This window comes from Oryctolagus cuniculus, chromosome 3 (assembly GCF_964237555.1).
Source record: "Oryctolagus cuniculus chromosome 3, mOryCun1.1, whole genome shotgun sequence".
NCBI lineage: Eukaryota > Metazoa > Chordata > Mammalia > Lagomorpha > Leporidae > Oryctolagus > Oryctolagus cuniculus.
The window spans coordinates 38,913,034-39,035,446 of NC_091434.1; the positions used below are offsets into that span (position 1 = coordinate 38,913,034).

General features: G+C 40.6%; 2 protein-coding genes and 1 pseudogene across 28 annotated transcripts; 1 reads left to right on the forward strand and 2 right to left on the reverse strand.

Moving 5' to 3' along the window:
• Positions 1-10,561: 10,561 nt before the first annotated feature.
• Positions 10,562-23,613, reverse strand: NDUFB3 (NADH:ubiquinone oxidoreductase subunit B3). 3 transcript variants are annotated; one of them, XM_051848303.2, is made up of 5 exons: positions 23,476-23,613; positions 22,733-22,823; positions 17,354-17,507; positions 15,098-15,256; positions 10,562-10,737 (listed from the first exon to the last, which is right to left on the reverse strand). In XM_051848303.2, the coding sequence occupies exons 3-4, from the start codon at positions 17,503-17,505 to the stop codon at positions 15,100-15,102; spliced, it is 309 nt and encodes a 102-aa protein (XP_051704263.1). In that variant the 5' UTR covers positions 17,506-17,507; positions 22,733-22,823; positions 23,476-23,613; the 3' UTR covers positions 10,562-10,737; positions 15,098-15,099. The 3 variants fall into 3 exon arrangements, with proteins under 3 accessions (XP_051704263.1, XP_008257175.1, XP_002712535.1); XM_008258953.4 differs by lacking the exon at positions 10,562-10,737 and having other exon boundaries at positions 14,969-15,256; XM_002712489.5 differs by lacking the exons at positions 10,562-10,737; positions 22,733-22,823 and having other exon boundaries at positions 14,969-15,256.
• HYCC2 (hyccin PI4KA lipid kinase complex subunit 2) lies at positions 23,567-109,693 on the forward strand. Of its 25 annotated transcripts, none has more exons than XM_070070401.1 (16): positions 23,832-23,928; positions 24,943-24,979; positions 44,492-44,564; positions 51,503-51,601; positions 62,570-62,646; positions 72,295-72,396; positions 73,107-73,162; positions 76,919-77,098; positions 82,292-82,372; positions 83,082-83,197; positions 87,826-87,921; positions 93,140-93,256; positions 94,194-94,281; positions 96,919-97,078; positions 97,783-97,950; positions 102,006-109,693. In XM_070070401.1, exons 8-16 carry the CDS (start codon positions 77,012-77,014, stop codon positions 102,605-102,607), a joined length of 1,515 nt encoding a protein of 504 aa, XP_069926502.1. In that variant the 5' UTR covers positions 23,832-23,928; positions 24,943-24,979; positions 44,492-44,564; positions 51,503-51,601; positions 62,570-62,646; positions 72,295-72,396; positions 73,107-73,162; positions 76,919-77,011; the 3' UTR covers positions 102,608-109,693. The 25 variants fall into 25 exon arrangements, with proteins under 25 accessions (XP_017198509.1, XP_017198514.1, XP_051704258.1 ...); XM_070070403.1 differs by having other exon boundaries at positions 23,853-23,928; positions 44,496-44,564; XM_051848299.2 differs by lacking the exon at positions 73,107-73,162 and adding an exon at positions 29,916-29,995 and having other exon boundaries at positions 23,869-23,928.
• On the reverse strand, positions 52,498-53,072 carry LOC108176876 (DNA-directed RNA polymerases I, II, and III subunit RPABC4 pseudogene; annotated as a pseudogene).
• Positions 109,694-122,413: the final 12,720 nt, after the last annotated feature.

Consider the following 122,413-nt stretch of genomic DNA (forward strand, 5'->3'; position numbering starts at 1 on the left):
AAGAGGTGGCCATGTTGGGAATGAAGATGCTGCTGACTCCAGGGGCACTGGCTGCATCTGAATAATAAAGCCAGACTGAATCCTCTGTATTGGAACATAGTTTCCTAGATTTCTGGATTTTGTGAAACAGGAACTGGAACTGGAGCGTATGTTTGCCAAGCCTTGTTTGGGCAAAAGCCAACGTGACCCCAAAACGAATATATAACACCTTTTGTCCCTATAAATAAATAAAAGGGAAACATAAAAAATACAAACAGCAACCAAATAAGAATCCCTTTAACCTGAATACCTTGAGCTTTATATAAGACTATGTTGTATCGACATTTTTTATTTTTTGATACACGGAGGAAAATTTCAACACAGATCGGTGCCTATCCTTAACTTGAAAACTATTGTTCTAGAGCACCTCCAGCTCACGCCATCCCAAGTGAAAGTCGTCTGTGGTTATATAACCATCATAATGGACTTAACGCAGACTCACTTTGCACACCCCCAGTTCTTACCATTTCAGTACACTCCAATATGACTTCTAGCCCAACACATGCACCTCTTTGCCTGAGGGATTTTCTGGTCCTCTGTGGGAGCCCACATGACCCTCCCATTTGGCAGAACAGTAGGGCCAGGCATTTAACCCCCTATGTCCCATACCAGCTCCATCCCTGACACCAGCAGCCTTCACACAATGACTGTGCCCACCTCTGTGGATAGTCCAGTCTGCAAGTTCATTCTGCACTCACATCCCCTATAAACAGCCACTCCTTGGGCGTAGGGATATGCATTCTTGCCATATGGTTTGCCCTTGGGGTATGGACTTTGGAAAAAGGCCAGTGCAGGCATTGATAGGAGGCCCAGGGTCCCCAAAGAACTTCATGTCTTGGGTATAAAGAGGGTTCTCAAGGGAGAGTCTCTGTGTGAACATGTCCTCTTGGTCTCACGGACTCCTCCCATCTCTCTGATCATTCTCTCTACCTTGGGGAAGGGCACAGCCCAAGAAGAGTTAAAGCAGAGCCATGGCAGGGTCCCCAGTTTCCTGGTCCCAAGGGTAGACTGCTTAAGCCTCTCTCTCCACACGCAATAGAGAACCTACAAATGTTCACGTTTTCATCAGATTCCGTGGTTATCAACTTGGCGGCACACAAGACTCTCTCTGAGGAGCTTTAAAACCCCAAGACCAAATACCACCCCGGATTAATGAAAGCAGAATCTCTGACACTGGGACTCAGGGGTCAGTAGTTTTTAAAGCTCCCAAGATGATTTCAATGTGCAGCCAAGATTCAGAACAATGAATGAGTCCAAACATGTTCTCTCTGCCTCCTGCCCCTGTCCTCCCAGCCCAGATGAATAACTGAGGCTTAACGCAAGTAAATACAATGAGAAGTCTCACAATTATGTAGTGGCAGAACTAGAGACAAGATCCCAGGCCTCCCAATGATTTATCCAGTGCTTTTCCTTATATCGCAGTGGCTTGAGCAGTCAAAACTTCATTGTCACAGCAAACATTCTGTCTGCTCTTCCTGGTCACATATCCTGTCTCGGTTTCTCTGATGTTCTGGAAGTTCAAATTCTTGAGAAGGATAAAATAACCACCTAATTTTGATACGCTAGGTTTCCACAGGAGAAGCTGACCATAGAGTCATATCATCAGATTTCACAAGCAAAACAAGGTGCAGAAATTAGTAATTAAGTGGTTTCCAAAAATATATCTGGCACCTGAACTTTTCTCCCCATGGTTAAGTGCAAAGCAGCAGAAAAAAAATATCCTATCATACCAGGAAGCTATGCTATAATATCCATTTATTCATTTATTATTGAACAAACATTTCTGAGCCTACTATGCGCCAGTTAGTGGTACGTAAAGAGAGTCCTGGATTCTTTCAGTCCTTATTCCGAAAGAATTCCTAAGAGGACATGCAGATGTGAAACTCTTATTGAGTAATGCAATGTTATGACTTATATGTATAATTATATATAATATATATAACACTTTGTTTATTAGGGAATAATTTTAGCCAACAAACTAGTCAAGAACTAGGAAATAAGAAAAAAAGGCATTTGAGTGTACAAAAAAGGTGCCACCAAATCAATTCAGCTTATTTATAAGATCCTTGGAGTCTTGCTATTTTTATCACAAATGCTAACAAGTTCATTTGTCTGACTTCCTATGTTATTAGGAGATGAGAAATGGGAAAGGGGCTTCCGGAGCTGGACCAGGATTAAGAATTGGCAGCTGGTTGTGGTTGAAGCAAAAGAATACATGATGAAAATGACAGAAAAAGCATCTGGAGTCATCTAGTTTCTGGGCATCTCTATACCATGGACCAGTGCAATAACAGATGCTTTAATCACAGCCTGAGTCAGAAAAAGGTTAATGGATGTTTCATGCATGCTGTTTCAAGGGGAAGAGAAATATTAGTGCATGTGAGAAGGCTGTTTATGCAAGATGGTTCAAATATTTTAAAAGGTTTTAATGTTCTTTAGAATTGAGTTACCTGGAAGATTCACTTAGATGATGACACCAAATAACTGGGAAAATATTATCTTTGATTATTGTTCATGTATAATAATGCTTTTAAAAACATAATAATAGTTTTCTGTGGTAAGAACAAATCAATTATAAAAAAAGGATTTAAAACTATATTTATAGGCTAAAGACAAGAATAAAAGGAACACTTCATACTGGAATCATTGGGGAAGAAGGATTGGAGACTAAGGCTGGGTCTGAAAACTCCTGGGGCCCAAGAGCGGTTGCAAGATTAAGTAAGAGGAGATGATGGTTTGAATGAAGCAATTCTTATTGTTTAAGACGTTTAAAATGCAGCAGAGTAAATTCCTGTGCCATCAACTTCTTATTATGAACTTTTACAGTCCTTGCTAGATTAAGAAATCAGTTTGGAAAATTGCTTTGTATATTTATTTTGTATATATATAGTATTTGTATATATATTTTGGACATTTATCTATGAGTACCTAGTCTAGCTCATGCATATATCCAATAGCTGTTCACTGAGCACATACAATGTGCCAGATGTCCCTCTGAATGCTGAGGGTGTCCCAAGAACAAGACTAATTCTGCCCTCCAAGAGGTTCTAGGATATAGACAGAGTATTTGTTATCCTCAGCACTCAGCCAGCGGAAGGGCACGGATGTGGAAAAGGCAACCCACTTCTTGAAAGCTTTGTCCTGAAAATGAAACCCCTCACCCCCCACTCACATCCCACTGGTGAAAATTAGACATGTGACCACACTATGGTGCGTGCTGTAGTGGGGTTGGGAAAAGATAGTCTTTGGTTTGGTAGTTGCTTCCCAAGAACAGCTCCATAATATAGAAAAGGGGCAGATTTTAGAGTGCTGAACTCCTTGATGGGTGAATGGATGGATCAAGTTTCTAGGCCTGAATATTTGAAAATAAAACATCAGGTAAATTGCAGGATGTGCAGAAGCTTGGATGCTAGCACTGATGGTTGTATTGACTTCGTAGACTCTGCTCTGGCAAGCTGGAGTCACAGGGACTAGAAGCCCTTCCAGCCAGAAACAACTAAAAAAAAAAAAAAATCAGACAAAATGTATTGCAATGACAGTTTTCAGTCTCTAGACATCAGGTAGAGTAGGACAGTGATCCCTGAGAGAGGTGATCCTATGATTACCCTAGTTTGCTGCCTGGAAAGAGTTTCCAGGTCATGGCAAAGGAGGAAGAGCTCAAGAAGAACCTGGTAGTCAGTTTCATTGGTGGATACAGGGTTCAGGGAGGCTACAGTTCTCAGGGCAAAGTACCAGAGGAGAGAGAGTAGCACAGACAGCTCTAGGAATCTGAGTCACTCTCATGTGTTCAGCTGAGTAAGTGCATATGAGTAAAATAACTACCCAAGTCTAGGGAAAGAACTATCTTAATGGAGCAGAGGAACCAATCCTCAAAGTTCACACAAGGACAAGAATGGTTCAAGTTCATATCACACAGAGTGGAAAATTTTACATTCATAGGTCACTTAGTAGTGAGGGAAAATTAATGGGGAAAAATTAGCCCCATGCTAAAGGCTAATCTGACTGCATACAACAAAGTATGAAAGCAAGCATCAAAAGGATCAAACTCTATGATTAATTTAACTATATCTCAGAACAGAGCTCAAAAATATTTATAGGAATGCAAAAATATTCTGCACCCAACAAAGTAAAGTTTACAATGTTTGTCATTTAATAATAAAAGCAACCAAACTGCAAAGATCCAGGAAGTAGGATCCATAATGCGCACAACAGTCAGTCATTAGAATTAGATGCAGAAATATCACAGGTAATAGATTCAGAAGATAGGAATGTTAAAACAGATACCATAAACATATCTCACATGTTCAATAAGATAGAGACGGAACATGTTGAGACATGGAAGATATAAGATGCACATTTAAACTCTACATGTGGAGCTGGCACTATGGTGTAGTAAGTTAAACCTCAGTCTGTGGTGCCAGCTTCCCATATGGGCACTGGTTCAAGTCCTGGCTGCTTCACTTCCCATCCAGCTCCCTTGCTAATGTGCCTGGGAAAACAGTGAAAGATGGTCCAAGTCCTTGGGCCCCTGTACCTCTGTGAGAGACTCAGAAGAAGCTCTTGGCTCCTGGCTTTGGATTGGCCTAGCTCTGGCCACTGCAGCCATTTGAGGAGTAGAACCAACAATGGAAGACCTCTCTCTGTGTCTCTCCTTCTCTCTGTAACTCTGCCTCTCAAAAAATTAATAAATCTTAAAAAAAAAACACCTCTAGATGTAAGCTACAATGTTTGAGATGAAAAATAACATTGCATGATGTTACCAATTAGATACTGCAGAAAAGATTAGTGAATCTGAAGACACATCAATAGAAATATACCAAATGAAACACAGAGATAAAAAAGGCTGAAAGAAAAAAAAAATAAACCCAGAGTATCAGGGAAGCCATAACACAAATTTAAGCAGCCTAATCTATGTGTTATTGGAGTCCCTGGATAAGAATATTGGGGATAGAAGAAGAAAAAACTACTTGGATGAATAACAGCTTAACAATTACAAATTAGATAAAGGCTATTAATCAAAGAAGTTCAAAGAATACCAAGTATAAGAAGCAAATAAAACTGTGCCAACAAATGTGGTAATCAATTTGCTTAAAACCAGTGACATGTCCATGGAGATGGCTGACCTTTCAGTGTCTTTTAACTTTCCTTTGGAAAACTAAAGACATAGCAACTCTAGAATTTTGCTAGCATATGAAGTTTAGTATCCTTTTCAATCCAGAGTCTTTAAATGACCAGACCATCCCTAACAGGTGAGATCTAGCACTATAGATTTATCTATCTATCTATCTATCTATCTATCTATCTATCTAATATATATATTATATAATATATATCGATAGATAAACAATAGTGCCTGTCATCAGCTGTCACTTGCTGTCCTGTGTTGCTCCATTTTTTCTTTTCCTGCCTGGCTTAGTGATCACCTTGAATTCTAATCTATGCTCATGCCCTTGCACAATTTTACTTGCATAACCCATTTGCATGGGTTTCCTGGCATTGGCTCACAGCACTTTCTCTAGATATGATTTGGTAAATGCCCTATGTCCAGACCTTAAGACTTATATACTAGATAGGAAAACCATAATTCCCATCACTTTTTATTTATTTATTTATTTATTTGAAAGGTGGAATTACGGAGATAAGGGGTGGGTGCAGTGAGAGGAGAGAGATCTTCCCAGGCTGCTACGGTCAGGGCCTGGACAGGCCAAAGTCAGGAGCCAGTAACTCCATCTGGGTCTCTTACATGATGTAAGTGCTCAAGAACTTGGGCCATACTCTGCTGCTTTCTCAGGTGCATTAGCAGGGAGTTGTAATGCAAATAGAGCAACTGGGACACAAACCAGCGTCCATACTGGATGCTGGCATCACAGGCAGTGGCTTAACCTATTGTGCCACAATGCTGGCCTCACCACCACCACTTTTTCTGCAAAACATTTTCAGAAATAACCTAAATTTTCTGACCATGTGTCTGAAATCTAGATAATGCTGGAATCAACCTGGGTGCTATGAAAGTTTGATCAAGTTAAAGGTTGAGAATTTCAATTGTATTTGTTATATACATTTGGAGCTTGAATTTAAATTAGTGCCCACACAAGAAATAAAACTCCTGAGAAGGACCTGTAACCTCATTGCCGCAATCAAAATTGAGCATTAATAAACAGAACTGTTAACAGTAATACTCTGTGATTAGGCATTTTAAAAATTTTTATTTATTTTATTATTTGAGATGTAGAATTACAGAGAGAGGGAGAGACAAAGAGAAAGGTATTCCATCTGCTGGTTCCCTCCCCAAATCGCCACAAAGACTGGAGCTAGGTTGATCTGAAGCCAGGAGACAAGAGCTTCTTCTGGGTCTCCCACGTGGGTGCAGGGGCCCAAGCACTTGGGCCATCTTCCACTGCTTTCCGAGGCCATAGCAGAGAGCTGGATCAGGAGAGCAGTGGGGATATGAACTGGCACCCATATGGGATACCAGCACCATAGGCAGAGACTTAGTCCACTACGCCACAGCGCTGGCCCCATCAGGCATTTTTAAAGTAAGGTTGAAAAAAGTGTTTTTGGGTATATTTTGCATTGGTACAGATTATGTATTTTTGAATTTTTCAAACTGCTTGCTTCAATGTGTTTTTTTTTTTTTTTTTTTTTTTTTTTTTTTTAAGATTTATTTATTTAAGGCCGGCGCTGTGGCTCTCTAGGCTAATCCTCCACCTAGCGGCACAGGTACCCCGGGTTCTAGTCCCAGTCAGGGCGCCAGATTCTGTCCCAGTTGCTCCTCTTCCAGTCTAGCTCTCTGCTTTGGCCCGGGAAGGCAGTGGAGGATGGCCCAAGTGCTTGAGCCCTGCACCCGCATGAGAGACCAGGAGGAAGCTCCTGGCTCCTGGCTTCGGATCGGCACAGCACGCCAGCCGTAGTGGCCATTTGGGGGGGTGAACCAATGGAAGGAAGACCTTTCTCTCTGTCTCTCTCTAACTCTGCCTGTCAAAAAAAATTATTTATTTATTTATTTATTTTATTTGACAGATAGAGTTAGACAGGCACATTAGCAGGGAGCTGGGTTGGAGGTGGAGCAGCCAGGACTTGAACTGGCGCTGCAATATGGGATGCTGGCTTCGGAAGCAGTGGCTTAACCACCACAACACTGGCCCTAAGATGGAGACTTCTGACTTAAAAAGAAAAGAATGATTTATATAGGATAGAGAAGTGACACATTATGAAACTTTCAAAATCTGCTGTTGTTCTTCAGTGGCTCATTACTTTTAAAGAGTTGATTCTATATGGTCAAGGAAAAAGGAGTTAACAGCCCCCATAAACACAAATTTAAAAATAAAAAGTAAATAAAATTACTTTCCACAAAACACTGTGAAAGAAAAATAGTATAACTGTATATAAGTACTTTATGTGGGAATTTATACTTATTATACTTACTATGATATGATAAAGTCTTCATTTAAAAATGGAGTAGAGGGGCTGGCGCTGTGGCGTAGCAGGTACAGCCACTGCCTGCAGTGCCAGCATCCCATATGGATGCCGGTTCGAGTCCCGGCTGCTCCACTTCCGATCCAGCTCTCTGCTATGGCCTCAGAAAGCAGTGGAAGATGGCCCAAGTCCTTGGGCCCCTGCACCCGCGTGGGAGACCCAGAAGAAGCTCCTGGCTCCTGGCTTCGGATTGGTGCTGCTTTGGCCTTTGCGGCCAGTTGGGGAGTGAACCTCTCTGTATCTCCTTATCTTTCTGTGTAACTCTTTCAAATAAATAAAATAAATCTTTAAAAAAAAATGGAGTTGAGCCCAGTAAATCATCTGTTGAACATTTACCATGTGCAAGGCATTGGTGAAAGATAAGAGGATAAATAAGACAAGATTTTCAAGATTTATAATCTGATAGAGAAGAATAACTAAAACAGTTTCTGAGTTATAAAATAAGGCAAGATATGTTTTATTAGGAGGGTAAAATATCTTGTGCAATTTACTAATAGAGGGAAAAAAATTATCAAGACACAGATGTTACTAATTTAAACTATGATTTCAGATTTATGTTTCTGGAAAAAAAGTGTGTGGTTCGTAATATGTCTCTGGTGCCTTCCAGGTAGTGAGAATCCCCACTGTCAGTCAGCTTCAAGAAAAATAAATAACAATCCTGCCCTGGAATGTAAGCACAAGGAGAAGAATTTGTTTTGTTTCTGATGTACCTTTAGTCCATGGATATCACCGGTACATAGGAGGTGCTCAATAGATATTTGTTAAGCAACTGAGCAAAATTCAGAGAAAGTGGTGCAGAGTTCTGCCTTTGTTCTGGTTACACTTGGATGGAGCACCCTTGACTTGACATTGGAGGAAGGTTGGGTCAGCATGCTCTATTATTTGCATGTGCAGGGCTTCTGTTCTTGTAACTTTGACAAAAGAAGCCAAACCAACAAAAAAGAACAATATCTATTACATGCAAAGGCCATGGGGTAACTGGTTGCATTATGCATAAATTGTTTTTGACCTTTGATGGTGTTTTATCATCAACACATCAATGGGAAAGTTAATAGCAGCTGTCAGAATGCTTAGGCAGAGCTAAGATTTAACATCCTTGCCATGGGATGGAGAAAGTACCTTCCAGTTATAGAACCTGTGCCAAGTCACCATCACCACAGGCCTTCTGTGATATCATTAATAGGTCGTGAATTAAAGAGAATAGTATCTTGAGTTAAATCCCCATATTGGTTAAATATAGGAACTTGATGTTTCCTTCTTGGAAATTATTTAACATCAACAGATGTAGTTTGTTTCTAGTTTCACTAGAAAGTCTTATCTGAATATAAGATAAAATTGTTAAGTTTTTATATCTGTATTAGATGCTTAATGTTGTATCAAGTTACTGTCACGTAGGATTCCCAGGTCCAGGTGATACCACTGCCTGTGAACCTGATTCCTGCTGAGTAAGATGATACCATCTGTGCCCAAAAGGCATTCTTTATTTTTAGTACATTTATTGCTATGGTTACCGTGAACCACAGAGTTGGCCATCAGTACTGTGTCCCTGAACAGTTAGGATTTCCCATGGAAATTTTGAAGCAAGAGAATAAATGAAATAAAATCTATCATGCATATGACACAATAAGAGCTGTAATGACAAAACATTCACTTAAAAGTTCAACTCATTTAAATGTATAATGCAAAGATCTTTTTAAAAAAATCTGTTTTTTATTCTATAATAAGGTAAAATATCTGATCAAGGTATTTAAAATATTAAAGTAAATTTAGACAGATGCTTTGCTTAATTACCAAATCAGCAGAAAGAGGTGTTAAATGCTGTTATTATTTCCAAATTTGGCTTGGGAAGTTGGGTAATTAAAATGAGAGTAGATTTAACATTCACATGAGTACTTTAAAGAGATTTAATTAATAATTTATAAATACTATAATCGGTAAAAATCTAAAAGCAAAACATTTCTTTGCAGCCATAATGTGCTTTGACTAAGAATTATCCTTTCCGTTTTTTTTTTTTTTTTTAAGATGTGTTAATTGAAAGGCAGAGTTACAGAGACAGATTTTCCATTCATAGGTTTATTCTCTAAATGGCTGTAACAGCCTAGGATGGGCCAGGTGGAAACCAGGAGCCAGGAACTCTATTGGTTCTCCCACATGGGTAGCAAAAACTCAAGTACTTGGGCCATCTTCCATTGCTTTCCCAGGAATGTTAGTGGGAGCTGGATCAGAAGTGGAGCAGCCAAGACTCATACAGGTGCCAATGTTACAGGCAGCAACTTAACCCACTGTGCCACAACACTGGCCCCTAACCTTTTAGTTTTAGAAGACAAAATGAAAATATGTGACATTCCCAAATGACACAAAATCTTCTGAGTTATATCCTAAGGGTACAAAAGGTTCTTACTTTATAATAAATTTTCAGAAACATAAGTTTTTAGCAATAACCAAAAACTCTTTCCAATTAGTTTTAAAATGTATGGCTGTATTTCAAGTGTCCTTACATTATGCTGCATTTAAGATTAAATAAAAAAATACAGATTTTGAAACATGGGTATTTTGTCTTTTTTTCAACTGCTAAAGCCATGTTTTAGACTGTTTATATGTATCAAAGGTAATTCATTCTAATATATGGTACTGATAATTTAATCATTTTAAAAGATTTATTTATTTTATTTGAAAGTCAGAGTTACAGAGAGAGAAGAGAGGCAGAGAGAGAGAGAGAGAGAGAGAGAGAGAGAGAGAGGTCTTCCATCCGATGGTTCACTCACCAATTGACCGCAACGGAGCTGCGCCGATCCTAAGCCAGGAGCCAGGAGCTTCTTTCCAGGTCACCCACATGGGTACAGGGGCCCAATACTTGGACCATCTTCTACTGCTTTCCCAGGCCACAGCAGAGAGCTGGATTGGAAGAGGAGCATCCGGGACTAGGGACTAGAACTGGAGCCCATATGGGATGCCGGCGCTTCAGGCCAGGGCGTTAACCTGCTGAGCCACAGCGCTGGACCTAATAATTTAAATGAAATTGAATTTTGGAAAATTTAAACGAAACTGCATTTTGGATAGTTTATTGTATTTGTGCAAATAAAACATATTTATGTGTACAACATAGTATACAATATTGAAGTTCCTCCTTGCAGTAGATTCTTTCTGGTAGAATCAAAGACATATGAGTATGATTCCCATAGGGGTCTTCTAGTCTGTTTCTGAAGCTGATTTTCTGGCCCACTACAAAACAAGCAAAAACAAAAGTAAAGAAAATTCCTTTTTATCCCCTAAACTGATACTGAGGTAAACCAGCTCTCATTCTCATTAGCATGGCTTTTTTTGTAAAAAAAAAAAAAAAAAAAAGATTTATTTATTTATTTGAAAGTCAGAGTTACACAGAAAGTTCAGAGGCAGAGAGAGAGAGAGAGAAAGGTCGTCCATCCGCTGGTTCACTCCCCAGTTGGCCACAATGGCCTGAGCTGTGCCAATCCAAAGCCAGGAGCCAGGAGCATCTTCCAGGTCTCCCACGTGGATGCAGGGGCCCCCTTGGGCCATCTTCTACTACTTTCCCAGGCCATAGCAGAGAGCTGGATCGAAAGTGGAGCAGTTGGGACTTGACCCAGCACCCATATGGGACGCTGGCACAGCAGGCGGCAGCTTTATCCACTACACCACAGTGCTGGCCCCAGCATGGCTTTTAGATTTGGAGAATCTGAGAGCCAGTGAGGATTAAATCATATTTGAAACTAATGTGACCTGTCAAATGAGTTAGAGGCCATCTTGAAATAACAATTTTTGCTGTTAAACTAAACTGATTGTACATAACAAATTATACTTTAAAAAAGACTTTGGGGTCGGGGGGAGTGGCACATGGCATAGTGGACTAAGCCACCACCTGTAGCACCAGCATCCCATATAGGTCCTGGGTCTTCCACTTCTGATCCAGCTTCCTGCTAATGGCCTAGGAAAAGCAGTGAAAGGTGGCCCAAGTACTTAGGCCCCTGCACCTATGTGGGAGACTGGGGAGAAGCTCATGGCTCCTGGTTTCAGTGTGGCCTGGCCCTAGCCATTGCAGCCATTTGGGGGGGCAGGTGTTTGGCATAGCAATTAAGATGCTGGTTAAAACATCCATATTCCGTATCAGAGTGCCTGTATTTAGTTCCTGGCTCCTCCTCCTCATTCTAGCCTTCTGCCAACGTACACCTCAGGAGGCAGTGGTGATGACTTTAGCAACTAGACTTCTGTTACCCACCAGGGAGACCAGGATTGAGTTCCTAGCTCCTAGTTTCAATAGGGCCCAGTCCTGGCGATTACAGCATTTGGAGAAAAAAAATTAATGGATGGGTGTGGTTGTGCTCTCTTGTAAATAAAATTTTTAAAAAAGATTTTATTTATTTACTTGAGAGGTGGAATTACAGAGAGAGGGAGAGACACAGAAAAGTCTTCCATCTTCTGGTTCACTTCCCAAATGGCTGTAATGGCCAGAGCTGGGCCAATCCAAAACCAAGAGCCAGGAGTTCATGCTGGTGCTGTGGCATAGTAGGTTAAGCTTCTGCGTGGCCTGCAGTTCGAGTCCCTGCAGCTCTACTTCTGATCTAGCTCCCTGCTAATGGCCTGGGAAAGCAGTGGAAGATGGCCCAAGTGCTTTGGGCCCCTACACCCATGTGGGAGATGCAAAGAACTTCTGGTTTCTGGTTCTAGATCAGCCCAGCTCCAGCTGTTGAGGCCATTTGGGGAGTGAACCAGTAGATGGAAGACCTTTCTGTTACTCTGCCTCTCAAATAAATATTCCCTTGTCTCTTCTGATGAGAAAGTGTTTTTTTTTTTTCACTTCATACTATTTGTTGAACTTTTTTACTTAGTATAGGGTTAACTTTACGATCATTAAGTAAACTGAAAGTAGATCTTCATAAAAATTAAGAGTGGGAATAGTAGAGGGAGGAGAAAGAATGGTTGCAGAGTGGGCAGGAGGGAGGGCAGGGTGATAAATATCCTATGTTCCTAAATATGTATATATGAAATACATGAAACTTGTATAATTTAAATAAAATTTAAAAAGTAAATCTTAAAGTACTAAGAGAGGGGTCAGCGCTGTGGCACAGTAGGTTAATCCTCTGCCTGCGGCGCTGGCATCCCATATGGGCACCAGTTCTAGTCCCGGCTGCTCCTCTTCCAATCCAGCTCTCTGCTATGGCCTGGGATAGCAATGGAGGATGGCCCAAGTGCTTGGGCCCCTGCACCCGTCTGGGAGACCTGGAAGAAGCTCCTGGCTTCAGATTGGCGCAGCTCCAGCCATTGTGGCCATCTGGGGAGTGAACCAACAGAAGGAAGACCTTTCTCTCTGTCTCACCCTCTCATTGTCTGTAACTCTACCTGTCAAATGAATAAATAAAATCTTAAAAAAAAAAAAAAAGAAAAAGAGAGAGAGGCCAGCGCAGTGGCTCACTTGGCTAATCCTCCGCTTGCAGCACCAGCACCCCAGGTTCTAGTCCCGGTTGCTCCTCTTCCAGTCCAGCTCTCTGCTGTGGCTCGGGAGGGTAGAGGAGGATGGCCCAAGTGCTTGGGTCCCTGCACTCATATGAGACCGGAGGAAGTACCTGGCTCCTGGCTTCGGATCGGATTGGCGCAGCGCCAGCCATAGAGGCCATTAGAGGAGTGAACCAACAGAAGAAGACCTTTCTGTCTGTCTCTGTTGGTCTATAACTCTCTGTCTCTCTCTCTCTCACTATCTCTGCCTGGCAAAAAATTAAAAAAAAAAAAAAAAGAGAGAGAGAGAAGGTAACAAAGGCAAGACTAAGATTAAACATGTTTTAAAATGTCTTGCTAATCATGACTATATGCAGATCATGGGTAAGATTCACTGTACTAGTTAATAGTGAGTATAAGTCCATATTTCTGACTTTTTTTTTTACTGTTGTTTTTTCCCATTATTAGACCAACATAACTGGTGAAGAGTTTATAGCTCAGCCATTGTCTTCTTGTGTGCTTGTTCCTGCATTATTGGTATTAGCTTCAGCTGGCAATTTCTTTGCAAAAATCTTTTTGAGCCACTTTCCTACTTCATGAAGATGAATTTAAACGTGTAGATAAGAAACTCCACAAACGGAGCACATATGAAGTATGCCAGTAGCTATCTGATAGAAAGTCCTTTTATTCTCTCTTCTGGTGGCAAGAGCCCTCACTTTCCCCTCAGGATACCTTACTTAGCCCAAATTCTACATGACTACTTGGTATCCATTATGTGAGAGAAAAATTCCACTGCAAATCTAAAAACATTTAAAAACTTAATTTTCATTAAACAGGAGTTTAAATGCTTCTCTTCTCATCATAATGGATGAACTTGTACACCACTGAGATGTGTACCTCCCATCTGGGTGACTGCCATGTTAGAAAATGAGTTCACTGTGGCATAGTAGGCTAATCCAAGGCCTGTGGCACCAGCATCCCATATGGGTGCCGGTTCAAGTCCTGGCTGCTCTACTACTGATCCAGCTTCCTTCTAATAGTCTGGGAAAGCAGTGGATGATGGCCAAGTGCTACACCCACGTGGAAGACCTGGAAGAAGCTCCTCGCTCCTAGCTTCTGATTGGCCAAGCACCAGCAATGGTGGCCATTTGAGGAATGCCTCGCCCTCTCTGTGTCTGTAACTCTGCTTCTCAAATAAATAAATAGACCTTTATAAAAACAAAAAAAGAAAGAAAGAAAATGAGTCCATTTAAAAATGATATGGATGGGGCCTGCATTATGGTGTAGCAGGTAAAGCCACTGCTGGCAGTGCCGGCATGCCATTTGGGTGCCAGTTTGAGTCCCAGCTTCTCCACTTCTGATCCAGCTCTCTGCTATGGTCTGGAAAAGCACTGGAAGATAGCCCAAGTCCTTGGGCCCCTGCACCTGTCTGAGAGACCCGGAAGAAGCTCCTGGCTCCTGGTTTCAGATTGGCGCAGCTCCGGCCATTGCGGCCAATTGGGGAGTGGACCAGTGGATGGAAGATCTCTCTCTCTCTCTCTGCCTCTCCTTCTCTCTCTGTGTAACTCTGACTTTCAAATAAATAAATAAAGCTTTAAAAATAAACAATATGGAGATATTGTCTAGTTTATCATTAGAAACACAGAAGGAAAAAAACACCAAGCTTGTCACAATATGGGAAAAATGAGGATTAAAGCAAGCTTAAAATATACCATCACATAGAAAAATGAAAATGACCTACAAATACGTCAATGAGAAGTAGGCAGCAAATATCTGACAATACAATCTAGGTCCATCTAAACCACCTTTAGAGAGTGGGAAAAACAACAAGGCCAAGTCCCATTTAAGAACGTTAGAGCATATACATTTGTTAAATATGTGCAAGCTGTCTGCAGAATGCACTGCTGACAGTACCCACCCCACACCAGGTATTCCAAATAAAATTTGATATGGCTTGAGATACTTTTTTCAAATTTTTTTTTAAGAATGACAAAACAGACCAGCATACGTTCTTCTTACTTTATTAAATCTTATCAGTATTCTTTAGGGGATAAACATACATACAAGTAGGCTACAGTGAAGAATCTTATATTTATACGAGTTAGGAAGCCACCAAGAGACTTTCAGGCACTACCTTCAGTGATGCTTCTTGTCTTTATTCTGAGACTCCAGGTAATATTCAGCCCCCACAGCTACCACAAATGCAGCAAATCCCCATTTGAATCCTTTCAGTAATGCACCAATAAAGGAAACATTGTGTGCAAAGCCACCCATGTATCTCCAGGCTTCATTGCTAGAAGAGAAAAAAGGAAAAATTATAGTTACATACAAGCTGTGCACATTCACTGAGTAAAATAAATCTAATTTTTCATCTTTCTAACACATTTAAATGCAAACTTATAGGAAGATAACCTAAATAGATCACAACAGGATTTACTGTGGCAAAGGTTAATTAAGACTATATTGCTGGGGCAAGCACTGTGGCATAGTAGGCTAAGCCTCTGCCTGCGGCACCGGCATCCCTTAAGGGCACTGGTTTGTGTCCTGGCTGCCCCTCTTCCAAATCTAGCTCTCTACCTTTGGCCTGGGAAAGGAGTGGAAGATGGCTCAGGTGCTTGGGCCCCTGCAACCATGTGGGAGACCCAGAAGAAGCTCCTGGCTCTGGATCAGCTCAGCTCCAGCAGTTGTTGCCATTTGGGGAGTGAACCAGCAGATGGAAGACCTCTCTGTGTCTGTAGCTCCACATCTCAAATGAATAAATAAAATCTTAAAAAAAAAAAAAAAGAATATATTCCCTGGAGTCGGTGCTGTGGCATAGTAGGTTGAGCCTCTGCTTGTGGCCCTGGTATCCTGTTTGGGCTTGGTTTGTGTCCTGGCCTCTCCTCTTCCGATCCAGCTCTCTGCTTGCAGCCTGGGAAAGCAGTGGAGGATGGTCCAAGTGCTTGGGCACCTGCACTCATGTGGGAGACATCGAGGAAGCTCCTGGCTTCTGGCTTTGGATCTGCCCAGCCCCAGCCATTGTGGCCATGTGGGGAGTGAACCAGCAGATGGAACACCCTTCTCTCCCTTTCTCTGTCTGTAACTCTACCTCTCAAATAAAAATAAAATCTTAAAAAAAAAGAATATATTTTCAAGTTTCAAGTATAAAATAAAAACCCTCGATGATTTCATATTTTCTAGTGCTATTACTCAGGATGTTTCAGAATTGTCAAATACAAGATTCACTCCAGCCCCTCTGTCACAGATTGCCTAGGCGCAGCCCATACTGGTCGTTACATCATGGAAAGATGACGTTAGAAGACTATTAATCTTTGCTCTCCTGCTTTTCCTAGAATTGTAACCTTTCAGGGTGGGCAAGTAATTAACCTGTCAGGGTTCACTCCTTCTATTCAGTGACGATCACTCTGTGCCTTACAGGGCTATTATTAAACATGCTAACGTGTGAGATATTTTGGCAGAGGAAGGTGTAACACTTGACATTATTATTACTATTCAAGAGGCTTACAGCTTTTCCCTGTCACAGAAGTCTGAATTTTAGAAGCTAGATTTTCTGCTTGAGCCATCACCTACTGCCTCCCAAGTCTGCATTAGTAGGAAGCTGGAATTAGGAGCCAGAGCTACAGCCAATACAGAACCCAGGTACTCTGATTGGAACACGGGCATCTTAACCAGCATCTTAATTACTAGGCCAAATGCCTATCCTGGATTGACAGCTTTTATATAATCAACTATACATTTATCATATGATCTAGAAATCCCATTCTTAGGTATTTACCCAAAAGAAATGAAAATATATGCTCACACAGACTTGTACTTGAATGGTTATAGCAGCTTTATTCATTATAGCCAAAAGCTAGAAACAAACTAGTAAATGGTAAACAATATGAGGTATACCTATATAATGGATTTAAAATTAAAAAGCATTAAAAAGGAAGAATTAGGGATAGCTGCAACAAATGTTAAGTGTCAAAACATTATGTTAAGTTAAAGAGGCCAGAACAAAAGACAACAAAGCAATATAGGGATGATTCCAATTGTATGAAATTTTAGAAAAGACAAAACTATAGCAACAATGTAGATCAAAGGTTGCCAGGAGCCTCGAAGAACACTGACTGCTAAGGGCCATAAGGCCATGAGAGGACTTTTTGGGATAATGGAAGTATTTCGTACCATGACTGTGGGGTTACATAATTGTGTATGTGTCAAAACTAATGGAATTATACACTTAAAATGAGTGAATTTTACCATATATGATATTCCAATAAAGGTAATTTTTAAAACTTTATTTAAAAGTCATTTCCCATGATTGTTTAAAGAGAATACGTTGAAAAGGAACACAGACACTAATTCTCTAAGATAAATGCTATCTAAATTACTTAATTCATCTTACCGGCCCCATGGATCCCTCAGCCCCCGTGCAGCCAGCTTCTCCTGGACAATTTCTAATGGCGTCCCTTCTATCTTCCATTGTCTATAATCTGGAAGTTCCATTTTTCCATGACTATGACCGTGTTCATGCCCGTGCCCATGTCCAGGGGCCATGCCTTAAGGAAAGAGCAACATTAAGGGAGAAATAGCAGATCAGATATTAAAAAGCCAAATTTGTTGTTTATGTTTCAAGTGAAATAGTTCATACTTTTAAAAAAGACATAAACATGAAAAATCTGTGTTGAAGATTTTATAATACTCATATTACGTAACTAATATATGTACACAGGAAATACACGTATATAAAATAATAAAAAGCTAGTCAGTAATTCTACTACTCAGAAATAACCACTTCCTATTTTTTCCTTTTGTCATTATAATAATAATGGTAAATATTTATTGGGCCCTATGTGCCAGGTGCCCTATGCTCTACATGTATTAACTCCATTGCCTTTTTTTTTTTTATTTTTTTTAAATTTTTTTTTAAATTTTTTGACAGGCAGAGTGGACAGTGAGAAAGAGAGAGACAGAGAGAAAGGTCTTCCTTTGCCGTTGGTTCACCCTCCAATGGCTGCCGCGGCCGGTGCGCTGTGGCAGGCGCACCGCACTGATCCGATGGCAGGAGACAGCTACTTCTCCTGGTCTCCCATGGGGTGCAGGGCCCAAGCACTTGGGCCATCCTCCACTGCACTCCCTGGCCACAGCAGAGAGCTGGCCTGGAAGAGGGGCAACCGGGACAGAATCCGGAGCCCTGACCGGGACTAGAACCCGGTGTGCCGGCGCCGCAAGGCGGAGGATTAGCCTAGTGAACCGCAGCGCCGGCTTTTTTTTTAAGATTTATTTGAAAGAGTGAGCAAAAGAGACAGGAATAGACAGAGATCTTCTCTCCGCTGGGGAGACTGGGCCACTTCAAAGTCAGGAGCCAGGAGCTTCATCTGGGTCTCCCACATGGGAGGCAGGGGCCCAAACACTTGGGCCATCTCTGGTGCTTTTCTCAGGTCATTAGCAGGAAGCTGGATTAGAAGTCGAGCAGCCAGACATGCACTGGTGCCCATATGGGAAGCCAGCATTGCATATTACAGCTTCACCCGCCACGCCACAATGCTGCCCCTTAACTCCACTACTTCTAAAATAACTCGGAACATAAACTAAGACCATCCCCATTTATGATGAAGACCAGGAGATTCAAGAAATTAAGTAACTCTGTGAAGGTAACAAAAATAGTAAATGGTACAATTATAATTTGAATTTTGCAATTCAGTTTCAGAAACCTTGCTCCTAAATGCTAAGCAATGTTGTCTTCTTTTTTAAGTCCTACTGCAAAATTATGCATTAACAAAAATGTACATATTGTTTTATTATCTGCTTTGTTTAGATGATTCTCTTAAAATGCAGTAATATTACTCTTAAAACATGATTAAATAAACTTTTTTTGTTTAAAGATTTATTTTATTTATATGAAAGATAGTTACAGACAGAGGGTGAGACAGAGAGCGAGGTCTTCCATCTACTGGTTCACTCCCCAGATGGCCGTAATAGCAGCAGCTGTGCTGATCCGAAGCCAGGAGCCAGGAGCTTCTTCCAGATCTCCCACATGGGTGCAGGGGCCCAAAGACTTGGGCCATCTTCTGCTGCTCTCCCAGGCCATAGCAGAGAGCTGGATCGGAAGAGGAGCAGCTGGGACTAGAACCATATGGGATGCCGGCACTTTAGGCCAGGGCTTTAACCTGCTGCACCACAGTGCCGGCCCCAAATAAACTTTTTCTGTAGTCAAATATCTTAGGCTTCGTGGCAAGAGAGGTAAAATTGAGGATATTGTGTAGATACATATATAAAGAGAAAAAAACAAATTTCCACACGTATTTTATGGATAAAGCTCAAAATAAAATAATAACTAAGTACAATTCTTTGTAACACAGGCCTACAGATGAGAAACATAGAATTCCCTTCTTTTGGGATAACCTTTTGCTCAACTAGGGCTTAAGGTTGGTGTTCCTTAACATTAAAGTGACTGCAATGTTCATCTGAAAAAAACATTCTAGGGGGCCAGCATTCTGGTACAGTGGGTTAAACTGCTGGTGGCCTTCCATATGGGCACCTGTTCGAGTCCTAGATGCTCCACTTCTGATTCAGTTCCCTGCTAATGTGCCTCAGAAAGCAGTGGGTTAAGCTGCACCTTCATGGGAGACCTGGATGGAGTTCTGCCTCCTGACTTTGACCTTCCCTAGCCCCAGCCATTGCAGCCATTTGGGGAGCAAACCAGTTTATAGAAGATCTCTGTCTCTCTATCTTTGTAACTCTGCCTTTCAAATAAATAAATGAATCTTTTTAAAAAAATCTTAAAAAAATGTTCTCAGGGGTCCAGTGTTGTGGCACAGGAGGTTAAGCTGCTACCTGTTACTTGTGCTTCCTATGAAAGTCCCAGCTGCTTCAGCTCCCTGCTAATGTGCCTGGGAAAGTAGCAGAAGATGTACCAAGTACTTGAGTCCCTGTGCCCATGTGGGAGACCTGAATGGAATTCCAGGCTCCTGACTTCAACCTGGCCCAGCTCTGGCTGTTGCAGCCATTTGGGGAGTGAATCAGCCGATGGAAGATATTTCTCTGCCTTTCAAATAAATAAAACAAATCTTAAAAAAATTTCTTAGAGCAGGTCATCGTTGTGGCACAGCAGGTTAACCCATGGCCTGTGATACATGCATTCCCACAAGAGTGCTGGTTTGAGTTTCAGCTGCTCCACTTCCCATCTAGCTCCCTGTTAACGCACCTGGGAAAGCAGCAGAAGATGCCCAAAGCTGGTTTGAGTCCTGCCTGCTCCGTTCCTGATCCAGCTCTCTGCCTTGGCCTGGGAAAGCAGTAAGAGATGGCCCAAGTCCTTGGGCCTCTGTACCCGGCATGGGAAATCTGGAAGAAGCTTCTGGCTCCGGATCAGCTCAGCTCTAGCCATTGTGGCCATTTAAGGAGTGAACTGGCAGATGGAAGACCTCTCTCTCTGTAACTCTGCCTTTCAAATAAATAAATAAACCTTAAAAAAAAAAAAAAAAAAGATAAAGATGGCCTAAGTGCTTGGGCCCCTGCCACCCACACAGGAGACCAACCACATAGGTTGCTGGGTTTGGCCTGGCCCAGATCCAGCCACTGCAACCACCTGAGGAACTAACCTGTGGATGGAAGATTCTTCTCTCTGTCTCTCCCTCTCTCTCTGTAATATTGCTGTTCAAATAAATAAATAATAAAAATATTTACGGGCCTGGCACTGTGATGCAGTAGGTTAATCCTCCGCCTATGGCGCCAGCATCTCATATGGGCACCAGTTCTAGTCCCGGCTGCTCCTCTTCCAATCCAGCTCTCTGCTACGGCCTGGGAAAGCAGTGGAAGATGGCCCAAGTCCTTGGGCCCCTGCACCTGCATGGGAGACCTGGAAGAAGCTCCTGGTGCAGCTCCAGCCTTTGCAGCCATTTGGGGAGTGAACCAGCGTACGGAAGACATTTCTGTCTTTCCCTCTCACCGTCTGTAACTCTACCTCTCAAATAAATAAATAAAACCTTTAAAAAATATATTTTTAAAAAACACATTCTTGGCTCATGGACCTACAAATATAGACAGCAGGCAAGATTTGGTTCATAGGCTGCAGTTTATTTTTCCTGAATTAGAACAACAGAGATCTTAGGCTCCCATTTTAGTTAATAAGCTTGGTTCCTTAAATAAAGTATGTCCCCAAAGGGGAGACTTCAGTTTTACTAGTGTTATTTTTATAGAAAATATAAAAATAAACATCTCAGTCCCTATTTACATTGTGACAAATTTCAAATTAAGGGGTATGAATTAATAAAGCTATATCATACTCTATATAAGGTTAGCAGTTCTAATTCTATAATCACTGCTCTTCTGAAATAAAGCCAACCAAATAATTACAATTATATCTGCATTCAATAATAAGGCAACACTTCTTCTACTGCATTGTAGAAGACAAATGTTCATTTTATTAAATAGTTCCAAGATAAGGAAAAAAACATATTAATTCTGACAAGTTAACCTACATCTAATGAATCTCAAAACAATGAGCAAGGGGTGAGTCCGAGAGAAGACACATGCATTTTGACTCTATTTATATAGCATATTGGAAAAAGCCTAACAAGTCATTCTTTATGGGATGCAACATAAATGGAAACTTAAATAAGTATAGACTCACAAATCAGGATAATGGCTACCTCTCAGTGGACAAGGAGATGGAATCACAAAAGCCAATACAGGTAGCTTCTTAGGCAGTATTTTAAAACCAATTTTTCTGTCCCTCTGGGTCTGACACTGTTGTTAACTGAGTCCCCGCTGCTCCACTTCTGATCCAGCTCTTTGCTAATGTGCCTCGGAAAGCAGGGGAAGATGGTTCAAGTGCGTAGGCCCCTGCACTCATGTAGGAGAACCTGGAAAGAGCTCCTGTCTCTTGGCTTCGGCTTGGCCCAGCCCTGGCTGTTGAGGTCAAGGGATGGAATATCTATGTCTCTCTGTCTCTTCTTCGAACTCTTTCAAATAAAATGAATAAATCTTTTAAAAAAAAATTACTGTCCCTCTAAGGAGGCTTTTAGATATTTTTCCCAATCATGTTCCATCACACCCTTCCCCAATGAAATTTTACCATCATAGGTATACTATATATCTGCTTATGTAATGTGGTCCTTTGCAGTGACACAAGCCATTGTACCAATTCCCCTCCCCAACCAATTCTCACCCCCTTGAAGGGTGATCACCCCTGTTGAGAAAGCAATGCTTTCTTTTTAAAAAAAAAATTTTTTTTTTGACAGGCAGAGTGGACAGTGAGAGAGAGAGACAGAGAGAAAGGTCTTCCTTTTGCCGTTGGTTCACCCTCCAATGGCCGCCGCCACCGGCGCATTGCGCTGATCCGAAGCCAGGAGCCAGGTGCTCCTCCTGGTCTCCCATGCGGGTGCAGGGCCCAAGGACTTGGGCCATCCTCCACTGCCCTCCTGGGCCACAGCAGAGAGCTGGACTGGAAGAAGGGCAACCGGGATGAATCCGGTGCCCCCACCGGTACTAGAACCCGGTGTGCCGGCGCCGCAAGGCGGAGGATTAGCCTAGTGAGCCGCGGCGCCGGCCAGAAATGCTTTATTTCTTAACCTGAGGTGTGGTTATGAGTATTTAAGGTGTTTACCTTAAAATGTAGGTATGTTTTATACACCCTTATGTTATGAATGCTTGACAAAAAATAAAATTAAAAAGTGACTTATATTGTGCCAAGGACTCAACAATTGATGATTATTTTGCTTTCAAAACTACTCAAATAAAAATAGTAAAAAAAATTAGTTCAACAAAGACCATGCCATCATACCTACGTCTCAAATGAACTTCTGAGTTTAGTGGTGACCAATCACCACTCAGGGGATCGGCTCTAGCACTGGAAAACTGCAGGCCTGCTTTCCCTAAGAAGATTAAGAGGACAATGATACTCCACTTCATGCGATTTCACCGTTCACCAAAGACTTTCCAATACGTAATGCAACTTCCACTCATTAAAAAAAAAAAAATGAGAATACTACAATATGAAAAGAAATCAATCGCTACCGCTTTCAGTGTCCCAGTCTCTGCTCTTACGTATATGCAACTTCAGAAGTTTGAATTCTAAACGTGGTGGATTTTGTACACCGCTTTTTCATTGTACCATATTTATACCAGAAGAATACTGCTGAAAACTATACAAGCTTGTGATGCAGGTTTTACCACTATTACTATTTTACATATTTTCGGGGTAGGGCCTGTTCTTCTGCCGTACTGGATCCAAAAGTAACCAAAACAAACAAACACGGGGTGGGGGTGGGGGCAGGGATGTTGCGTGCAGCAGAGACAAACTTAACTCCAGTAATTCTCATTGCGCGCTTCTCCAACCACCCCTCACTAACCCAGCTCTAAATTAGGACTTCATAGCTCTCCCCTGCTAGTTCTTCGATCTCCTTCCCTCTTGAGCTGTCCCCGCTAGGCACCCTCTCCATTTAGTCTCGCCCTTTCTGCCCGCCCCAGAACAGAGTCACCCTCTTATTTCTAGTCAAGAAGTCTCCCACCAACTCCCTAATTTACCTGACAGCAATCTGACCTCTCAGGACACTCCTCAACACTCCAGCCAGAGCCAACCGGAAGCGGAAGTTGTCACCGCGAGTCTTTTACGGCCGGAAAGCGGAGGAGCCAGTTAACGTTCCGGTACTTGGTCTCAGATTCCTGGGCCGGGGGAGATAACATGAAAGAGGCTGGGAGTCTGTAGTTTTCCCCACACGGGTGCATCCTCAGGCTGAATTAGGTAGGAGACACAGTTGAGGAGAGAAAGGTGGGAGGAGGAGATGTTTTCAGTGCTCGGAGACCGGAACCCTTAGACACTGCACAGAGGGGTAGGGCCGCGGACTTGGTGCAGCCAATGAGAGAGGCTGTTGTTGGGAGCGTGGACTCACCCAATGAGAGGGCAGGTTGTTGCGCTGCAGTTGGCTGGCTGCTGCGGGAGGCGGTGGCGGTAGAAAGCCGGAGACAGCGGGGTGACAGGTAGGCGGCGGTGCTGTCTTTGGGGGACGCAAAGTCTCGATGAACAGGATTTTTTTTTTCTCTTGCGGCGGAGACCCTAGCCGGGAGCTGACGAGGGTGGTTTGGGAAGGCGGTAGCCGGAGTCTTGGCGGCCCCGGAGCCTCCTGTAAACCAGGTAGAGCAGCTCGGGAGGGTCGTGAGGAGCAGAAGGCGGCTGCTGAGGCGGGTTAAAGGTGGGCTCCGCGGGGCAGCAGCAGGGCCTGCCTTAGGCGTGCGGGGCCGCGGTGGCGCTGGCAGAGAAAGAGAGCAAGAAAGGGTAGAGGCAGGGGCAAGACGGGGTAGCGAGGGCCGAAGGAATTCCTTGCACGAAGCCCCAGGCGAGAAAAGGACACGACATTGCAGACACCTGAGAGAAATCCTAGGGCTTGCCTGTTGGGGCCATTTCCCTGTGGTGGGGAGGGGAAGCGGAGGAGAAAGATATTTTCTGGTGGTCAGATAGATACTGGAGACTGGGTAGCTGTGTATTATGTAATCCTGGGCTGATATTTACCCACACAACTAGGCTGTCCCTCCTGGAAGAGGAGGTCTTGCGACCTATTGATGTGGCAGGACACTTGTTTCGTTGGCTTGAGTGCTTCCTACCCTGACGGGCTCTGTGGGCGAGGGCTGGTAGCGTGAAGGAGAGAGTAGTCACGAGCAGCTTATCCCAAATATGGGTTTGGGTTGAAATGAATGCTGCCAGCTTCATATTTTGTAGTTAACGACTTTGTTTCAGGAGTCAAGGCTGATAGCAGATCCATTTGTCTTTTTTTTTTTTTTTTTGGTGGGGGGTTGTCAATCTTCAGGAAAATGAGTGGCCTCAAAAATTGGTAGTCGCAGGAAAGTACAAGTTGGTCGATTTTTTTTTTTTCTCCTGGATGTTAGCGACTATGAAAATAAGGTGGTGGTCTGAATTGGGGAGGGAGTGGATATCAATTTTTAAGTGGTTTCCTTTGTAGGTCTTGAGAAGCTAATTGTAAATTATCTATTTCTTAGGTTTTAAAAGTATACTCCCTGAGCCTCTTGGACTGAGGTAAAATGTGTTTACAGACATAATTAGCTGTAAATTAGCTTGTTGCTAAGATGTTTTATTGTTCGTTATTAGCACCTGAAATGTGGGTTTAAAATAAGAATTAACATTCAGTATGTGTTGTGGAAGGACAAACTGCATAAAGACTTGATTTTTTTTATAGCTCAGGGAAAAGCAGTTTTAACAGAAGCATTGTAAATTGACAAAATGTAAGCCGTTTGAAATGTTGCCTAGCTTAGGAGATAAGAACTGATGTAGTATTAGCAAGTTTATCATTTTCCTGAGCTTATTTCAGCACTGCACATCAGAAAAACTTTCTCATAATGGGATTTTTTTTATTAAAGCCAATTTATATTAGTGTACATGAACCTAAATCAAAATGTCATTTTTCCTCCTCAGAATACCATTTGGGAAAGAGTTTATTCTGAAATTTTCAGAGTTGTAAAATATATATGCTTTAGGTATAAATTTTAATTTATAGTTGCTGTTTCATTCTTTATCTTTTATTGTTTTATAAAAATAATGACATCTTTTGGCAGTTCTGTAGTGTTTTGAGTATCTGTAAATAAATCTTTATTTAGGGTGCTCTGTATGTGAGAGTTTCTTCATTTGTTCATTCTTATTACGTAATCAACTTACTCGAGATGTCTTAGAGAACTAATGGCTGGTTTTCAATGGCCAGTAGGTGTCATCGTAGACTCTAATAACTTGAACATTAGCGAAAAGATTGAAGCAGGAAATTACCAAGTAGTTTAAGAAATTCTAGTCCAATCAGCATTTAATAGTAATTGGATGACTTCTAATCTTCATAGAAATTCATTTTGAAACAATATTTGCTCTAAAGTGTATCATTAAAATTTTTTTTAATCTAACCTTTAAGCTATGTTGACATGTATGTGGATTTGAGTTTGATTTTTAAAACAGTTTTAATTGTACATATTTATATGATACAGCATGATAATTCAATATCTGTATTAAGTGGTGGTTTTTAATACACAGCTTTGACATCTTATTAAATTCTAGAATGATTCAGATTGTCAACTTGACTGTGCTGTATCATAGAAAAACTAACGCTATGTAATGAAAAGCTAAAATAATAAAATATTGGCAGAAATCTCAAAACAGTTTATCAGCTTCACAGAATAGTTCTTTGTTATTCTTTTAATGTCAGAACAGAGGAATTTTTGTGTTTAGCTCTGTAGCTTTTTAGCTTTTTTGATGTCCAGAATTGTTTCTTTTTACATAGTTATCTGACTAGTACACTATGTGCTTTTCTTAGGATGATGAACCGAACATTTGTCATAGTCTATAATGAAGTAGATTCTGGTGGGAGCTGGCACCAAAAACTCTAAAAGTGCCTTATACCTGCTGTGTGTATAGCTTCTTACTTGCACCTTTTGCTGAACTCTTGCCATTTTGTAGCTCTGTTCCTTATGCTACAATGTTAAAAGGGTGGTTGGACCTAATTCAAGAATTTTCCCTGAAGTTGGAGATGGATATCTCAAAATAATCTGAGTGGTTTTTTTTTTTTTAAAGACACAGGCATATCTTACATCATCTCTATTTCCCTTCACAATCTTAGTGATGAAGGGAATATAAAGAGAGGAGATATATTTTGGAAAAAATAATTCCCTTGATGATTTGGCTCACTGCTGGCTTACACTTTAGAATCATTGATCTAATTCAAGAATTTGGCACTTGTGGTATGAACCAGTAGCAGTAGTTTTAGCTTGAGACAAAGAGCTGCCAAATCTACCAATATTTTATAGCTCAATAAATTTTCACCATTTAATGTCTTAGGATAACATTTCTAGCCAGGCACTGAAATTGCCAGAAATTAAAAAAAAAATAGTGCTGAATATTTTGGTTTAAATTAGATTTTATTGAATTAGGTTTTATTTGACTCCTAGCTGCTTTCCACAAATCAAGCTAATTTCTTTCATGATTCAGATGGTGTTAATTAATTTGTACAGGTATTTATTCATATCTTGTTCTCAATGTCTCTGAGAGCTGTCTAGTTTTAAAATTAAACTAAAATTAGAAAATAATAAGCTTTGGTGATTAAAGGTCTTTTTTCAATAATGCCATGATATAACGAATATATACACTAATCTTTGTGTGAACATTCATTCAATATCGTATGGTAAAATGGAATTGTGAATGTGCTGGCCTTGATGTAGGTTCAGTTTAGAAATGCATGGTTCATTTTTATGAATTCTAGATTTTTTTTTGTTTGGGTGTTTGGCTGCCATGGAATGAAGTATGAGACAAATTAAATGATAAGGCTTTAATTTGGGGGAAAGAGTAAAAATAGGTGTATAATATATTGAGAAATGTGACTTTTGATTATTTATAGAATTGTAGTACTTTCTAGATTTGAAATATAGCTCCCAAAAATATGTCATAAAGCATGGTAAGTGGTAACTTATTGAATGGCAAACCATGGGTTACTAAGTAGTTAACATGCTAAACTTCAAAAAATGTACATCCAAAATTTTTTTAAGATTTATTTATTTTATTTAAAGTTCAGAATTAGAGAGAGAGACAGAGATAGAGATCTTCCATCTGCTGGTTTACTCCCCAGATGGTTGTAATGGGCTGGGCCAGGCTGAAGCCAGGAACCTGGAGCCTTATCCAGGTCTCCCACAGAGGGTTAGGGTCCCAAGGACATGGGCAGTCTTCCACTGCTTTCCCAGGCATATTAGCAAGGAGCTGGGCTGAAGTGGAGCAGCCACTTGGGATGCCACTGCAGACAGCAGCCCAACCTGCTGTGCCACAGTGCTGGCCGCAGTGCTTGAGTCTTAATTAATGTAGACTAATGTTAGCTACTTAGATTTGTCAATTAACCTCCTTAAACTCTTTTCCCCCCTATTTTTTTTTTTTTTTTCAAAATGGGTGATGGGGGTTGGATATTGAGCAGAGAGTGGAACTTAGTCTTTTTGCATATTTTTCTTAATCAAGGCTTTTAAATCAATGTGCATCCTTTTAAAAGAATACTTTAAAAATGAAAGTAATCATTTTAATGAGAAAGGGAATGGAGATGTAAGAGTATACTACTGACCATCCTACTTTATAAGCTAATTGGAAGTCTCAAATAGAAAACACAAAATTCTTCTAAAATATGACATTGATATGAACTTGGAATATTTCAGACTTAAATGCTTCTGATGTTCAGGGTTCTGTTGTCAGGTCCCTGATTTTATACTTTATCACATTGTGACCCTGTCTATTCAGTTAGCATCTAAATCTGATGATTCTAAAATCTGTATCTCTAATCCAGAGCTTTCTCTTGGTCTTTAATTCCTATTCTACAAATTGAATTGCCTGCTTAATGAAAATGATCTGTTGGTCTCTCAAATAGAATATGTGTAAAAGTTAATCCAGGGGGCTGGTGCTGTTCCTTAGCAGGTAAAGCCACTGCCTGCAGTGCCGACATCCCTTATGAGCACTGGTTCGAGTCCCAGCTGCTCCAACTTCCAATCCAGTTCTCTGCTATGGCCTGGGAAAGCAGTAGAAAATGGCCCAGATCCTTGCCCCTGCACCCACATGGGAGACCCAGAAGAAGCTCTTGGCTCTTGGCTTCGGATTGGCGCAGCTCTGGCCATTGCGGCCATCTTGGGAGTGAACCAGTGGATGGAAGACTTTCTCTCTCTCTCTGTATCTGCCTCTCTGTAACTCTTCCTTTCAAATAAATAAATAAATAAATCTTAAAAAAAAAAAAAAAAAAAAAGTGAAAAAAGTGAAGTGAATCCAGGGGGCTAGTGCTGTGGCACAGCGGGTTAAGTCACCACCTGTGGTGACAGCATCTGGTATGAGCACTGGTTTGAGTCCTGGCTGCTCCACCTCCAATCCAGCTCCCTGCTAATGCACCTGGGGAAGCAGTGGAGGATGGCCCAAGTAGTTGGATCCCACCACCCATGTGGGAGACCCTAATGAAGCACCGGCCATAGTGGCCATTTGGGGGGTGAACCAACGGAAGGAAGACTTTTCTGTCTCTCTCTCTCTCACTGTCTAACTCTGCCTAATTAAAACAAAAAAAAAGTTTATAATTGTTTCAAGTTTAACAGTTCTTAAAATGCTTGTTATGAGGATTAAATCAACAGATACACAGAAAATTCTCATTTCAGTTCTTGGCACATGATAAAACATGAGTGTTAGCCGTGAGTAGTAGTGGTAGTAGCAGCAGCAATAATAGTTCAAGTTTTTAATCACTTAGTAGGCCTCTTGCTAGGATCATTTTATTTCTAGGCCGGCACCACGGCTCACTAGGCTAATCCTTCGCCTTGTGGCGCCAGCACACCGGGTTCTAGTCCAGGTTGGGGCGCCGGATTCTGTCTAGTTACTCCTCTTCCAGTCCAGCTCTCTGCTGTGGCCCAGGTCCCTGGGCCCTGCACCCGCATGGGAGACCAGGAGGAAGCACCTGGCTCCTGGCTTCGGATCAGCATAGCACTCTGGCCATAGCGGCCACTTGGGGGGTGAACCAATGGAAAAAGGAAGACCTTTCTCTCTGTCTCTCTCTCTCACTGTCTAACTCTGCCTGTCAAAAAAAAAAAAAAAGATTTTATTTATTTTGAGAGGTAGAATTACAGACAGTGAGAGAGAGAGAGAAAGGTCTTCCTTCCGTTGGTTCACTCCCCAAATGGCTGCAACAGCCAGAGCTGCACCGATCTGAAGCCAGGAGCTTCTTCCTTGTCTCCATGTGGGTGCAGGGGCCCAAGGACTTGAGTCATCTTGTACTGCTCTCCAAGGCCATAGCAGAGAGCTGGACTGGAAGAGGAGCAGCCTAGAACCAGCGCCATATGGGATGCTGGTGCCGCAGATGGAGGATTAACCCACTGTGCCACAGCGCCGGCCCCTCCTGTCATGTATTATTTTACACAAAAGCCTTTAGTGGTTCCCCGTTGTACTTTCATACATCTTAATATATTTTTAATTATAGTGAAGGAAGCATTGGAGTCAGCATGACCGTAATAATACTATAATAAATGAATCAAAAACTAGAACGGGATACTATAATAGGTGAGTGATTTGTTCATTTTATTTATTTGAAAGGCAGAGAGGCAGACAGATCTCCTAACCAGTGGTTCACTCCTCAAATGTCTGCAACATCCAGGGCTGGGCTGGGCTGGGCTGAAACTGGGAACTTAATCTAGGTCTTCACATGGGTGGCGGTGACCAAACCACTTGAGCAACCATCTGCTTTAGTTAGTTGACCAACATTGTTAGACCTATTTAGTGTTGTCTGCTGAGATTATTATAATCTTTTAGGCTTTAGTCCTTTGCTTTTCAGTAAAACAGTGTTAGAGTACATGTCATAGGATCATTTTTCTTTTGTACTTAGTTCTTTCTGCAGTTCATATATATACTTTTATATACTTGTAAGATTTCTAATATAGCTTAATTCTAAAACATAAACCACCAGTTATGCCAATTCATTTATTTTATTTTTAATTGATACATAATTGTACATATTTATGGGATACAGTGTTGTTTTTTTAAAGTACATTTATTCAATGTGTAATAAATAGTTCAGGTTAATCAGCATATGCAACACCTCAGACATTTATCATTTCTTTATGTTGGGAATATACAAAATTTTCTTTGATACTTCTTTTGAAAGAATATGTACAGTTTATTATCGACCATAATTATCTTACTGTATTATAGTTTACTGAATGTTATTCCATGTGTCCAACTGCACTACTGTACCTATTAACCATCTTCTCTTCATCACTCTTCTAGCCTCACCCTTTCCATTCTCTGGTAATCACACTTGACTTCTATAAAGTTAACTTTTTTTTTTTTTTTTGACAGGCAGAGTGGACAGTGAGAGACAGAAAGGTCTTCCTTTTACCGTTGGTTCACCCTCCAATGGCTGCCGCGGCCGGCGCATCGCGCTGATCCGAAGCCAGGAGCCAGGTACTTCTCCTGGTCTCCCATGCGGGTGCAGGGCCCAAGGACTTGGGCCATCCTCCACTGCACTCCCGGGCCATAGCAGAGAGCTGGCCTGGAAGAGGGACAACCAGGACAGAATCCGGCGCCCCGACTGGGACTAGAACCCTTGGGTGCCGGTGCCGCAAGGCAGAGGATTAGCCTAGTGAGCTGCGGTGCCAGCCTATAAAGTTAACTTTTTAAGCTTCCACATATGAACAAGAATATGTGATATTTGTCATGTTCTTATTCATTTAACATGATGTTCTCTTAAACTCATCTGTGATGCTGCAGGTGACGAGATTTCATTTTTATGGCTAAATAACATTCCATTGTATTTATACCACATTTTAATTATCCATTCATGTCAGTGGATACGTAGGTTGATTCCCTGTCTTGGCTATTATGAATATGCTGCCATAAATATGGGAGTGCAAATCTCTCTCTCCTTCTTCTCCCCCTCCCCCTCTCTCTCCCCTTTTAAGATATTTATTTATTTATTTGAGAGGCAGAGATATAGACAGAGAGAGGCAGAGACACAGAGAGAGGTCTTCCATCCTCTGGTTCACTCCCCAGATGGCCGTAATGGCTAGAGCTGAGCCAGAAGTCAGGAAACAGGAGCTTCTCCCAGGCCTCCCACCCTGGTGCAGGGGCCTAAGCACTTGGGCCTGCAGAGAGCTAGGTAGGAAGAGGAGCAGCCGGGACTCGAATTGGCACCCATATAGAATGCTGGCGCTGCAGGTAGAAGTTTTGCCCACTACGCCACAGCGCCAGCCCCGATATCTCTTTAACATACTGATTTCCTACCCATTAATGCAAGGGTAGGGAACATTCACCCTGCAGGACAATATAAGGCCCAAGAAATCATTTGATCTGGCCCTGACAATAAATACAGTAAATCTGTAGCAGTATAATTTTTAAGTTGATAACTTTGTATGTCCTGTGAATGATGTTATAAATATCCAAATGCCCCTTGGCAGAAAAAAGATTCTCCACCCCTGCATAATGGAATTGCTGGATTGCCAATTAATCTTTTATTAAAGATAATGCAAGTGTGTATTTCATAATGTCAGGTTATGTAATATTTTATGCAGGTCTGTAGGGTAAGCATCAGTTTATTTTCTGTTTTCTTTAAGGATGAAGAACAATCCAAAAATGACATAATCACTAAGAATTGGCAAAAAAAAAAAAAAAGTTAATATGACTTAATAAAAATTTAAAGACCCAAATATAAAGGACATTAAGTGGCAAGCCAGGAAGGACTGGTTCAAAATATTTATGAAGTAGAAAAGTGTGCATAACATGTGGGAGAATCAGCCTTTACTGATTGTTTTGCTACAGCAGTGTTTCTTGAAGATTTAAAAAAAGTAAAAATGAAAAAAACTTGAAAGACATTAATAGAAATCATTGGTTTTTTAAGTTTATCTTCAAAGATTTATTTATTTGAAAGTCAGAGTTACACAGAGAGAAGGAGGCAGAGAGAGGTCTTCCATCCTCTGGTTCACTCCCCAATTGGCCACAACGGCCGGAGCTGCAGCAATCCGGAGCCAGGAGCTTCTTCTGGGTCTCCCACTCAGGTACAGGGGCCAAGGACTTGGGCCATCTTCTAGTGCTTTCCTAGGCAGTAGCAGAGAGCTGGATTAGAAGTGGAACAGCTGAGAACTGCACCAGCACCCATTTGGGATGGTGAGGTGCAGGTGGCGGCTTTACCCACTATGCCACAGCGCCAGCCCCCAAGAAAGATCTTCTATACAGTCTTTTACTTCCCAAATGACTGAAGGCCCAGGACTGGACCAGGCCAAAGCCAGGAGCATGGAACTCCATCCCTGTTTCGTGTGGGTGCAGGGGTCAAGCACTTGGGCCATTTTCCACTGCTTTCCCAGACACATTAGTTTGAACTGGTCAGAAGTGGCGCTTCCAGTACTCTTACAGTATACTGCCATTGCAGGTGGCAGCTTAACCCTGCTGCCCCTCAATACCAACCCACTTGTTTTTATTTGAAAAAGTTAAACAGGTGATTTCACTTCCATTTATTGTTTATTTTTCTCACCCCTTATTTTCATATTATTTGTTCTTTCCAGTCACAGCTTTGTAAGCCACATTACTTTTCTAGAACATAACTCCTAAATGTTGGCCAAAAATTACCTTACTTGCATTATAAAATTCGCCAGTGTGCTAAAAAACTCTGAATCCATCCAAATGAACTATAATGGTGGTGTGCCTTCAAAGAATAGAGGCTCTTTGTTGAATCTTGCTTACTAATCTACTCCTTCCATTCCAGTAGAAATTTCTTATACTTTGTCGTCATTAAATTGCAGCATAGCTGAGATGGCTGCAGGTGTTTCAGACTACAGATTTGCTGCTGGATTTTCTTCTTATCAGTAATTGTGTTTGGCTGCTAGAGTCAGATAAAAAATAACCATTGCTGGTGTAGGGGTTTAGCACAGTGGTTAAGTGCTGCTTGGGATGCATGCATCCCGTATCAGAATGCTTTGTTCAAGTCACAGCTGTTCTGCTTCCGGTCCAGCTTTCTGCTAATATACATCCCAGGAGGCTGCAGATGATGACTCAAGTACTTGGGTCCTTGCCACCACATTGAGACCCAGATTGAGTTTTGGACTCCTAGCTTCAGCCTGGCCCAGCCCTGGCTGTTACAGGCAGTTGAGGAGTGAAACAGTAGATGGAATATCTCTGTCTCTCTGCTTTAAATAGAAACTGGAAATGAATAAATAAAAATGGCTTTAAAATAACCATTGCTTAAACAAGGTAGTTAATTATTTTGTCTTGCAAAAGAAAAAAAAAATTAGAGGTAGGTAGTCTAGGGCCAGTATGGCCAACTCCATAGAATTGCCAGGGACTCAAGCCACTTCTGTCTTTTTCCTTTGTCATCCTTACCTATGTGGCTTCCATTTTCAAGATGACCTAGTGGTTGTTGGATCTCCAACCATACATCCATATTGCAGATGGAAGTAAGGAAGGCACACACAAAAAAGGACACACCTTTCCATCTTTTAAGAAACCTTACCAGAATTTCCTGTACAGTACTCTCTGTGATTTCATTGACCAGAACTTAGTCATATAGCTATACTTGGTTGCAAGCAATTCAGGAATGGCTTTTAGCTGAGTATATAGACTTTTTCAGTGAATGTGAGGTGGGGATCTTTATTGAATGGCAACTAATAGTCTTTGCCATACTTACTCCTTGTCTCTATCATGTTCGCTGCTGATTGTCAAATTGTTGCTGTTAAGCCTTTTATTTAATAGACTTGAATCTAAGTGCTAATGATATGCTAGATTGGGTGAAGAACTGAAATGCAAATGTGACAAGAAATACAGACATGGAGAAGGTATGGTTTAATGAAGAGCTGAGGTAGCCTTTTAACCTAGCAGTTAAGCCACTGATTGGGATGCTGGAATCCCACAAGAAGTTCCCAGGTTTGTATCCTGGCTCTGCTCCTGCTCTCAGCTTCCTGCTGTTATGTACCCTGGGAGTTAGGTGGTGATAGATAGCTCAAGTACTTGGGTCCCTGCCATCCATGTGGAAGACCTGGATTGAGTTCCCAGCTCCCACTTTCAGCCTGGTTCAGCCTTAGCTATGGTGGGCATTTGGGGACTGAAGCAGCAGATGGGAGCTGCTTTCTTTATTTCTATTTCATTCATTCCTTTTTTCTCTCTCTAAAATTATTATTATTTTTTTTTTGACAGGCAGAGTGGACAGTGAGAGAAAGACAGAGAGAAAGGTCTTCCTTTGCCGTTGGGTCACCCTCCAATGGCCGCGGCCGGCGCACTGCGCTGATCCGATGGCAGGAGCCAGGTGCTTTTCCTGGTCTCCCATGGGGTGCAGGGCCCAAGCACTTGGGCCATCCTCCACTGCACTCCCTGGCCACAGCAGAGAGCTGGCCTGGAAGAGGGGCAACCGGGACAGAATCCGGCGCCCCGACCGAGACTAGAACCCGGTGTGCTGGCGCCGCAAGGCGGAAGATTAGCCTATTGAGCCACAGCGCCGGCCTTTTTTTTTATTTATTTATTTTTTTGACAGGCAGAGTGGACAGTGAGAGAAAGAGTCTCTCTCTAAAATTAAAAAAGAAACTAGAGAGATACCATCCATATATACCCAATAGAATCAAGAGCAGGATTTTCTGTGGCGTAGCAGGTAAGCCACTACCTGTGACACTGACTTCTCATATAGGCTCTGGCTTGAATACTGGCTGTTCTTCCAATCTAGCTCCCTGCTAATGGGCCTGGAAAAGCAGTGAAGCATGGCCCAAGTACTTGGGTCCCTGCACCCATATGGGAGACAACAGAAGAAGCTACTGGCTTTGGACAGGCCCAGCTTCTGCCATTGCATTGCAGCCATTTGGGGAATGAACCAGTGAATAGAAGATCTCTCTCTCATATTCTCTCTCTCTCTCTCTCAAGATTTTATTTCTTTATTTGAGAGAGAGTGTTACAGACAGTGAGCACCTTTTCAACTTTTGCATTATACTTTATTAGGTCCCATTTGGTCACAGTAAGTCACATGGCCAACCATGGAGCCAGTTTGGGAGCAGGTTTCAAGAGCATGGCTACCAGAAAGCATGCTTCAAGGGATTCTCATATCAGAACTTAGGAAGAAAAGAACACATTTTTATCTTAGAGCAGGAAGAAAGTGATATTTTGTATTTAACTCTTTGCTAATAGAATTTTAATTCATAAGTATATGATACGGACTAGGATTATTTGAAGAATGATCTTTAGTGACAAAGACCTGTGAAAAGAATGGGTATAAACTAAATTATGCAAGAAAAGCTTTTCAAAGATTTTATGTTAAGACATGAAAGTTAGATATAATAAGCATATTATTGATTTTATTTCAAGATATTTATCATAATGCTTTTATAGTTCATGTTCCATTAAGAAACTGTGGGTGCCAGTGCTGTGGTATAGTGGGTCTGCAGCACCTGCATCCTGTGTGGATGCTGGTTGGAGTGCCAGCTGCTCCACTTCTGATTTGCTCTTTGCTAAAATGCCTGGGACAGTAACAGAAGATGCCCCAGCTGTTTGGGCCATTGCCACCTGATGTGGGAGACCAGATGAAGCTGCTGGCTTCAGCCTGGCCCAACCTTGGCCACTATGGCCACTTGGGAAGTGAATCAGCAGATGGACATTCCCCCTCTGTCTCTCCCTCTCTAACTCTGATTTCCTTCCTTTCTCCCTCCCTTTCTCCCTTTCTCTCTCTCACACACACTCTCTCTCTTATTTATTTATTTGAAAGTCAGAGTTACACAAAGAGAGAAGGAGAGGTAGAGAGAGGTCTTCCATCCGCTGGTTCACTCCCCAATTGACTGCAATAGCTGGAGCTGCATCAGTCCAAAGCCAGGAGCTTCTTACGGGTCTCCCAAGTGGGTACAGGGGCCAAAGCATCTGGGCCCTCTTCTACTGCTTTCCCAGGACATAGCAGAGAGCTGGATCAGAAGTGGAGCAGCCGGGACTTGAACCAGGGCCCATATGGAATAGCGGCACTGCAGGCAGTAGCTTTACCAGCTATGCCATGGAGCTGGCCCTGACTTTCCAATAAATAAATAAATGTAAAAATAAAGCAAACAAACAAACAAAAAAGTATGCCTCTAAGTTTAGTAAAACGATGAAAAAGAAAACTGTTAAAAGATCTACAGTGATGGGAAGTAGAACATGTGTTTATTTCAGGACAAAAATAAAGCTGAAAGTAATTTAAATTTCTCATGTTTTTTCACTTCCATGAAAACATTGTCACTCTTTCCATTTGCTGACTGCTTTTATGTCCATGATATAAATTGGTATCAGTCATGTTGTCTGGATGGACTGAGCTTTTTTTAAAAAGATTTATTTACTTATTTGAAAGAGTTACACAGAGAGAGAGGAGAGGCAGAGAGAGAGAGAAGTCTTCCATCCAATGGTTCACTCCCCAGTTGGCCGCAATGGCTGGAGCTGTGCCGATCCGAAGCTAGGAGCTTCCTCCAGGTCTCCCACGTGGGTGCAGGGGCCCAAGGACTCCGGCCATCTTCTACTGCTTCCCCAGGCCATAGCAGAGAGCTTGATCGGAAGTGGAGCAGCCAGGCCTCGAACCAGTGCCTATATGGGATGCCAGCACTTCAGGACATGGCGTTAACCTGCTGCACCAAAGCACTGGCCCTGGGCTGAGCTCTTAAAACATGTAATGAAGAGGATTTTCCTATTTAATTTTTTTTTTTTTTTTTTTTTGACAGGCAGAGTGGACAGTGAGAGAGAGACAGAGAGAAAGGTCTTACTTTGCCGTTGGTTCACCCTCCAATGGCCGCCGCGGCCGGCGCGCTGCGGCCAGCGCGCTGCGGCCAGCGCACCGCGCTGATCCGATGGCAGGAGCCAGGAGCCAGGTGCTTTTCCTGGTCTCCCATGGGGTTCAGGGCCCAAGCACCTGGGCCATCCTCCACTGCACTCCCGGGCCACAGCAGAGGGCTGGCCTGGAAGAGGGGCAACCGGGACAGAATCCGGCGCCCCGACCGGGACTAGAACCCGGTGTGCCGGCGCCGCTAGGCGGAGGATTAGCCTAGTGAGCCGCGGCGCCGGCCTGATTTTCCTATTTAATTTTATCTGTACTTTATAATTTAGAGCATTTATTTTTTTGTGAAATATAGTCTCTTAACAACATTCATATTATGTATAGCTGATATATGGTCATCATTCATACAAATTCCATATTTGTTTAAATTGTGAAAATTATTATATTATCTTCATGTCATAGAAATCATAAGTCTTCTTGTGATCAAGCTACCTATTTTAATCTTTTTTGTTTCTTGGGTTCTCTAGTAGTCTCATCTGGTTTTTTTGGAGCAGTGTTTCCTTTTCCTTCTTTTTAAGAAGCTTTTCACCCTCCTGAGATTAGGTAAAAATTGTGAATCTGGAAAAATACTCTTCAACTTAAATACATTTCATAAATTTCATGGATGTTATGGTGACACCCATTGCCCAGGTTCAGGGTACCCTCTTTTAGTCTAACTATAAATAGCCCACTGTATCCTTGAATTCAGCATCCACAAATTCAGCTAACAGTAGATGAAAAATATTTGAAAAATAAAATGTGTGTACTGAACATGTATGAAGTTTTTCTTTTCATTCCTTAAACAATATAGTATAACAACTATATAGTATTTGCATTGTATTAAGTATTATAAGTTGAGATTAAAGTATGATAGAGACTGTGCATGGGTTATATGCAAATTATGTAAGGGACTTGAGCATCTATGGTCAAAGGGTTCCCTCCCTTTCCTTTCTGTTACTCTGTTTGACTCAATGACTCAATGGTTTGAAAACTCAACCAACATCAATTTTTTTTTTTTTTTTTTTGAAAGGCAGAGTGGACAGTCAGAGAGAGAGACAGAGAGAAAGGTCTTCCTTTGCCGTTGGTTCACCCTCCAATGGCCGCCGTGGTCGGTGCGCTGCAGCCAGCGCACCGCGCTGATCCGAAGGCAGGAGCCAGGTGCTTCTCCTGGTCTCCCATGGGGTGCAGGGCCCAAGCACCTAGGCCATCCTCCACTGCACTCCCGGGCCACAGCAGAGAGCTGGCCTGAAAGAGGGGCAACCAGGACAGAATCGGTGCCCCAACCGGGACTAGAACCCGGTGTGCTGGTGCCGCAAGGCGGAGGATTAGCCTAGTGAGCCGCGGCGCCAGCCCCCAGCATCAATTTTTTAAAATATTTCATATAATGATTTTTATAATTATATGTACTGATTTTTATTTATTTTGAAAGGCAGAGAGGCAGAGATCTTCAGTCTGCTGCTTCATACTTCAAATGCCTATGATGGCTGCAGGTGGGCCAGGCCAAGGCCAGGAGTCTAGCACTCTGTCCAGGTCTTCTGTCTCCCACATGGATGGCAGGGACATCTGCTGCCTCCTGAGATGTGCGTTAGCAGGAAGCTAGAATCATGGGCAGAGACAAGACTCGAACCCAGGCATTCTGATATGGGATGTTGACGTCTTAATCACTGCACCAAACCCCTGATCCCTTGTATAATGATTTTTTTTAAAGATTTATTTATTTATTTATTTGACAGGTAGAGTTACAGAGAGAGAGAGAGAGAGACAGAGAGAAAGGTCTTCCTTCTGTTGGTTCACCCCCCAAATGGACACCACGGCCGGCGCTGTGCCAATCCGAAGCCAGGAGCCAGATGCTGCCTCCTGGTCTCCCATGCAGGTGCAGGAACCCAAGCACTTGGGCCATCCAGAGGAGTAACCGGGACTAGAACCCGGTGCCCATATGGGATGCTGACGCCACAGGTGGAGGATTAGCCAAGTGAGCCACGATGCCGGGCCCCTTGTACAATGATTTTAAGTTAAACATAAGGATAGTAATTCACAGTATATATATATATATATATATATATATATATATATATATATTTTTTTTTTTTTTTTTTTTTTGACAGGCAGAATGGATAGTGAGAGAAAGAGACAGAGAGAAAGGTCTTCCTTTTGCCATTGGTTCACCCTCCAATGGCCGCCACGGCTGACGTGCTGCGGCCTGCGCACCGTGCTGATCCGAAGGCAGGAGCCAGGTGCTTCTCCTGGTCTCCCATGGGGTGCAGGGCCCAAGCACTTGGGCCATCCTCCACTGCACTCCCTGGCCACAGCAGAGAGTTGGCCTGGAAGAGGGGCAACCGGGACAGAATCCGGCGCCCCGACCGGGACTAGAACCCGGTGTGCCGGCGCTGCTAGGTGGAGGATTAGCCTATTGAGCCACGGCACTGGCCTACAGTATATACTTTTGATCTTATTCTAAGTTGATTCTAGTTTTTATGTTCTTAGGCTTTTGTTAGAAATTTTTACACATAAGTAAAGGGCCAGATTTTTAGCATATACATGTATTATTATTTTTAGTAGTTGAACATGTCTTCTTGATAAAAGATTGAAAAAGAACTGATGACTATGGTACAGGCACTCTGATTTAACTTCAAGAAAGACTAACTTGCCTTGCTAAAGTTTTGATAGTCTCGTCTAACTTAAATATCCTTGTGCTTTTAATTAGTTAACTAAGAGGAGGTGTTACAGTATTACTTCCTTATCCTAGTTTTTCAGAGAACTTAAAACTATGCAGTGCTTCCTTATTCATCATCTAAATCAAAAGAAATGAGTTCTGATAGACATAAGATGTAATCAATGATTGATAGCAGTAAAATATTTTTTTGAAGATTGACTAGTTCTTTGTGGTATTATCTGGTTTTACAATTTCAGTATTGACTGTACATAAGAGGAGAAAGTTTTGTGTGTATTAGTGGGACCTACAGCTATATTCCCTTCCTTTTCCCTGAGAAGTGGAGAAAATTCTAGGCTTAAATCCTACTGGGCCCCAAAGTCTCTAATTTACCTTAGCTCCATAAGTGAAACTAACTGATTTTGATCATTTAGTGTTTAGGGACATATTTTTTATTAGAGAAAGCCAACCTTGCAAAGGATTTAAGAGTTGGCATTGGTCGCCCTCTTGCCAAAAGCAGGTAGACACAACATTGACACAACATGGGTTGCTTGAATTCTGCTTCATTTTGTTTAATTTCTGTTACTATGTCTTCACTTTCACTATTTTTTTCTAATGCAGTCTAATGGTATTCTCATCCATTGTATTTTTCATCTCATACTTTATAGTTTTCATCTTTAAAAGTTTGGTTTAGATCTTTTTTTAAAACCCCTTCTGTGGGCTGGCGCCGTGGCTCACTAGGCTAATTATCTGCCTGTGGCACCGGTACTCCAGGTTCTAGTCCAGGGCATTAACCTGCTGTGCCACAGCTCCGGCCCCAAATAAATGAATCTTTAAAACAAAAATCCTCAACTTCTTTATGTGGAGTATTTGTTACTGAATGCACGCAACACAAGATTTCAAAAGGCGGGAATTTCGGCCGGCGCCCCGGCTCACTAGGCTAATCCTCCGCCTTGCGGCGCCGGCACACCGGGTTCTAGTCCCGGTCGGGGCACCGGATTCTGTCCCGGTCGCCCCTCTTCCAGGCCAGCTCTCTGCTATGGCCCAGGAGCGCAGTGGAGGATAGCCCAAGTGCTTGGGCCCTGCACCCCATGGGAGACCAGGAGGAAGCACCTGGCTCCTGGCTTCGGATTGGCACAGCGTGCCGGCTGTAGCGGCCACTTGGGGGGTGAACCAACGGAAAAAGGAAGACCTTTCTCTCTGTCTCTCTCTCTCTCACTGTCTAACTCTGCCTGTAAAATGAAAAAATAAAAAATAAAAAAAACCCTTCTGTGACTCTCTTTCATGTTTGAATGTTAAAGTTGTCATTACTATTTTAATGTCCTCGATGTCCTCATCTGCTAATTCTAACATCTTTGTAAGTTCTGGGTCAAGTTTGATTGATTCTTTTTCTTCGTTATTGGTCCTGTTTTCCTAATTCTTCCCTGTTGTATGTAACTTTTAATTGGGTGCCTAATATTGTTGTAGGGTAAATCTAATAAGGTATCTTCAGCTGGATTTATATATACCAAGTTTCTCTCTTGGTGTGAAAGATGAATTCAAAGCAAAGACATAGATAAAGTGCAAGAAGGGAGGCAGGGCTTATTTAGAGAGATAGAGATAGAGATAGTAGACATTCAGAAATTAATACAGGCAAACTCCTGAGTGAGAATTGCCCCCACCCAAGTTTGGTTGCCCGCTTTATCGGAAAAGGGTTGGTGCCCTGATTGAATATACAAATGCGGTGAAATTTGGGCAGGGTTCAGAGCCCTTGGTGATCTCTGGGAAGGTCTCATGGAGTTTCCATGTAGAACTCAGCATACATGTGGACATAATGGAGGCTCAGGTACCTCATGGGAAAGTGGGTATGCTGAATCTGCATGGGGGTGGGTGGAGTTTTTAACCAGTGCAGGGCTGAGGCAAGAAGACAGTTGGCAGCTTCTTTACTCCTTTGTTCATTAACTACCCTGCCCCTGTCAATACTATCAATGTTACTCTTTGGTGTTCTCAACATTTTTTGTATTCTTCTATGCATTTTTTAGCTCTCTCTGGGATGCAATTATGTGAAAACAATTTGATCCTTTCATCTTTTGATTTTAAATTTTATGAGGCAGTACTACATCTGTGCTCAGTGTAGGGCTAATTATTCCCTATTAACTTTGGAAGGATCTTCTATGTTTTCAGTCTGATTGTTAGGAAGAGGTACTGTTTGTGGTCCTGTATGAGTTCTAGACACTGTATGTATAATCTTTTTGTTGCTTCTTTCCTTGACTTAGGGTAGTTTCCTCACACAATGTACTGAGCAATTTTCACCTGACTGCCAGAGGGGGATCCCCTGCAGTTCTCTGAAGTCGTTTCTCTGTGCTGCTCCCTGTGAAACTCAATCCTCTTCTAACACTTTGGCCTAACCAGACTCAGCTCTCTCTCTGTAACTCAGTGAATATGCTAGGTACAGCCTATATTTCCCTTTCTTGCACTGTGGGTTAAAGACTTTTAAGAAAGGAAGTTGGGGACAATTTCACTGTTATTTGTTGTCTGTATCCAGTATCTTGAAACTTGTGTTTTAAATATTTTTAACATTTCTAAACTATTTTAGGCAAGAAGGTAAATTCAGTTCCTTTCACTCTATCTTGTCTAAAAGTGGCAGGCCCTTCTCTTTTCTCACTTTTCCTTTTTCCTTAGTACTAATCTTGTGATTGGGGATAGGGATATTCTCTGGGGTCTTGTTGCAAACCTCAGTTTTGGGACCCCACAGTTTTTGTGCCCCCATCTAAGAAATCATATCTCTTCACCCTTAGTATTAGGTATATTATTAGTAATATTTTTTCTTGTCTTTTGTTTACCTCTGCACTTCCTTTTATTTGTAATTTGAATTTTTATTTGAAAGAGACAAAGATCTCCTACCTACAGGGATCTCCCCAAATGTCTGTAGAAAGTCCTTTACTGGGGGCTAAATCTAGGATCTGGGAAGTCAAACCAAGTCTCCCACATGAGTGGCAGGGATCCAACCAGTTGAGTGTTCCATTGTGCATTAGCAGGAAGGGAATCAGGATTGGAGCCAGTACGCAAACCAAGACATGGAAGCAGGCATCCCAAGTGCCATATTTAACTGCTGTGCCAAATACCTGTCATCTTTTTCACTTTCTAAATCTATCTTTTGATGGCAGATTTAATGTAGTCCATTTTATCAGTTTGTTTTGTTTTGGTTATAGCTTTTTGTATTTATTTAAGAAATATTTGCCTACTTCAAGGACACAAAGATATTTTACTGTAGTTCCCCCTTTATTTTTCACATACCGTTTAGAATTTACTTTTGTAAATTGTGGAAAGTTGGGATCATGATCCATTATTTGCCATAAGGTGATTCAGTTGACCCAGCATATTTTATTGAAAATACTATCTTTCCTCATTGCAGTGCTATGTTGCCCTTTTCATAAACCAAGTTGTCTTGTTTGTGTATAACTCTTTCTAGACTCTGTTTTCCATTGGAAGTTTTAATTACTACACTTATACAGCTTTCATTACTAAAGCTTTCTAACAGGTCTTAATGTCTTAAGAGTATAAATTACCCAACTTTTATTGTTTGTCCAGGATTACATTGGTTATTCTTGGCTCTTGGCATTTCCATGGGGGATTTTAGAATCAGCTTATCAATTTCTCTTTAAAAGGGAGGATGGAGTGAAATTTTGATTACGATTGCTTTGAAACTACCATTTAATTAGGGGAGAATTGATGTCTTTAGAATGTGTCTCATTGTATGTCCTTCTATCTACGGTTATGTGCCACATGATGGCGTTTTGGTCAATTATACACTGCATATACAATAGCAGTCTTAAGATTCTAATGTAGCTGAACAATTCTTATTGCCTAGTGACATAATAGCCTCCATTATAATGTCCTTGTAGTGCAATTCATTATTCTTGCGTCTGTGTTGATGATTGTGTAAATAAACCCACTGTGTTGCCAGTCATATAGAAGTATAGCACATACAATTATGTAGAATACATAATATTTGATAATGGCAATAAACAACTGTTACTGATTTATCTATTTCTATAGACTTTTATTGTTATTTTAGAGTATACTCATACTTATTTTTTTAAAAGTACCGTAAAACAGAATGTCTTATTACACTAACAACAGCCTCATACTTATACGTGGCATGTTTACTGCATCTCTTGATTGCAACAAGAGGCCAGGTCAAGTGATTGAACTATACCAAACTAGGTTTGTGTAAGTATACTCTGATGTTTCACAATGATGAAATCACCTGAAGCACATTTCTCAGGACATACCTGTCTCATTAAGTGAGGTACAACTATATTTATATCTTCCTTAATTTCTCTCAAAAATATTTTCTAATTTTCAGTGTAGAGGTCTTAATGCATCTTATGTTAGATTTCTTGTTTTTTTAAAATGCTGTTGAGATAACTTCTTTTTTAAAAAAATTGTGGCTGATTTATAGAAGCATAATTGATTTTTGTGTGTTCATTATGCAGAAATCTAGATAAATCACGTATTCAAATTAGTCTAAAAATCTTTTGGACTTTTTTGGGACATAATAATATCCTCTATGAATAATGACATTTATCCCTTTCTAGTCCTTATTTGTGTTTTTTTTCTTGCCTTGCTGTACTAGTTAGGCCCTCCAGTACAATGTTGAATAGAAGTGCTGATAGTGGTCATCTCTGTCTTGTTTTCAACCTCAGAGGGTAAGTTTTCAATACTTTACTATTGACTCTGGTGTTTGCTGTAGGCTGTTCGTTGTGAATTTTCTAATAGGTTTAATGAATGGGTACTGAATTTTGGTGCTTTTTCTTACCTATTTGGATGATCATGATTATATGATCTGTTTCCTGAACTATTATATCCCTGGAATAAATTCTTTTCTATATATATTTAATATACAGTAGTATATTTTACTTACTAATGCATTAATTTCTTTTGCATCTGTGTTCATGAGAGATTTACCTGTTTTCCTTCCTTATAATAGTCATGTCAATTTTTGACATCATGGTTGTACTCATTTTTAAAAAGAATTAGAAAGTCTTCTGTTATTTTCTGTTTACTGAAAGACTTTGTACAAATTTGCTGCTATTTATTTTTTTTTTTAAGATTTATTTATTTGAAAGTCAGAGTTACACAGAGAAAGAAGGAAATGCACATAGAGAGAGAGAGAGAGAGAGAGGTCTTCCATTCACTGGTTCATTCCCCAGTTGGCCACAATGGCTGAAACCAAGCTGATCAAAGCCAGGAGCCAGGAGCTTCTTCTGGGTCTTCCACGTGGGTTCAGGGGCCCGAGGACTTGGGCCATTTTCTACTGCTTTCCCAGGGCACAGCAGAGAACTGGATTGGAAGTAGAGCAGCAGGGACGTGAACCAGCACTGAAGGTGGCAGCATTACCTGCTACGCCACAGTGCTGGCCCCATTGCTGTTATTTCTTCCCTAATTGTTTAGAAGAATTCACTGGTGAAACTATCTGCACTGGAGATTTTCTTGAAGGAAACAATTTTAATAACAGCCTATTTCTTTTATGCCTTTATGGCTGTTTGGATATTCTTTTCTATCAATATTATAATTTGTAGTTTTCAAGAAATATTTTCATTTCATGCTGTCACGTTTATTGGCATAGAACTTATTACCTTTGATGTCTAAAAATTCTGAAATAATTTGTGGTTTTCCTTTTTCCTAATCTGTATTGTTAGGAGGTTATCAATTTTATTAATCTTTTCAAAGAACCAATTTTTGGCTTTGTTGATTCTTCTCAGCGGTCTGCTTATTTTCTGTTTCATTCATTTGCTGTTCTGACTACTTACTGAGAAGCGAAGACTGCCTGCGTTTGCAATTCAGGCTGTAGCTGCATCTCACAAGTTTTGATGTGTTGTATTCATTAGTACTCAGTTCAGCATATTTTCTAATTTCTGTTCTGATGTTTCTCTTTGACCCGTAGATTATATGGAAATGTAATTTTAAATTTTCAGGTGGTTTCTGTTTTTGTAGGTTTTTGTTTAATGTTGTCTCTGTCATCAGTGATTTCTAGCTTACTTTTGTTGTGGTTAGAGAATACACTATATATAGTGTCATCTTGTTTTAAGTGTGCTGGGACTTTCCTTATGGCCCAGTATGTGCTTAGTTTTGGTAAGTGTTATATATACTTTTGAAAAGAATGAGAATTTTGTTGTTGCTGAGTACAATATTCTGCATTGTTTGTTTAGGTCATTGTCCAGATCTTACTGAGTTTTGGTTATGTCAACTGCTGAGAAGGTGTATTAAGGTCTCCAACTATGCTATGATTTTGTCAGTTTCTCCATTTAAATCTGTTAATTTTTTCTTTACATATTTTTGAGATTATTGGATGCCATTTACCATTATGGTTTAACAGACCTTTTGTCTATGATAAGGATTCTTGCCTTAGCTTCATTCTTCTTTGAAAGTAACAGAATATATCAGTTTTCTTTTGGTTAATTTACATGTTTTTTTTTTTCATCCTCTACTTTTAGTTTTTCTGTGAACATATTTAAAGTGTGTTCTTTTTAAGGACTATGCTTCTCTTTGTTTAATTCAGTCTGCAAGCCTAGTCTTTTAGTTGAAGTATTTTATCTATATATTTAATATAATTACTCTTAAAGTTGGGTTTATATGATAATTTTATTGCTTGCCATTTGGCCCATCTGTTATTTCTTTTCTACTTTCTTGCCTACTTTTAGATTAAATATTACATTTTTTCTCTAACTTGATACTTGGTTTTAATGGTTATCATAAAAATTATTTCATTACTACAGTGTAATACAAATGATTTTACTATAACTACTAAAATCTTAGAACCTTTAAACCTCACCAGACATTTCAGTTGTTTTGAACAATCAGTTAACTTATTTCCTTACATAATTACCATGTTTGATATTATTTATTCCTTCCTGTCTTTTTGTGTTTATAATCAAGAATGATTTCCTTCTGCCTGAATAACTCCCTTAATTTTCTTTTAGTACAAGCTTAATGATGAGAAATTCCCTCAGTATTATTTTTTTGCAAACATTTTTATTTCATCTTAATTTTTGTTGGGTATGGTATTCTAGATTAGCAGTTATTTTCTTTTTGGCCTTTAGCAGTGTCTTTCTGTTGTATTCTAGCTCCTATTATTTGCGAAATCTGTCAGATTTTTTTAAGGATAAGCTCCTCCCCACCCGATGACTGCTTTGATGATTTTTTTCCCTCCCTCCTTACTTTGATGATGTCTTTCTTAAGGGTGGTTTTCTTTTAATATATCCTGCTTGGAGTTAGCAGAGCATCTTAAATCTTGGGATTTCTTCCTTTTTTTAAAAGATTTATCTATTTTTTATTTGAAAGTCAGAGTTACATGGTAGGGTAGGGTGGTGTGAGAGAGAAAATCTTCCATCTGCTGGCTCACTTCCCATTTGCCATTGAGTGACTCAGATGGAGTTCCTGGCTCCTGGCTTTGGCCTTGTTCAATTCTAACTGTTGTGGGCATTCTTCCAGTGGGTGGAAGATCTCTCTCTAAATAAAAATGTTTAAATAAACATTTAAAAATTATTTTCAGCTGGCGCCGCAGCTCACTAGGCTAATCCTCCACCTGCGGCGCCAGCACCCCGGGTTCTAGTCCCGGTTGAGGCACCGGTCTGTCCCAGTTGCTCCTCTTCCAGTCCAGCTCTCTGCTGTGGCCCGGCCAGGCAGTGGAGGATGGCCCAAGTCCTTGGGCACTGCACCCTCATGGGAGACCAGGAGGAAGCACTTGGCTCCTGGCTTTGGATCGGTGCAACGTGCTGGCCATAGCAGCCATTTGGAGGGTGAACCAATGGAAAAGGAAGACCTTTCTCTCTGTCTCTCTCTCTCACTGTCTAACTCTGACTGTAAAAAAAAATTTTTTTTCATTGATCATTTTCACTCTTAATTATGTTAACTAGAAGTTTAAATAATTTTCCTTGTATGTTAGCTCCATTACTGGATCATCTGTGGATCTGATTCCTTTGTCTAGTTTTCTTCTACTTATTGGTCATATTGTCTTTTAACTTTGTTTGTTTTGGGATTTTTTGTTGTTGCCAGACTTTTTATATAAAGAACCCGGTAGGGACTCCAGATAGTGTTATATTCCTCATAGGGTTTTCAGTGTTCTCTGTTGCACAAATGTGTGAAGGACTGATTACCCCCCATCAGAGATTAAGTTGGTTTAGTTTGTTAAAGTTTAATGAAACTCAGTTTTCCTTTCATTTACCCTAGATTTTTATATTTACTTATCACTATGAGTATGTGTCTCCTTAGCCCTGAAAAATTGTGGAAGACTCATTTCTAGAGCATAGCTCTCTAGCTTACTTGCCTATACTTTTTCAAAAATCTGGCATTTCTCTTGATGCTTCAAGATGGTCAATCTCATTCCCACCCAATTTTCTTGATCTCATGTACCTCTTTCCAAAGTGTTATCAGTGTCTAATGTATATTTCCAGAATTCTGTTATGTGCTTTTCAAGATTTCTCCCCACTGTAAAGTCTTCATAAAAAGAAAATCTCACATGAAATCCCAGTGTATAAGAGATGAAAAGTTGGGGGCTGGAGTTGTATCACAGTCTGTTAAGCCACCAATAATACCAGCATCCTCCCAACTACTCCACTTCTGATCCAGCTTCCTGCTAATGCAACTGGGAAAGCAACAATGATGGTTCAAGTACTTGGGACCCTGCCACCTATGTGGGAGACCTGGATGAAGTTCCAGGCTTCTGGCTTTGGCCTGGCCCATCTGTGGCCATTGTGGCCATCTGGGGAGTGAACCAGGGAATGGAAGCTTCCCCTCTACCCCCTCTGTAATTCTGCCTTTCAAATAAATAAACTTAAAAAAAAAAAAAAAAGTTGGGGGAAGCAGTGCTGTAGCAAAGTAGGCTAAACCTCTGCGGCCCCGGCATCCATGTGGGTGCCCGTTTGTGTCCCAGCTGTTCCTCCTCTGATCCAGCTCTCTGCTACGGCCTGGGAAAGCAGTAGAGGATGTCCCAGGTGCTTGGGCCCCTGCAACCATGTGGGAGACCCAAAGGAAGCTCCTGGCTCCTGGCTTCAGATAGGCCCAGCTCCAGCCATTGTGTCCATTTGGGGAGTGAACCAGTGGATAGAAGACCTTTCTAAATCTATCTTTTGATGGCAGATTTAATGTAGTCCATTTTATCAGTTTGTTTTGTTTTGGTTATAGCTTTTTGTGTTTATTTAAGAAATAAAGACCTTTCTCTGTTTCTTTGTCTGTAACTTTACCTCTCAAATAAATTAATAAAAAACTTAAAAAAAGTGAGACAAAAAGTCAGCTGCTGTGGTTAGAGTAGGGAGTTCTGACGCATCTCCAGTTTAAAAAATACTGAATGCTTTTACAATGATAATGTAATTTATTTTGTTAATGAACATATTTTAGTGTTTTTTAAATGTTGCAGATTTTTTTTAAACTATGATACAACTTTGAATCAAAGAAGTAGAGTGTAATGTGGTCAGCAAATACATGAAAATTTCTTTCTAAAAAAAGTTTCTAGCCCCGGCTCACTAGGCTAATCCTCCCCCTTGGTGCTGGCACACTGGGTTCTAGTCTCGGTTGGGGCGCCAGTTCTGTCCTGGTAGCTCCTTTTCCAGTCCAGCTCTCTGCTGTGGTCCGGGAGTACAGTGGAGGATGGCCCAAGTGCTTGGGCCCTGCACCCGCATGGGAGACCAGGAGGAAGCACCTGGCTCCTGGCTGCAGATCGGGGTGTAGTGGCCATTTGCGGGGTGAACAAATGGAAAGAAGACCTTTCTCTCTGTCTCTCTCTCTCACTAACTCTTCCTGTCCAAAAAAAAAAAAAAAAAGTTTCTTAAAAAAGTCTCTATTTTTAGCCATTTGAAAACAATTCTTTCTGACCAGAATACTTAATGTGTTTTTATGTCAAATACTTAAGAAACGGGCAGTATTTGGTGCAGCAGTTAAGTTGCTGCTTGGAATGATTGGATCCCCATAGCGGAGTGCCTGGCTTGGAATCCCAGCTTTGAATTTCAGCTTCCTGCTAATGTGCACTCTGGGAGGCAGCAGGTGATGGCTCGAATACTTCTGTTCCTGCCACCCATGTGGCAGTCCCAGATTGAATTCCTGGCTTCTGCCGTTAGTCTGGCAGTTGTGGGCATTTGACATAGTGAACCAAATTTTTCAAATAAATAAATATTTTAAATAATAGAATGTTCATTTTAAAAAAAGGTTTATTTATTTACTTAAGAGACAGAGAGGCCTTCCATCCACTGGTTCACTCCCCAGATGGCCACAACTGCCAGAGCTGGGCTGATGTGAAGCCAAGAGCCAGGAGCTTCCTCCAGGCCCCCCAGGTAAGTGCAGGGTCCCAAGCACTTGGGCCATATTATAGGCCATAAGAAATAAGCAGAGAGCTGGAATGGAAGAGAAGCAGCTGGGACACGAACCAGGGCCCATATGGGATTCTGCTGCAGGAAGATGCTTAACCTACTATGCCACAGCGCTGGTCCCTGTTTGTTTGTTTGTTTTCCTTAAGTAATAATTTTCATGTATGTGAAACTTATCAAAAAGGACTTGTAGGAGCCTGCGCTGTGGCGCAGCAGGTTAAAGCTCTGGCTTGCAGCACTAGCATCCCATATGAGCACCAGTTCGAGTTCTGGCTGCTCCACTTCCAGTCCAGTTCCCTGTTATGGCCTGGGAAAGCAGCAGAAGGTGGCCTAAGTCCTTGAGCCCCTGCACCCACGTGGAAGACTCAGAAGAGGCTCCTGGCTTCAGATCAGCTCAGCTCTGGCCATTGTGACCATTTGGGGAGTGAACCAGCGGATGGAAGACCTTCCTCTCTCTCTGCCTCTGCCTCTCTGTAATTCTGTCTTTCAAATAAATAAAATAATTAAAAAAAATTATTTGTAGCCTTTGATACCTATTGAAGCTTGATTTTTATACTGTATATTAAAATTTCAATGAAGAGTTTTTTAATTTTTAAATTTATTCGAAAGTTACAGAGAGAGGTAGAGACAGAAAGGTCTTCCATTTGCTGGTTCACTCCCCAAATGGTCACAATGGCTAGAGCTGAGCTGATCCGAAGCAAGGAGCTTCTTCCAAGTCTCCCACGTGGATGCAAGGTCCTAAACACTTGGGGCATCTTCTGCTACTTTTTCCATGTGCATTAGCCAGGAGCTGGATTGGAAATGGAGCAGCTGGGACTCAAACCAGTGCCTATATGGGATGCCAGTGTTGCAAGCTGTGGCTTTAACCCGCTGTACCACAGCACCGGCCCCATGAAGAGTTTTTTTAATGTGGGTGTGTGTATGAGGAAGAGATCATTGTATCATGTTTCAAAAGTTAGTCATAGATTTTTTGTTTAGCAGGGACTAAATTTTATAAATTATTCAAGTGAGACTCTAAATAATTTAAGTAACCTACCTAAAGGTCTTTCAGATAATTTAATGGTAAATTTGGAACTAAAATTCGGATTCTTTTTGTTTCTAAAATATGTTTATTAGATTTGATAAAGGTACTTAAATATATTGCTTATGGGAAATTTTGGATCCATAATTATTTTTAAAAACTAACTTGTATTATAAATATCTTATTAAAACTGTTTCTTGTTGGTGTTACCTTCTTCAGAATACTATTTCAATATTTCACAGTTTTACATTTTTATTTTTTATAGAGCTGGAAAATATTTAACTCTCAACAAATGAATACCACAATTGAACTCTGCCTCATTCCTCTGCCACCTCCTCCTTTAGAAAATTGACCCTTAATACAGGTAAAACCAAGTCTTTTAACTTTTTTAAAAATAAAAGAATCCGTTTCCCATATAGTTAAATACATTAGCATTTTTGGTAATGTTTTCTTTTTCCTATTTATTAAAAAATTTAACCTAAATAATCACATCTCATTTATTGTCTTTGAAAGATTTCCTTTTTTTTCAATAATTGTGTTTTAAAAACTTTGTTACCTAAACTTTACATTTATTGAATGTATTCAGCATAATGCATTACTGGCTCCATCTAGATCAGTTATGCCCATTAGAACTTCTGTGATGTAGCTGTGTTCTGTATCTGTGCAGTCCAGTCTGGAAAACTAGCTGCGTGTCGCTGCTGGGCACTTGATATGTGGGTGGTGTAACTAAGGGATTGAATCTTTAAATTTTTAATTTCATTTGACTTTAATTATTTTAAATAACCATTTGTGACCAGTAGCTATTCCATTAAGCAATGCAGCTTTAGCTTTTTTTATATATAAGAAATTTAGTTTTTATAATAATAGCATGTCTTAGGCCGGCGCCGCGGCTCACTAGGCTAATCCTCCGCCTAGCGGCGCCGGCACACCGGGTTCTAGTCCCGGTCGGGGCGCCGGATTCTGTCCCGGTTGCCCCTCTTCCAGGCCAGCCCTCTGCTGTGGCCAGGGAGTGCAGTGGAGGATGGCCCAGGTGCTTGGGCCCTGCACCCCATGGGAGACCAGGAGAAGCACCTGGCTCCTGGCGCCTGCCATCGGATCAGCGCAGTGCGCCGGCTGCAGCGCGCCGGCCACGGCGGCCATTGGAGGGTGAACCAACGGCAAAGGAAGACCTTTCTCTCTGTCTCTCTCTCTCACTGTCCACTCTGCCTGTCAAAAAAAAAAAATAATAGCATGTCTTAAATGCATAACTTTTAACTTAGGTTTGTTTTTGTTTTTTTGTTTTTTTTTTTGTGATTTCCAAGGAATTTATTTAATTAGACTTTCAGAGGGCTCTAAAAATCTGCATTTTTCACAAGGACCCCAGATGATTCTAGGTTCTGCTTGCAAGCATAGTTTGAGAAAGTAATTTTAACCTTCATTTGTGTCACATTACATAAACAATAAAATTAAATTATAAGTCATGTAATTTAACTTCTTTACATTAAAAGATACCTAAATACAATATGGTTCAAAATGAAATCATATGTAGTTCAAAAAGATGCTAAACCAAAAGCCATACAACAATGAGAAACACTAACAGCAAATGCAAGTACAAATGAAGATATTCTTCTGAATGCACATTTCAACGCACATCAAAGACCACCAATCTTTTTGTCCTTTTCTTGTACATTATTCTGTATCCACATTCTCTGCATCTGATTGGATCCCTGGATTTTATTTCATTTTCAGTGTGACATTCTCCACAAATATATATCATTGGCTGCTGCTTTGGGGGCTGAACGTCTTTCTGGGCATCCATTGTCAGTCCCTGTGTAGCACGGAGAAACTCCGCATCTGCTCCTTAACTTAGGTTTTAAAGTATCTTCAGAGTTGTTGACCAAATTTAAAATTTCGCTGCAGTAAACCATTATTGGCTATTTTGTATGTTGCCTTAATAATTTAATAGCTTTGTTTAGCCAGTAATTTTGATCTACTAGAAACCCTCAAGAGCACGTATTGTGTGGTTAGTTTTACTCACTTTTGTATCTTTAGCATCTTAGTGCCCAGCATACAATTGGTATTCAAGAAATATCAGTTGATTGGGGCCAGCGCTGTGGCATAGCGGGTAAAGCCACCCCCTGAAGTGCTAGCATCCCATTTGAGTGCCGGTTCAAGTCCCAGCTGCTCCGCTTCTGATCTAGCTCTCTGCTCTGGTCTGGGAAAGCAGTAGACGATGGCCCAAGTCCTTGGGCCCCTGCACCCGTGTGGGAGACCCAGAAGAAGCTCCAGGCTCCTAGTTTCAGATTGGCTCAGCTCCATCCATTGCTGCTATTTGAGGAGTGACCTAGCAGATGGAAGACCCCTCTCTCTCTCTCTCTGCTTCTGCCTTTGAAACTACCTTTCAAATAAATCTTTTTTTTTAAAGAAATATTAATTGAAAGAATGTATGAATAATGTCAATAATTTACCTCCATACAAAATGCCTCCAAATTGTCCTCCGAATTAAATAATTATATTGATAGTATTTTCTATAATAATATATGAAAGATGTGTTCATTATTTTCTGAGATACTGTCTCTACTTTGTTTTAATCTCTGGAAGTGAGGCAGTATGGGTCTAAATTGAGCTGCATGATGGAATATCAGCTTGAAGCTTTCTTTTTGTTTTTAAAGCATAGAGACAAAGATATCTATCACCCACTGATTCACTTCCAGATGGCTGCAGTAGCTGGGGTGGGCCAGGCTGATGGCAGCAGCCTAGAACTCAATCCAGGTGTCTCATGTGCATGGTAGGGACTTCACTACTTGAACCATCACTGCTTCCTCCTAGAGTGCCCACTAGCAGGAAGCTAGAATTGGAAACGGCCAGGACTCAAACCTAGGCACTCCAAAAGGAGTGTGGTGGCTTAACTGCTGCACCAAAAGCTTACCCCTGTCAGCTGAGTTCTTACTTTTAAATAATAGTTTTCACATACCAACTAATGGAGTGGATATAATATATAATAGAAGAAATGATCTTCAGAATCTGCTTTTGTCTGGTTGTATAGTAGAAAGCTTACATTATAGCTGGGTTTTATACCTACCTTTACATACTAAGATACTGAAGCTAGTTAGGAAATATATGTTTGCAAATTTTTTCTGTGACCAATATTATTTTAGTTTGCAGATGAAGGTAAGGTCATATCTTCCTTCCTTCCTTCCTTCCTTCCTTCCTTCCTTCCTTCCTTCCCTCCCTCCCTCCCTCCCTCTCTCTCTCTCTCTCTCTCTCTCTTTCTTTCTTTCTTTCTTTCTTTTTATATTTTATTTATTAGAAAGGCAGAGAAAGAGAGATCTTTCATCCACTGGTTCACTCCTCAAATGGCCTGGATGGCAGAGTTGGGCCAAAGCTAGGAGCCTGGAGCTTTTTCTGAGTCTCCCACATGGGTACAGGGACTTACAGGCAGAGGTATATAACCTGCTATACCACAACACTGGTTTCTTGGGCCATCTTCTGTTGCTTCTCCAGACACATTAGCAGGGAGCTGGATCAGAAGTGGAGCAGCTGGGACTTGAACCTGTACTCATATGGGATGCAAGTGCTACAAGTGGTGATTTAACCCACTGCACTAGAATATTGTCCCCAAATAGTGCCTTTTCAACTCTAGATTTTAAAGTAGATGTTAAATTCAAGTATGAGTTCTGCCACTTACACTGTGCCTACTTGTATAGGTCACTCAGCCTCACTATACTTACATTTTCCTATCTATTGATTAGAATAAAAGAGGCTACTTCATAGTGCATAGTATCATGAAATCATGAAGATTAATTATGTAATATTCATACCAAACATTTATGTAGTATTACCCTTGTGATAAAAAATGTTCTAAGTATACACTAACTCCGTGAAGTAGGTGGCATTGTTATTCTCAGTTTTGAAATGAGAGAAATAAGGCACAGAGGACTTCAGTATAACCAGTTAGGGAGGTAATAAGGTTTAAACATAGCTAGTAAGTGACTTCAACCAGGCACTCTGTCTCTCTAGAGTCCATGAGCAAACATATTTATTTGAGAGGTAGAGTTGCAGACAGTGAGAGGGAGAGACAGAGAGAGAGGTCTTCCTTCTGTTGGTTCACTCCCCAAATGGCTGCAACGGCTGGAGCTGCGCTGATCAGGAGCCAGGAGCTTCTTCCAGGTCTCTCACATGGGTGCAGGGGCCCAAGTCCTTGGGCCATCTTGTACTGCTTTCCCAGGCCACAGCAGAGAGCTGGATTGGAAGAGGAGCAGCCGGGACTATAACTGGTGCCCATATGGGATGCCGATGCCGCAGGCGGAGGATTAACCTACTATGCCATGGCGCCGGCCCCAGTCTGGGGATCTTGTAAGGGAGTGCATGGGGTCAAAACTATTCTGTGGATTGCTCATAAGACAGAATCTGCCATCTTCAAGTCTTTCTCTTAGGAATATTCAGTTAAGTTTTTCAGCATCACATTGGCTGTGGAAACAATTATGAGATTTGGAAAAAAGTATAAAATGCAATCCTAAGTAAATTTTTGATTTGGGAGAGTACCATTTTCATTTTAAAATATCATTTATGTTAACATAATGAATTTATTTTAAAAATAAATTATTAAGTAAATTTTTTAATGAAAGGATTCTGGGACAACCCTCCCCCCCAAATTGAGAACTGCTATAAGCCACTGGATTCTACTAACATTTGGAGCAATGTTTATACGTGATAGACTTAACAATAACTTACTTTCCTTGCTTTTAAAACACATGAATTTTTAACATTTTTGGAATCAAAATATATCTTTTCAAAAGAAATTTTAGCCATCAGGCAAGTGAATTCTGAAATATCAGTAGTCATCAATACTTGATATTTCTAAAATTTAACTTTTATTTAGTTATTTCAGTTGATGTTAGTAGCACATGTGGGATTGAAATTTTAGCTGAATTTGTTTCCCTATTTGTAGCTTAAAATGTCTACAATGTATGACCATATAATACAGCTTTGAAATGAGCAGTGTCTCAGTAAAGATTGTCTAACATGTTCCAGAAATAAAGACAGCAAAATTGCCAAGACTCTCAGTCTCTGAGAGGGTTGATGTTACTGACTCATGCATCTGGGAAAATACCTACCTGTCAGAAGTTCTGGGTGATTTTTGGAGAAGATGTTATTTAACTTACACAGTTATTAAATTTTCTAAATAAAATTATTAAGGTTTATCAAGTAAAAAATGTAGGCAGAAATCTGAGGTTTTGTTATGACCAAAAATGAAGCTGTCAGTGCCAAAGGTGGTAAATAAATTATAATCATGAGCACAAGTAATTCTTGTGGGGCTTCTTAAGCAGGGGCTTAAGCTACTGCTTCCCTCTGTGACGTCCCATATCAGAATGCTAGATAGTGTTCGGTACACAGCTTCCAATCCAGCTTTCTGCTTATGTGCCTGGGAAGGCATAGAAGGTAGCTCAAGTAATTTGGCTCTGTAACTCATGTGGGAGACCAGGGTGGAGTTCCTGACTCTTGACTTCAACCTGGTCCAGCCCTGGGTGTTGTGACCATTTGGGGAGTGAACTAGCAGATGGAAAATCTCTGTCTCTTCCTTTTTCTCTGTAACTCTGCCTTTGAAATAAATAAATCTTTAGAGGAAAAAAAAGGAGGTAGGATGGAACTTGTACTTTAGGTATTATAAAACCACAGTAATTAAACAACTGTTGTCCTGATAGAAAATTAGTGGGAAAAGTAGCTCAGAAATAGTTACAAATATTTGTAAAACTTTAGCGTATGATAAAAATAGCATTTCAAAGCAAAAAATAATGGACACAGAAAAAATATTTTAGAACAATTAGAAGGAAGTAAATTTAGATATTAATCTCATGTCACATTCTAAAATACCAGATCATTTCAAGAGTAAACAAGAAGCTGGCACTGTGGCGTAGCAGGTGGAGCGGCCGCCTGCAGTGCCAGCATCCCATATGGGCACCGGTTCAGGTCCCAGCTGCTCCACTTTCAATCCAGCTCTCTGCTGTGGCCCGGGAAAGCAGTGGAGGATGGCTCAAGTCCTTGGATCCCTGCACCTGCATGGAGACCTGGGGGAAGCTCCTGGCTCCTGCTTTGGATCGGCCCAGCTCCAGCCATTGTGACCATCTGGGGAGTGAACCAGCAAATGGAAGACCTCTCTCTCTGCCTCTGCCTGTCTGTAACTCTGCCTTTCAAATAAATAAATAAATCTTTTTAAAAAAAAAAAAAGAGTAAACAATGAGGGGCCGGCGCTGTGACACAGCGGGTTAATGCCCCGGCTTGCAAGGCCAGCATCCCATGTGGACTCCGGTTTAAGTCCCGGCTGCTCCACTTCTGATCCAGCTCTCTACTGTGGCCTGGGAAAGCAGTACAAGATGGCCCAAGTTCTTGGACCCCTGCACCCATGAGGGAGATTTGGGAGAAGCTCCTGGCTCCTGGCTTTGGATCAGCTCAGCTCTGGCCATTTGGGTAGTGAACCAGTGGATGGAAGACCCCTTTCTCTCTGGCTCTACCTCTCTCTGTAACTGTCTTTCAAATAAATCTTTAAGGAAACAAGGTGATTTTTAAGTATAACAAAATATATCTTTAATATATCTTTTTGCTATGTCCTTTTCAAATGTATTACAGTATTCTGTGTATTAGATTTTTTTTTTTTTTTTTTTTTGACAGGCAGAGTGGACAGTGAGAGAGAGAGACAGAGAGAAAGGTCTTCCTTTGCCGTTGGTTCACCCTCCAATGGCCGCCGCGGTTGGCGCGCTGCGGCCAGCGCACTGCGCTGATCCGATGGCAGGAGCCAGGAGCCAGGTGCTTTTCCTGGTCTCCCATGGGGTGCAGGGCCCAAGGACCTGGGCCATCCTCCACTGCACTCCCTGGCCACAGCAGAGAGCTGGCCTGGAAGAGGGGCAACTGGGACAGAATCCAGCACCCCAACCGGGACTAGAACCCGGTGTGCCAGCGCCGCAAGGTGGAGGATTAGCCTCGTGAGCCGCGGCGCCGGCTGTGTGTATTAGATTTTTAATATTCTAGTGGTAGGTACTCACTAGAATGTTCTTATTCTGAAAGTCTTATACAGACACTTTGTCAGTATCGGTAGCTTTCCAGGTTTTTACCTCTAGAGATGTGGTAGGGGCTCTCCTAGCCAATGCTCCAGTGAACCTGGCTTTTTTTTTTTTTTTTTTTACATAAAGTCTTCAGATTGTTGAGGAATTTGTAGCCAGCTGTGAAAGGGAATATTACTCCTTTCTCTCCATCATAGCCAGGTGAGCTTTCCAAACCTCAAATCTTGTTATTTGCCTACTTAAAATCATAATTTGTTTCCCAAACTTTTATAAACTGAGAGTACCCTGTTTATACCATCAGACCATGCCTGTCTTTTCACCCCCAACTTTTGCCTTCTGCATGCAGCTCTTTAGAGCACTTGGGTCTTCTTTCAGATGCCACACTTGTGTTTTTTCTTGTCACAGGACTTTTTTTCTTTTTTTTGACAGGCAGAGTGGACAGTGAGAGAGAGAGAGACAAAGAGAAAGGTCTTCCTTTGTCATTGGTTCACCCTCCAATGGCTGCCGTGGCTGGCGCACCGCGCTGATCCGATGGTAGGAGCCAGGTACTTCTCCTGGTCTCCCATGGGGTGCAGGGCCCAAGCACTTGGGCCATCCTCCACTGCACTCCCAGGACACAGCAGAGAGCTGGCCTGGAAGAGGGGCAACCGGGACAGAATCCGGCACCCCGACTGGGACTAGAACCCGGTGTGCCGGCACCGCAAGGCGGAGGATTAGCCTAGTGAGCTGTGGCACCGGCCAGTCACAGGACCTTTAATAGACTGTTCCCTCTTCCTAGAATGTTCATTTTTCTACTCCCCTAAACTGTGTGATTCCTTGAAATCTCAGCTTAAGCACCACCTCAGGGACAGCTCTTTTGCTTCCTTAGTCAACATTTGGTTTCCTTGTTTTATGCTTCTTTGTATCTTTCTTTCTTAGCCTTTTGCAAAAATATACTTGGTCTGCTCTATTATATAAATGCTCCATTAGAATGACGCTACATTTGTCTGCCATTGCATTTGCAGCTTCTTGCATAATGGATTGCATATTTTTGTGTTTAAGAAATATGTATGGAATGAATTGCTGATTTTTTTTTTTTTTATTGAATCCTTCCTTTGGATTTTGTGCAGTTGCCTACTTGGGTGCTAATAAGCCCTCAGGAGCAACTACCTTAGGATATTTAGACAGTTGTTTAAAACTGGAAGTTAAAATGTAGGATGGATTGGGGGCCGGCACTGTGGCTCACTTGGTTAATCCTCTGCCTGTGGTGCCAGCACCCCATTTGGGCATCGGATCCTAGTCCTGGTTGCTCCTTTTCCACTCCAGCTCTCTGCTGTGGCCTGGGAGGCAGTGGAGGATGTCCCAAGTGCTTGGGCCCCTGCACCCACGTGGGAGACCAGGGGGAAGCACCTGGCTCCTAGCTTTGGATCAGTGCAGTGCTGGCCGTAGCGGCCATTTGGGGAGTGAACGAACGGAAGGAAGACCTTTCTTTCTGTCTCTCTCTCTCACTGTCTAATTCTGCCTGTCAAATAAAAAAAAAAAAATAGGATGGATCCATGCTTATTTTTTATAATTTAATATATTTTTAAATTGAGGTATAGTTTGCATAGATGCATAGGAATCATAATTACATCATAGAATCCATTTTTACGTGAAGGAAAGAGTATTTGGGGAGGGCTGGCACTGTAGTGCAGCAGATTAAACCACTGCCTACAGAGCCAGTATTGCATATGGGTGCCAGTTTCAGTTTTGCTTACTACAGTTCTGATCTGACTCCCTGCTCATGCACCTGGGAAAGAAACAGAAGATGACTCATGGTGTTGGACCCCTGCACCCATAGGGGAGACCTGGATTAAAGCTCTGGCTTTGACTTGACCCAGCCCTAGCTTTTGTGGACATTTGAGGAGTGAACCAGCAGATGGAACATCTCTCTCTGTTTCTTCCTCTCTCTCTGTATCTCTGCCTTTCAAATAAATAAATGAATCTTTTTTTTTTTTTTTAAGAGTACTTAGGAGCCTGGCATTATGATTCAGTGGGTTAACCTGCCACTTGCAACACTGGTATCCCATGTTGGAGTCCACTTCTCATCCTGCTCCCTGCTGATTTGGCTGGGAAAGCAGCAGGGGATGGCATATATATATATATATATATATAGAGAGAGAGAGAGAGAGAGAGAGAGAGAGAGAGAGAGAGAGAATTTAGTACCATTCAACTAGTTGATACTGGAAGGAAGAAAAAAGAATGCGGACAGTGCTTTGAACAATCATTAAAATGTAGGAATTTTACATAGTTTCTTCTTTGAAGAACATTATAAATTTGGGTTTATAGTTCTTAATTTTGTAAAGTTGCTTTTAAGAGACATTTTTTAACATGAATTTTTAAAGATCTCTTATGTATTCTATTTATTTGAAAGACAGACAGAGACCTCCCATCTGCTAGTTCACTCTCCAAATGCCTACAACATCCAGAATGGGGCCAGGTCAAAGCAAGGAGTTCCGAATTCAATCTGGGCCCCTCACTTGGGTGGCAGAGACTCAAGTACTTGAGCTACCTGCTGCCTACCGAAGTGCGTATCAGTAAGAAGCTCAAAGGGGCAGGCATTGTCAAACAGCAGATTAAGCCACTGCCTGTGATGGCTGCATCCCACATGCACATTGGTTGAATCCTGGCTACTCTACTACCACCCAGCTCCCTGCCAATATGCCTGGGAAGGCAGCCAAGGAAGGCCCAAGTCCTTGGGCCCCTGCACCCACATGGGAGACCTGGGTGAAGATGCTGGCTCCTGGCTTTGGCCTGGCCCAGCCTTAGCTGATGTGGCCATTTGGGGAATAAACCAGTTGATGGAAGACTTTGTCTCTGTCTTTGACTCTCTCTCTCTCTCTGTTTGTAACTCTTTCAAATAAATAAATAAATCTTTGGAAAAAAAAAAAAAAAGAAGCTGGAATGGAGAATAGTGTGAGGACTGAAATGCGGGTACTCTTATGTGGAATGTGAGTGTCCCAAGCAGCAGCCCAACTGCTGCACCCAACACCTGGCCCCCCAAGTGAGAGTTTTTAGAGTCAGGGTCTATTAGTGGGCCATAGTAGATTTATGAACTCCTTGAAGTAGTTTGTTTGCAAAATTGTCTACATGTGGGTCTCAGAATTACCGTTTTCTGAAGTTGGAATCCATAGTTTTGTTTGTATCTCAAAGCGGTCTATGACTTCCCACTTAACCCCCTCCTAAACAAAAAAGTAAGGATTATTAGTATTTTTTACATCAGAACTTGTATGTAGTACTAGCTCATCAATCCTTTTATTATCGTTTTACTGTTGATTGTGGAACATTTCAAACCTATATAAAAGATATAGTGTAATTAAACTTGTGTATCCATTACTCAACTTCAATGACTATTAACTCATGACCACAATCATTTTTCATCTATATCTAAAGTACAGCTCCCCTCCAATTATTTAAAAGCAACCCAGAACCCAGGCATCATTTCACCAGTAAATATTTCAGTATTTATCTCTAGGAAATAAGGACTATTAAAAAAAAAACTAACTATAACACCACTATCAAATATAGAAATAAACTGGAATATTTTTTAATATTATCAAATAACCAACTGTGTTCAACATTGGGTAGCTGTGTCTTTTTATTGTTTGAATCAAGATCCAAATATACTTCATACTTTGATTGTTGACATATTTTTTACACCTCTTAATTTGGGAGTTCCCTCACTTTCTTTATTATCTTGCAATTTATCTGAAGAAGTCATGTCTATTTAAAAAAATTATTTATTTATTTATTTGTTATAATGAGCTCCTCTCTCTACTGGTTCACTCCTCAAAGATCCACTAATGGTGAGGATAGGGCTGGGCCAAAGCTGGGACCTGAGAACTGTAGCCAGATCTCCCATGTGGGTGGCAGGAACACAGTTACTTGAGCCATCATCACTGCTTCCCCATATTCCTCCATTAGCAGGAAGCTCTTTGATATTCAAATGTTTTATGATGTATAGCTTTTCCTGGCTGTATATTTGATAATAACTTCTAGTATAGACTATGTGTTTGTCTTGAATAATGTAAATATGGTTTGATTTCACTCAGGGCAGTTATCTTTGCCACTTTGAAGTATAGTTCCTGGGAAAAATCTGAAAGCGTTAGAATGATAGGTTTCAAGTGAAAAATATTGTTTTAGTTGTACTTTAAATTAAAAGCAAGACTTTATCTAAAATATGTACTGGATGAGTTTCTTTCAAGTAAAAGGCACATATAATATACCTGCTTCTGTTAGTAATGCTATCCTTAGGTTCATTGCTTTCTTTCTTTTAGAGATAAGGAATAGACAGTAAAAGAAGATGCTGGGATCTGAACGTGGTGTTGTGGAAGAATGGCTATCAGAATTCAAGGTAAGTTGGATTGGGGATAAGATTGCATTATATAATTCTATATTTCAGTAATTCAGATGGCAAATATGTGTCCCATGGGAAAGCATAAATGTGATATGAAGTAGAAATGAAAAATATGCTGCTGGTGCATGCAGTGGATTAACGCCCTGGCCTAAAGCGCCGGCATCCCATATGGGCGCCGGTTTGAGACCTGGCTGCTCCGCTTCCTGTCCTGCCCTCTGCTATGGCCCAGGAAAGCAGTAGAAGGTGGCCCAAGTCCTTGGACCCCTGCACCCACGTGGGAGACCCAGAAGAAGCTCCTGGCTTCAGATTGGCACAGCTCCGGCCGTTGCGGCCATCTGGGGAGTGAACCATCAGATGGAAGACCTCTCTCTCTCTCTCTCTCTCTCTCTCTCTCTCTCTCTCTGCCTCTCCTCTTTCTGTGTAACTCTGACTTTCAAATAAATTAATTAAAAAAAAGAAATGTAAAAATACAAAATGACATGTTTCTATAATTGCAATTTTTTTAAAGATTTATTTGTTTTGAAATTCAGAGTTACAGAAAAGGAGAGGCAGAGAGAGAGAGGTCTTCCATTTGCTGGTTCACTCCCCAGATGGCTGCAACATCTGGAGCTGTGCCAATCTGAAGCCAGGAGCCAGGAGCTTCTTCTGGGTCTCCCATATGGATGAAGGGGCCCAAGCGCTTGGGCCATGGTCTGCTGTTTTCCCAGGCACATTAGCAGGGAGCTGGATTGGAAGTGGAGCAGCCTGAATTCAAATTGTTTCCCATATGGGATGTAGGCATCACAGGGGGTGGCTTAACCCACTATGCTACAATGCTGGCTCCTGTAATTGCAGTTTTTCAAAAAGGCACTGGTAGGGTCCTGCATGTTGGCGTAGTGGGCTAAGCCTCTGCCTGCAGTGCTGGCATCCCATGTGGGCACCAGTTCAAGTCCTGGCTGCTCCTCTTCCAATCCAGCTCTCTGCTATGTCCTGGGAAAGCAATAGAAGATGGCTCAAGTGCTTGGCCCCTGCACCCATGTGGGAGACCCAGAAGAAGCTCCTGGCTTTGGATCACCCCAGCTCTGGCTGTTGCAGCCATTTGGGGAGTGAACCAGCAGATGGAACACCTTTCTCTCTGTCCCTCTCTCTGTCTGTAACTTTGCCTCTCAAGCAAATAAATAATATCTTAAAAAAAAAATAAAAAGGCAGTAATGCGAATAAGGGCTAGAAGATAATGTGTAAAAACAAAGAGCTGTTAGAATCATTGAATGAATATTTAAATTTTAAGATAATATTCAATAAAAGTGAGGAGCCTCTTAAGTTTTCATAAAGCACAAAAATTAGATTTGTGCCTTAGCCTTTTCCTTCTTGTATTAAAATTCAAATTGTTTTGATTAAAAATTATAATTTATGATTATAATTTATTGTAGAAATAAATTATAATAATAATTATAATTATATAATAATAATTAAAATAAATTATAATAATAATTATAAATTATAATAATAATATAATTAATATAATATAAATAATATATATAAAATATATATATATAAATATATATATATATATAAATATGGGGCGGAGCCAAGATGGCGGAATAGTGAGGGCGCACACCGATAGTCCAGGAAAATTTAGTTTAATAAAAGGGGAGTTACGGTAGTCGCAGAAAAAAGAACCTTAGCCTTTTCCTTCTTGTATTAAAATTCAAATTGTTTTGATTAAAAATTATAATTTATGATTATAATTTATTGTAGAAATAAATTATAATAATAATTATAATTATATAATAATAATTAAAATAAATTATAATAATAATTATAAATTATAATAATAATATAATTAATATAATATAAATAATATATATAAAATATATATATATAAATATATATATATATAAATATGGGGCGGAGCCAAGATGGCGGAATAGTGAGGGCGCACACCGATAGTCCAGGAAAATTTAGTTTAATAAAAGGGGAGTTACGGTAGTCGCAGAAAAAAGAACCAGGAAAAAATTGCACGGGAATCGTGAATCGGAGGACCTACTGGGAGAACAAGGTCGCCCACCGCGCAGAAGCCAAGTCGCGGGACCGAGCCGCAGAAGCCCCAGTGCTCCAAGGGGAGTGCATGCCACACAGACAACAGCGGGGAGACTTGGGACGCTCAGGGCTCGGAGTGCACACAGCGGCACTGGAAGGGGAGGTGAGCTCAATAACCCGAGACATTGGTGGGGAAACGGGGGTCAGAATCTAGAGGGGGGCCAGAAAGTGCAGCAAACTCACTACCGGAAAGAAGGAAAAAAAAGCTTCGGGGTTTCTCTTCCCCCTAACCTTGCAAAGGTTACAAGGCTGTGAGGCTAGAAGAATTCCCAAGAGACAAAGAGCAGGCCTGCTCTCTGGATTTACATATCAATGGGGGAGAGCTAAGGAACTGAGTCACTACAATTCAGTAGCCTAGGCAACCCAGTGGGAGTCCAGAGGAGCCAAAGACTGGAAGCTAAATACCATCAATTCTGCACAGCCGTGCCCTGCGGTGTTACTTACCCCCTGAATAAATAAAATAAATAAATAAATAAAAAGAGAGAGATTTACCACGCATAACCTGAGGGTGTCACCTTTGCACACCCTTAACCTGGAAGAACCAGGCAGAGCTCTCAGGCCGCACCCATCTCAAGCCTCCAAGGCTCCTCCAACAGCAGGCAGTCCACTTAACACGGACACAGTATAAAAAAAAAAAAAACAAAAACAAAACAAAACAAAAAAAAAAACGCACAGTGACGCAAGAAGAATTAACTATGCCGAGTAACAAACACAGAAATAGAGGGAGCAAGATCAACGATGACACTATGATGCCTCCAAATAAGCAAAACACCCCAAGCCAAGAGTATGAAGATGATGAGATAGAAGAAATGCAAGATACGGATTTCAAAAAATTTATGATAAGAACATTTAGAAGTTTTCAAAAGCAAATCCTTGAACTACAGAAATCCTTAATGGACAAGATTGAAAATCTCTCTCGTGAAAACGAAATTTTAAGGAAGAGTCAAAATGAAACTCAGAAACTAGTAGAACAGGAAAGTGTTATAGTGAAGAGAAATCAAAATGAAATGAGGAGCTCAATAGATCAAATGACAAACACATTAGAAAGCCTTAAAAACAGAATGGGTGAAGCAGAAGAGAGAATATCGGACTTAGAAGATAGAGCACAGGAAAACATACAGTCAAACCAAAGAAAAGAAGAGGAAATTAGAAACCTAAAAAATATTGTTGGGAATCTACAGGATACTATTAAAAAAACCAACATTCGAGTTCTAGGAGTTCCTGAAGGCATGGAGAGAGAGAAAGGATTGGAAGGCCTTTTTAGTGAGATACTAGCAGAGAACTTTCCAGGTTTGGAGAAGGACAGAGATATCCTAGTACAGGAAGCTCATAGAACCCCCAATAAACATGACCAAAAGAGATCCTCACCACGACACGTGGTAATTAAACTTACCACAGTGAAACATAAAGAAAAGATCCTAAAATGTGCAAGAGAGAAACGTCAGATTACTCTCAGAGGATCTCCAATCAGACTCACAGCTGACTTCTCATCAGAAACCCTACAAGCTAGGAGGGAATGGCGAGACATAGCACAGGTGCTAAGAGAGAAAAATTGCCAGCCCAGAATATTATATCCTGCCAAGCTCTCATTTGTGAATGAAGGTGAAATAAAGACCTTTCATAGCAAACAGAAATTGAAAGACTTTGTGGCCACTCGTCCGGCCCTGCAAAAGATACTTAAAGATGTGCTACACTCAGAAACACAGAAACACGGCCATCAATATGAAAGAAGGGAAAGGAAGAACACCTACCAGTAAAAGAGCATGGGAAGCTCAAAGCATATACTAGAAAATATTTCCGGGAAAATGGCAGGGCAAAGTCACTACGTATCAATAGTCACATTGAACATTAATGGTCTGAATTCTTCAGTTAAAAGACACCGTTTAGCTGACTGGCTCACAGAACACAACCCAACTATTTGTTGCCTACAAGAAACACATCTCTCTAACAAAGAGGCATGCAGACTGAAAGTGAAAGGTTGGAAAAAGATATTCCATGCCAACAGAAACCAAAAAAAAGCAGGTGTAGCCATATTAATATCAGACAAAATAAACTTTCATACAAAAACTGTTAAGAGAGACAAAGAGGGACACTATATAATGATTAAGGGTTCAATTCAACAGGAAGATGTAACTATTATAAATGTATATGCACCTAATTACAAGGCACCGGTCTATTTAAAAGATATGTTAAGGGACTTAAAGGGAGATTTAGATTCCAATACAATAGTACTGGGGGACTTCAATACTCCACTCTCAGAAATAGACAGATCATCCGGACAGAAGATCAACAAGGAAACAGCAGATTTAATTGACACTATTGCCCAAATGGATCTAACAGATATCTATAGAACTTTCAACCCTACATCTACAGACTTCACATTCTTCTCAGCAGCGCATGGAACCTTCTCTAGGATTGACCACATACTAGGCCATAAAGCAAGTCTCAGCAAATTTAAAAGAATTAGAATCATACCATGCAGCTTCTCAGACCACAGCGGGATGAAGTTGGAAATTAGCAACTCAGGAAACCCCAGAAAGTATGCAAACACATGGAGACTGAACAACATGCTCCTGAATGAACACTGGGTCATTCAAGAAATCAAAAGAGAAATCAAAAATTTTCTGGAAGTAAATGAAGACAACAACACAACATATCAAAACTTATGGGATACAGCAAAAGCAGTATTGAGAGGCAAATTTATAGCAATAGGTGCCTATACCAAGAAATTGGAAAGGTACCAAATAAATGAGCTTTCAGCGCACCTCAAGGACCTAGAAAAACTGCAGCAAACCAAACCCAAATCTAGTAGGAGAAGAGAAATAATTAAAACCAGAGAAGAAATTAACAGGAGTGAATCCAAAAAAACATTACAAAAAATCAGCCAATCGAGAAGCTGGTTTTTTGAAAAAATAAACAAAATTGACACCCCATTGGCCCAACTAACTAAAAAAAGAAGAGAAAAGACCCAAATCAATAAAATCAGAGATGAAAAAGGAAACGTAACAACAGACACCACAGAAATAAAAAGAATCATCAGAAATTACTACAAGGACCTGTATGCCAGCAAACAGGAAAACCTATCAGAAATGGATAGATTCCTGGACACATGCAATCTACCAAAATTGAACCATGAAGACATCGAAAACCTAAATAGACCCATAACTGAAACAGAAATTGAAACAGTAATAAAGGCCCTCCCAACAAAGAAAAGCCCAGGACCAGATGGATTCACTGCTGAATTCTACCAGACATTTAAAGAAGAACTAATCCCATTTCTTCTCAAACTATTCAGAACAATCGAAAAAGAGGGAATCCTCCCAAATTCTTTCTATGAAGCCAGCATCACCTTAATCCCTAAGCCAGAGAAAGATGCAGCACTGAAAGAAAATTACAGACCAATATCCCTGATGAACATAGACGCAAAAATCCTCAATAAAATTCTGGCCAATAGAATACAACAACACATCAGGAAAATCATCCACCCAGACCAAGTGGGATTCATCCCTGGTATGCAGGGATGGTTCAACATTTGCAAATCAATCAATGTGATTCACCACATTAACAGACTGCAGAAGAAAAACCATATGATTATCTCAATTGATGCAGAGAAAGCATTTGATAAAATTCAACACCCTTTCATGATGAAAACTCTAAGCAAATTGGGTATAGAAGGAACATTCCTCAATATAATCAAAGCAATTTATAAAAAACCCACAGCCAGCATCCTATTGAATGGGGAAAAGTTGGAAGCATTTCCACTGAAATCTGGCACCAGGCAGGGATGCCCACTCTCACCACTGCTATTTAACATAGTTCTGGAAGTTTTAGCCAGAGCCATCAGACAAGAAAAAGAAATCAAAGGAATACAAATCAAGAAGGAAGAAGTCAAACTATCCCTCTTTGCAGACGATATGATTCTGTACTTAGAGGATCCAAAGAACTCTACTAAGAGACTATTGGAACTCATAGAGGAGTTTGGCAAAGTGGCAGGATATAAAATCAATGCACAAAAATCAACAGCCTTTGTATACACAAGCAATGCCATGACTGAGAAAGAGCTGCTAAGATCAATCCCATTCACAATAGCTACAAAAACAATCAGATACCTTGGAATAAACTTAACCAAGGACATTAAAGATCTCTACGATGAAAACTACAAAACCTTAAAGAAAGAAATAGAAGAGGATACCAAAAAATGGAAAAATCTTCCATGCTCATGGATTGGAAGAATCAACATCATCAAAACGTCCATTCTCCCAGAAGCAATTTATAGATTCAATGCAATCCCAATCAAGATACCAAAGACATTCTTCGCAGATCTAGAAAAAATGATGCTGAAATTCATATGGAGGCACAAGAGACCTCGAATAGCTAAAGCAATCTTGTACAACAAAAACAAAGCCGGAGGCATCACAATACCAGACTTCAGGACATACTACAGGGCAGTTGTAATCAAAACAGCATGGTACTGGTACAGAAACAGATGGATAGACCAATGGAACAGAATTGAAACACCAGAAATCAACCCAAACATCTACAGCCAACTTATATTTGATCAAGGATCTAAAACTAATTCCTGGAGCAAGGACAGTCTATTCAATAAATGGTGCTGGGAAAACTGGATTTCCACGTGCAGAAGCATGAAGCAAGACCCCTACCTTACACCTTACACAAAAATCCACTCAACGTGGATTAAAGACCTAAATCTACGTCCTGACACCATTAAGTTATTAGAGAACATTGGAGAAACCCTTCAAGATATTGGCACAGGCAAAGAATTTCTGGAAAAGACCCGGGAGGCACAGACAGTCAAAGCCAAAATCAACTATTGGGATTGCATCAAATTGAGAAGTTTCTGTACTGCAAAAGAAACAGTCAGGAGAGTGAAGAGACAACCGACAGAATGGGAAAAAATATTTGCAAACTATGCAACAGATAAAGGGTTAATAACCAGAATCTACAAAGAGATCAAGAAACTCCACAAAAACAAAACCAACAACCCACTTAAGAGATGGGCCAAGGACTTCAATAGACATTTTTCAAAAGAGGAAATCCAAATGGCCAACAGGCACATGAAAAAATGTTCAAGGTCACTAGCAATCAGGGAAATGCAAATCAAAACCACAATGAGGTTTCACCTCACCCCGGTTAGAATGGCTCACTTGCAGAAATCTACCAACAACAGATGCTGGCGAGGATGTGGGGAAAAAGGGACACTAACCCACTGTTGGTGGGAATGCAAACTGGTCAAGCCACTATGGAAATCAGTCTGGAGATTCCTCAGAAACCTGAATATAACCCTACCGTTCGACCCAGCCATCCCACTCCTTGGAATTTACCCAAAGGAGTTTAAATTGATAAACAAAAAAGCGGTCTGCACCCTAATGTTTATTGCAGCACAATTCACAATAGCCAAGACCTGGAACCAACCTAAATGCCCATCAACGGTAGACTGGATAAAGAAATTATGGGATATGTATTCTTTAGAGTACTATACCGCAGTAAGAAACAACGAAATCCAGTCATTTGCAACAAAATGGAGGAATCTGGAACACATCATGCTGAGTGAAGTAAGCCAGTCCCAAAGGGACAAATACCATATGTTCTCCCTGATCGGTGACAACTGACTGAACACCAAAAAGGAAACCTCCTGAAGTGAAATGGACACTATGAGAAATGGTGACTTGATCAGCATAGCCCTGACTGCTAATGGACAACTTAATATATTATCCCTCATAGTATTTTTTTTTTTTGTCTGTTCTACTTAATATGACTGGTTTAATTCTGTAATTATCACACAGTTATTCTTAAGTGTTGAAAATTAACTGAAATGTGATCCCTGTTAAACATAAGAGTGGGAATAAGAGAGGGAAGAGATGTATAATTTGGGGCATGCTCGGGCTGACTTGCCCCAATTGGTAGAGTTGGAAACATACCAGGGGATTCCAATTCAATCCCATCAAGGAGGCATGTGCCAATGCCATCTCACTACTCCAAGTGATCAATTTCAGTTCACAATTGATCATAATGAAAGGACTAAGAGTCAAAGGGAGCACATAAACAAGTCTAGTATCTGCTAACACCAACCGATAGAATAAATAAAGGGGAGAGTGATCCAACATGGGAAGTGAGATACTCAGCAGACTCATAGAATGGCGGATGTCCTAAATAGCACTCTGGCCTCAGAATCAGCCCTAAAGGCACTCGGATCTGGCTGAAAAGCCCATGAGAGTATTTCAGGCATGGAAAGCCAAGACACTCTGACAAAAAGATCTCTGTGAGTGAGATCCCAGTGGAAAGAACAGGTCTTCAAAGAGGGAGGTGCCTTTCTCTGAAGGGAGGAGAGAACCTCCACTTTGACTATGACCGTGTCTAAACAAGATAAGAGTTGGAGAACTCAAGGGGCTTCCATAGCCTTGGAAACTCATAACTGGTGCATAGGGAGATTACTGATGCCATAAACAGGAGTGTCAATTGGTAAAGTCAACAACAGGAGTCACTGTGCACTTACTCCTCATGTAGGATCTCTGTCCTTAACGTGCTGTACACTGAGGCTTAATGCTATAACGAGTACTCAAACAGTATATTTCACTTTGTGTTTCTATGGGGGTGCAAACGACTGAAATCTTTACTTAATGTACACTAAACTGATCTTCTGTAAAAAAAAAAAAAAAAAAAAAAAAAAAAAGAAAAATTATCAACTCCTAACTTGACTCTCACTGGGATTAAACATGACAATAGGTCTGATCTGATTTCATCATCATTTAAAAAAAATCATCTATTATTTTTCACTTTATGTTTCTGTGTGGGAGCAAACTGTTGAAATACTTACTTAAGGTATACTAAGCTGATCTTCTGTATATTAAGATGATCGAAAATGAATCTTGATGTGAATGGAAGGGGAGAGGGAGTGGGAAAGGGGAGGGTTGTGGGTGGGAGGGACGGTATGGGGGGGGAAGCCATTGTAACACATGAGTCGTACTTTGGAAATTTATATTCATTAAATAAAAGATTAAAAAAAAAAGAAAAAAAAAGAAAAAAAATATATATAAATATATATATAAATAATATAAATATAAATAATAATTATAAATTATAATAATAATTATAATTATATAATAATAATTAAAATAAATTATAAATTATAAATTATAATTTATGATTATAATTTATTGTAGAAATAAATTATAGTAATTATAATTATATAATAATTAAAATAAGATATAATTTATTGTAGAAATAAATGCTATGCAAAAATGTAAATGCAAAATTTGAAATACATGCTACTTTATTTTTAGGTTACACTAAGTTAAGGTGGCCCACTTCAGTGAATCAAGGTGTAATGTGTGATTTCTTACTATTTTTCATGGTTCATTATTTAGAAGAGTTACATAATGTAACATCCCAGTTTAATTTGTTTTATTTGCTCTGTGGTTGTCATATTATTCTTACTTTTCTTACTCAATTCTGTTGTAAATTTTTAAGGAGACATGTGTGTAAAATAAATGCCCCAACTTTCCAGATTTTAAATTCACATTTTTTTCCTTTGGTGGTTTCTTTTAGGCATTACCTGACACTCAGATCACCAATTATGCAGCAACTTTACACCGGAAAAAAACACTTGTTCCAGCCCTCTATAAAGTTATTCAAGATTCAAATAATGAGGTAGGAGAGTTTGGAAGAAGACTGAGTTTTGCATAGGAAAAAGAAATGTGTACTAAAACACATACATGTAAAATATGTAGCTTTCTCTCCTTGTGGATGTGGAAAATTTTCTTTGTGCTGTTTTTCATTCTGATAGTTGGCTTTGGCTTTCCCCATTCCCTTCCTTTCTGTATTTTAAAATGTTTTCGTTAAGATTTTTCCCAAGGGCAATATGTTTTGATTCTTGATTTGAGTGACCATCATCTCAGTGTATCATTTATTTAATTTGTAATGATTTTGTTTCTTGTTCTGGAATATTTCCTACCATGGAAGCCAAATTTTAATTGTATATCGATCCAGCTTTATTTTAAGTATTATTTACTGTTATTTTGTTGATAATATAGAACAACTATGTAAAATCACTCTAATCAGTGAAATCAAGCTTACAACACAAAATGATACTGCTAGTAAATTTGGTCTGAAAAATGATCAGAGGAAGGATTTTTTAGTTTACATAGTCAAGATCAATAAGCCTAGATTATGAATTTCCTATTACTCAGCCTTCTCATAAGAAAAAAATGGAACTGTTGAATCTGTTACCTAAGCCAGATGCACACATTATCTTTCCATTAACACAATAGTATAACATAGTTTTATCAGCACTGGAATCATGAATGCTTTAAAATGAAAATGAAAGGAACACACAGGAAAGTAGCTTCTTATCTTCCCAGATACAGCCTCCAAGAGTGCCTCTGCTGTGTACTGGAGTGAGTTTGAAGAAGTTCAGGTAATCATCTCCTAACCAGCAGCTTAACTTAAAAGTGCATCTTCATTTTTGTCCTATCACTAAAAGCTTGCTTATTGACCTCTTTCCTTCCTATCTCCTAAATTTGGATTTGTTCCCAGTTATGCTTGCACGTGTTGCTATATATGTATAGCAACAATTGCGGGATTCTTTTGTTTCTTCTTCTCTTGCTGTGTATTACTGAATGTTTTGTAACTTTAGGATGGGAAATGTACACATACACATATCATTCTTAGGAGTTTTCAGAATTATGTGTTTGAATAATGAATGTGTGTGTATCTTACCCATTGTTTTGTGCTGTCTTAACATTTAAGCTTTGCTTATTAAAATTTGCTTGTTTTATGCTTTCTTTTTAGATTGTAAGCTCTTAATGGGCAGTGGTCATATATCCTATATTTGTTAATTCCCTAGAATCTGGTAATTTATCATGTACATAATGGATATGTAATAAATGTTGGTTAAACAGTGAAATATTAAAAATATACTAAAATGCTGTCATTTCATTAGTAACCGCCCTTTAAGTACTTTGAAAGCTATAACATTAAAAAAGTTATTCTCATTACTCTTTATTGTCATACTTAATAATTATTAATGTTTAGGACCATGGGGTCATGGCTAGAAATGGAAAAATTACAATTTGAGGGATCCAAGCTCAAGACTCTGCATTTATTATAATCAACTAGTTGCTACATTAGGTCTAAATTCCCATCCAAACCTTACCTAAAGAATGTTTAGAATCTCAAAACAGTTCTGGATTTCACTAATAGGAGACCCTTTTTGTCTTGATTTTGTTGTGTTCTGAAACGTAATCAAATGTATTATTTAGGGGCAAGCATTTGGTGTGGTGGTTATGATGCCACTTGGAATGCCCACATCCTAAATGGGAGGACCTAGATTCCAGTCCCAGCTCTGCTCTTAAGTCTAACTTCAGAGTAATGTGCACCTCTGGAAATAATAGGTGATGGCTCAAGTACTTGCGTCTCTGCCACCCATGTGAGTAACAATGTTACTTAGTTGAAGTGAGTCATTTATTATATTGAAAATTTGAAGACATGGTGGCATGATACAAATGCTTAGTATAAAAGATTTTAACAGATAACATTGGCAGATTTTTAGCAGTTGTATTTGGTAGTAGCATATGATTAAAATTTGCCAACAACCATCTGCTCTCTCTTTTAAAAGTAATAGTTATAATAACTTTTGAAACATATGTTGTTATTATGATTAATTAAAATATCGTGCCCTATATGCTAGTATACATTTTCCTACTGAGGAAGGGAGGTTAAGGTCTTTGTAACAGAAACTCATTTTAATTGCATCATGGCCGTGAAATTTAAAGGTGGTAATCTAGAGAATCTTTCACCAAATAGTCAGTTTGAATCCTAAATATTTTTATAAATATTTTCTTTATTCATTTGAAAGTCAGAGCTAGAGAGAGCTTCTATCTGCTGGTTCACTCCCCAACTGGCTGCAACGGCCAGGGCTTGGCCAAGCCCAAGCCAGGGCCCAGGAGCTTCTAGTGGGTCTCTCTTGTTGGTACTGAAACCCAAGCACTTGGGTCATCCTCTGCTGCTTTTCCAGGTATATTAGGGAGTGGGATCAGAAGTGGAGCAGCCAGGACTCTAACTGGCACCCATATGAAATGCCAGCACTGTAGATAGCAGCTTAACATGCTAACCTACAATTCTGGTCCCCAGCTAGAATATTTCTATCAGTATTTAAGAAAAATGCCAGGAATTTACTATTTTCAGAAGTTTATTGTTCATTATTTGCACTGCGTGGAATATACTATTTGTATTGAAACAGATCTTAACTCTTTTTTTTTTTTTTTGTAACAAATATATTAGAATGGAAATATCAACTTGATGTTGGAGGCTTTAATGTATTCCTCCACCACTGAATTCTGTGGAATTATTAATTTACTAATTCATACTTAAGTATAAGGGAAGAGTTGGGGGGCTGGTGTTGTGGCATACTGGATAAAGCTGCCATCCTTGATACCAGCATCTCATATGGGCTCTGGTTTGAGTCCCAGCTGCTTCAGTTCCCATCCAGCTCCCTGCTAATGGCCTGGGAAAAGCAGCAGAGGGTGGCCCAAGTATTCGGGCCCCTGCATCAATGTGGGAGATCTGAAGAAGCCCCTGGCTCCTGGCTTCCACCTGGCCCAGCCCTGGCTGTTGTGGCCATTTGGGGAACTGAACTAGCAGATGAAAAATCTTTCTATCTCTCCCTCCCTCTCTCTGTTAACTCTGACTATTTTATTCAAATATTTTTTAAAAAGGAAGAGAAATGGAATTTTTTTTAAAGATTTTTAAACTATGCTTTGATAATGATCACATAAAGGGCTTAGTATACAATAGAATATGTGTACATGTATATATATATATATATTTTTTTATTTGAGAGGTGGAGCTGCCATCTACTGATTCACTTTTCAAAGCTTGCAACAGCTGTGTGCTAGGGGCCAAAGCTGGGAGCTAAGAACTCAATCCAGGTTTCCCACATGGGTGGCACGAACCCAGTTACTTGAGCCAACACTCAAGTAATTGCATTAATAGGAAGCTGGAGTCAGGAGCTGGAGCTACGGATCTAACTCAGGCACTGTGATATGGGGTGCATGTGTCTTAACCACTAGGCCAAATACACATTCCTGAGTGTAAATTTTTTAAGATTTAGATTTGTTCTTCAAGGGCTAAACTTAACTCACCTAAATATTAATAACTGTACAATCTGCATAAATTTGCTGAGTTTTAATTTTGTGATTGTGAAAGTAGTGACTTTCAGAGTGTTAGAGTATTAGAGACTTGTATAACTATACTGAGTACTGTATGTGTTATTTTATGCATGTGAAATTACTGAACTATTCATTTTTTAAAGTTAGTGTTAAATTTTAATTTTAAAATGATGTATAGTTTCTTGTATTTTATATGCATTTTAAAGTCATAGCCAGTTTTGTGCAGACTGTTGCTCTAGCAAAACCATTCTAAATTTTCAGTACGTGTTCAGGGAGAAATGGAAACATTTATGTTAACTGCTCATTTTCTTCAGATTTCTAGATCAAGAAGCTCCTCATAGGTTGTATTCTGTGATGTGATAAGTGACAAATTAGCTAATTAAACATTGGAAAAGCTATATCTATATACTTTTCCTTCCCTTCAAAATCTTTCAAATTAGTATAACTAATGAAATATAAGTCAATTTTAAAACATATAGTCTGCTTGATGTATTTGAATGTATTTAAAATATTAGCCAGAATTTTGCATGCCCAACTATGTACAGCAAAATCCTTTCCTCTGCTTAGTGGTATATGATTTGTTTAAATCATCATCTTACTTGAGGTTGAAAGTTTATTTCCAATAAGACCATTTGAAATTAATTTTATTCCAATGAAAATTTTTAGAAATGATGGAGCAGTAACAGTTGGTAAGAACAGAAAGGAAAACTCACCAAATGTAAATATAGTACCTTGGATGAAAAAAAAAAGCTCAGTTAAATGATTAATTTAGTGGAAGGGTGTATCGAAATTTATGTAATATTATATATGTAAAAGATGCTTCTTAGAGTTAATGGATTGGTGAATTTAATATGTGATCCTTTTCTATACATAGGTATTAAAGGTTTTGGTTGAATTAACTCAATTTGGAGTTAATTATAAAATATGCAGATGAATGTGCCTTTTTAAAAAATACAGTTACACCACAAAAGGGAAATAACTAATATGCTTTATTTTCCTTTTAGCTCCTGGAGCCTGTCTGCCACCAACTGTTTGAGCTGTATCGCAGCTCCGAAGTTCGACTTAAGAGGTTCACACTGCAGTTTTTGCCAGAATTGATGTGGGTTTATTTACGGCTTACAGTTAGCCGAGACAGACAGAGTAATGGTTGCATTGAAGCACTTCTTTTAGGAATTTACAATTTGGTAAGTTGAAAGTGATGGTTTGAGAAATTTTAAGTATTTCTTTAAGATTCTGTGAAATCATGCTTTAAAAATATTTAGTGAAAAAGCCCGCTCCGCGGCTCAATAGGCTAATCCTCCGCCTTGCGCTGCCGGCACACCAGGTTCTAGTCCCGGTCGGGGCACCGGATCCTGTCCCGGTTGCCCCTCTTCCAGGCCAGCTCTCTGCTGTGGCCAGGGAGTGCAGTGGAGGATGGCCCAAGTGCTTGGGCCCTGCACCCCATGGGAGACCAGGATAAGTACCTGGCTCCTGCCATCGGATCAGCGTGGTGCGCCGACCGCAGTGCGCCGGCCGCGGCGGCCATTGGAGGGTGAACCAACGGCAAAGGAAGACCTTTCTCTCTGTCTCTCTCTCTCTCTCACTGTCCACTCTGCCTGTTAAAAAAAATAAATAAATAAATAAATAAATATTTAGTGAAAAAATGTTTACTGAGTACTTTTTTTGAATTAAGTTCAGTACAGAGGTAATCTTTTTATAATTTTAACATTACTAATATTTTATGACTTATTTTTGCACATTTTATTTGACTAATATTTAGAAATTCTGAGTAAGGTATTGAATTGAACAATGAATATATAAAGAATCAGATTTGGTACTTGCTTTTAGGAAGCTCCCACTCTACTAGAGAATACATGTTTACAGGTAATAAGGATTGTAAAAGTTCTATGGTAACAGGACTTCAGAGAGAAACTCAGATGTTAGCTGAAGCTACAGCAAGCTTTATTGAGGAAATACTGTCTAAGCTGAGCCTTGTGAAGAGGCTGAATAGGTGAGATTTGAGGAAGTAATCAAATGAATGTAAGCAAAGAAGCAGAAAAAGTCAGAAATTAGAAAACAGTTCTTTTTGAAGCACAGAATATGTATACAAGCTGGGAAGGATGATTTCTTGTCAGTTTTAGAAAGTCTTTTTAAAGTGAAGAGTAGGTTTTCTTTAATAGGCACTGGGAAAGCAATAACAGGGTTTTGAACAGAGGTTTTGAAGATGAATCTGGTGGTAGAATTCAAAGAGACCTTGAAATTATAACTTCTATTACCATATCATATATTTTGAGGGGAAAAAGGCATGGGATTTCTGTTTCTCTAATGGGAGGGTATCAGTTAAGGGGGAAAATGTCCAGTATATCACTATAGCATATTATGATTTGAAAATTGTGAGTAATAACAGAATGGAAATGGAGGGAGAAAAGAAAACTACTAATACTTCTGAGATGCTAGATCCCTACAGAGAATTTGAAGCCTGAGATTTGATTACCTCTGCAAAGGGATGTGAGTAAACTAGAAAGAGAAGAAAGGTTGATGAGGACTGTTGGAAGCAAGGTGAAAAGACGGGAGAGAGTTTGGGAACATCTACATAGGCCCTTTTTCTCTTGTTGTTGTTGTTGTGTTAAGATTTATTTTATTATTATTAATTTTTTTTTTTTTTTTTACTTATTTGACAGGTAGAGTTAGAGAGAGAGCGAGCAAGGTCTTCCTTCCATTGGTTCACCCCCCAAGTGGCCGCTACGGCCAGCACGCTGCGCTGATCCAAAGTCAGGAGCCAGGTGCTTCCTCCTGGTCTCCCATGCGGGTGCAGGGGCCAAGCACTTGGGCCATCCTCCACTGCCCTCCCGCATCACAGCAGAGAGCTGGACTGGAAGAGGAGCAGCCGGGACTAGAACCCGGCGCCCATATGGGATGCCGGCGCAGCAAGTGGAGGATTAGCCAAGTGAGCCACGGTGCCAGCCCTAAGATTTATTTATGTATTTGAAAGAGTTAAAGAGAAGTAGAGACAGAGAAACCCTCTTTCCACTGGTTCACTCCCCAAATGGCACCACAGCCAGGACTGGGCCAAGCCAAAACCAGGAACTTCAGCTCATCTCCCACGTGTGTAGCAGGGGCCAAAACACTTGGGCCATCCTTCACTGCTTTTCCCAGGCCGTTAACAGGGAGAGCCAGAACACAAACCAGTGCCCATATGGAATGCCAGCATTGCAGGCAGTGGTCTTAACCACTATACCGCAGCTCAACCCCTATATAGGACCTTTTGGAACAGAATAGCACAGCATCATATTTCAAATCTTGTGTGCCTCTTACTGGAACTGAACAGTTATCTAAATTCATTAGTAAAGAATCAGAAATTTTATAAGTGTGTCAGAGTTGTTGATAGGGGGATGTTTGAGAAGCTACCAGCATGAAACTTTTGCTTCTACTTTAGGATATGAAGCTTGCTTGCATAACATGCCAGCTTCAAGTACCTTCATTGTAAAAAGTTGATATAGCGCCGGCACCGCGGCTCACTAGGCTAATCATCCACCAGTGGCGGCGGTACTCCGGGTTCTAGTCCTGGTTGGAGCGCCGGTTCTGTCCCGGTTGCTCTTCTTCCAGTCCAGCTCTCTGCTGTGATGCGGGAGGGCAGTGGAGGATGACCCAGGTCCCTGGGCCCTGCACCTACATGGGAGACCAGGAGGAAGCTCCTGGCTCCTGGCTTCGGATCGGCGCAGCTCCGGCCGTAGCGTCCATTTCAGGGGTGAACCAACAGAAGGAAGACCTTTCTCTCTGTCTCTCTCTCTCACTAACTCTGCCTGTCAAAAAAAAAAAAAAAAGTTGATATGATATAGCAATTTTTAAATTTATTAATAATTATTCGATAATATATATTTTCTACTACATTGTTATATTCTTTTTTTAAGGAATTTTAAGGAAATTCCTTTTAAGGAATTTGTAAGTACTATTATTCTATTGTTCTCTCATGATGACCAATTTAGGACATTGGTATTGAAATTCTCGCCTTTTTTTTTTTTTTTTTTTTTTTTTTTCGACAGAGTGGGTAGTTAGAGAGACAGAGAGAAAGGTCCTCCTTTTGCCGTTGGTTCACCCTCCAATGGCCGCTGCGGCTGGCGCGCTGCTGCCTGTGCACCGTGCTGATCTGAAGGCAGGAGCCAGGTGCTTCTCCTGGTCTCCCATGGGGTGCAGGGCCCAAGCACTTGGGCCATCCTCCACTGCACTCCCTGGCCACAGCAGAGAGCTGGCCTGGAAGAGGGGCAACCGGGACAGAATCCGGCGCCCTGACCGGGACTAGAACCTGGGGTGCCGGCGCCGCAAGGCGGAGGATTAGCCTAGTGAGCCGGGGCGCCGGCCGAAATTCCCGCCTTTTGAAATCTTGTGTTGCATGCATTCAGTAACAAATACTCCACATAAAGAAGTTGAGGATTTTTGTTTTAAAGATTCATTTATTTGGGGCCGGAGCTGTGGCACAGCAGGTTAACGCCCTGGTCTGAAGCGCCGGTATCCCATATTGGCGCCTGTTCGAGACCTGGCTGCTTCACTTCCAATTCAACTCTCTGCTTTGGTTGAGAAAGCAGTAGAAGATGGCCCAAGTCGATGGTCCCCTGCGCCCATGTGGGAGACCTAGAGGAAGATCCTGGTTCCTGGCTTCGGATTGGCTCAGCTCCTGTCCTTGCGGCCATTTGGGGAGTGAACCAGCGGATGGAAAACCTTTCTCTCTCTCTCCCTGTAACTCTGCCTCTCAAATAAATAAGTAAAATCTTAAAAAAAAAAAAAAAGAAATATAAACTACTTATTTACTAGAAAGAGACACCAAGATCTGCTACCCACTGGTTTACTCCCCACATGGCCACACAGCCAGGAACTCCATCCGGGTCTGTCACATGGGTGACAGTGGCCCAGGTACTTTGGCCGTCTTCTACTACCATCCCAAGCGCATTAGCAGGAAACTGGTTTGGAAGTAGAGTAGCCAGGACTCAAACCAGTACTCAAAGACAGGATGCCAGCATTGCAAGCAGAGACTTAATCCAGTATGCCACAGTGTGGGCCCCCTGAATATGAATTTATTTTTAATCAGTTGAGCTAACATTAATTATGTTTATATATAATGTAGTTCATTAATTTATTGCTAAATGATTGTGAGAGATTTCTTTTATTCATGAATCATTCTTAAATGTTCTTACCATAAAAGAAAAAGATAACTCTGAGATATTAGATACATTAATTAGCTTGATATTGTTAATCATTTCACAGTGTATAGATATAAGAAAATGTAAGATTATATGTCAATTATATGTGTAAATATAATTTTTATCAATAACTGAAAATTGTAAAAAAATTATTGTGTGTAAGAATAATTTGTTTTTCTTCTTTAATAAGTGTGGCTCTTTTGGCTGAGCTATTTAATTTAAAAAAAAAGATTTATTTTCTTTTAAAGATTTATTTATGTGAAAGGCAGAGTTACAGAGAGGTCGGGCAGAGGGAGAGAGGTAGGTCTTCATCCACTGGTTCACTCCCTAAATGGCCACAACAGCCAGAACTGGACCTGTCCAAAGCTAGGACCCAAGAGCTTCTTCCAGGTCTCCTACATGGGTGCAGGGGCCCAAGGTCTTGGGCCATCTTCTACTGCTTTCCTAGGCCATAGCAGAGAACTGGATCAGAAGTGGAGCAGTCAGGACTTTAATGGGTGCCCTTATAGGATGCCAGCACTGTGTTCTACACCAGAGTGCCAGACCCTATTTGTTTAGTTGAAAAGCAGAATTACAGAAAGAAGGAGAGGCAGAGAGATCTTCATCTGCTGGTTCACTTCCCAAATGGCTGCAACAGGCTGAAAAGCTTCTGCTAAAGCCAGGAGCTTCATCTGTGACTCCCATATGGGTGGTAGGGGCCCAGGTATTTGGACCATTTTCCACTGCTTTCTTAGATGCAATAGCAGGGAGCTGGATTGGAAGTGGAGCTGCTAGGATTCAAACTAGTGCTCATATGGTATGCCTGTGTCATAGGCAGCGGTTTAATAAGCTGCTCCACAATGCCAGCCCTGAGACTTTTTATTTTAACATCAGCAATTTGCTCAGAGATGTTTCAACTAAAAGATTAATCACTTATAATCTCCCTGTACTCCTGTAAACATTGATTTGTGCACCTGCTTCATGTCTTTGCTCTCTTGTTGTGTTTGATTTAGTGTAGTGTTATGCTCAGTATCTGCCTATATTTGATAACTGTACTGCTAAGTTGTGTAAGCTGTTAAATTAGAAAAGGTATTTAGGATAGTAATATTGTTTGTATATTACTATTTCTAAAACTCTTCCTTAATTACCATGTTATATTCTGTATATTAAGACTGAAATTATTTCTTATAGACCTGTGATTATTTGTGGTTTTTTTGACTCTAGGAAATTGCTGATAAAGATGGAAACAATAAAGTTTTATCTTTCACTATCCCTTCCTTATCCAAGCCTTCAATATACCATGAAGTAAGTAACATTGGAAAGGTGAAATTGTTTAAAATGATGAGATAAAAAGTCAGTTTCTTATCCATGATAAATATTCTTCACATGTTGACTGATTTACTTCTTAAATGTATATATTATTACTTATATAAGACTGAGCTGTGTCAAGAAGGGCAGGAAGAAATTAATGGAAAATTATCCTCTACTTCTTTTTTATTCTATAAGTGTCTATTTTTTTAAATTCTTCATGTTATTTAGAAATTACCTATTACATTGGTTTTTTAAAATCTTTAGGATAAAATGATTACTTACAGTTCTTCTAACTTCAGAAACATATCTTCAATATTGTTTGTATTTTATACAATTACAAGTAGTTATAATCTGTGTTCTGGAATACAGACAAGTTAAGTGATATACTTAATATATCTATTGATATATTTTTATTTAATCTTTAATCTTTTCAGCAACTTTTGTTAATCTTTTCTAGATATAGATTCATTCCATAATCTTTCAAAAATAAAGCAATGTATTTTTAACTTTCTGTATTTTATATATATAATTTTCAAAATGAGGCATAGAGTATATATATAAATGAGAAATGGAAAAGATTTTGAAAGATAAGAATAAATTATTTGAAACTACCTTTTATTTTCACAGAATTAATTATCATTACTTGCTGTAGATGTTTACTTTATGTTAGAGACACTGTCTCAAACTATACTTTATTTTGTAGCCCTCAACAATTGGATCCATGGCTTTGACAGAAGGGGCATTGTGTCAGCATGATCTCATCAGAGTTGTTTATAGCGATCTGCATCCTCAGAGAGAAACATTCACTGCACAAAATCGGTAATGGTCAGAACTGTAGACAGTAACAGCTGTTAGTTTATGCTTGATAGTTAACTGTAAGTATTACTTATTAGTAACTATAAGTAATTTCTTAATTATTAGTTACTCAATGAGCTTTTGAGAGAGAGAAAGAGAAGTCTTCTAACTACTACTTCACTACCCCTCATGCCCAAAGTCAGAAGCCCTATCCAGGTATCCCATGTGTGTGGCAGGGACCCAAACAAAGCAGCTCTAACGTGGGATGAGATTATCTACACATCCATCCCTTAATTACCTTTCAAAAACATTTTCCTATATCAAACCATATCAACCCAACTAGAATCTTTGAGGACAGAATCAAAAGTTCATTAAGTAACCCATGTGCCACTTTTTAGAGACTGTAAAATTGGGAAAGTATTTAGTTACCCATTTAGTAATTTACTGAGCAATTAAAATGTGTTAGACTCTGTACTGGATACTAGTGTTAGAGATTAATAAATTAGGGTCTCTCTCTGAAAGTTGCTTTTCAGGGACTGTTATTGTGGCATAGCAGATTAAGCCACTGCTCATAATGCCTGCATTTTATAAGAGCACTGGTTCAAGTCCAAGCTGCTTTATTTCCTATTTAGCTCCTAGCTAATGCTCCTGGGAAGGCAGTGGAAGATGACCTCAGTGCCTGGACCCCTGCTGCCCATGTGGGAGACCCAGATAGATTTATAGATTTCTAGGCTTCCGGCTTCCAGGCCAGGCCCAGACCTGACCTTTGTGGCCCCAGGGAGTGTGAACCAGTAGATGGAAGATTGATTGATCTCTCTAAGTCTACCTTTCAAATAAATAAGTAAACCTAAAAAAAAAATTTTTGCTTTTTACCAAGTGAGTGAAACACAAGTAAAGGCAGAAAGTTACAATTCAGTGGGAGAAATGCTAGACTAGGCTTAAAGTGAAAAGGGACCAATTTCCTTTAGCTGGGAAAATCAGTGGTCATATGACTAAGGTAAAAGTTTGACTCAAGACTTGAAACCTTAGCTGGGGTTTCAAGTAAGAAGAGTAGCATTCATAAGAACAAGGAGTTGTGAAATGTTACAGCATATTCATGGAATGGTTAAGAAAATTGATGTAGTATGATACATGATGTAGTATGATACCATGATTCATTGGAGAGAAGTAAGGCTCTCTAGAGAAGTAAGTTGAGGATAGATTTTAAAGAACCTCCATGACATAGAAAGTTAAGCCTCTGCCTGCAGTGTCAGCATCTCACATGGGCACCAGTTTGAGTCCTGGCTGCTCCATTTCCAATCCAACTCCTGGCTAATGCACCTGGGAAAGCAGAGTAAGATGGCCCTGAACCCATGTGGGAGACTTGGAAGAAGCTCCTGGCTTCAGCTTGGCCCAACCCTAGCCATTGTGGCCATCTGGGGAATGAACCATTGGATGGAAGATCTTGTCCATCCGTGTTCTCTCTCTCTCTCTATATATATATATAAAATCTGCCTAATAAATAAGTAAACCTTTAAAAAATAAATAAAGAACCTTGTTATAAGTTTGGATTTTATCATGTAGTCAATAAAAAAGTAGAGGACTCATGGAGAAGTCATCAGTTCAAGCGTGATTTTTTTTTAAATTTTCTGTTGGTTACTTTATTTTTTTTTAATTTTTATATATATTTTTAAATATTTTATTGAGAGGCAGAACCACAGAGGGAGGGAGAGACAGAGAAAGGTCTTCCACCCACTGGTTCACTCCCACTATGGCCACAGTTGAGCTGATCTGAAGCCAGGACCCAGGAGCCTCCTCCAGGTCTCCCACATGGATACAGGGGCCCAAGCACTTGAGCCATCTTCTACTGCTTTTCCAGGCCATCGCAGAGAACTAGATAGGAAGTGGAGCAGCGAGGACACAAACTGGCACTCATGGGATGCTGGCACTACACGAGGCAGTTTTACTGGCTATAACACAGTGCTGGCCCCTTAAGTCTGATTTTTTAAAGAAGAAAATATAGATGATAGCATGGGATATATCTTTTATAAGAAGAGAAATAGGGAAATCATTGAGGGGGATGATGAAGTAATCTGAGGAATCAAAAAGTACAGTATTAAGGCCTTGTTATAACCAGTGGATGTATGATTTACTACAGTCTCTAGTAGAAATAATTGTGTGTACTTGTGGGGAGCAACTGAGACTAGACTAAGTTACTGGAACTAAGACTAACACTATGCATCTGATCTGCCACAATATGGCGCTGAGAGACAGCAAACAACTTCTACACAGCTGCCTCGCCAATTTGACTGATAAGCTGCAGGAGCTGATCCTGCTCCTGATTGGAGGAGAGCAGCGTGCTTGGGCAGCAGAGCATGGATTGGTGGAAGAGGACTATAAAGGAAGAGAGAGACAATATGCACCGGAAACATCTGAGGAACATCTGAGCAGCCCCTGAGAGAGCCGGCCAGCGGTGTGCCGCTCCTCCGCAGAAGGGGGAAAGCGGCGGGGGTGCCGCCCCTCCGCGGAGGCCGGGGAGGGGAGGGCAGCAGCTAACCCGGGACGGCATCATTCCTCCGCGAGTGAGGGACCGGCAGCAAACCCGGGAAGGGCCGGGCAAAGAGAACAGCGCAGGGTCTAGTGTCATTCCTCCGCGAATGGGGGAGCGACATGTACTTCAAAAGATACAGTCAGGAAAGTGAAGAGGCAACCGACAGAATGGGAAAAAATATTTGCAAACTGTGCAACAGATAAAGAGTTGATAACCAGAATCTACAAAGAAATCAAGAAACTCCACAACATCAAAACAAACAACCCACTTAAGAGATGGGCCAGGGACCTCAATAGACATTTTGCAAAAGAGGAAATCCAAATGGCCAACAGACACATGAAAAAATGTTCAAGATCACTAGCAATCAGGGAAATGCAAATCAAAACCACAATGAGGTTTCACCTCACCACAGTTAGAATGGCTCACATTCAGAAATCTACCAACAATAGATGCTGGAGAGGATGTGGGGAAAAAGGGACACTAACCCACTGTTGGTGGGAATGCAAACTGGTTAAGCCACTATGGAAGTCAGTCTGGAGATTCCTCAGAAACCTGAATATAACCCTACCATTCAACCCAGCCATCCCACTCCTTGGAATTTACCCAAAGGAAATTAAATTGGCAAACAAACAAGCTGTCTGCACATTAATGTTTATTGCAGCTCAATTCACAATAGCTAAGACCTGGAACCAACCCAAATGCCCATCAACAGTAGACTGGATAAAGAAATTATGGGACATGTATTCTATAGAATGCTATACATCAGTAAAAAACAATGAAATCCGGTCATTTGCAACAAGATGGTGGAATCTGGAAAACATTATGCTGAGTGAATTAAGCCAGTCCCAAAGGGACAAATATCATATGTTCTCCCTGATCGGTGACAACTAACTGAGCACCAAAGGGGAAACCTGTTGAAGTGAAATGAGAAACAGTGACTTGATCAGCTCTTGTCCTGACGGTTGATGTACAATGTAATACTTTATCCATTTTAGGTTTTTTTTGTTCTAGTACTATTGGTTGAACTCTGTAATTAACACACAGTTATTCTTAGGTGTTTAAATGTTAACTGAAAAGTGATCCCTGTTAAATATAAGAGTGGGAATAAGAGAGGGAGGAGATGTACAATTTGGGACATGCTCAATTGGACTTGCCCCATGGTGGAGTTAGAAACGTGCCAGGGAATTCCAATACAATCCCATCAAGGTGGCGTGTACCAATGCCATCTCACTAGTCCAAGTGATCAATTTCAATTCACAATTGATCACACTGATAGGTCTAAGAGTCAAAGGGATCGCACAAACAAGACTGGTGTCTGCTAATACTAACTGATAGAATCAAAAAGGGAGAGAACTATCCGACATGGGAAGTGGGATACACAGCAGACTCATAGAATGGCAGATGTCCTAAATAGCACTCTGGCCTCAGAATCAGCCCTTAAGGCAGTAAGATATGGCTGAAGAGCCCATGAGAGTATTTTAGGCATGGAAAGCCAAGACACTCTGGGGGAAAAAAAAAAAGAAGACCTAAATGAAAGATCTCTGCGAGTGAGATCCCAGTGGAAAGAATGGGGCCATCAAAGAAGGAGGTACCTTTCTCTGAAGGGAGGAGAGAACTTCCACTTTGACTATGACCCTGTCGGAATAAGATCGAAGTTGGCGAACCCAAAAGGCTTCCATAGCCTTGGCAATTCATGACTAGAGCCTAGGGAGATTACTGACACCATAAACAAGAGTGTCCAATTGTTAAGTCAACAACAGGAGTCACTGTGCACTTACTCCTCATGTGGGATCTGTCCTTAATGTGTTGTCCAAAGTGAAGTAATGCTATAACTAGTACTAAAACAGTATTTTACACTTTGTGTTTCTGTGTGGGTGCAAACTGATGAAATCTTTACTTAATATATACTGAATTGATCTTTTGTATATAAAGATAATTGAAAATGAATCTTGATGTGAACGGAATGGGAGAGGGAGCGGGAGATGGGAGGGGTGCGAGTGGGAGGGAAATTATGGGGGTGGAAAGCCAATGTAATCCGTAAACTGTACTTTGGAAATTTATATTTACTAAATAATAATAAAAAAGAAATAATTGTGTGTAATCCTTTTCCATTGTTTTCTAGGTTTGAAGTCCTGAGTTTTCTCATGTTGTGTTATAATTCTGCTATTGTGTATATGCCTGCCTCATCTTACCAATCGCTTTGTCGGATGGGTTCCAGGTAAGAGAGTAATTATTATTAACCTTCATAGTCATTCATGTATTTGACAAATATTTGTTGAACACATTCTGTGTTCCAGGCATTGTTTTAACTTCTGGTGATACAGCAGCAAACAAAACTTACAGAGCTACATTCCAGTAGGAATCTCCCAGTTCTTATTTCAGCATTAAAGAACTTCTTTCATTCCTTCGTCCGTCCGTTCCTTCCTTCCTTCTGGATTTATTCATTCATTCGAAAGGCAGAGATACAGAGAGAAGGAGAGAGAAAAAAAAAAAAAGAACACACAAAAAAACAGAAATCTTTTATTTGCTGATCACTCCCCAAATGGCCACAGTGGCCACGGCTGGGTCTGGTCAAAGCCAGGAGCTTCTTCTGGGTCTCCCACTTGAGCACATGAGCTTGGGCCATCCTCCACTGCTTTCCCAGGTGTATTATCAGGAAGCCAGATTGGAAGTGGAGTAGCTGGGACTTGAGCAGGCACCCATATGGGATGCCAACACTGCAGGCAGAGGCTACTTCTACACCACAGCTCCAGCCCTTAAAGAACTATTTTCCTTTTTAGTGTATTAAATGGAGAATATTATTATGTCCCATAAGTTATGGTTATATCTAAGAGCTCACAAAAGACCTATCATCCTTGGGTTCTTTAAAGATAATTAAGTTTGTAAAAGGAAAGAAGAGGGAGGAAGGAAGGGAAGAGAGGAGAGGGGAAGCAAAATCACCCTTGAGAAGTAGTAACATTGAACGGCCCTTGTCTAGACTGTCCCTCCCTTCCTCCTTCCCTCTCTCCCTTTCTCTCTCTCTCTCTCTTTCTTCCTTTCTTTTTCTTTTTTGGACTAAATAGGAGAGGGAGGAGGAAGAGGTGTGGGAGAGCGGGTACAGTGGGAAAAATTACTATGTTACTAATTTTATATTTATGAGGTACATACAAATAAAAGAACTAAAATTAAAAAAATAATTATTTTATAATTGAACTTGTACTTTAAGCCTAGATATCTAAGTTTAGGGTTGTTTAGTGACAATACCTAATCACTTTCTGGATGCCAATTCTTATAAATTACTTAGAGTACTTTAAATGGTCCTTTATAAGAGGAAATTGTTAGGGAATGTAAATGTTTTCCTTTATTTTTTTAAGATTTATTTATTTATTTGAAAGTCAGAGTTACACAGAGAGAGGAGAGGCAGAGAGAGAGAGGTCCTCCATCTGCTGGTCCAATCCCAAGTTGGCCGCAATGGCCAGAGCTGTGCCAAAGCCAGGAGCCAAGAGCTTCTTCCAGGTCCCCCACATTGGTGTAGGGGCCCAAGCACTTGGGCCATCTTCTACTGCTTTCTCAGGCTGTAGCAGGAGCTGGATCGAAAGTGGAGTAGCTGGGACACATGTCAGATGCTGGTACTGCAGGCAGCGGCTTTACCCACTCCGCCACAGCGCCGGCCCCAAATCTGTTCCTTTAAACATTTCATAAGCAACTACTTCGGGGCCAGCGCTGTGGTGCCAGCATCCCATATGGGCGCCGGTTCTAGTCCAGCTGCTCCTCTTCCTATCCAGCTCTCTGCTGTGGCCTTGGAAAGCAGTAGAAGATGGCCCAAGTCCTTGGGCCCCTGCACCTGTGTGGGAGACCTGGAAGAAGCTCCCGGCTCCTGGCTTCGCATCAGCGCAACTCCAGCCAATGCAGCCATCTGGTGAGCGAACCAGAGGATGGAAGAACTCTCTCTCTCTCTGCCTCACCTTCTGTTTCTGTGTAACTCTTCCACGTAAAATAAAAATAAAAAATTAAAAAAAAAAAAGAAAAATAAGTAATTATCTCTGTGCTGGAGGTCAGCCATAACAGCAGTTAGCCACGTGTTCCAGGTGTGTGTGTTGAGCGGCACCAAGAGGGAGGTGTGCTGTGTGTCCTAGAATGTAATCTTTATTAAATCAAAATTTTTAGTAATTTTGAACAGACCTGAGCTGAAATTTTTTTTTTTTTTTTTTTTTTTTTTTTTTTTTTTTTGACAGGCAGAGTGGACAGTGAGAGAGAGAGACAGAGAGAGAAAGGTCTTCCTTTGCCGTTGGTTCACCCTCCAATGGCCGCCGCTGCAGCCGGCGCACCGCGCTGATCCTGGCAGGAGCCAGGAGCCAGGTGCTTTTTCCTGGTCTCCCATGGGGTGCAGGGCCCAAGCACCTGGGCCATCCTCCACTGCACTCCCTGGCCATAGCAGAGAGCTGGCCTGGAAGAGGGGCAACCGGGACAGAATCCGGCGCCCCAACCGGGACTAGAACCCGGTGTGCCGGCGCCGCAAGGTGGAGGATTAGCCTATTGAGCCACGGCGCCGGCTCTGAGCTGAAATTTAAATTTGCATTATATAAAATAAATTTAAGTAATATAAATTGGCTTAGAGACAAGGAATGTTTAGTTACAGAATTTCCTCTATAAGGGAATTGTGACTTCATCCTGATTTTACTTAAGGAAACAAAGCTCACCCCCCAAAAATTTTAACTGCTACATTAGTTTTCTGTTGCTGTGTAACAAATAGCCACAAATTTAGTGGTTTAAAACATGACACATTTATTATTTCACAATTTCTGTGGGTCAAGAATCCATACGTTGGGGCCAGCACTGTGGCATAGAAGGTTAAGCCTCTGCCTGCAGTGCTGTCTGCTCTGCTTCAAATCCAGCTCCCTGCTAATGTGCCTGGGGAAGCTCCCCTCCAGCCATGTAGAAGACAGAAGAAGCTCCTGGCTCCTGGCTTTGGCCTGGCCCAGCCCCAGCTGTTGCGACCATTTGGGGAGTGACTCAGTGGATGGAAGATCTCTGTCTCCCTTCCCCATCTCTGCCTTTCAACTAAGGCATGGCTGAGGTGGGTCCTTTGTGTAAGCTTTTTTTTTCTTAATTATTATTAAAGATTGAGTTATAGAGAAGTGGGGGAGGGGTGTCTTCCATCTGCTATTTCACTCCCTAAATGGCTGCAGTGGTTGGAACTGAGCCAATCTGAAGCCAGGAACCTGGAGCTTCTTCTAGGTCTCCTACGTGGGTGCTGGGGCCCAAGGACTTGGAGCATCTTTCACTGCTTTCCCAGGTACATTAGCAGAGAGCTGGATTGGAATTGGAGCAGCCAGGACTTGAACCATTACCCATATGAGATGCCAGTACTGCAGGCAGTAGCTTTACTCGCTACACCACAGCACCAGTCCCTGCTTAAGCTCTTACAAGGCAGTTAAGATATAGGCCGGAGCTGTAGTCTCATCTGTTTGTGTGGGTTTAGGACTGAGGGCTTCAGTGTCTTATTGGCTGTCTGCTGGAAGCTATCTTCAGCTGCTTACCACATGGCCCTCCCAACATAGGTAGTGTATGTCATGGCTGTGTGCCTCTTCAAAGCCGGAGAAGGAGAGAAACTCTAGCAAGAAGTGTTACCTTACAGAACATAATGATGTACACATGATCATGGAATCCCATCACCTTTGCTGTATTCTATTAGTTACAAGCAGCTCACAGGTCATAACTTCAACCCAAGGGGAAGGAATGATACAGGGCGTGAATATTGTGAAGAAGGAAACCCAGCTCCCCTGGTGCGCCAAGAGTCTGTGTGCAACAGATGCTTTGCTTAAGTTCACTTGTGATTGTTATTGGAAGAAAGTGTGATCCAGTTTATAATAAAATTCATTAATTTTGCTAATTGGAAAGACATCAATTTAGTTGTAACTTTGACTTTATAGATTATCTTAAAATAAGTATATTATTTTTATTGCCTGTAATAACATGATTAATGACAGAAAAAGTTCTTGTCTAACTCAGCTTTTTCAAAAGAATATACTGTTTAAGAACTTACTGCCTCTGTGCAGATAAATTTATTTATAAGTGACTATTTTTTGGTTCATTTAAAGAAATCTGCGAGCTCTTATCGGCAACATTGTGACTTTTAACGGAATTTTTTAAGAAAAAAAGTAATGGCATAGTTTAGTAATCCTCAAACTTCGGTTCACATATTCCCTAAAGAATTTTGAAAAACTTTTTTACCCAATATGCTTTTCACTTGACATTTAAAATTTTTCATTTGGGCCTGGCACTGTGGCGTAGCGGGAAAAACTGCCACCTGCAATGCTGGCATCCCATATGGGTGCTGGTTCAAAGCCCAGGTACTCTACTTCTGACCCAGCTCCCTGCTAATGCTCCTGGGAAAGCAGCAGAGGATGCCCAAATGCTTGGGACCTTACACCCATGTGGGAGACCAGAAGAAGCTCCTGGATCTTGGCTTTGGACCAGCCCGGCTTCAGCGGTTGTGGCCATCTGGGGAGTGAACTAGCAATGGAAGACCTCTCTCTCTGCCTCTGCCACTCTGTAACTCTGCCTTTCAAATAAATAAATCTTTTTAAAAAAATTTCTTCTAGACTCAACATTGCAATTCTAATAAATTGTAACTCTTGATAATTAAACATAACTTTTAGAAGCATCTTTTAGTGAAACAATGTAGGGAGTTATTTATGGTACTTTTGATTTAAAATGACCTCACAGTGTTTTTTTCTCTTTTTTTTTTTTTAAGATTTATTTATCTTATTTGGAAGTTAGAGTTACAGAGAGGCAGAGACAAAGAGGCAGAGAGAGAGAGAGGTCTTCCACCCATTGGTTCACTCCCCAGATTGCCACAATGGCCAGAGCTGAGCCTATCTGAAGCCAGGAACCAGGAGGTTTCTTCCAGGTCTCCCACGTGGGTGCAAGGGCCCAAGCACTTGGGCCATCTTCTACTGCTTTCCCAGGCCATAACAGAGCTAGATCCAAAGTAGAGCACCCAGGACTCGAACAGGTGCCCATATGGGATGCTGGCACTGTAGGTGGTGTCTTTACCTGCTATGCCACAGTGCTGGCCCCCTTCACAGTGTTTTGAAATGTCTCTTTGTTTTGAGATTGATACAATTGGAATGAGTGAAAATCATTTTTGGGTGTGTGAAGGAAAAAAATGATTGTCAAAGAGGTGGTTAGCTATTTTTAAAAGGTTGCTTATATGGATGTAGCATGCTAGAATGGATTCTTTATGAGGGCTCAAATTTTATTTTTTATTTTTCTGTTCATGTTTTGAGCATAGGCCCAAACAATTACTGGTGTGTGTGTGTATGTGTGTGTATATATATATATGGCAGGCACTCAGTAAATATTTGCAAAATGAATAAATAAGTTTACAAGAGCAGAAACTATTTTTATTTAATGCATTAGGAAATCACACTTGCTAAATACATTTTTCCCAGGGTTTGTGTGAGTGGGTTTCCACGGCAACATGAAAAACATTGGAAAGAACTCTGTGGCCGAATAGTATTGGATCCTGAATTTATGGTGCAACTCCTCACAGGCATTTATTATGCCATGTAAGTAATTTGGTAGAATTATGAAATTATATATTTGTCTTGTAATGTTTGGAACTTTTAATGTTTCTCTTTCTTATTTTTTTTTTTTTTTTATTTTTTATTTTTTATTTTTTTTTTTATTTTTTTTTTTTTGACAGGCAGAGTGGACAGTGAGAGAGAGAGACAGAGAGAAAGGTCTTCCTTTTGCCGTTGGTTCACCCTCCAATGGCCGCCGCGGCCGGCGCGCTGCGGCCGGCGCACCGCGCTGATCCGATGGCAGGAGCCAGGAGCCAGGTGCTTTTCCTGGTCTCCCATGGGGTGCAGGGCCCAAGCACCTGGGCCATCCTCCACTGCACTCCCTGGCCACAGCAGAGGGCTGGCCTGGAAGAGGGGCAACCGGGACAGAATCCGGCGCCCCGACCGGGACTAGAACCCGGTGTGCCGGCGCCGCTAGGCGGAGGATTAGCCTAGTGAGCCGCGGCGCCGGCTGTTTCTCTTTCTTATTAAACACAGCACTGAATTTTCTGCTCCATAATGAGCAAGTTATCTTGTTTAATAAGGCTTCTGTTTAGTACTTTAAAAATACCCAAAATATAGCTAGTCATTTAAAACTGGAGTCTTAGAAATTGTCAGGTTTTCTATATGGAAAACTACATGTGTGTATCTCTCCACAGGTTCATAATCCATGTTTTCATGAATGCATCAAATAAATTATTCTGAATATCATCACATGATAAAGATCAATTTATTTGAAGAAACACCTGTGAGCTACTTGAAATATACTATTTGAAATCTTCATTTTGTTCTTAAAACTGAAATTGAGGCAATTTAGAAATAATGTAAACATTGATATGAAAATTTTTCTCACATCCAAAGTAGTAGGACTTAGAACAATTTAAAAATATTTTGAAGGTTAGAGATATTTGCTCAAGATAGTTAATGATTTGCTTTTCTATAGGTATAATGGACAGTGGGACCTTGGTCAGGAAGTTCTTGATGACATCATTTATAGAGCTCAGCTAGAACTGTTTTCTCAACCACTGTTGGTAGGTTTCTGTGTTTATTCTTTTTTAAACTGTTTGTTTGTTTGTTTGTTGTTTTTTTGAGAGGAAAAGAGGGCATACAGAACTCCTTCCTATCTGCTTTTTCACTCACCAAATGCATACATGAATTCAGGCTGGGTCAGTCTGAAACTAGGAGGCAGGAACTCAAGTTAGGTCTCCCACATGAGTGGCAGGAACCCAACTATTTGAGCCATCAGTGCTGCCTCCCAGGGTCCACCTCAACAGGAAGCTACAATTAAAAGCCTCGGAGCAAAGTACTGAACCTGGGCATTCCAGTGTGGGATGTGGGCATCTCTAACCAGCATCTTAACCACCAAACCAAATACCCACCCCAACCAACTGAATTCTAAACCATCAGTTTTTTTTTAATCAAGACATGTAGTACACAAACTGAAAAAAATATTCTCAGTGGGCATAATAAGAAAAATCCAATTAATATTCTATAGTAAACATTTCGTACTCCTCCCTCAAGCTAAGTAAATCTCAAAAGTTAAATCAACAATTAAAAGACAAATGTGAAAATCCAGGAGTAGAGTGAGCAAGGCAATTTTTTTTTTAAAGATTTATTTATTTGAAAGAGTTACAGAGGGAGGTAGAGACAGAGAGAGAGAGGTATCTTCCATTCACTAGTTCACTCCCCAAATGACCTCAAAGGCTGGAGCTGAACCAATCCGAAGCTAGGAGCCGGGAGCTTCTTCTGGATCTCCCATGTGGGTGCAGGGGTCCAAGGACTTGGGCTGTCTTCTGCTGCTTTCCCAGGCACATTAGCAGGACGAGTTGTATAGGAAGTGGAGCAGCCAGGACTTGAACTGGCACCCATATGGGATGCTGATGCTGCAGACCTGGGCTTTAACCTGCTGTGCCACAGCGCAGCCCCCACTGGACATTTTTTATGTTATGGTGATAATATGGTACAAATCTGAACATCCCTCTGCAGAAGCGGTTTGATCATTTATGTTTGTTTTCTTTGCCCCTCTGTCCTGTGTCTGGCAAAATATCTCAGAAAACTAATTTAAATATCAAAAGTATTAGAAGCACAACATTTCAGTATTGTTTTAATTGCAAAAGATTAAGAGCAGTCTAAATGATTTAAGTTATATCTATTTGATGAAATTATATATTTGAGAATTTATGTTAGAGAAAAATGCTAGTTTTATCAAGTGTAAAAGCAGTATGTGTTAATTTTTTTTAAAGTCTAGGCATCATAGAGGAAGCTACACAAAATACTAATTGTTGTCTAGGTGATTCAGTTGTCAATGGTTTATATACCTTTCCAGTTTTTAAGCTTTTAGTAGTATTTTTATGCTAGCATTTTATTGTTTGTTTACTTGAGAGATAGAAACAGACAGAGACAGCTTCTGTTTGCTGGTTCATTCCCCAGGTGCCCACAGTTGCTGGAACTGTACTAGGCTGAGCCAGTAACCAGAAACTCAATCCATATCTCCCTTGTGGGTGAAAGGAACCCATTGCTTGAATCATCAGTTCTACCTCCCAGGGTCCCCATTAGCAGGAAGCTAGAATCAAAGGTCCAGAGTTAGGTATCAAACCCAGGTACTCTAATGTGGGACACTAGCATCTAGTGTTTGATAGACCAAACACTTGCCCCTGTTCAAGTACTTCAAGTAGTCAATAGTGTTTTTAAAAGCTATTTTGTTTATCATTTTCATATTTTAAAATAAATAGAAATTTGTTGAAGTAGCACTTGCAATAATTCTTTGGTATTTGAATTCCCATTTTCTCTTATGTTGGTATCCCTAATTTTACGCTTAAGGGTTATAAGGATAACAAGGTAAAAAGATAAAAAAAAAATCACATCATTGTAAAAAAAAAAAAAAACTTGGATTTGTGAGACTCTTCAAATTAATTTATCCCTGCAACAATCTTTTTTTTTTTTTTGAAAGGAGATTTACGGAGAGGGAGAGGGAGAGAGAGAGACAGAGAGAGAGAGAAAGGTCTTCATCCACTGGCTCACTCCCCAAATGGCTGAATAGCCAATCTGGGCCGATCTGAAGCCAGGAGCTTCTTCTGGGTCTCCCACATGAGTGCAGGGGCCAAAGAACTTGGGCCATCTTCTACTGCTTTCCTATGCCATAGCAGAGAGCTGCATCAGAAGTGGAGCAGCCAGGAATAGAACCAGTGCCCACATGGGATTTCCAGCACTGCAGACAGAGACTTATCCCACTGTGTCACAGAGCCAGCCCCCTTGCAACAATCTTATACATTAAATAGAAGTAGCCTTTCCCAGTCAATATAGATTGAGATTAGTAAGCTATAGTCCTAGAGTACTTTTTATTAACAATCTCTGAAAAATCCAATAAGTAATACCTGTTTTATGCAAAATTGTCTTAAAGCGATAAAGTTTTTCTTTGAATAGCTCTTTCTCTTTTAAAGTGAACAAGCTTAAGGAATTAGTGGGGTCTATGACTCATGTAGTTACCAGTAATTTCTCATTTGAAGAGCCTGCTTTTTAATCCTTTTAGAATACAGAACAATAGAGATACAAATATTTGATGCATTTATACTTTTAATAGTATAGTACAGATTTTAAGTACATTTTCAAAAATTATGGATAGATGGAACAAAAACTGTATGATGTCTGTAAATTTATATAAATTTTAGGTTGCCAATGCCATGAAAAACTCATTACCGTTTGATGCTCCTGATTCTTCACAAGAAGGCCAGAAAGTACTTAAAGTAGAAGTCACTCCAACAGTGCCGAGGATTTCTCGGACTGCAATTACAACAGCTTCAATCCGCCGACATAGATGGAGGAGAGAAGGTAGGTACAAAATTGCCCTACTTGTGGGTTTTCAGACTGTATTAATATAGGCTATCAGAGTATTCTATATGATTAAAGCAAATTTTTTTAATTTTAAAAACAGCACTAGAAATATAAAATGCTAATGTATATATTTATGAAGTAGAAAGATGTTATTTTGACTGCCCTATAAATGTTAAAACAGAAAATAAGATCAGATTGATTTTTGCCTTTTTATGAACGAGTAATAAGAAAAGAAGTTGCTTTCGGCCTGTTATAACATTCCGGGGGCTGGGGAAAGTGCATGTATGAGCGTTGTGGGAGGAAACTATATAACCGGCCAAACTAACAGTACAATACAAGCTTTTCATGAAAGAATTGAATCGTGTTTCTGGATTTTTATCTTTGTTGTTCCTTTTTGTAAGTGCTGAGTCCAGCAGTGTTTCATAGACATACGGTACTTGAATAGTCAAGCTGTCTTGCCTAGAGAGATATTAATTGCCATTTTAATGATCTCTATCTTTCTGTCCTATTCATTTGCAAACCTCATGTTGTTCATCTGCCACCTAATGTGTGTGCACGTTGTGCACACACATGTAACTATATAAATAGCGTTTGTGTTTATATCATATCCATATATACATTCTCTTATCTGCCTGGGTCAAAATGCTCAAAAAAGAATAGAGCAGCACAAAAGTACTAAAATTTTATATGTTGAATCCCAGATGGCTTTGACTTCTCAAACGAGGCTGACTCGAGTATTCCTGGCTCCCCGATCCAACACGGCTCCACTGACCTAGGGATCAAACGTGTGCAAGAGGGGGAGGTGCTGGTGCGCAGGACCCCTCAGCATGGCTCGCCGGAGCCCAACTCAGCAGCAGCCACAACAGAGGGTAGGACAGAGATGAGGAGACAGAAGTCAGTGAGGCAGCTGATGGGGAAGGACCCTGGCTGTCTAACCCCAAGCAAAAAAATCTTTCCATTCTAGTGTGTGTTTCCACTGCCCCAGGGTGTATTAGCTCCTCATTGCAAAGCACCCCCACCCCTTCCTCATGTGCCTAGCACCAGGGCAGGTACAATCTTTAGTTACCATTTGTGCTGGCCTGGAGTCTGCATCCCTATGTAATCAAAAACAGCTTGGCATGGCTACTAACAAGGCAGGGGCCTGTCTCCAAGAAATCTGCAAATGCTTGGAATTTTTTCATTACTGAGCATGTTTATTCTAACGTAAGGAAACAAACAATGCACCCAGTGGACGTAAGTCTTACTAGTCAGTATGAATGATTTCTTTTATACAATAATTTATTTTTTAAAAATCTGTGAAGAGAGTTTTGCAACAGAAGTCCATTATCTTTGAGAAACTGAAAGGCTGATTTCTCTGTAATCCTAGGGTGTTAGAATTGACAGGATTTCTAATATCTTTGACAGAGTACATTGGTATTGGAAGGCTTTTTATAATCTTCAGTTATCTAGGTTTAACCTGTGAACTGCTGGCCTCTCCCCTAAATGTGCTATCCTGGTGCACACTACATTTTATAGATTATTATAAATAATACTTACATAGCTCCTAACTGGGGTTGAAATGTAAAATTTAGAAGTTGGATATCCTAGTAGATCCTTATTTCTACAATGTAGTTATCTCAAATGAGGATTTTTTTTACATGCCCCACCTCCCCACCGTCACTACCATTATCTATAAAACAAGACTTTTTTTGTGTGTGAAATGCCTTAGGAGTTCGCTTTGTGAGAAAGGGCACTGTAGCCAAATAATTTTTTCATTATTTAATACACTGGTACTGTGGAACTTTTACAATAATTTATTAAATAAACCATGTAGTTTTAAAAGAGGTTATGTATTTTTTACTTATTTTAAAGACCAAACCAACTAAAGCAGTTAACTTCCATCATAGGGAAGTCTTCTGCTCCTTGGTGCATTAGACATTTGAGCATGCTCAGTAAGAATCTAAATCTACCCTGTGTTCCCTTGCTGATTTGCCCAGATTGACCTTACTTCATTTAACAGTGTTGCATGTGCATGGCGTAGGGACTCAGAACAATTGGTACTCCTAAAGAAATCTTTGTTTAAATAGCTATGTAAGGTGCCATCTCCCTTTTTGTTTTTTTCTGTATCTCTATGTTATTCCTAGGAGTCAGTTTTATATTGTATAAAAATGAAAAAGAAATAGATCTGGAACTCAGTTGTCCTTATTTGATTATCAGGTTATTTCTTTAAATATCTTACATTAATTATTAAAATATCCTATTTTAATGTCCCCTGTCACTGGTAAAATTTTAGTTTCAGGAAGGAATGGTGTGTGTTGTCATAAGGAGAGGGCAATAAGTTTCTTGAGTGTATTTTGCATTTCTAAAAATTACTTTATCTTTTAATTGAGGTTAAGTGTAGTTTTAAATCAATAGAAACTAAATTGATAAGCAATAAAAACCATGAATAGAAAAGTTCTTAAAAATCTTTTTCAGATATTTCTTCTTTGGATCATGATTGGTATTATCACCTAGGGAGAAGATTTAAAAATTGTTTTAAAATATTGAGATACAGTTGCCATTTTATTCCTTGAGGCTTTTTAAAGAGAAAGAAGGAAGTTGCTATAACCCATGAAAAATTTTAGAAATTCTGAAGTCTGCTGGAGCTTTTGGATTAACCTACATAATTGACTTTTTTTTTTTTTTTAAAAAGACAGCCCATTTTTAAATATGGTTTTAAATAGTTTTACAATTAAAATTGTATTTAGGGGCAGGTATTGGCATATTGGTTAAAATGCCTGCATCCCATATCTTAGGAGTCCCCAGGTTCAAACGCTGGCTGCACTGTATTCCAGCTTCCTGCTAGTATGCACTCTGGTAGGCAGCAGGTGATTAATCAAGTGGTTGGGGCCCTGCCATCAGCATGGGAGGACCCGGATTGAGTTTCTAGCTCATGCCTTCAGCTTGGCCCAGCCCTGACTCCTGAGTGCATTTGGAGAGTGAACTAGTGGATGGGAGATCTCTCTGTCTCTGTGGTTTTTTTCTCTGCCTTTCAAATAGATATATGAAAATTTATAAAACAACATTTTTACAAAATTTTATTTATTATATGTTGAAATTCAAGAGGGAATATAAGCCCATCACCTTCCTTTCTCCTGATTATCAGGTAACATTCTGTTTGTGACTTTTAAAGCTGGAATTAAAAGTTAATAAACTGAGGATAATACCTGTGATTAAAGTACACTTACTATTCATTATATTGAAACAGCATTTCCTAGAACATAAAATATCAGTAGATTCTTTTGCATGGTGCCTTTTATGTTACCATCATCTCTTTTATGGCCATATTGCTTGGGCATCAGATCTGCATGTAGCCAGATTCAGAAGCTAGCACTAAGTCTCTCAATATCCTTTCCTAATTGAACAGATACATCAAATGATATATTTCTGTTCACTCCCAGTTTTATATTACTAATACTAATTTTCAACTAGTAATTCTTTTCCTAGGTGTTTTGGAGTTTTTTATAGCAATTCTAAGTAAATTACTAAAATATATGAATATAATTTAAAGTTTTTATTTTGAGATACATCATATACAGTTCTTTTGGAGATTTTGAGAGAAGTGGTGTTGGCTGCTACTGTGCATTTTCATTGGCTTTGCATGATAATTAAAGATTATTAAACTGCTGGATATAACAAGGTGCCTTTTGCTTTAAGGATAGCCTTTTTTCATTCTTCTTTAGAAGGAAGAAAATAATCCATATGAGAGAATGTAGCTAAGAAAATATTTTTGCTTTTTCAGGTACTATGTTAAAGATTGTGTTTAAATATTTAATATTACATTTTGTTTATGTAGCCTGTAATATTTATTTAGATTTTTTCCTAACAATTCCTAAACTATAATGTTGATATCTGTTTTGTAGATTCAGATTAAACTTTCTTGCAGTCTGGGAAACATATTTAATGATGTAGCAAATCAGTATCAATTTTGAAAGAAAAAAATGTATTACTTTCTAAGACAATGTTTATCACACTTTCAGTAAGATAATTGGGCTTCTAGAAACCACAGCTCATATATATTAATATATGCCTCTCTTCTTCCCACAAAAACCCAAGATGGGGATTCTTTTATTAAATACAGTTTCTGCATGAAATGTGATGGGATACTATAGTATTTTGTGATTATGATAGCAATACATCTCAATGCTTAGACTCTAAAACATAGAAGTACATAATATAGAAAACAGAAGTCCTTAAATATTCCTGCTGACTTCCTACCCCTGCTGCCTGATAATATTTTCTTCATATAATTATCAAGAAAATATACAAGCCAGTGAATTATGTCCATAAGACAGAATATGACTGTGAAATTACTGAAAACAATGTAGTTTGGAGTTTTGAGTTAAAAACTTTACTGGTTCCATGTTCAAAGTTTTAGAGGCATGTATAAGCAGTTAGCTATTAAGTTAATACATTTTTATTGTAGTTAAAATGGACTTGGCCTACAGGCATAAATGAATTCTTGGTATAAAGCGGGGTAACTGAAATTGGAAGTTTTCTGTTGCACAGTCTGCCTTGTGGGTTCAAGAAGATGTGAGGAAAAGCTTATTTTAAAATAGGTAGATGTATGGTCACCTCAGGTGAATGACAGAGTATATTACAATGATTTATGTAGACAAAGCATTGTATTTTGCCTAATTTTATGTGCCTAAATGTTGTTAGTATATCAGTTATGTTTGTGGGTAGTTTTACAAAAGCTAGATTAATTCAATTAACAGAAGGAATGGAATATTAGAATTCTGTGTAGATTTAAGTCCATTCCCCTTAACTGTTTAGGGGAAGAGTTGATAGTAGGTCCATTGCCACCTGTAGTAAACATTACTCAAGAGATAAGTTCAGTGTTGTTATTCACAGCTGTTTCTTACTTGATCTAGCTATTGCTGAGTCTGTCTGATCTATATTTTAGGTGCTGAAGGTATAAATGGAGGAGAGGACCCTATAAACCTGAATGATGCAGATGAAGGCTTTTCATCAGGGGCTTCCCTCAGCAGCCAGCTAATTGGAACGAAACCATCCTCCTCAACTCAGAGAGGAAGCCTAAGGAAAGTAGCAACGGGGCGTTCCGCCAAGGATAAAGAAGCAGCCTCTGCCATCAAGTCCAGTGAGAGCCCTCGAGAGTCAGTAGTTCGCAAGCAGTATGTACAGCAACCGACTGATCTTAGTGTAGATTCAATTGAGTTGACACCAATGAAAAAACACCTGAGCCTGCCTGCTGGCCAGGTGGTGCCAAAAACCAATAGTTTAAGTTTAATCCGGACAGCCAGTGCTTCCTCAAGTAAATCATTTGACTATGTAAATGGCAGTCAAGCAAGTACCAGCATTGGGGTTGGCACTGAGGGAGTTACTAATTTAGCAACTAACAATGCTAATCGATATTCAACTATCAGTCTACAGGAAGACCGGCTGGGTCAGGCTGGCGAAGGTAAAGAGCTCCTTAGCCCAGGAGCCCCCTTAACCAAGCAGTCTCGATCCCCAAGTTTCAATATGCAGCTAATATCCCAGGTGTAGTTTTGCTTATCTTTTAAACTGAACATTTCATTGTTCAAGAAGACACTTCATCCCCCTCTTTGTGAAAATATTGGGTCATCACAGTCAGATTTGGTTTAGGTATCTTCATACTGTATTTTGTATGGAAACAGCAATAAGGCTTTCTTTTTCCCCTTGTCCCAAATCTTCTATTCCTTGTAAATGTGGTTGTGAAGCAGTATAAAATGTTTGCCTTTTCCATGCCTTCCTTTTTCCTTGGGTGATGTGCAATCCATCGTAGGCTGATCGGTCCCATTTCAACACTGTGAGACTGAGGATATGTTAGAGGAAATGGTGTATATGATCCCTATGAAATGATTCTTTGACTTTTGTTTAAAAAGAAAACGGGTTTGTTCTCAATCTATAGAGCTATGAAGATTACTGGATCATATTTTTTTCTCTCTTAACCAGGAGTGCCTCAGAGGTTCTGCTATGACTTTGGACTTCTCTGAGTCTGTGCAATCATTTTCTTGAGAAGCATGGGGAAAGATGGTAGACTACTGCACTTTTTCATTGAAATGAGGGTGACACCCCCCCACACCAAATCTCCTTTATCCTGAGGACATAAATGTTCAATTATTGAGGCATGTAAATCAAGTTGTAACCACGTCCATTGGAGGGAGATGCTCTAAGTTGATTGTGTAATTGATAATGCACTTTCTCAATGGCTCTGTAGTCAATATAAACATGTCTTCCCTCTTCCCCACAAGGACATAGGTCATTTCTGTCCTTAAAGTTTAAACAAGTAACAAATCAGAGAATCCAAGGAGCTTGTTCTATTTTCCAGGAATGATTGACACTTGGTGCTGGGGTTTTGTGGGGGAGGGATGATTTTTATTTAGCTTGTGTGTGAGGGGAGGGCTTGATTGAGTTTTTTTCTTTCCTTTGTGAGCTGATGATGACTGAAGTAGAGTAGTACGTCTTCAGGTAAAGAGAGGGATTTCTCAGTCCATTTTCTGTGATGTCAGACAGTTAGAGAAACCCTTTCAGCTGCTTTCTAGATGTACCTAAATTCAGTCATTTTGGGTTAAGAAACCTAAAGTCCTAATAGATCATATACTCCAAGGAAATACATCAGGGACAGATAATTGGCTGAAAACACTGATGCTTCAATGTGACACATTTTTATAGAACATTTCTACCAGGGGGTACTGATTTATTTCTCCTACAAGGACCACACTGCCTTTGTGTTTAATGTAAATGCAATTTGTGTACCTTCTAATCATGTATCTGCAAAGTTTCTCATTTTTATAAAACTTTGAAATCATGCCAGTAAGCTAGATGTTGAATGTATGTAAGCAGCATTTGGTAACTACTAAGAGGCTACAAAAATACATTATTGGTAAAAAAAATTTTTGTTCTGATTTGGTTGGATTTTATTATAACCTTCTGAGTCTCAGGCTCTAATATTTAAAAAAGAAGGGAATATATTGTGTTTTTGAAAATCAGTATTGTGACTTAAACTACTGTAAGTTAAGTTATCCTTCCACAAAATACACTAGGGCTGTTAATGCTCTGTACATTTAGATATTTTTACTTTATTATTGTGAAAGAAAAATACACTGAGTTTATAGAAAGCAAGTATTCTCCTAATTAACAAAATTTAAAATTTTACCTCTAAAAATTAAAATTGTAGTGTATTTTGATAAGTAAAATAGCCAGAAAAAAATGCCTTTTTTTTTTAATGACTTCCCCTACTCTTTATTGTAAGAGCATTTTTAAAACTAAGACATTTTCTGTTAGAGTCTTTATAAGAACAAGGAGATATTTGTTTGAGTTTGGTGGTCTATAACATTTTTCATCTAACATGAAAATGGAAAACCAGAACTAGTATCTACAACATTGCCAAAGTCCAAGGTAAAACTAAAAGTTGATGAATAGACAGTTTATTGAGTTGTGTGTGTACATGTAGCATAAAGACATATTTTAGATATCCCTTATTTTAATTTAACTTAGGATGTCAGATAAATGAAAATTAAAAGATAGCCAAAATAAAGGAAATTTGAAAGTTTATAACATACTAAGGATTGAAAAGAAGTTTCAGGTATGTAATGAAAGGAGTATTGTACTAGGGAATTAGATTTTTTTTTTTTAAAGATTTATTTTATTTATTTGCAAGAGTTAACTGCGAGAAAGGAAGAGACAGAGATTGATCTTCTATCCACTGGTTCACTCCCCAAATGGCCACAACAGCCAGGGCTGGGCCAGACCGAAGCCAGAAGCCAGGAGCTTCTTCCGGTCTCCCACATGGGTGCAGGGGCCCAAGCAATGGGCCATCTTCCGCTGCTTTCTCAGGCTCATTAGCAGGGAGCTGGATCAGAAGTGGAGCAGCCAGACTTGAACCAGCACCCATAGGGATGCCAGCATCTCATGCCGCGGCTTTACCTGCTATTCCACAGTGCCGGCTGGGAGTGAGATCTTTTCACTGACTTGACTTGGCTGGTGTTCAAGTCAACTCTATGACAGAAATACCTACTTTGTGTAAGAGATTAAAAGGCTTTCTAATTCAACAAATCCAGCATGATTTTAATTGAAGAACAAAGGAAATCACCAATAATACCAAATTACAGGATAAGCTATAATAAACACAGTAAAATTTCCCTCTTGTTAGAAATCTTAGGTTATACCTGAAAGGTTGACTTTTGGAATTTTTCATTTTACAAGATTTCACTTATTTGTGTGTGTAGTATGTGTATACGAAAATATTTTATATGTGTACATACCCATTAATGTTTCATGACCCTATATAACTTTTGTTTTCTGTTCTTTCAGTTGATATGTTTGGACCCCAATGAGTAAACATTTCATTTAAAGTTTGCGTTCAGAGTCTTTAAACAGTTTACATTACAAGATATTTTTAAAGTGAATGAACTTAACAAACTGTCAGTCAAATTTTCAAAGTTTTTTGAAATCTATTTGCATTATTTACTGACATTTAATTTAAAATATTTAGCTTTATTTCAGATATACAGCAGCTGTTATATGCCAGAAATATTCATGCTTTATTGTCTAACAATGTTTTGTTTTATACTTCCTAACTTCCATTTAAAAATGTCTTCCCATTTATGGGACAGATATTTAGGGAGAAAATACTTGTTTTCTATAATAACTTAATTTGATTGATGTCATCAATGCCAGAGTGGATTAAGTGATAGAAAGAAATAGCTGAAGGTTTTGGCAACTCTTCTGTATAACATTAATTAAATCTCATGTTACTAAAAACCAGAATGTAAAGTGAAAAGTTAACTTAGAAGTTTTTAAAATATGAAACTATTTTAAGAAGCTGGAGTGGGAGTGGGGAGTAATGACTATAATTTTAAATCCTGATCGCTACCATCATTCTTAAATTTTCAGTTTGTTTTGCTGTGTCTGTTTATTGTCCAATCAGAATTTTTCTGCTAGAAAGCTTCCCCACCGCCACTACCACTACCAGACAGGTATACACAAATATTCATTCTCAGGATACAGACTCAAAGAGGTTGTGATGAGATTAAGGTTACATAACTAAGAAACAGAGCCAGAATCAAACTTCGGTCTCCCCTCAAATGCTTATGAAAACCCCTGCCTCTCTATATAAATACTATGATAAATATGGTACATAACAGTCTCCATTTCTGCAGTTTCCTTATGTGTTTGGTGAATATGGCACATTAAGTATTAAATCCAGAAACCATGTAGTCATAAATATAGATGAGGAAGTATTGGGAATGTAGGTATCTAAACAGATGTAAGGATGAATAGATAACATTGTTCTTTAATTTATGCCTTACTATTTTCTGCCATATAACAATTTTATGCTGCCATTTTATAGTTGATTTTATTTGTGGGGATTTATTTAAATGCAAAATAACCCAATGAAATGGCTTGGATCAGTGTTTCTAGCTATTTTAAAATAACTTTTGAATCAGCCAGCTTTTAGTCACCAAGGTGGCAAATTAATTGTATTGCACAATGGAGTATTGCAAAGTAAAGATTAAATAAGTCAGTTTCCATTAATTTTTAACATAGAAACAGATTGAACCTTTACTTGTGCTTAGAGCATACAGAAGCAATATTTCCATATGTGATTGAAAAAGGCTTATCGTTTGAAGCTTTGGGTTCCATAATGGAACGGTAACCGTGATGTCATTTAAAAGTGTATATACCGTAAAAAATGTCTTAAATGCGGTAGTCTCAGCTATATAAGCTCGATATTTCCAACCTGTATTCTCAAATTCCACTTACTAGCTTTAAATTAATTATAATTATTTATTAGACACTGGAATACTGAGAATAACTTCTTTCATAATGTTTTGTTTGCACTACTTTGTGAATATTTTAATGAAGTGAGGTATTTTTTCCTATCTCACTTTGTGAGGTTTGTATGGGTCTGTTTTTGAGTACTTTAGTTGTTGACAATCAGTTGTCTCATTTAATTCTCTGCATGTCCGTTTGTAAATAAAAACTAGTATCTGTCTTTATGGGTAGTATACAATATAAATACTGGCAAGGAGAACCTCTCCATTTCTGATCTTGGATTACAAAGTAAATTTTAATTTTTTTAAAAAAATAAGCCTTCAGTTCTGTTTTGCTTTTAATTTAAAAAGGTTTCATAGGTCATGTCAGTGATCAGAAATTAGGGCAACTTTTCTATACTACAGCTATGTTAAACAGTCTAAACACGAGACTTTTTTATCTTTCAAGGTGAATGATTATTGCCCTTGTTTCAACACTAAGTTGGTTGAGACACTTATTTGTAATACTTTAATTTTTTAAAAGTGCTTTTTAGAAAAAAGTTGTTTGAAAATTAACTAGAAATTGATAGTGTAAACTCTTAAGAATTAGAATATTTGCCAGATTATAAGAAGATGGAATGCAGTATAAAATTATAAACAGTGCTAATAAAATCATGATGAGTCAACAGATTGGTACAATTCTCCATGTCAAGGTAGTCATATTTATAATGTAAGACATAAATTTAGTATTACCTCTGTTGTGTGTGTCTGTTGGGTATATTATATTGGCACTGAGGACATACACAGGAAATGCTATTCATGGAGTATCATCTCTGCCCATGTAGGCACATTCTTCCTAAACTTGACCACATAACCACAGACTTTTTGTAATGTCAGTCTCTTCAGTATTTTTTAATCTTAGCTGTTAGTCTTATGAGTCCCATGAGAAATATACACAAGAGCAAACAATTCAGGATAGAAGTTAGCAGAAAGCTGAGAATGATGTGAGAAAACTGGCAGCATAGTACAGAAATCTAGGTTCTATGTTTTATTTCTCAATTTTGAGAAAACATGTTCATAATGTTTACAAATTAAGGCATATTCATATGTCTGCTAGTATGTTTAATATAGACTACCAAAAATTATATTAAGTATAGCTTAACGTATAAATCCTTTTTTTAAAGTGTGTATTTGGAGTTAGATCTAATAAGGAAATCTTATTTTCAAAGAGAAGTGGAACTAATTGGACAACCTGTACTTCCTGTAGTTGGGTGTACACAACTCAGTGTTAATTATATCAGAGGAAGTTCTTTAGAGTTCCTAATGGTTAAGGATTGAAGCTCCTTTATAAAGGATTGCTTTCTAGCCCTGCAGAAAATAAATATTAAAAACTTTTTTGACCTAAAAAATAAGTATACATACAATAGCTACAAAATTCCATCTGATGTTTTGTTTGTCACTAAACTGTCAATATTTAATGCTTCCAGCAAAAGTACCAGTTAAAAGTCAAGTCCAAATATTAATCCTTATAGTATATTTTCATGTCTCCTTTAATTAAGGCCTCTACTCATCAGTATTGAATGGGGAAATTTGCTAAAATTGTGAATTTTTCAAATAAAATTGAGTAGGAAATTATAGAAATGCATTTCTTTCAAAGGCAATGGCAGTTATTTCTAAGTTTTATATTGGTTAAACTGGTATAGTTTGTTTACATAATTTATGTACATGGTCATTCTGAGTACCTTTTTCTTTTCAGAAAAACATTTGGATAAGAAAAGCTAAAATAGTCATTTTAAAACTATATAGACCATAAGGACTAATGGGTTTATTTAAGCTATTAAATAATGATTTGGTGGTGGGGGAAATAATGAAATATAATTGTTAACTAGTGTTCCAAATATGTTCTTTGCATTGTCTTTAATATCAAGTGACAGTTAAAAAAAAATAATGATTTTATTGATGTGCTATTTTGGAAAGAGAAGCTTGGCTTTTTAACAATCACTGATAATGGTTTGGTTGTTTTTTTTTTTTTTTTTTTTTTTTTTTTTTTTTTTTTTTATCCAAACTGAATTGAAATATGCTCCATACTCCATGTGATACTTTTAAAATATTTGTAATAAGTTCTAATCTACTTTGCATTGAATGTTCTGATCCTTATTCTAAAAATTATGCTGGTATTACATTCAACTTAATGGTTAAATGAAATGGTTTTATGGCACAAAGATTATTTTTCCACTATTTTTGTCATAATTTGGCTCAAATTTCTGAAGAAGTCCTAATACTTTGTCACTAAGGAAAGGTAAACAAAAATCATCTCACTTTGTATGTTTGATCCATAGAAGGATGTGTAATGTATAGATCAGCTCTTTTTTTTTAACCAGTACAAGCTTTATCTTGGTTTCCAAGTAATCAGAGTGGTGCTGGTGAAAATTTAAATGTATAGGCATTTAGAAATTATATCTATTGGGCAATGTCCTTTCAAACTAGGACCAGTGAAAGCCTTCATTTTTTTTCAGAGCTGAAGGGGTAAAAACCACACATTTAAGATCATATTTATTGGTGCATGTAAGCCATTATCCTGTCTTACTGAACTGATTAATGCTGTTGATTGTTGAAATGTGAACTGTAGCTACTGTTGACCTTGTAAATATCTGCAAGAGATGAAAAAATATTTTAAGTTATTGTAAATAAAGATGTATAAAATTCAGTATCAGTCTGCAATGCAGAAACATCTAAGATGTTATATATTGTGTTTCTTGAGAGATGTGTAATATTCCTTAGATGTATCTAGTTACATTAAGATTGTAAATTTCTTTTTGTACAATATAAAAATACACCTTTATTTGGCTTTTAACTGTATTGCCTAGAGTTGGTTTTATCTTACCTGAATTTTATACGTTAAAATGGTCTTTTCACTATATTTTTTCCAAAGTATGTCATTTTATTGATGTATATCTGAATTTTTAATATACATCACAACTCCTCATTAAATTAAGGGAGGGACTATATAAAATTACATATAATACCACAAAGTAAGAAATAACATGAAGGCAGGAATGAAATTCATAGACAACATGCCATACATTTCTGTGTGTTAAATTGTAAGGACACAATTTTAGTCTTAAACTTTATTTAAAAAAATTTTTTTCCAACCCATATTCCTTGTCCCTTTTTTCGTTTTTTTAAGTTTTGAGATAACATTTTAAAATCACATTTCAGTAAAAAGGCTTGATACTTCACAGAATAAGTTTAACAAGTAAAAAGCAAAAGACTATAGTGGGAATATAGACAACAGCTATAAACAATGATTGAATGGAAAAATATCTGTTTCACTGATACACAGTAAATTTTAATCACAGATCATTAAAATTGAAGTAGAGGGCCGGCGCCGCAGCTCACTAGGCTAATCCTCTGCCTGCGGCGCCAGCACCCCGGGTTCTAGTCCCCGTTGGGGCGCCGGTTCTGTCCCGGTTGCTCCTCTTCCAGTCCAGCTCTCTGCTGTGGCCCGGGAGTGCAGTGGAGGATGGCCCAAGTGCTTGGGCCCTGTACCCGCATGGGAGACCAGGAGGAAGCACCTGGCTTCTGGCTTTGGATCTGTGCATCGTGCCGGCAGTAGCGGGCCATTTGGGGGGTGAACAAACGGAAGGAAGATCTTTCTCTCTGTCTCTCTCTAAAAGTAGACCATACTTTTAATATTTATTTATTTGAAAGAATTACAAGAGGGAAAGAGAGAGAAAATCTATCTACTGGTTTACTCCCCAGATGGCTGCAACAGCCAGAACTGGGCCAGGCCAGGAGCTTCATCTTAGTCTCTCACATTGATGCAGGAGCCCCAGGACTTGAGCCATCTTCCACTGCTTTCCCAGGCACATTAGTAGGGAGCTGGACCCCAAGTGGAGCATCTAGGATGCGGGTGCTGCAGGCAGCAGTTCTATTTGCTGCGCTACAATACCGGCCCTGAGAGTTGGATCTTACTAGAGGTAGATATAAACTGCATGAAAAAATGAAGCCCTAGTACCCAAGGCACACATAGTCATTAATTAACTTTTCTTTGTATGCATATACAGTAGTTCTAATTATGTACCATACTTGGAGAAATTAGAAATAGGCTCTCTGTGTTTCGCATGAGGAACTTAAATTGAGAAAAGTTGGTTTAGAGAATAATAAAGCAGAATTTTTTTTTTTTTTTTTGACAGGCAGAGTGGACAGTGAGAGAGAGAGAGACAGAGAGAGGTCCTCCTTTGCCGTTGGTTCACCCTCCAATGGCCGCCGCCGCCCACAGCGCTGATCCGAAGGCAGGAGCCAGGTACTTATCCTGGTCTCCCATGAGGTGCAGGGCCCAAGGACTTGGGCCATCCTCCACTGCACTCTCTCTGGCCACAGCAGAGAGCTGGCCTGGAAGAGGGGCAACCGGGACAGAATCTGGCGCCCCGACCGGGACTAGAACCCGGTGTGCCGGCGCCGCAAGGCAGAGGATTAGCCTAGTGAGCCGTGGCGCCGGCCAAGGGACTGGTTTCTTCTAAAACCCACTGGAAAGGTCAGTCTTTCGGCAATTTACCTTGGGGAACAGTTTAACGCTCATTAGGAATGAAAACATTGTTTATGGCCAGGTCATGCTGACCAGTACACACTTAGTTGTGAATCATGGTGTAACTTAACTAAAAACACATAAGTAAGATATTGTATTCTCTCCAATTCAGTAGATAATTCTCCAAACAGGTTTTCCCTGTTTCCTCAAAGTGAAATAATCACAGAATTTTAAGGAACCTATAAACTTATTATTCTGTTATAAACAATGGCTCTAGAAGTACTAAACAGTATTAAGAACTATTTTCTAAAGCTAGTTACCTGGTAATTACTGTGTACATTTTTTAAGGCTTACTCTACTAAATTATTCACTACTAATTTGATGAAATTATCCTGTACATGCTTTATGGGAGACTCACTGGTTTACCATCCCTGGTACAAAAAAATGTTGGACATAAACCAGATTCTGGCTGCCATATTCTTTGATTACTTACATATTCAGAAGTAATAACATTTTACTTCTTGAGCACAATTGAAATCACATTGGCAAACTGAGAAAAATTTTTGAGTAAAAATAATTTGTTGAAATATCTGCCACTGACATTCCAAACTAATTGAGCTTTTATCAAATGTATGTTTAATGTGTAACACCTAGGTCATTTCATATCTGACAGAATAAGAATTCTGATGACCAGATCTCGTTCAGAGAATGGTAGGAAGTTCTGGCATCAGTTTTAAAGTTCTCCAGGTAATTCACACGTACAATCAGAATTTAAGACTCTGATAATCTTTGTCATAGCTAAGTTTTTTTCTCCACATCCAGAACCACTGACTCGAGAACTTTTTTCCTAGAGAAATAAGTAATATATGACTTATGTGTAAGTTATATTATATATAAGGGTGGAATCACTACTCCCTTGCTATTCTCATGGTAAAATTGGGAATTCCTACAGAATGGGGCAGGTACTTTTGACCTTGCTAAAGGTAATTTTTGTGGAAATTAATAACTACAATATAAGAAGTTTTGTTCACCTATCACATAATTATAACGCACCCATAAATAGACCCTCCATATCAGTGCTTCAGTCTGCCTTCTCTATTCCCTTACCCATAGCCACTGATTACTATAGGTGTCAGTACAACTTGATTGGCCTCAACTGTAGGCTCCTAAAACTTTGAGATCATTGGAACTTTTTTTTTAAAGATTCATTTATTTATTTACAAAGGCAGAGTGACACAGAAAGGAGGAGCGAGAGATCCATCCTGCTTCAATCCCCATACAGTCCCAACAGCTGTAGGACCCCAAAAGCGGTGTCCTCTTGTGACGACCCCAGAAACACAGACTCCAGACCAGACGATGCAATAGAGCAGGAGGTAATTTTATTTCATTTGCGCAAATGGGCCCCCTACTGCTGCAAGCAGCAAGCAAGTGAGAGGAGCCCCGAGCAGCTATCTCACACAGCTTTTAAAGGGCAAAACCACAAAATTAACATATTATAGGCTGGCGTAAGTTCATTGGATAATTTTCAGTAGCGGGCCTTGTATGGCAGTCTAAAAGTGGTAATGTCAGTGGAAAAGTACTAGGTCAAAGGGATACATTAGGGGAGGGGGTCTCTAGGAGAGAGGAATAGGTTGCTACGTGCCTTGCAGCTTTCTTTGTTAACCTTGAGCAAGCGTAGGGAAGGGGCTTATCTACAAGGCAGGTGTTCTGTGTATCTCTGGTTAGTAGCTGACTGCTTTCTCTGTGAACCGGTTTACTCCCCATTTCCCAAGGCTGTCTCTGGAACGGTTTGTCTCAGGAGCCCCATTTTTTTATGGTGGCTCTTGGCTCCTTTCACAGCCAGGTCTCAGCCAGGCCAAAGTCAGGAGTCAGGAACTCCATCCTGCTCTCCCACATGGGTGTCAGACGCCTAAGTGCTTGGGCCATCTTCCACTGTCTTTCCAAGCACATTAAAAGAAAGCTGGCAGGGCCACTGCCTGTAGTGCTGGCATCCCACATAGGCACCGGTTCAAGTCCTGGCTGCACCGCTTCTGATCCAGCTCTCTGCTGTGGCCTGGGGTATCAGTAGAAGATGGCCCAAGTCCTTGGGCCCCAGCACCTCTGTGGGAAACCCAGAAGAAGCTCCTGGCTCCTGGCTTTGGATCAGCTCAGCTTTGGCTGTTGAATTGAAACCACTTGGGGAGTGAACCAGCAGATGGAAGACCTCTCTCGACTTTTTTTTTTAAGATTTTATTTATTTGACAGGGAGAGTTACAGACAGTGAGAGGGGGAGACAGGAAGACCTTCCTTCCATTGGTTCATTCCCCAGATGGCCGCAACAGCCCGATCTGAGCCGATCCAAAGCCAGGAGCCAGGTGCTTCTTCCCAGTCTCCCATGCGCCACGGAGCCAGCCCCAGTCTTTTTTTTTTTTTTTTTTTTTTTTAAGATTTCTGTATTTATTTGAAAGAGTTACACAGAAAGAGGAGGAGAGGCAGAGAGAGAAAGGTCTTCCATCTGATGGTTCATTCCCCAGTTGGCTGCAACGGCCGAAGCTGCGCCAATCTAAGCCAGGAGCTTCCTCTGGGTCTCCCACGTGGCTGCAGGGGCCAAGGACTTGGGCCATCCTCTGCTTTCCCAGGCCATAGTAGAGAGCTGGATTGGAAGTGGAACAGCCAGATCCTGAACCAGTGCCCACATGGGATGTTAGCGCTTCAGGCCAGGGCGTTACCCGACTGTGCCACAGCACCAGCCCCTCAAATAAAGTCTTAAAAAAAAAAATTAATGGGAAGCAGAGTAGCTGGTACTCTAAACCACTTGCTGGCATTGCAAGCTGTGGGCTTAATCCACAGCACAACCCAAGGTTCTTCTATCTTCTTTCTCTTTCCCTTCAATCTTTGTACCAAAGCTTCATTTTTTTTTTTTTAAGATTTAAAAGCAAGATGATTTAGCATTAGTGACTTCCAGCAAGAATGGCATGGGGGTGCTTCAAGAGAGGCAAAACCCAAAGGGGCTGGTGGTACTGGGGTTTTTAAGCACAATTTTGGGGAAGAAAAAAAAAAAACGACATTATTACAAGGCATGGACAAAACCCATCAAAAGATCTGATCTGCAATCTTATTTGCCCTTTTTAACTTGCCATAAAACACAAAAGCCAGCCGGCGCCGTGGCTCAATAGGCTAATCCTCTGCCTTGCAGCGCTGGCACCCCGGGTTCTAGTCCCGGTCGGGGCGCCAGATTCTGTCCCGGTTGCCCCTCTTCCAGGCCAGCTCTCTGCTGTGGCCAGGGAGTGCAGTGGAGGATGGCCCAAGTGCTTGGGCCCTGCATCTGCATGGGAGACCAGGAGAAGCACCTGGCTCCTGGCTTCAGATCAGTGCAATGCGCAGGCCACAGCACACTAGCCGCGGGGGCTAGTGTCTCTCTCTCTCACTGTTCACTCTGCCTGTCAAAAAAAAAAAAAAAAAAAAAAAAAAAAAGCCATCCAAAAGGGTGGGATAGGTAAATTGTTTTTTTTTTTTTTTTCTTTTTTTACAGGCAGAGTTAGACAGTTGAGAGAGACAGAGAGAAAGGTCTTCCTTTTTCCGTTGGTTCACCCCCCCCAAATGGCTGCTATGGCTGGAACTACGCCAATCCGAAGCCAGGGGCCAGGTGCTTCTCCTGGTCTCCCATGTGGGTGCAGGGTCCAAGCACTTGGGCCATCCTCCACTGCACTCCTGGACCACAGCAGAGAGCTGGACTGGAAGAGGAGCAACTGGCGCCGCAGGTGCAGGTGGAGGATTAGCCAAGAGAGCCGCAGTGCAGGTAAATTGTTTTCACAATAAACTGTGAGCTCAGGAGGGTGGAACCACTACTCCCTTGCTATTCTCATGGTAAAATTGGGAATTCCTACAGAATGGGGCAGGTACTTTTGACCTTGCTAAAGGTAATTTTTGGGGAAAGCAAGAATTCTGCACCCTAAATTTCCACCAGAACCACCCTGGCTGTCTATTAACTTTTCTGACTCCTCACATTCCTTCTCTCAGAAGAATGGACCCTAACTTCTATTAGGGGAACTGTTCTGGGTGCTTCATGTTAAACAGGTGGGGTCAAGACAGGGTTCCAGCAGGAGCAGGCTTCTAGAGGGGGATGTGGAGCCAGCTGGCAGACTGCTTCATGCCGAGACTGCTTCCATCTGAGGTTTCCTGTGCATGGCCATCTAGAATTTCACTGTTTCCAGTCTGGAAAAAATGAGTCTAACAAGCAGTGCCAGTTTGAGTCCTGGCTGTTCCACTTCTCATCCAGCTCTCTTCAGCAGAGCACGGCCCAAGTGCTTGGGCCTCCCCACCCACGTGGGAGACCCAGAAGCTCCTGGCTTCAAATTAGCACAACTCCAGCTGTTGTGGCCATTTGGGGAGTGAACCAGCAGATGTAAGACCTCTCTCTCCGCTTCTGCCTCTGCCTCTCTGTAACTCTGCCTTTCAAATAAATAAATAAATAAATAAATAAATAAATAAATAAATATTTTTTAAAAAAAAGGAGCTGTCTAAACCATCAGTAAGTTTTCCCATTGAGAGGCAAATAGAAACTGACGGAAGGGGCCTGATAATAATCAGGTGGGCTTTAAAGCCTTAATCATTCTTAAATATCACTTTGGCAGCAGCCTCAACTCTTTCTCCCTGAAATGGGGACCATCATGCTAGAACATTCTTAATTTTCTGTTCTTCCCTATCACTTCAATGTCCTGAACTCTGGAGCAGGTATTTGGCATGCCATTAAGATGCCACTTGGGATGCCTGTATCCCATATTGCGGTACTGGTTCAACGCCCAGCTCTTGCACTTCCAACCCTCTTTCCTACAAATGCACATCCTTGGGAAGCAGCAGCAGACGATGACACAAGGACTTGGGTTTCTGCTGCCCATGGGGGAGACCCAGACTGAATTCTAGGCTCCTGGCTTCACCCTGGCCCAGGCTTGACTATTGTGGGCATTTGGGGAATAACCCAGTAGATGTGAAGTAGGCTAAGGCATACAGGTTAAAATTGATTAGGTTTGTGAGCTGGAAGACTACGCCCCTGTGTGACCTCATGCCCCTACCTGGCCACACCTGGGTGCCCACCAGCCAATCAGGTTAATTAACCACTCCCTTTTGGAAGTGGGTTAAAAGCCTGGGACACATGGTGTCCGCCCTTTTCTTCCCTGGCCTCTTGCCAGGAGGGAGCTGGCTGTAGCCCTGCGCTCCCAGGGCACGTGGCCTTCGGGCTACCCCACCCTAGGCTTCTTGGCCTAGATGCTCCTCAACGTGGCTGGTTCCTGGTGGCTCAGTATGAATCCAGATTCACCGCTCTCTTAGATAAAGCTCTCACTCTCCTATGCATCTTTCTCACTAAATAAAAGCCTAAAATGTACCTTGCTACCTCATTTATTTATGCCAGTATTTAGAATTATTCTCTAAATATTAGGCAAGAACCCTCTCGGGCTTATTAATATTGGGGATTTATTAATAAGTATATGGTGATATTGTATGGCACTCCAAATTCCAGTAACATGTGGCATCCCAGATGGCGCTTCTGGAGAACTATAAGGGGCCACATTTTCGTATATATTTTAGGGGGTCATTTCCGATATCAGATGGAACATCTGTCTCCTTACCTTTCAAATTTCAAATTAAAGGAAATTTCTAAAAAATTGAAAAGTCCTGAGCTCTCTACCCTTAACCCCATGCCTTTCTTAGACAATGAGTTATCTCACTTTATTTCTTATTTTACTCACACTCTGAGCGATTCTCATTTTCCTTCCATTGACTTTAGTTCATATGTTCCTGACCATCAATGTCTAGTCGGACTTCAACGTTTTGAATGGATTTCAGACTTATATATCCAACTGGCTCTGGAATAACTGAATAGATACCTCTCAAGTACTTTAAAGTCAAAATGCTAAGCTAAACTCATCTCTCTCTCTCTTTCTCTCTCTTTTTTTTTTTTTTTTTTTAATGGATAGGCATTGTTATAGGCATTGGGGATGAATCACTGAGTTGGTCATCACCATCCAGGTCCATTTGGACTTTTGAAGGGAGGCAGTTCTGTGGCTCTAATGTTAAGTTTGAACACTGATATGATTGTTTATGCGTTGTGCTCTGAGTCCAAGGAACAGCTTTTTTCTTTTTAGGATTTATTTATTTTATTCAAAAGGCAGAGTTAGAGAGGAGAGTCAGAGAGATCTTCCATCCGTTGGTTCACTCTTCCCAAGTGGCCACAATGACCAGAGCTGGGCCAGACCCAAGCCAAGAACCAGGAGCTTCTTCCTGGTCTCCCACGTGGGTGCAGGGGCCCAAGCAGTTGGGCCATCTGTTGCTTTCCCAGGCATATTAGCAGGGAACTAGATCAGAGGTGGAGCAGCCGGAAATCACGCTAGTGCCCATCCATATGGGATATGCCACAGTACTGGCCCCTAAACTCGTCTCTTCCTACCCTTCCCTCTAGCTCTCTCACAGCACACAATGAACGGATAGCAGGCAGCCAAACCAGAAACCTGGAAGTTATACCTCGGCTCTTCTTCACCTCGATATTCAGTTCTCAGATCCTGCTTGCTTCCCCTGTTTCTCCTCACCAATCTTTACCATTACAACATCTTTACTATTAAAACAAACTTGTCCTCTTCACATCCAGGCTGCTTGTCTTCTAGCCCTTCCAAACTCCTGGCCCCTCTCAAATTAATATACTTACCTTGGCTAAAATTATTCAGTGTTCCAGTATATAGAACAAAGTTTCTGTCCTTAGCTTGGCATATGTTGCCCTGATACAGACTTCTATCCTCTTTCCTATCCTTCTTACTTGCATTTGTGGTTTAAGTAACGGCAAGTTGTTTCTTTAAATTTTACTCATTTATTCCTTTATTTGAAAGGCAGGGTGACAGAAAGAAAGCAAGCTTCCGTCTGGTGGCCCACTCCCCAAATGACAGCAACAGCTAAGGCTAGGCCACGAAGTCAAGAGTTAAGAAATTCTATCTGGATCTCCCATGTGAGTGGTAGGGACCCAATAAATTCAGGTATCCTTTGCTGCTTTCCCAGGCCCGTTAGCAGGAGGCTGGAAGAGTAGCAGCCAGGACTGGAACTCAGCACATCTGTGGGGGATTCAAGCCTTCCAAGCCACAGCTTAACCAGCTGCACCACAATGCTCTTTCCCACCAAACTGCATTGTACAACCACCCCCATTCCCTTGCTTAACTAAAGCCTACTTGCCTTTTGAAGATGGACTGGCCCTTCTTGCTAACTTCCCTCCTCACTTCAGAGGGCAAGCTAAGAGGAGTTGGAGTTGTCCTTGTAGTTCTCAGGACAGACTAAAACTTACTGTATTGAAATTTCCTGATTCTTTTTACCTTAATAGACTCATGTTCCTTAAGGGTAAGGGCCATACAGGTAGGGGATCCAAAGTTTTACTGAGTTGCTGGCGTGGTGCAGCAGGTTAAGTCACAGTCTGCAGTGGCAGCATCCCATATGGACGCTGGTTTAACTCAGCTGTTGCACTTCTGATTCTGCTCCCTGCTAATATGCCTGGGAGAGCAGTAGAAGATGGCCCAAGCACTTGGACCCCTGAACCCACATGGGTGATCTGGATGAAGCTCCTGTCTCCTGGCTTTGGCCTGGCCCAGCCCTGGTCGTTGCTAACATTTGGGGAGTGAGCCAGTAGATGGAAGCTCTCTCCTCTCTTAGCTCTGTCTCTCCCTCTCTTAATATAGATCTTTCAAATATATAAACCTTTTTTTAAAAAGTTTTATTGAATACATGGAACTGTTAAGGCTCAGAGAGAAAATGGATTGTCTGACAAGCAATAATATCAATATGAAGTTTTTGATACTGGCAAAAGGTAAAACTGAGTTTCCAAATATAGGAACCAATACAATATATCCTGTCCATAAGACTATGGTCTTGGTTGTGTGGATCTGTCCCTGATGTAACTATTTAGATATTTCAATCTGGAACATACAGAGATCATATTCTTAAATTTGACCATGTGAAATACTGCTTGGGTTAACAAAAGCCTTGAGTAGAAGAACAAATTAAACTTCAGGAAAGGTGACTTCACATTATTTTTAACTCAGTACCCTCTCTGAGGAAGAAATTTATAGAGATTCTGATTTTCTGAACCAGTGTTGTGGTACAGCTGGTTAAGCTATGAACTGCAATGCCAGCATCCCATATGGATGCCAGTTCTTGTCCCGACTGCTCCACTTTCATCCAGCTCTCTGCTAATGTGCCTGAGAAGGCAGTAGAAGATGGCCCAAATGATTGGGCTCCTGCCACCCATTCGGGATACTCAGATGGAATTCAAAGTTTCTGGGTTCAGTCTGGCCCAGCCCAGGCCATTGTAGCCATTTGGGGCGTGAATCAACGGATGGAAGCTATCTCGAGGCTGGCGCTGTAGCGAAGTGGGTTAAAGCAGTGCCAGCATCCCATTTGGGCGCCAGTTCAAGTCCTGGCTGCTCCACTTCCAGTCCAGCTCTCTGCTATGGCCTGGAAAAGCACTGGAAGATGGCCCAAGTCCTTGGGCCCTTGCACCCATGTGGGAGACCCGGAAGAGACTCCTGGCTACAGATCAGCTCAGCTCTGGCCATTGTGGTCATTTGGGGAGTGAACCAGCGGATGGAAGACCCCTCTCTCTGGCTCAACCTCTCTCTGTAACTCTTTCAAATAAAATAAATCTTAAAAAAAAAAAAAAAAAAGATATCCCTCTCTCCCTCTCTCCTAACTTTGCCTTTCAAGTAAATGAATAAACCTTTTTTAAAAATACAGAAAGATTCTGATTTTCCTCATTGTGCTGAGATCATTGGTGAAGAAAAATATGTAGCTGATAATCTTGATCTTGTGGTCTAAGCACTAAAACTTTAAGTGTCGCTCCCCGTCTTCGTGGAGGAACGACACAGGACCCTGCGCTGTTCTTTTGTCTGCTCAGCCCTTCCCGCGTTTGCTGCTGGTTCTTCCCGGGTTGGCTACCGTCCCTTCCACCTCCGTGGAAGGGCGGTTCCCCCTAGCCACTTTCCCCACTTCCGCGGGGGAGCGGCACACCGCCGGCCGGCTCTCTCGGGGGCTGCACAGGTGTTCCTTCAGATCGATGTTCCCCTTAGATGTTCCTGGTGCATGTTGTCTCTCTCCTCCTTTATAGTCCTTTTCCACCAATCCCAACTCTGCTACCCACACGTCGAGTACGCTGCTCTCCTCCAATCAGGAGTAGGTCCTACAGTTTATTGGTTGAACTGGAGGCAGCTGCGTAGAAGCTGTTTTCTCCTCTCCCAGCGCCATATTGTGGGAGAGCAGATGCATAGAATAAGTCTTAATTCCAGTAACTTAGTCTAGTCCGAGTTGCTCCCCACAGATCCCCCTTTCTTTTTATTTTTGGCGTTGATACGTGCCTGTCTTCGGTGCCCCGTGGCACACACTCTGCTCTGCTTGCTAGAGTCGCCCACAGGTGCTTACAAGCCCTATCAATCAGGCAAACCAAATCCGGGTCCTCTCTTCGCCATGTTGTGAGGAGGTTTTTAGGCGCTGATGCGTGCCTGTGTTCGGTGCCCTGCAGCACATGCTCTGCTCTGCTAGAACTGCCTGCAGGTGCTTACAAGCCCTAACAATCAGGCAAACCGAATCCAAGCCCTCTCATTGCCGTCTTGTGGGGAGACTTATTGATGTTGATTCGTGCCTATCTTCGGTGACCTGCAGCTCATACTCTGGTCGAGCTGCCTGCTGGTGCTTATCGCCTAATTAGGCAGACCGAATCCAAGCTCTCTCATTGCCATCTTGTGGGGAGGCCTTATTTTTCTCTATTTCTCTACCTCCGGGCATTCCTATTTCTCCTATTTTACTTCTATCTGCCAGCATTCCTATTTCTCTCATTTTACTTCTAAATTTCTGTTTCTCTTATCCCCGCGGCTTCCCGGCGCCCGCCCCGAGGCTGCTTCTCGGCGGCTTCCCGGCTCTGAGCCGCTTCAGCCCGCGCTTCTCTCATCTGCGTGGCTTCCCGGCTTCGCGCGCGCACTCCGCGGTCTCCGCGCCCCTTCGCGCCCGCACCACGGCCTCGCACTAGCCCCACGTTCCCTATCTATTCACGCCCCGTGCTCTCTCTGCACGCGGCGGCTTCCGCGAATCACACAGCCTAGCTCATGTTTCTGCCACCGGCATTCAGTCCAAGTTCACCGGGCTAACCTGGCGAATTCAACCTAGCTCACGTCTGCGCCCCCCGGTTTGGCTTCCCATCTTTTGCTCCCCAGGCTAATGTCGCTCCCCCTCTTTGTGGAGGAACGACACTAAACCCTGTGCTGTTCTTTCGTCTGCTCGGCCCTCCCCGGGTTTGCTGCTGGTTCTTCCCGGGTTGGCTACTATCCCTTCCACCTCCGTGGAAGGGCGGTTCCCCCTGGCCGCTTTCCCCACTTCCGCAGGGGAGCGGCACACCGCCGGCCGGCTCTTCTCGGGGGCTGCACAGGTTCCCTTAGATGTTCCCCATAGATGTTCCTGGTGCATGCCGTCTCTCTCCTCCTATATAGTCCTCCTCCGCCAATCCCAACTCGGCTGCCCACACGCCGAGTACGCTGCTCTCCAATCAGGAGCAAGTCCTACAGTTTATTAGTTGAACTGGAGGCAGCTGTGCGGAAGCTGTTTACTTCTCTCCCAGCGCCATATTGTGGGAGAGCAGATGCATAGAATAAGTCCTAATTCGAGTAACTTAGTCTAGTCCGGATTGCTCCCCACAGATCCCCCTTTCTTTTTATTTTTTAGCGTTGATACGCGCCTGTCTTCGGTGTCCCGCGGCACACACTCTGCTCTACTTGCTAGAGTTGCCACAGGCTCTTACAAGTCCTATCAATCAGGAAAACCGAATCCGGGTCCTCTCTTCGCCATTGTGAGGAGGTTTTTAGGCGCTGATGCGTGCCTGTGTTCGGTGCCCTGCAGCGCATGCTCTGCTCTGCTAGAACTGCCTGCAGGTGTTTACAAAACCTATCAGGCAAACCGAATCCAAGCCTTCTCATTGCCGTATTGTGGGGGAGACTTATTAGTGTTGGTTTGTGCCTATCTTCGGTGACCTGCAGCTCATACTCTGGTCGA

Excerpts from the sequence above, each read along its gene's own strand:
- NDUFB3 (XM_051848303.2), bottom strand. The coding sequence starts at position 17,505 with ATGGCCCCTGGACATGGGCACGGGCATGAACACGGTCATAGTCATGGA. Across the intron at positions 15,257-17,353 it reads CTGAGGGATCCATGGGGCCG|CAATGAAGCCTGGAGATACA; the intron begins GTAAGATGAATT and ends TTTCTCTTCTAG.
- HYCC2 (XM_017343020.3), top strand. The coding sequence starts at position 62,596 with ATGCTGGGATCTGAACGTGGTGTTGTGGAAGAATGGCTATCAGAATTC. Across the intron at positions 87,922-93,139 it reads CTTTGTCGGATGGGTTCCAG|GGTTTGTGTGAGTGGGTTTC; the intron begins GTAAGAGAGTAA and ends CATTTTTCCCAG. Across the intron at positions 94,282-96,918 it reads TGTTTTCTCAACCACTGTTG|GTTGCCAATGCCATGAAAAA; the intron begins GTAGGTTTCTGT and ends TATAAATTTTAG.